The sequence below is a fragment of the Microcaecilia unicolor genome, chromosome 2 (assembly GCF_901765095.1).
Source record: "Microcaecilia unicolor chromosome 2, aMicUni1.1, whole genome shotgun sequence".
NCBI lineage: Eukaryota > Metazoa > Chordata > Amphibia > Gymnophiona > Siphonopidae > Microcaecilia > Microcaecilia unicolor.
This window is the reverse complement of record NC_044032.1, coordinates 512,657,547-512,771,851: the sequence shown is the minus strand read 5'-3', so window position 1 is coordinate 512,771,851 and position 114,305 is coordinate 512,657,547. Positions and strand designations below refer to the sequence as shown.

At 45.8% G+C, this 114,305-nt stretch overlaps 1 protein-coding gene across 1 annotated transcript; it reads right to left on the bottom strand.

The window, feature by feature from the left end:
- Nucleotides 1-58,841: 58,841 nt before the first annotated feature.
- On the bottom strand, nucleotides 58,842-111,313 carry MED28 (mediator complex subunit 28). The gene is made up of 4 exons (XM_030192607.1): nucleotides 111,137-111,313; nucleotides 93,318-93,384; nucleotides 74,912-75,024; nucleotides 58,842-60,342 (listed from the first exon to the last, which is right to left on the bottom strand). Exons 1-4 carry the CDS (start codon nucleotides 111,263-111,265, stop codon nucleotides 60,145-60,147), a joined length of 507 nt encoding a protein of 168 aa, XP_030048467.1. The 5' UTR covers nucleotides 111,266-111,313; the 3' UTR covers nucleotides 58,842-60,144.
- Between the last annotated feature and the right edge of the window lie 2,992 nt (nucleotides 111,314-114,305).

Below are 114,305 nucleotides of genomic sequence, written 5' to 3'. Positions count from 1 at the left end.
CAACTGCTTTTTGCCTTTCAATGGGAAAACCCAGTAACAGGAAGGAAGCTTCAGTATACATGGACCCGCCTGTCACAGGGGTTCAAGAACTCACCCCACCATTTTGGGACAGCCTAGGGCAAGACCTTAAGACTTTTAAATCTGAGCCTCCAGGCGAGTTTTACTCCAGTATGTAGATGACCTCCTGATTGCAGCAGTGACTCAGGAAGAGTGTTTTGAGGCTACCAGAGAATTGCTGGAGCTACTCTTGGATGCAGGCTATAAGGTCTCACGCTCAAAGGCCCAACTCTGTCAGTCAGAAGTGAAGTATCTGGGCTTTTGCATTTCCCAGGGAAGTCGGAGACTGGATGTCAGTAGGAAGCAAGCAGTTGCTGCAATTCCCCAACCCAAGTCCAGAAGGGAAGTTAGGGAATTTCTGGGAGCAGCCGGATTCTGCAGAATTTGGATTCCAAATTTTGCATTGATGGCGAAACCCCTTTACCAGGCCACAAAGGGGGGTGAAAAGGAACCATTTGAATGGGGACCTACAGCTCAACAATCCTTCATTGCCATAAAGAAAGCCCTACTCCAAGCCCCTGCGTTAGGCCTTCCTGATGTGGAGAAACCTTTCTCATTGTATGTCCATAAGCGACAGGGGGTTGCTCTGGGTGTGCTGACCCAGATGATGGGATCCTGGCAGAGGCCTGTTGCATACCTGTCTAAACAGCTGGATGGAGTGGCTAAGGGATGGCCAGCCTGCATGAGGGCCATTGCCAGCAACAGCCTTACCTGGTCCGGAAGCTGATAAGCTGACCTTGGGGCAAGAACTGGTTGTTAAAGTCCCCCACGCAGTTCTTACCCTCATGGAGTATAAGGGCAACCACTGGTTTACAAATAACAGTATGGTTAAGTACCAAGCTAGCTTGTGTGAGAATCCACGGATACACCTGGAAACAGTGGCTACATTCAATCCTGCCACTCTTTTGCCAGCATCTGAGGGACCACCGGATCATGACTGTATCCAAACCATGGATGAAGTGTACTCCAGTCGACCAGATCTTAAAGATGTTCCGTGGAGGGACCCAGATGTAATTTATTTCACAGATGGAAGCAGTTACGTGGAGAACTCCAAGCGATTGGCAGGCTATGCTGTGGTGACAGAGGACAAGGTGATAGAAGCAAGAGCCCTGCCCCAAGGAACTTCAGCCCAGAAAGCAGAACTTGTGGCCCTCATACGAGCTCTGAAGCTAGCAGCAGGACTGGTAACCAACATTTATACTGATTCCAAGTATGCCTTCACAACTCTACATGCTCATGGAGCTTTGTATAAGGAAAAGGGACTCATAAATGCCGCAGGCCAACCTGTTAAGTATGGACCTGAAATACTTCAGTTGCTAGAGGCTGTTTGGGCCCCTAAGAAGGTAGCTGTCATTCACTGCAGGGGACACCAAAGGATAGATACTCCAGTGGCCCGAGGGAACTGCCATGCTGATCGGGTGGCAAAGGAAGCTGCTCGAGGACCCTTAGCAAGTACTGTGACCCCCCTGTTCCAAATTCGACTGCAAGAATGGACACCTATGTATACCCAAACGGAAGAGAAATGGGCTCAAGAGGAAGGTGCAGTAAGGAGACCTGATGGCTGGTTACATCTCCCTGATACCAGAGTTCTGGTGCCACGCCACCTAGCTTGGCCTGTAGTGTCTCAAGCTCATGACCTATCACACTTAGGGAAAACAGCACTAGCTCGCCTACTCAGTCGAGTAGTGGTGCTGGAAGGATTGGATAGTCTGGTTGCCACTGCCTCTGCCCGATTGTACTCTCTGTGCCCAGAATAATGCTCGTCAGGGACCCCGTATTCCACCAGGAGTTCAGTCCAGAGGACTAACACCCTTTGAGTCTCTAGTTATAGACTTCACAGAAATGCCCAGGCGCGGTAGGCTCCGATACCTCTTGGTCATGGTCTGTACCTTTTCTGGGTGGGTGGAAGCATATCCTACAGTCACTGAGAAAGCCACAGAAGTAGCTCGAGCCCTCCTTAGGGATGTCATCCCCAGGTATGGACTGCCCCTTGCCATAGGTTCAGATAATGGTCCCGCCTTTGTTGAAGCTACACTTCAGGCCCTGTCCCGCGCATTGCGCATTACCTGGAAATTGCATTGTGTCTACCGTCCCCAGAGTTCAGGGCAGGTTGAGCGGGCAAACAGAACCTTGAAAAATAGCCTAGCAAAGATTTGTCAGGAAACCCAACTGAAATGGCCACAGGCACTGCCACTAGCCCTCTTCCGCCTCCGATGCACCCAACTAAAGGAACAGCCCTCTCTCCCTTTGAAATTGTGTATGGGAAGCCCCCAGCCATTTTGCAGGGAATTAAGGGAGACATAGGGATTTTAGGGTCTGCCCAGGTACAGGAGCAGGTAGCCCTCTTGGGCAAGATAATTTCTGAGCTTCAGTCTTATGTGAGAGAAATAAACCCTGTCCCCTTCCAGGCTCAGGTACATTCCTTCCTGCCAGGGGATAGAGTTTGGGTGAAAGACTGGAGGCTCCAGCCTTTGGGGCCCCGGTGGAAAGGACCTTTTACTGTTTTGCTTTCTACCCCTACAGCTGTGAAGGTTGCAGGGATAACTCCATGGGTCCATTGGTCTCGAATTAAGTCTGCTGACCAGACTGAGCCCAGCACGGATCAGACGGAGCCTGAACAGTGGAGAGCAGAAAGAGATCCAGCGGAGCCATTGAAGTTGCGCTTGACCCGAACCAAAGAATCTACTAGCTGAAAAGAAGGGTCAACTGCATACTGCAGGAGCTGCTGAACTTCGGCTTCACACTGAGACTCTTTCTTGCCCTGATTCTGGCTTTCTTGGAATTTGAGAGCTTGATCCTTGTCAGTTGAGGGTCTATCCCAACTGGTATAAGAACTCAAAGACTGAGAACATTATATGAGAGTAATCTGTGACTAGCACAGACTGTTGAAATATTATTGCTTAATTAGTTGCTGTATTTGTTTTAGATTAGGAAGAAAGAAAATGTTAGTAGTTTGGATGCTTTTGTTGTTTTCTACTCCTTGCCTCCTTTTTCCTAATACCCCAACTCGCTCCAACCTTTGGTTACACTCAGTCCAGGAACTAATTAGCCAGGCAAAGATTACTTCCCCTTGTATTGTGTGTTCCCGATTTTCTCCTTATACTACAGATGTCCCAGCTGTTCCTGTCCCTGTGCAGCTCCCAGCTCTTATACCTCCCTACTTTTCGAGTTCAGGCCCTTGGAGCCAGGATTATACTTGGTGGTCCTTTTATAATGCTACTTCCCCCTCTGAATCTTCTCTAAGGCCAGTCTTTACGTCTCCCTATCCAGCTTCTGGAGTGTTTTGTTTAACAAGAAGCATCTCAACTGTTCTTCCCATTCCCTGTAACTATACTAATGTTCTCCCAGAGAAAGGGGAATCTGTGTGGGTAGTCTCTCCAGGTACTCCTATGTGCCCTACTACCATACCTGCAGATTATGACCAAGGTGATTATCTGGCTCCTAACCTTACTACTGAGAAGACTATAGTGTCCCGGCCTATTTTCTACTTTCATAAGTCCCCGGGGTATGAAAGGGTTGCAACATATGAGCAGTCTGTCACAATTGGGGATTGGCACCTATGGTGTACAAAGTCTCCATTTCTTCTTAGTTCCCCCTGGGATAGGGGCTCGCATTATGGGCATCCTAGTGTCCATCCTGTGCCAACATTTATTGGGAACTTTCCTCGCCCTCTCCTTGGTCATTACTGGCTTTGTGATAATGTCCTCCACATGATTCTTCCCCCCACATATGATTTTGTGTATTGGTAACCTTGAATTATTTTCCTAAAGTTATTCCTCTCCTCAGGCCACCATCCCAGCACCGCTCTAAGCGAGAGGCCTTGTCCTTACCTTCCTCCGTTGCCACAGAGGATGAGGCGATTGAATTAGCTCTCCAGTATATTAACTCTACTTATCCTCTGACTAAAAAGAGACTTGTAGCCCTTTCTGCCACGGCCTGGATTCCAATTGGGGGTCCGGTAGCGGGTATTACTGAACTAGGTATGGCTACCCGGAGACTTCAGTCCCTACTCCATGTTTTAGTTCATGAGCTGAACGTGGTAGTCAATGCATTGCAGGATCAAATTAATGAATTAAGTATAGTTTCTCGGTATAACCGTATGGGTCTTGACTATCTCTTTGCAGCCCAGGGTGGCCTCTGCACAGTGCTAAATTCTTCAGAGTGCTGTACTATTGTCATAAATAGGACGCATGTAGTTAGGCATGCTATGGATAAAGTCCTACAGTTGGCCAGCCTTAATGTGGAGGATTACCGAGGAGGATTAGACCTTACCTCCTGGTGGTGGTCATTGACCTCATGGATACGTCCTTTGTTTATTTCCCCTAATAGTCTTAGTTTTAGCAGGGTTGTGTTTTGTTTCCTGGCCTCATGTGCTTCGGCAGTATGCCGTCGAACCTTAACAAGTAGGGTAATGGTGATTCACAAGCCTATTCTTAGTTAGGATCACTATAATCTCCAGAGTTTGAGTTGTGAGACTTATCTCTGCATAAGCTGATTTTAGTCTCAAAGGGGGGAATGAGGCAGTGGGCAAAAGAAATTGATTAATTCTGAGAAATCATATTAAGTGTTAATTCTGCTTAAAAATCTGGTGTTTAAAAGTTTGGTTTAGTTCTGCAAGTGATGGAGGAATGGCAGATGGTTTAGATTACTTAGAAAGTCTAGCTTTGGCTAAGCTAAAGGTTAGAAAGGTCAGTGAGAAATGAAACTCTGTCCCTTGTGATTGATGGATTGCTAAATGCTGGCACATCTGTATACTATTATGAATGAATAAAGCATGAGCCAGACATGCTGTAGTTTAAAAGTAGTTTAAAGCTGAAATACTATTTAGAAGTTCTTGATATGTAGATTTGTTATAAGGAATACTGATTCTGTGTATTTTAGAATATGTCTTATTTTAGAATATGTTTTTCTGTGTAATTAATATGTAGAATATCCTTTCAATCCAGTGTTACATATTTGCCTGACTCTTTAAAGTGAGCCTTTGTCTGCTGTTTAAGAGGTCAAGCATCTGGTTTGACTTAGCCACAGTCCTAGCTAGTTCTGTGTATGAAGCTGATAGGTGAAAAGAGGTCAGGACTAGTCAACTCTCTTCTCCTTGATTAATTATAGGTAAATGTAGGAATGGGTCTTGAAAGTAATAACTGATATGTATGTTATTAAGTAAGACTGGCCCTTGACCCCTTAATGAATGCCAGAGTCCAGTTAGCAGTTTAAGCTATAGCTGAGAAATTAATCATAATGACATGCAGGAGTTCTGGAGCCAAAATGTCTGGTGTGAGGGGCTTCAGGTCATGGGTCAGTTTAGGAAATATCGAACCTATGTAACTGATATTTTTATAGAGATGATTGGCTGAGGCAAGGTAACCAATCCATTCTTTACCATCTGGAGAGTAAGGGGGGCTAGAGGTTAGGACTGTATTTAAGTGGGAGTAGAAGCAGCTTACATCAGAAGAAACAGACAGAAGAAAGAGAGCAGAAGGAACAGACAGGAGAAGGAGAGCTGAAGGAAGACAGACAGCAGAAGAAGAGAAGCAGCTGAGACAGAAGCCATAACATCCAGAGAGCTGAGAGAGAGAGAAGAGAGCTAGAACTGATGTCCTGCTTTGTTTGCTGGCAAATAAAGAAGATTTCTCCCTCATTCTGGTGTGTGCTGCTTGACTCCTGAAGTACCACAGATTCTGCTAACAATAGGGGTAATTCATGCATCCATTCCTGCAACATTACCTCACTGGACCGAGTATCAGAGCTCCGGTCCCACAGAAAAAGGAAAGGAAAAACCTCTCTTCCAGCGTCTAAGCGCCTTTTTTTTTTTTTTTTTTTTAACGCTGTGAGGAAAGCAGAGGTAAATAGAACTCCGGAGGCTCAGGTGAGTGGGAAAGGCAGGGAAAGGGCGAACCTATGTGCCTGCATCCACTGTTGGTGGGAAAGGACAGGGAAAGCTAAGCAATGTGTCCACATCCATGGAGGTATGGGTAAGGCAGGGAAAGGGCAAACCTATGTGCCTTTAAAGTGAAGCTGCTATAGCCTCCAACACCCCTGTTAACAACTGGCAAAAGCACAGAAGCAACCTCCAGGCAGATTTTAGATGGAGTTTCAAAAAGCTGCAGCCACTCTGCTAAGGGAGATAGAGAATACTGAAGAGAGGCAGTGGAGCAAGCTGGTATGAGGCACTGAGAAAAGTGTGCTCTCTATCTCCCTCTGCTGGTTGGTGGACACAACCCATCTGTGATGGCTGCATCTGCTTATAGTAACATAGTAGATGACGGCAGAAAAAGACCTGCATGGTCCATCCAGTCTGCCCAAGACAAACTCATATGTGTATACCTTACCTTGAATTTGTACCTGTCCTTTTCAGGGCACAGACCATATAAGTCTGCCCAGCAGTATTTCCCGCCTCCCAACCACCAGTCCCGCCTCCCATCACCGGCTCTGGTACAGACCGTATAAGTCTGCCCTCCCCTATCCTCGCCTCCCAACCACCACCCCCTCTTCCACCCAACTGCTCCGCCACCCAATTTCAGCTAAGCTTCTGAGGATCCATTCTTGATGACAAGGAAGTTTATTGATTATTTTTTAAGAGAAGACGTTGTCAAAAGTCCCTCATATGTAAAAGATACCCTCCCCCATCTTCTGAACATATATATTAGCTACTGTGAAACATGATGATTTTTCTTTTTTGATGATCACAATGGACATTACCTCTTTATCTACTTCATTTCCTCAAGATGAGACTTTAAGGGAATCTTTTACTAAGACGTAGTAGAATTTTTAGCACGTGCTAAACACTAGAGATACCCATAGGAATATATGGGCGTCTCTAGCATTTAGCGCAAGCTTAATATTAATGCTCACTAAAAACAGTACCGCGCTTTTGTAAAAGGACCCCTAAATGTAGTATTTCAAACTTTAGAATTGAGGCCATGGCCCCATTCTGTTCCGACAGATTTTTTTAAATGAAATTAGCTAAAATAGCAATGAAAGAAAACGTTTTTTTTTTCTGTTTGAAGAACAACTATATTTATAAAAATCAGTAATAGCTATGGAGGCGACATTTGCTCCATCTATAGCCAACTTATATATTTCTCAATTTGAAAGAGAGAAGTTGAATTCGCCTTTTGACACCAGGGGGCCTGTTTACTAAGGTGCACTAATGCTTTTAGCATGCACTAAATGCTAGAGAAGTACATATATTCCTATGGGCATCTTTAGTGTTAGTGTATGCTAATTTTTAACACACACTAAAAATGCTGGCGCGCCCTTAGCACAGCTTAGTAAACACCAGCACAAGATTTTTTGTTTGTACAAATATATAGACAATGTATTTTAGCTGTGGAAAGGGACAGAAGAATGGTTTCATGTACTAATTGGATCAATTCCTGTAATGAAAATTTACATTTCACAATGACTTGCTCAGGCATTAAAATCAATTTTTGGATGTAGAAGTCATTAAGGAACAGAACAGCTTTGGAACTAGTGTGTATGTGAAATCGTCTCATAGAAATACCTTACTAGCATATACCAGTTGCCATCCGAAAAAGCTCAAGGAAAGTTTGCTATCTTCACAAATGTTGAGATCCGTCTTTCGCAGCCTAGTGCAATCCCTCGTACTCAGCCATCTGGATTACTGCAACTCACTATACGCGGGTTGCAAAGAGCAAATACTGAGGAAACTTCAAACAACCCAGAATACAGCAACCAGACTCATCTTCGGAAAACCAAAATATGAAAGTGCAAAACCCTTACGAGAGAAGCTACACTGGCTTCCACTCAAGGAACGCATTACTTTTAAAGTATGCACATTAGTCCACAAAATCATTCACGGTGAAGCCTCAGCCTACATGTCTGAGTTAATAGACTTACCACCCAGAAACGCTAAAAGATCATCCCGAACTTTCCTCAACCTCCACTTCCCTAATTGCAAGGGCTTGAAATACAAGACGCTGCACGCGTCAACCTTTTCTTACATGAGCACGCAGTTCTGGAATACACTGCCGCACAACCTGAAAACGATCTACGAGCAAGCCACCTTCCGCAAACTATTGAAGACCCATCTTTTTGATAAAATTTACGGAAAGAACCAAAACACATAAAGTCCACACTCACTGTTCAGTAATGCATCAATACATCCACTTCTGAACTCTCATCCCCCGTAATCTCACCTCACTTATACCTTTACTCACAGAAAAATGTATACCGTATGTCTTCTTGTTATTATAAATTGCCCTTTTAGCTTCCCGTTGTCTCCTTCCAATGTTTCACGGTTCTTTTCCATTGTTATATTCCTTAACGATACTTTGATTTTGTCTCACATAACTCTTCACAATGTAAGCCATAACCGAGTTGTAACAAATTGTATTTCCATCATTCATAATGTATTGTAAGCCACACTGAGCCCGCAAAAAGGTGGGAAAATGTGGGATACAAATGCAATAAAATAAATAAATAAAGAGGAATTGTTCTGATAAAAAGTCCTTCAAAGAATAAGCTAAAGCATTAATGTCCAAATCTGAGGCTAGAGGATATCCACAGAAAGTGTTAAAAAAAAGCTTATGCAAGAGCAAAATTTAACAACCGTGATTTATTGCTCTTTCCTCATCCAGATTAAATACTGTTAAATACCAGCTCTCTTCCTCCTGATATGGGCAAAAGTTTTCTCTCTCCACTGCTGAAGGGATCAGGGCTATACGCAACTTCACCTGCAAACTATCCTCCAGTGGCAAGCATACCCGTTTATCCAAAAGTACATTAGTACACAACTCTTTATATCTGGAAAAGTTTTCTATTTTACACTGGTCATAATTTGGCTTCTGATCATCACATAGTACGGAAACATTGCTGCTAGTTCTAGCTACATATGTCAAACAACACCTACGCAAAGGCGGCCAAGTAATTCTTCTCCAAGTCAATATATCGGCAGCGTTCAATGAGGAAGATCACCCATTGCTACTCGAACACCTGGATCAGATAGGAATAACAGGGACTGTGCTCAAATGGCTCTGCGAATTCCTTTCAAATCGAAGCTATTCTGTCAAGCAAACAACCAGTTTTCCAACTACTGTTCTCCTAACTACGGGGTTCTGCAGGAATCTCCCCTCTCACCTATCCTGTTCAATCTCTTTATGTCATCCCTTGTCTCAATACACTTGGGTCTTAATGAACTACTATTATCCTACACAGTTGGAATCCTGCCTCTCTTACCAGTGAAAGCGTCAAACAAAGACCCAACTCAATCAGTAGAGAATGGAATGACTACTGTCAGCACCTGAGCCCTGACCAATAAGCTGTAATTGAATGCGCAAAAAACTAAGGTCCTATGGTTCCGAAATCAGAGAGTTGAGGTCCCATCATCAATATCTTTGACCAATGGTCAAAGCTTTACAATTGAGTATGAAACCAGAGTACTAGATGTTCTGCTCGATTCTTCCCTCACCTTCTCATCCCATATTAACCAGCTATAGAAAAAAAAAACAATATTGAAAATGAGACAGCTACATCTAGTCAGATAACTCTTCAATCAAAAAGCTTTTGTACTACTAGTTCAAACATTAGTCCAACCTCACTTGGTTTACTGCAATGGTCTATTTCTTGGTATTAACTGTCAATATCAGAAAAAAAAACTGCAAATCATATAGAATGCAACTGCTAGACTAATATACAGATTAAATAGATATACCAATATTGCAACTCATCTCAACAAACTACGCTGGCTTCCCATATCTGCTTGTTTAGTTTTTCAAATCTTATAGGGTTTCACCTCTGAACTGCTAAGACCACTTCGCTACGTCTGGTCCAGTCTAACAGACTGAAAGAACAACTGATGCTAGTGTCACCATTTCAAAAGACAACTCAATATCAGAAGATATACAGCTCTCTATTCCCTGTACTTGGAGTTAAAATATGGAACACTTTACCTATTGCCATCAGAACAGAAAACAGCTACCTTAGCTTCAGGAAGAGGCTAAAAACCTTTCTCTTCCCAAAGGCTGCTTCATAATAATCTATTATGACTTTTACCTCCTAGTACCTCCCACTATCCTTTCTGATAATATTTTTTATCTCATAGATTACAACAATGATATCTAACTTTCTCGTACATCACACTAATACTATCTGTTTTTGTCTCACCTAGATTGTAAACCACACTGAAACCTGGAAAGGGAATATTAGCAGTATACAAGAACTGATTTAAATTGAATTTGAAGATAAAGTCAAACATGAATTACTGTCTATTAAAGGGGGAGCCTATTCAGAAAGGATGGGCTCCACCTTAACCAGGGTGGGACCAGGCTGCTGGTATCTGCATTTAAAAAGGAGATAGAGCAACTTTTAAACTAGAACCTGGGGGAAGGTCGACAGTCATTCAAAAACACATGGTTCGGAGCAAGGTATCTTTCAAAGATATCACCAAAACAGAGAAGATAGGGTAACCCAATAGCAAGGATATAAAAGAGACCGTAGTAGATCAGGTGTTCTTAAATAAAAATCAGACAAAAGATTACAAATTAACACTGTCAACTACTGAGCAAGATGTAAATAGGAACAACAAACATAGTTTCAAATGTCTATATGCAAATGCCAGAAGCCTAAGAAATAACATGGGAAAGTTAGAATATATAGCACTAAATGAAAATTAGATATAATGGTCATCTCTAAGACATGGTGGAAGAAGGATAACCAGTGGGACACTATCATACCAGGGTACAAATTATATCATACTGATAGAGTAGATCTAGGATTGAGGTCTACAAAATCCTGAGTGGTGCAAAACGAGTAGAAGTAAATTGATTTTTTACTTGTTCCAAAAGTACAAAGACTAGGGGACACTTGAGGAAGTTACATGGAAATACTTTTAAAACAAATAGAAGGAAATATTTTTTCACTCAACGAACAGTTAAGCTCTGGAACTCTTTGCCGGAGGATGTGGTAACAGCAGTTAATGTATCTGGATTTAAAAAAGGTTTGGACAAATTCCTGCAGGAAAAGTCTGCTATTGAGACAGACATGGGAAGCAACTGTTTGTCCTGGGATTTGTAGTATAGAGTGTTGCCACGATTTGGGTTCTACCATGTACTTGTGACCTGGCTTGGCCACTGTTTGGAAAACAGGATATTGGGCTAGATGGACCATTGGTCTGATCCAGTATGGCTACTCTTATGTTCTTATGAATTGGTAGAAGGGTAGCTTTGTATGTTAAGGAGGGCCTTGACTCAAATAGATTGGAATGCCAATCAATATAGGAAAGACTGCAGAAAAAATGCACATCTTGGAATCCCTATGGATTGAACTTCCATGTATAAAGGGGAAAAGGATAGTGATAGAAGTGTACTACCATCCACTAATTAATAAAGGAGGAGGGAAGACCAAATGACAGCCGGCATGGTTAAAAAGTGAGGTGAAGGAAGCTACTAGAGCTAAAAGAAAATCCTTCAGAAAATGGAAGAATGATCAGACTGAAAATAATAAGAAACAGCATAAGAAATGTCAAGTCAAATGCAAAGCGCTGATAAGGAAGGCAAAGAGGACTTTGAAAAAAGATTGTGTTGAAGGCAAAAGCACATAGTAAGAATTTTTGTAGGTATATTAAAAGCAAGAAGCCGGCAAAAGAATTGGTTGGACCACTAGATGACCAACGGGTAAAAGGGGCACTCAGGAAAGACAAAACTATAGAAGAGAAATTGAATTAGTTCTTTGCTTTGGTCTTCACCAAGGAAGATTTGGGAGAGATACCGGTGCCAGAAATGGTATTCAAAGCTGACGAGTCAGAGAAACTGAATGAAATCTCAATAAACCTGGAGGATGTAATGGAGCAATTTGACAAACTGAAGAGTAGCAAATCTGGACCGGATGGTATTCATCCCCAAGTACTGATAGAATTGAAAAATAAACTTAAGGAACTATTGTTAGTAATATGTAATTTATCTTTAAAATTGAGCATAGTTCTGGAAGATTGGAGGGTGGCCAATGTAACAACGATTTTTTCTAAAAGGTTCCAGAGGCGATCCGGGAAATTATAGACTGGTGAGCCTGACGTCGGTGCCGGGCAAATGGTAGAGACTATTATAAATTTAATTTTGGTTACATTTGTACCCTGCGCTTTCCCACTCATGGCAGGCTCAATGCGGTTTACATGGGGCAATGGAGGGTTAAGTGACTTGCCCAGAGTCACAAGGAGCTGCCTGTGCCTGAAGTGGGAATTGAACTCAGTTCCTCAGTTCCCCAGGACCAATAAAGAACAAAATTACAGAGCGTTTCCAAAAGCATGGATTAATGAGACAAAGCCAACATGGATTTAGTGAAGGGAAATCTTGCTAAACCAATCTATTACATTTCTTTGAAGGGGTGAACAAACATGTGGATAAAGGTGAGCTGGTCGATTGTGTATCTGGATTTTCAAAAGGCGTTTGACAAAGTATCTCATGAAAGACTCCAGAGGAAATAGGAGAGTCATGGGATAGGAGGTAGTGTTCTATTGTGGATTAAAAACTGGTTAAAAGATAGAAAACAGAGAATAGGGTTAAATGGTCAGTATTCTCAATGGAGAAGGGTAGATAGTCAGAGTCCGCAGGGGTCTGTGCTGGGACCACTGCTTTTTAACATATTTATAAACAGTGCTTTTTTTGTGCCGGTACAAGCCAGTATGGCGTACCCTTTTTTGTGAGGTCCGGCTCACCTGCACGCTCCCTTCCGTTCATGCACCCGTGCTCCTCCCCCCCCCCCCCCGCCCTCCCTCAGCTTCTCGACTTTCCTTGAAATCTTTAATTTACCTGAAGTCGCGGCAAACCGGCAGTAAAAACAACTAGCAGGCAGGCTTGCCTTCTCGTCGCTTCCCTTCCCTCTCAGTGCGTCCCTCCCTCACAGAAAGGAAATTACATCAGAGAAAGGCAGGATGCGCTGAGAGGGAAGGGAAACAACGAGGAGGCAAGCCTTCCTGTCTGCCAGCTGTTTTTACTGCCGGTTTGCCGTGACTTCGGGTAAATTAAAGATTTCAAGGAAATTCGGGGAGCTGAGGGAGGGTGGGGGGAGCTGGGGTTTGAATGAATCGCTGGACATGGAGGGGACGCAAGGTAGGGGAGAGAGAAGAATTGCTGGACATGGAGGGGAGGGGAGGGCAGGGGAGAAAAGGAGAATCACTGGACATGGATTTGAGGGGAGGGCATGGAAGAGAGAATTGCTGGACATGGATGGGAGGGGAGGGCAGGGGAGAAGAGAATCGCTGGACATGGATGGGAGGGGAGGACAGGGGAGAGGAGAATCGCTGGACATGGATGGCAGGGGAGGACAGGAGGCAGAGGAGAATCTCTGGAAATAAATGAGAGGGGAGGTCAGGGGAGAGAGATTCGCAGGACATGGATGGCAGGGGAGAACAGGGGGCAGAGAAGAATCGCTGGACATGGATGAGAGGGGAGGTCAGGGGAGAGAGGAGACATGCTGGACATGGAGGGGAGGGTAGGGAAGAGAGAATTGCTGGACATGGATGGGAGGTGAGGGCAGGGGAGAGAGGAGAATCGCTGGACATGGATGGCAGGGGAGGACAGGGAGCAGAGGAGAATCACTGGACATGGATGAGAGGGGAGGGCAGGGTAGAGAGAATTGCTGGACATGAATGGGAGGGGAGCGAGGAGAATCTCTAGACATGGATGGGAGGGGAGGGCAGGGGAGAGGAGAGGAGAATCGCTGGACATGGATGGGGAGGACAGGAGGCAGAGGAGAATCACTGGACATGGATGAGAGGGGAAGTCAGAGGAGAGAGATTCGCTGGATATTGATGGTAGGGGAGGACAGGGGGAAGAGGAGAATCGCTGGGCATGGATGGGAGGGGAGGGGAGGGAAGAGAGGAGAATTGCTGGACATGGATGGGAGGGGAGGGCAGGAGAGAGGAGAATCGCTGGACATGGATGGCAGGGGAGGACAGGGGGCAGAGGAGAATCACTGGACATGGATGAGAGGAGAGGGCAGGGGAGAGAGGAGACATGCTGGACATGGATGGGAGGGGAGGGCAGGGAAAGAGAATTGCTAATCATGGATGGGAGGGAAGGGCAGGGGAGAGAGAATCGCTGGACATGGATGGGAGGGGAGGACAGGGGTTAGAGGAGAATCGCTGCACATGGTTGAGAAGGGAGGGCAAGGGAGAGAGGAGACATACTGGATATGGATAGGAGGGGAGGTCAGCGAAGAGAGATTCGCTGGACATGGATGGAAGGGGAGGACAGGGGAGAGAGGAGAATCGTTGGACATGGATGAGAGGGGAGGGAAGGGGAGAGAGGAGAATCGGTGGACATGGATGGCAGGGGAGGACAGGGGGCAGAGGAGAATCACTGGACATGGATGAGAGGAGAGGGCAGGGGAGAGAGGAGACATGCTGGACATGGATGGGAGGGGAGGGCAGGGAAAGAGAATTGCTAATCATGGATGGGAGGGAAGGGCAGGGGAGAGAAGAATCGCTGGACATGGATGGGAGGGGAGGACAGGGGTTAGAGGAGAATCGCTGCACATGGTTGAGAAGGGAGGGCAAGGGAGAGAGGAGACATACTGGATATGGATAGGAGGGGAGGTCAGCGAAGAGAGATTCGCTGGACATGGATGGAAGGGGAGGGCAGGGGAGAGAGGAGAATCGTTGGACATGGATGAGAGGGGAGGGAAGGGGAGAGAGGAGAATCGGTGGACATGGATGGCAGGGGAGGACAGGGGATAGAGGAGAATCGCTGGACATGAAAGGGGAAGGCAGGGGAGAGAGAAGACATTTTGGACATGGATGGAGGAGAGGGAAGACAGGAAGGAGATGCACATGGATGGGAGGGGAGGGCAGGGGAGAGAGGAGAAATGCTGGAAATGGATGGAATGGAGAGCAGAAGAGGAGAACTGCTGGGCATGGATGTATGGAGGAATTGGCGGTGAGAGAGGAGAAATGCTGGACTTGGATGGAGGAGAAAGGAGAGAGAATTATTGCTTTATATGGATACAGGGGAGGGAAGAGAGAGGAGAAATGCTGGACATGGATGGAGGGAAAGAGAGAGGAGAAGTGCTGGACATGGATGGAGGGCAGGAAAGAAAAAAGAAGATGCACATGGATGGAGACGAGGGAAAGGGAAGAGAGGAGAAAAACTGCACATGGATGGAGAAAATAGACAAAAGCTGGATCCACGTTATACCTCCTCCAGTCAATTCCATGGAGGAGGACCCAACTTTTACTTATGGATGCAGGGCAAGAAATGAAGAAGAAAGGAGGAAAGTAAAGAAATATATGGATAGAAAAACAAAGTCACCAGACAACAAAGGTAGAAAAAAATCATTTTATTTTCATTTTAGTGTTTGGAATATGTCGAATTTGAGAATTTACATCTGCTGTCTTATTTTGCACTGGGTATACTGGAGCTGTAACAGTTTACAGAAATTATTTATAATGAAAAAAAATCACGTTATTTTTTTCTTCTAAACTAGTATAATATTTTCAATTCTGTCTGTTTATATGCACCATGGCTGGTATAAGGGATGTGGCTAATGTGGGTGTGGCTATAATAAGGGTGGGGCCATATGTTGTGACCCCGCCCACAATGAATACCAGCACCTTTTTTTCTACAAAAAAAGCACTGTTTGTAAATGATTTAGAGATGGGAATAACTAGTGAGGTAATTAAATTTACTGTTGACACAAAGTTATTAAATCACAAGAGGATTGTGAAAAATTACAAGAGGACCTTATGTAATGCAAGGTTCCACATTAGGAGTCACTGGGCAGGAAAAGGATAATACGTTGATAATACATTGAAACCCTCTGCTCAGTGTGCAGCGGCAGCTAAGAAAGCAAATAGAATGTTAGGTATTATTAGGAAAGGAGTGGAAAACAAAAATGAGGACATTATAATGCCTTTGTATTGCTCCATAGTGCGACCGCACCTCAAATATTGTGTTCAATTCTGGTCACCGCATCTCAAAAAAGATGTAGTGAAATTAGAAAAGGTACAGAGAAGGGCGACGAAAATGATAAAGGGGATGGGACGACTTCCCTATGAAGAAAGGCCAAAGCGGCTAGGGCTCTTTAGCTTGGAGAAAAGACGGCTGAGGGGAGATATGGTAGAGGCATAGGAGCCAACTTTTCAAAATTATTGTGGGTGCTAAGCCCAATGGAAATAACCCCTCCATGAACACATACAAGGAATTTTTTTAAATATTGGGGGTTCTCAAGCACCCACAGCACCCACAGAGTCGGCTCCTGTGGGTAGAGGTCTATAAAATAATGAGTGGAGTGGAACGGGTAGACGTGAATCGCTTGTTTACTCTTTCTAAAAATACTAGGGCTAGGGGGCATGCAATGAAGCTACAAAGTAGTAAATTTAAAACTAATCGGATAAAATATTTCTTCACTCAACGTGTAATTAAACTCTGGAATTCGTTGTCAGAGAATGTAGTAAAAGCAGTTAGCTTAGCGGGGTTTAAAAATGGTTTGGATGGCTTCCTAAAGGAAAAGTCAATAGACCATTATTAAAATGGACTTGGGAAAAATCCACTGCTTATTTCTGGAATAAGCAGCTTGAAATGTATTCTATGTTTTGGGATCTTGCCAGGTACTTGTGACCTGGATTGGCCACTGTTGGAAACAGGATGCTGGGCTTGGTGGGCCTTCGTTCTGTCCCAGTATGGCAATTATTATGTACTTATTGATTGCGCATTGTGTACACATTGTAATGTAGTATACTATGCCATACTTTGTATTGTTTGAATATTTTTACTGCTGTAATTGTCTATTGTTTATGTTTGATTTATTCTTGCTGTACACTGCCTTGAGTGAATTCCTTCAAAATGGCGGTTAATAAGTCATAATAAATAAATAAATTAAATAAGTATATTAGATATATAAATTAAACTCTTTAGAACCAGATCGTTTAAACAATTCAATTGAATGAAATGTTGTTGTTTTTTTCTGAAGAACAATTTTGGATTTGTAACAACTTTGAACTCTGCCAGCAGATGGCAGTATAAGATTGTAATATAACAAATACAGTTTATAGTTTATTAGGTAAGAACATAAACCAGTATATTTTAAATTATTGGTGTGCCTGCCGTGACCTCGGCTCCATTGAAAGATAAGTGAGTACAAGCTTGGAGTCAGATTTCTTAGATTTTATTAAGGCTACAGCAGGTATGCCCATATTTTGAAGAAGCAACTTTACACCTATTTTTGTAGTCTTTAGTTTTTCAAAACTAGACTATGGTAATGGTAATACAGTCTATCTTTGTCTTTTAAAAAGGTTGCATACTTTGTAAAATGCTGATATCTGGCTGTTGGGAAGGATAGGGTTGAGAGATCATGACACACCATTGTATATTCAGTACCATTGGCTGCCTCTGGAGTTCAAGCCCTTGTACAAAACTTTGTTACTAACTCATTAAGTGCTTTATGGGGTTATGCCTCCTTATCTGGCCCCTTTTATTCAGTTTTTTTCATCCACAGCGAACTTCACATTCTGCTGACTCTGCCCTGTGTCACAGTCAGACATAGGACGGTGAGCGTTTGGTCCGCAGTCGACAGACAAGTCCCCCAGGCTGGTACAAGGCAGGAACCAAGGCAAGTAAATCCCAATATATAAATAAATAAATAAAAAGGTGACCCAAGGCAGGAACTTGGCAAGGCTTTATTAAAGGCAAGACTAGACAAGGCAAGGCAGACGAGGCTAGAACTGGGCCCAGATGAAGCAAGGCAATAATGGCACACAGGGCTAGAACTGGATCCAGATAAGGCAAAGACAGGACAAGGGAAACTAGACTAGAAGTGGATCCAGATAAGGTAAGAACTGGGTCCAGACAAGACACAACAAGGCAGGTAAGACAGGAACCGGATCCAGACAAGGCAACGGGGCTAGAACAGGACCCAGATAGAACAGGGCAAGACAAGGAAATAAAGTTAGGACTGGGTTCAGAAAAGACAAGACAGGGCAAGAACTAGATCTGGACAGGACCAGAAAAGACAGAGGACAAGACAAAATGACTAGGTCTAGACACAAAATGCAGGGCAGGGCAAGAAATAAGACAAGGTCTAGACAGGACTTGGCAAGGCAGGAACAAGAGTCCAAGACTGGATCCAAGGCAAGGTCTAGAGGCAAGGCAGGATTGGAGCATGGAAGGAACTCATTGGCAAGACAAACTGGAACTTGGAGACAAGGCAGGATCTCAGAGATAGGGCAGGACTGAAGCTTGACAGCAGGAACCAGGAGACAATGCTGAAGCTTGGCAAGGCTGGAACCAGAAGACCAAGCAGGAACTTGGCAAAAGCCAGAACTTGGCATGACAAGAACCAGCGGCAAAGCAGGAACTTAGCAAGACAGGAGCCAGCGGCAAAGCTGAAGCTTGGCAAGGCTGGAACTAGAAAACAAGGCTGACATTTGGCACAGGAGGAAACAGGGTGGCAGAGCCGGTGGTGGGAGGCAGGGCTGGTGGTTGGGAGGTGGGGATAGTGCTGGGCAGACTTATACGGTCTGTGCCAGAGCCAGTGGTGGGAGGCAGGACTGGTGGTTGGGAGGCGGGGATAGTGCTGGGCAGACTTATACGGTCTGTGCCAAAGCCGGTGGTGGGAGGCGGGGCTGGTGGTTGGGAGGCGGGGATAGTGCTGGGCAGACTTATACGGTCTGTGCCAGAGCCGGTGGTGGGAGGAGGGGCTGGTGGTTGGGAGGCGGGGATAGTGCTAGGCAGACTTATACGGTCTGTACCCTGAAGAGGACAGGTACAAATCAAGGTAGGGTATACACAAAAAGTAGCACATATGAGTTTATCTTGTTGGGCAGACTGGATGGACAGTGCAGGTCTTTTTCTGCCGTCATCTACTATGAGACACTGCTGAAGCTTGGCACAGTAGGAACCAGGAGACAACTTTGATCTTGGCAAGCCTGGAACCCAAAGACATGGCTGGACAAGGCAGGAACTGGACCCAGGTAAGGCAAGACAGGACAAGGAAAACTAAGCTATTACTTGATCCAGATAAGGCAAATGAGGAGAAGACAAGAACTGGGTCCAGATGAGAAAAGACTATGCAGGACAAGGCAAGAACAAGAACCAGATCCAGATGGTGCAAGGTAAAAGAAGACAACAGGGCTAGAACTAGGCCCAGACAGGACAAGGCAAGACTAGAAAGCAAGGCTAGAACTGGGTCCAGAAAAGACAAGGCAAGGCAAGAACTGGATCTGGAGATGACAAAGACCAATACAAGGCAAGGCAAGGCAAGGCAAGGCCTAGACAGGACAGGACTTGGCAAGGAAGGAACAAGAGTCAAAGGTGAGGTAAGGCTGGATCCAAGGCAAGGCAAGTCTGGAGCCAAGGCAGGAACTGGACCCAGATGAGGCAACAACTCGGAAACAAAGCAGGACTGGAGCTCGGCATAAACTCAGAGATAGGGCAGAACTGGGACTCGGCAGAAACTCAGAGACAGGGCATGATTGGAGCTCAGCAGAAACTCGGAGACAAGGCAGGACTGGTGCTCTGCAGGAACTCGAAGACAAGTAAGGGCTGGAACTTGGCAGGAACTTGGAGATGAGCAGGGATGGGTCTGAGGCAAGGCTGGGCGAGGCAAGGATTGACAAGGCAGGGCTGGAACTCGGAAGGATAAGACACACAAGGTGGGAAGAAGACCTCTTGCGAAGGCTGCACTGAAGAAAGAGATGCTGCCTTAAATAGTACCAGTCAATGACATCATCCAGAGGAGCTTCCCTGAAGCTTCCTGCCAAAGGTCCTATAAAATGCAGGCCAGAGCGTGTAGGAAGCTGTAAGGCCACCCAACCTACGCAGAATTCCAGAAGCCCGTCACGGACACACTGGGACTGACAAAAAAGTGGTGTGGCAGGGTGGGAGGCACACCATAATGTGACACCTTGTTGGCACTGCCTAGTACACAGCAATCATACTTCTCTATTATGCAAAGTAATGCTTATTAATGGCATGCTCCTTATTTATGGAACCAATTATCTGCTTCATTATGAATAGAGATCTCTTTGAGTCAATTTCAATCAAACATTTTCTTAGGCAAGCTTTTGGTTCTGGAGGCTAACTTGGGGGTGGCTCAGAAGACCTGGTGTGAGGGTTTGTATGTTTGTATGTATGGATATAGGGTTCAGATATGTTAGTTCTGCGTGAATGGTGTGAGTCTTTTCTATATTGATTGGCATTCCATTCTATTTAATTTTAATTGTTAACCACTCTGGCCTCTTTGAAGAGTGGTATCAAGTGATATAAACTATTAAACTGTTCATTTATATTCATTGTTCTTTACAATTTGGCATGATTTTCTAAGAGTTGGCACTGTACATTACATCAACTCTGTGCCATACCACAAAGGCTGGAGTTAGTGCTGGCTGGGACATTAAGTTAACCCATTTACATTGAAACAGAGAAACATGACGACAGATAAAGGCCAAATGGCCCATCCAGTCTGCCCGTCCTCTGTAACCCCTAACTTTTCCTTTTCCTAAGCGATCCCACATGCTTATCCCATGCCTTTTTAAAATTCTGACACAGTCCTCAACTCCACAACCTCAACCAGGAGGCCATTCCACGTTTCCACCACCCTTTCTGTGAAATAATACTTTCATAGATTACTCCTAAGCCTATTCCCTCTTAACTTCATCGTGTGCCCCCTCATTCCAGAGCTTTCCTTCAGTTGAAAAAGGCTCACTTCCTGTACATTAATGCCCTTGAGATATTTAAATGTCTCTATCATATCTCCTCTCTCCCTCCTCTCTTCCAGCGTATACATGTTGAGGTTCATAAGCCTGTCCCTATATTTTTTGTGTTCAAGACCACATCAGGTGAAACGGGATCTGTCGGGACAGCTATTAAAACAAGTACTGCAATTATATATTAGTGCCTTTCAGATGAAAGTGAAAGTCATATTAGATCTGCCATTAAGAGTTTTGTTGAAACTAGATGTTTGAAAAATTAGAACCGTATTAAAATTGCAAAAATAATTGAGATATGAATAATGGAGGTTTTTTAGATCAATGACAATAAGAGGAACCATAGATAAGAGCAGAGCGATATATCCAATCTACCATTCCAGTTGCTGATGTCTTTTCCTCAGTATTTAAAATAATTTTCAGAAAATTTTTAAAAAAATTTGCAAACATTTCTAAAAACCTAAAAACATTAATAAATTAACACTTTCTAGTGGGGCAGTTAAATCGTATTCTAGATTTTAGTTGGTTCAGGTTTGATCTACTGTAAACTCTATTGGAGTGATAACATTGAAGATTGCCCAGAATGACTATGTAGGGGGGACAGGAGGAGTTGGAATAGTTTTGAATGATTGGGAGTCTCCTCTCCTATGCTTTTTTGCCTTATCTCTCTACTATTTCCCAATTTCTCACCTCTGTTCTTTCCCTGCCCCCCCCCCCTCTCCCCTCACCTCTTCTCTTATGCCCTTTTTCTCTCCTCTCTTTATCACCTCTGCACTTCCTCTACCACCCCCCCCCCCCCACCTCTCTCTCCCCTATCTGCTGCTTATGCCCCTTCATAACTGCAGCTGAATGCTTATCCTCCTCTCCTTTCCTAAACACCTGTACTCACTCTGCTGCTCCCCAGTACCTCTCCACACTCGTCCTTCCCTACACCCCTTCCTGTGCACTCCGCTCCATGGATAAATCCTTCTTATCTGTTCCCTTCTCCACTACTGCCAACTCCAGACTTCGCGCCTTCTGTCTCGCTGCACCCTACGCCTGGAATAAACTTCCTGAGCCCCATCCTTGGCCACCTTTAAATCTAGACTGAAAGCCCACCTCTTTAACATTGCTTTTGACTCGTAACCACTTGTAACCACTCGCCTCCACCTACTCTCCTCTCCTCCTTCCTGTACACATTAATTGATTTGATTTGCTTACTTTATTTTTTGTCTATTAGATTGTAAGCTCTTTGAGCAGGGACTGTCTTTCTTCTATGTTTGTGCAGCGCTGCATACGCCTTGTAGCGCTATAGAAATGCTAAATAGTAGTAGTAGTAGTAGTAGTAGTACTCTATCCCCCATGATCTCCTCATTCTTCCTGCTGGCACATCTAGATTATTTCCTGTAGTTTGATCTAACTATTTGTACTAGTGTGCTTACTGAATCCCCTACAGTGAATTTCGCTACATACCACTGCTTTACTGGCACTATGCAACTCTTTTGTAGAACATAAGATTATGTCACATTAGCAAAAACTCTTAAACTAGGTAGTCTCACTGTTTACAAAGCCGCTACTGCCGACACAGCCCGTTCACTTTCAATGGGCTGTGTCGGCAATGCCGCGCGACTTTGTAAACAGGGCTAATGTTTAGAAAATATAACTTTAAATCTTAAGTATAAAACTTTTTTAAACGATACCTGAAATTATTGGCTGAGGAATAGTCTTCAAATCTTGTACTTGGTGAATCAAAATATCCTTTACTTTCGAATCTTTCTTGATCATCTCTGACTTTATATGTTTTTTGTACTGGTCAAATTTCTCATAGTTTAGGGGTTGAGATGCTGTATATTTAATAAAAATATTGCCCTCGTTTGTCTTCTGACTGTCAGATGGATGCCACTGAATATCACCATATTCCAAGCCAAATTGCTTTCCCCCTGTAGTTACCATGTTAATGATCACATCTCGTTGAAGTTTAAAGAAAACACGAAATGATTCTTCTGCTTTAATGGTCGGACGAATAATCTTTCCATTGACTGTACGAGTAAATGGGTCACACATACGAATGAGAACTTCTAGCTTTCCCTTGTTTTCGTTCTTTGATCTTTTCTGCGGAGGTTCCATGCTTCCAACAAACTTATTGTTCTGATAAATTCTTAGCAATCACAGGTATTAAAAACTGCAGCTGCTTCTTGCTATTTCAGTCCTCACATGCTGTAAACAAGATGAGGATAGTCTCTTGACACTTACACCTGAAAACAAAGGACTCCCACAGAGGAGGAGGAGTGAGCATTTCATAATGCTGTGGGAGGGTCTCACAAGAACAGCAGAAGACGGAATTAAAACAGAGAAAACAGAAATTAAACTGAAAGCCAAACACAAAAAATAACGGTGATAGCTAGCCCAGAACAATAGTTTTAAATAGCTTTATGAAACTGATGTTATCAATATATAGCCCTATTTTTTAAGACCAGATTCAAAGTCTAACAGAAGATCTATAACTCCTTATTACAGGTGTAAAGTTGAGAAAGAGAAAAAATTTGATAGAAGTTTGGTACTAGTAGGATTTAAGACATGGACACTGTTACTATGAAGCTCACAGCCTTGCACCAAGTTAGGAAAACCGTCGGCTATGCTTTATATAAGAACAGAAGGTGACTAAGGGGGGAGATGCTCAAACCAAACATAGTAACATAGTAGATGACGGCAGAAAAAGATCCGCACGGTCCATCCAGTCTGCCCAACAAGACAAACTCATATGTGCTAGTTTTTTGTGTATACCTTACCTTGATTTGTACCTGTCTTTTTCAGGGCACAGACCGTATAAGTCCGCCCACCACTATCGCCGCCTCCCAACCACCAGCCCTGGCACAGACCGTATAAGTCTGCCCAGCACTAGCCCCGCCTCCCAACCGTTTCTGCCACCCATTCAAGGCTAAGCTCCTGAGGATCCCTTCCTTCAGAACAGGATTCCTTTATGTTTATCCCACGCATGTTTGAATTCCGTTACCGTTTTCCTCTCCACCACCTCCCGTGGGAGGGCATTCCAAGCATCCACCACCCTCTCCGTGAAAAAATACTTCCTGACATTTTTCTTAAGTCTGCCTCCCTTCAATCTCATTTCATGCCCTCTCGTTCTACCGCCTTCCCATCTCTGGAAAAGGTTCGTTTGCGGATTAATACCTTTCAAATATTTGAACGTCTGTATCATATCACCCCTGTTTCTCCTTTCCTCCAGGGTATACATGTCCAGGTCAGCAAGTCTCTCCTCATACGTCTTGTAACGTAAATCCCATACCATCCTCGTAGCTTTTCTTTGCACCGCTTCAATTCTTTTTACATCCTTAGCAAGATACGGCCTCCAAAACTAAACACAATACTCCAGGTGGGGCCTCACCAACGACTTGTACAGGGGCATCAACACCTCTTTTCTTCTGCTGGTCACGCCTCTTCCTATACAGCCTAGCAACCTTCTAGCTATGGCCACCGCCTTGTCACACTCTTTCTTCACCTTCAGATCCTCAGATACTATCACCCCAAGATCCCTCTCCCCGTCCGTACCTAGCAGACTCTCCCTGCCTAACACATACGCCTCCCGTGGATTTCTACTCCCTAAGTGCATCACTTTGCATTTCTTCGCATTGAATTTTAATTGCCAAACCTTAGACCATTCTTCTAGCTTTTTCAGATCCTTTTTCATGTTTTCCACTCCCTCCGGGGTGTCCACTGTGTTACAAATCTTAGTATCATCCGCAAATAGGCAAACTTTATCTTCTAACCCTTTGGCAATGTCACTCACAAATATATTGAACAGAATCGGCCCCAGAACCGATCCCTGAGGCACTCCACTACTCACCTTTCCCTCCTCCGAGCGAACTCCATTCACCACCACCCTCTGGCGCCTGTCCGTCAACCAGTTCCTAATCCAGTTCACCACTTTGGGTCCCATCTTCAGCCCATCCAGTTTATTTAAGAGCCTCCTGTGGGGAACCGTGTCAAAAGCCTTACTGAAATCTAAGTAGATTACGTCTATAGCACGTCCACGGTTCAATTCTCCGGTCACCCAATTAAAGAATTCGATGAGATTCGTTTGGCACAATTTCCCTTTGGTAAAACCATGTTGTCTCGGATCTTGCAGCTCATTTTCTTCCAGGAAATTCACTATCCTTTCCTTCAGCATCGCTTCCATTACTTTTCCAATAATAGAAGTGAGGCTTACCAGCCTGTAGTTTCCAGTTTCTTCCCTATCACCACTTTTGTGAAGAGGGACCACTTCTGCCATTCTCCAATCCCTCGGAACCTCTCCCATTTCTAAGGATTTATTAAACAAATCTTTAAGAGGACCCGCCAGAACCTCTCTGAGCTCCCTCAATATCCTGGGGTGGATCCCATCCGGTCCCATGGCTTTGTCCACCTTTAGCTTTTCAAGTTGTTCATAGACACTCTCTTCTGTGAACAGTGCTATATCCACTCCATTCTCAAATGAACTTTTGCCAGACCATCGCGGTCCTTCTCCCGGATTTTCTTCAGTAAAAACAGAACAAAAGTATCTATTTAGCAAATTTGCCTTTTCTTCATCATTATCTACATAGCGGTTTGCAGTATCTTTTAGTCTCACAATTCCCTTTTTAGTCACTCTCACTAATATACCTGAAGAAATTTTTGTCACCCCTCCTTACATTTCTAGCCATCTGTTCCTCCGCTTGCGCCTTCGCCAGACGTATCTCTCTCTTGGCTTCTTTCAGTTTCCTCCTATATTCCTCCCCGTGTTCCTCATCTTGAGTTTTTCTGTATTTCTGGAACGCCAACTCTTTAGCCTTTATTTTCTCAGCCACTTGATTGGAGAACCATATCGGTTTCCTTTTTCTCTTGCTTTTATTTACTTTCCTTACATAAAGGTTTGTGGCCCTATTTATAGCTTCCTTCAGCCTGGACCACTGTCTTTCCACCTCTCGTACGTCCTCCCGGCCCGTCAGCTCCTTCCTTAGGTATTCCCCCATTTTGCTAAAGTCAGCACGCTTGAAATCCAGGACTTTGAGTTTTGAGTGGCCGCCCTCCTCTTCAGCTGTCATATCAAACCAAACCGTTTGATGGTCACTGCCGCCCAGGTGGGCTCCCACTTGGACATTTGACATGCTATCCCCATTTGTGAGCACCAGATCCAGTGTCGCTCCCTCCCTCATGGGTTCCATGACCATTTGTCTGAGCAGAGCACTTTGGAAAGCATCCACAATCTCTCTACTTCTTTCCGATTCCGCAGACGGAACCTTCCAATCTACATCCGGCAGATTGAAATCTCCCAGCAACAGCACCTCTCTCTTCTTTCCCAACTTTTGAAAATCTGCGATCAGGTCTTTATCTAATTCTTCCAATTGTGTCGGAGGTCTGTAGACAACACCCACATGGACAGAGGTTCTATCATCTCTTTTTAAGGTGATCCATATCGCTTCTTCCTTTCCCCAGGTGCCTGTCATTTCAGTTGCCGTGATATCATTTCTCACATATAGAGCTACTCCTCCACCTTTACGCCCCTCTCTATCCTTCCTAAATAGATTATAGCCTGGTATGTTTGCATCCCATTCGTGGGAACCATTGAGCCACGTCTCTGTGATTGCAACAACGTCTAAGTCTGCCTCCAACATCAGGGCTTGAAGATCATGAACTTTATTGCTTAGACTGCGAGCATTTGTGGTCATCGCTTTCCATCTACATTTCCTGTTATGTGCTTCGACATTTGTGATTTGGGTGTGTCTTTTCTCTTTGGGTCCCTTCATATCCTTTTGTTTCAACTTCATTTGTTTCTCTTCTGCCTCAGTTCTATTATCAGGATAATCACTGTGATCATCATTCTCTTTGGGTCCCTTCATATCCTTGTGTTTCAACTTAATTTCTTTCTCTTCTGCCTCAGTTCTATTTTCAGGATCATCACTGTGCTGTAATGGAGCAAAAAAATTCTGTAGGGGCAACACTTGTGAGGGCGGATGCTTCTATGTCACATAACGAAGTCTGGCTGAGCCTACTGTGAACCATCTATTCTTAAGTGGTTTTATTCTTTGAGGCAGTGGTGAGAAGTTATGATTCTGTGCAGTCCTAGAAGCTTGCAAACCGGACTTGCAACATTTAATTTAGACCACTTTTAGCCAGTTTAGCATGCATGTTATAGTGCGCCTAATGCACAAAGGGTCTCAGCACTGCTTTTACTGTTTGTAGAAACAGTGAATGAAAACGCTACGCAAATCTATGAAAATGCGCATTCTGTGCGATGCACAGACGTTTCTGAGCAATGCACAGAAAGGAGCACCGACCTGACCCGTAACCTTCAAAGTTTTCTAGTAGGTCTGAGCTATGCTTGCATCAGGGCAACTTCTGGGTGGAGCAGTCTGCTAGCATTTTTTAATAGTGTCTGCATGCACATGTGTGGGAAATGTGCCATAAGTGGGAAATATGCCCACTGCGTGTATTTTTATGTGCGCGTGTGTGTGTGACGCCCATTGGAAAGCAGAGTGATTGCATTTTTTAATAGTATCTGCACGTGTGTGGGATATGTGCCATGTCCGTGTATTGTGTCTGGGGGGGCAATATGCCATATGCGTGTATTATATGTGTATGTGTTTTGCATAAAACAGTAGTGTAAATATTCATGCAACAATAAATAAACAGCAATGCACATATGACCAGTGCAGCTTTAACCACCTATGGGGCCCTGGGCAAACTTTTATGGATGCCCCCACACACACACACACACTCACCTGGGCCATTGGCACACCTTCCATAGCCCCTTGCGGCTTCCCACTGAAACAAATGTGGCATAAAGGCGCGGATCCGCAGTCTACTACTACTACTTATCATTTCTATAGCGTTACTAGATGTGTGCAGCACTGTACACTGGACATGAAGAGACAGTCCCTGCTCAAAAGAACTTACAATCTAACTATGGGTCATGCTGCAGATGACTTTGCTGGTTATGCACCTTAAGAAGTTCATATCAGAAAAGGCAGGACCAGCAGAGCCATGAGCCGTGCATCCTAGACAACAGCTCCATGCCAATACTGCCAGTGCTTTTCAATTTATTTGGGGGGGGGGGGGAAGGAAGCTGCTGGAGCAGGAAAAGGAAGGGGAGGAAATATGCTGGAACAGAGTGCAAAATGCCAAGGGTGGTCCATCCCAAAGAGTAAGAATGAAGGCCAATGAGTGAGATTTTCCTCCTGGTACAAATTTTGCACAGTGGTGAAGGGAATGAGGTCTGAAGAAGGGCTGCTGGCTACTTTTATTGACAAGTAATACTTCATGTGAACCTAAAAATGGATTTCTGATTCGTGGCATGTTTCATATTTTAAACAATTATTTCAAGCACTTACTAACTCTAAACCACATACACACATCTATCAACAATTCAACTGTATTTAAACAAAAAAACCCTCAAGTGTCAGTGTCTTATCATTTAAACTGGATCAGACAAAAGTCTTCTATAAGACAACCACCTCAACATACATCAGATGCTGCCAGGGGCGTATCTGATCTTCAGCGGTAGGGGGGGCCAGATCCGAGGTGGGGGGGCACATTTTAGCCCCCCCCCAGCGCCGCCATCATCGCCCGCCCACCCCCTGCCACCGCCATCATCATCATCGCCGACATCCCCACCTCCGCCGACCCTCTCGACCCCCCCGCCAGCTCGCCTACCCGCTCGCTTGCCGTCGCCAACCTGGGCTGACATCCTGCACGTCCTGACGTTGAACGTGCAGGACGTCAGACTCAGAAACCTGAAAGGAACTTCAGAAGGAAGAAGACTTTGGCTGGCGGGGGATGGGGTCCCCGCCAGCCCAGGTAGGCTGAAAAAAGTCATGAATAGTACCACAAAGCAACTGATTCTTAAGGGAAACAAGTACATTTCTAGATTTGAAGAAAAAATGCAAAATCTAGAAATGTACTCGTTTCCCTTAAGAATCAGTTGCTTTGTGGTAAATTCTCCTTTCTTATGTGGGCTTTCATTCTACGCCAATTACAGCCAGGAAGTTGCTGTTCTACTCCACCACCCCAGAAACAAGTAAGTGCAAATATATTACTATTTAGTGTTTTGCAATTGCAGGTGCCCCAGCTTGAATACTCAGCTTTAACTAAATAAAAACAGAAGACCCAAAAAGTGTCAAAAAGAAAAAAAAATATGTGCACACAAACAAAACAGGAGAAAAAAGAATCCTCTCTTCACCAGCTCACCACTTGCTTGCAATGGGTACCCTCCTTACAGATATGGACCAGCAAGAACCTGGATAACAGCAGAACAGCAGCCAGACAGCAGCAGGGCTGGAACCGGAACTCCAGCAGCAGAACAGGATAGTGTACATATAGAGGGGAAAAAAAACCCTTTACCTCGACCACTCGTTCCCTGGAGTGGTCAAGGTAAAGGGTTTTTTTCACTTATCTAACATTGCTGGCTGGGTGACTGCTGGGTGGAAGCATCTGGAGTGGGACTTGGGTTCCTGTGGAGGTTATCGAGTTACATTTTCTTTTGCACATAGCTTTAAAACAAACAAACAAAAAACCCCCTTTAATCTAGTATATTCAATTCTTAGATGCACTTTACAGTCTGTCATGAGTCTGAAGTTTTAAATGGTTGTTTGATTTTAAAGTTCATTGTGCAATAACAACGTACACAGAAAGCCATATTTAAAGTGATATTTTAAACTCAAATACAGGATTGTTTCTAATATTTGTTTCTGTAATAAAGCCAAATGTTATAACTTACTGCTGGCAAGACTGTCTCTCTCACAGCAAAGTCAACGCACCTCTGTAATCAATACTGGTTTTATTTTAAAGCGGTTGTAGTGAAAGTGGAAGTGTGCTCTCACTCAGGGGAACCTGCCTACCACCACCCAGGGCCGCCGAGAGGGGGAGACAGGGGGGACAAAATTCCCCGGGCCCGGGCCTCCGGGGGGGCCCAGCGCCGCCGCTGCAGTCCGGCCCGCCCGCCCTCCGTCGCTCCCTGGCATTGAACTTAAGCGCCTCACCTTTGAAAGCACAGCAAGCAGCGGCAGACCACTCCTTCCTTCCGTGTCCCGCCCTCGCCTGATGTAACTTCCGCAAGGGCGGGACACGGAAGGAAGGAGTGGTCTGCCGCTGCTTGCTGCGCCTTCGAAGGTGAGGCACTTAAGGTCAGTGCAGAGGGCCCAGGGGTGGAGAGAGGGCCCGGCCCGGTGGCGGATGGAAGGGGCCCAGCGACCTCGAGGGGGCCCAGGGGCGGCCTTGTCCAGGGCCTGGCCCAGACTCTCGGCGGCCCTGCCACCACCACAGTGAACAATAGCTTTTCCGACTATTGCCCAGAGAGAATAATGCTGAAACTAAGGGGGCGCTACATGGGGATGTTGGGGGGAGGGAGAAATGCTATGCATTTGTTTGGGTTTCTATGTTTTGGGGCTGGGAGGGGGGACAGTGCTGAAACCCATTGTCTCCTACTACTGGGCACAAAATGCCAACAATGCCCTTGTTTGTCAGATTAAAGAGCTGAAGAAGTGGGCTCGCTGTCTCCGAAAGGAGCACAGGCAATGGCTGGACTACATGTGTGAGTACTTGGACAATAACCCAGGTAGCTATAGTGCTGGTTGTTTATTCAGCACATGAAGAGTACAGTTTGTAGAATTAGGATGGATGGATAGGCATGAGTATAGATGAGCAAGGGAAACCTTTAGCATTTTTGGTTTATATGTATGTTACTCACCTCTGTAGTTATTTTTCCCAGTGGTTGTAACCCTTTCCCTCTTTTCTTCTTTCCAGAAGTATTGGAGAAGTCAGAGGAAGAGGAGCAGTCTGGTCCTGCCCCCCAGGCAGGCCCTTCCTCCTGCCCCCTTGTCCCAAGTGCCCCAGGCCCAACACTGCCCCTACTCACCCCCTCCGATTGTCCTCTCCCAAGTCTGTCTTTGTTCCCTGGCCTTGCACCCCTCCTGCCCGATGCTGACTTCCATCCCTCCTATAACCCCCATTCTCGAAAAGTTCAAGAGGATGGTTATACATCCTGCTGAAGTGTGCAACACTGGTTTAAGTTCTGAATGGACAACACGGGTGTGTGCCCTTCTTTACATGTGCTCATCTTATTTCCAGGGGTTGAGCTGGGAAAAGAGGAGGAAGAGGAAGTGGTGGTGGTGGTGGAAGTAGGAGTGCCCTGTCACTCCCACTCCTGTCATGCCTTCCTTTCCCTGTTGATTGTGCCACCTTTCCCCAGTGGCATAGCCACAGGTGGCTCTGGGTGGGCCAGAGCCCACCCAACAGTAGCACACATTTAGCGGTAGGTGGTGGGGATCCCAAGCTCCACTAGCTAAAGACTTTCCCCTGATGGTAACAAAAATGCTACTCTCCATGATACTGACACCTGTGCATGCTCAGTTTTCAGCGCTTGCCTGCTGCAAACTACCAAGGTGGAATGAAGCATTTTCCCGCCAGCTAAGATATTTTTTTTTGTGGTGGTGGTGGTGGTGGTGGGGGGGAGAACCCTTGGTGCCCACCCACTTCTTGCCCTTGCCTACCCAAAATCTGTTGTCTGGCTACACCCCTGTCTCTCCCAGCCCTTTCCTCCCTCCTCAGTTGACTGTGCCACCTCCCTCATCCCTTTTAGGCACTCTCCCGAGGACCAAGCCATTGTGGAAGAGCTCAGGGCTGGCATAGCTGTTGCACATGGTAGGCAATATGCTTGACTGCCTGTCGCAGGTGCTTGAGCGTATTGCCTCACATGTTGATCGAGCTGTGCCACCCTCCTCCCCCTTTTCCCCCCTGTACTGCTCCCCCAGTTCTCCCCTCCCAAAGACGTACATATGTAAATACTGTTCCTCTTCCCTGCTGTAAATATTTCTTCTTTTACATAGTATATATATAATCAACCCAATACCCATTGTATATATATCACCCCCCTTTAATATATTGTTTTTTTGTTCATATTTTTACAAAATACAGTTTTGAAAACCTGAGAGAAATGTGTACAAATTATGTACACTGAAAAAAAATTGTGAACATTATAAATATAAAAGTGCTAACCCTGCAAACCTTGTAAAAGTGCTCTACATCATACAAAGAAAACCTCAGATCAACATAGGAACAAAGAAAATCTTCAGCTAGTGAGCTTCAGCTCTTTGTTTACTGTCTGTCTGCCAGTGCTGCAAATAAATGAAAAAAGTCATGAATAGTGCCACACTGAAATGCAAGGAGCGGGGAGGGGGGGGGGGGGAGGAAGAAAAGTAAAGGGAACCAGGCTTTTAAGGTAACATAGTAGATGATGGCAGAAAAAGACCTGCATGGTCCATCCAGTCTGCCCAACAAGATAATTTCATGTGTGCTACTTTTTGTGTATACCTTACCTTGATTTGTATCTGCCATTGTCAGGGCACAGACCATATAAGTCTGCCCAGCACTAGCCCCGCCTCCCACCACCGGCTCTGGCATAGACCGTATAAGTCTGCCCAGCACTATCCCTGCCTCCCAACCACCAGCCCCGCCTCCCACCACCGGTTCTGGCACAGACCGTATAAGTCTGCCACCCAATCTATGTTATGCTCCTGAGGATCCATTCCTGCTGAACAGGATTCCTTTATGTTTATCCCACGCATGTTTGAATTCCGTTACCGTTTTCATCTCCACCACCTCCCGCGGGAGGACATTCCAAGCATCCACCACTCTTTCTGTGAAAAAATACTTCCTGACATTTTTCTTGAGTCTGCCCCCCTTCAATCTCATTTCATGTCCTCTCGTTCTACCACCTTCCCATCTCCGGAAAAGGTTCGTTTGCGGATTAATACCTTTCAAATATTTGAACGTCTGTATCATATCACCCCTGTTTCTCCTTTCCTCCAGGGTATACATGTTCAGGTCAACAAGTCTCTCCTCATACGTCTTGTAACGCAAATCCCATACCATTCTCGTAGCTTTTCTTTGCACCGCTTCCATTTTTTTAACATCCACGTAACATGCTATAAAGCTTTCCTGGGATTGGGGTGTGGTCCAGGTGGAAGGACTGGTGTAGCCTGGCTGACTGTAAGTAAAGAAACCATTAGGGGTGCATATGACAAGCAACTGGTGAAGCAATCCAGAGGCATATAACATCTTTTTGGAATCAGGGCCAGGGAAGCGTGGACAGGTGGAAGCGGGTACTGTGGCCATGGAGGTACTTGTAAAGGTGAAAATAGAGATAGTATTGAGGAGAGGACCTTCAGCATGTAATAGACAACAGGCGAAAGTATGGGGTGAATAACTTACTGTATGTCACCACAGAAGGGCGGGATGTGACAGGGAACAGTTGAGCTGTGGAAAAGCCTGGTAGACCATCTCAGAGACCTGTGCACATAGACGGTCAGAGGTGCATATAATTGTGTGTGTGTGGTTATACATATTGGACATGGAAGAGGGAGGACCAATACTTACCTTGCACAGCCCAGATATTAAATGGCAACTGTATGTACCCTATAATCCTTAAAAACCTCTAAAGAGGAGAGGAAAGGAAAGGAAAGCTCATAACTGAATTGGGAAAGATTCTATTACAGTCTGCTAAAAGATGTTAAAGAGACTTAACCAATTATGAAAGAGATTTGTAAGGAATGTACATTCTAAAAGAACTTTACGTAACTTAAGTTGACACAAAGGTTAATAAGGACACTAAGAAAAAAAATACTAAAATGTTTTCAGGTGTAAACTAGCACACGTAGACTACTGCAACAGGATCTATGTAGGTTGCAAAGAACAAATCATAAGAAAGCTACAAACAGCACAAAATACAGCAGGTGGACTCATTTACGGAAAAACACGCTTCGACAGTGCGAAACCCCTGCTCCAAGAACTACACTGGCTACCAATTAAAGCTCATATAACCTTCAAAATCTGCTCAACCATACACAGAATCATCTACGGTCTTGCACCAAATTATATGACTGATCTTAATAATCTACCAACAAGAAACCTGATAGAAACAGATAGATCATACTTAATCCTCCACTATCCCAAATGCAAAGGGCTGAAATACAAATCTGCCTACGCCACCAGCTTCTCCTTTATGGGCACCCAACTCTGGAACTCGCTGCCAAAGGACCTGAAGCTCAAGAATAACTACCTAAACTTCAGGAAACACCTAAAAATACCTGTTTACGAAATTCTTCCCCACCAGCTCGGGCTAATTTCAAACACCTAATCTCGCCAACATGAACCTCAGAACAGGAAACAACGAAGCATGCATCACTTTCACAAACTTCTACCCATTCCTCAACAATACCTGTAAACACAGTCTAAGTTATGATATCCATTGCATTAGAACTAAATGTCAATGGAATTGAATTCTGTAACTGCCCCCCTTGTAATATGTAAGCCACATTGAACCTACCAATGGGTGGGAAAATGTGGGATACAAATGCAATAAATAAATAAAATAAAACTGACTTCTCTACAGTTTCTATGCTGTATTGTTCTCAGTGTCTTATTTGTTAGAACATAAGGTAGTAGAAGACGCTGAACAAACTGACCAGCCTATTGTGCCTCCTGACTGATAAGTCAAGTTCTACTGTGTGAGAAAGGATCCCTACCACCCCCGGATCACTTTAAGGACTTTGGACCTCTAGTGCAGCTAATAAGAACTGATATGCAGTTTGCTTACTTGTTTTATCTTTTGCTATTTTTCACTGCACTTTGTTATGCATATTTTGGAAAGGACTCTTCCCTTCAGGTTTTGAATGTCATGGCCTTTGTTTGCTATTAATTGTTGGATACATGTTTATATTCCCCACACTGTGGAAGCAGATATGCCCCTCATGGCATGCCCTTAAACTTTCAGGAAACTTGCTCTGCTTGTGCCCCATATACACATGATTTGCAACCTCGGTTACCAAAGGGCCAAAGGAGCACTGTCCACACAACCAGGAGAGAGAGAGTACAAGTACAGATGCATCGGCACACTTCCATTATAACCTTGCTGGAAACAACATTTTCCGAACACCCTGCACCACTATACCAAGGATTTGAATATACTTAACTACCAGGAAAATAGATTGACAATTCTGAGGACATTATTATGACAAGATTTGTTGAAACGACTAAACAATGAAGCTCTAGAGTTTATTTTTGCCTTTCTGGAAAATATGATTCTCTTCAACTTGTTTTCCTCATTGTTGTATTAGGAGTTTATTAATTCTTCTTTTTACCGAGTCTGTGAAACAAGAAAATTTGAAAGCCAGTAACAGGACAGTTGCAAGAAATCATTTCCGATATGAATATTATAGAAATGTTATCCCCAACCTGCCTTGAACCTTATGTCTGTACTTTATTTTTACTCACTTCAGGAGACTCTCTCCTTGTTCTCCCTGCTGTTTGGCTAGAGATGAATCTAGCCCAAGTGAAGTGAAAACAAGAAGATATGACCTCCTGATCTGGGCTGGGGGCCATGACTAATGCAGGAGATGCTGCCTCATAAAGTAAAATCTCAAACAATTTGTCCTCACCCACATGCTGGTTTCTGGGTTAGGAGTGGACTTCTGAAAGTCTCGCCATCTAGACCCCAATACCTTTGCCAGTGCACACCGCTTGCAGATGTCTGAAAAACTCTAGTCTGCAGTAGTCAAATCTTCTATTTGGAGAACATGGGTAAGAGATCCTGATGGTGAAGGGTTTATTAGTTTCTTACCTTAGGAGTAGTACACTCTGATGGGGAATTGTCTAAGGTGAATTTTCTCAAATATTCTCTCTCCCTCTTCACATACAGAAAACCTTTATATATATCTCAGTTTCAGTTACTTTTCTTTTTATTTGTCTTTGATGTGCTCTTTAGTAGAGTAAATCTATATGTTTTTGCTGCTTTTAGTGGCACACCACTTCTTTAAGTTTGGATGTTGTTCAAATTTGATTCCTCTTTCTTTCCTCCAGCCTTCAGACAACCAAGAGTACATGCAGTTGTCAGTCATTTAGATTTGATTGGCCAAGCGGCATGTTCACGCCTTGGCCGAGAGGGAGGACGGAGGAAGAGGAAAACTTGGTAGAAGTTTGATACCAGTAGGGTTTAAGTGATAGGCATTGTTACTATGAAGCTCACAACCTTGCACCAAGTTAGGAAAACAGTCTGCTATGCTATACAAAAGAACAGGATGTGGGGTGCCCTAGTGCTCAATCCGGGCTTGCAACGTTTCATTTAGACTGGTTTTAGTCTAAAAGAAATGTTATTGTGCAGCCAATGTACAAAGGCTTTTGGTCACTGCTTTACCATGCACGGAAGCAGTGACTGAAAGTCCCATGCTAATGAGCTCGCTTTTATTAATATGAGTTCATTAGCAATTCCATATGATGCACAGAAAACTGACGCCTAGTGGCTAAAAACTAATGACAGCTCTGGAGCTGTCGGGGTCCTGTGCTTACTTTCCTGTCAGTGTCTGAGCACTGATTGGCTCAGGCACTGACAGGTAATTCAGCAGCACGCCAGTTTTCTGAGCCCAACCCCCTCCCATACACACCTAACAACATCCCTGGTGGTCCAGTGGACCTTCTCACTCCCACAAAGAAAGCATCTGGTGGTCCAGTGGCCCACCCCACACCTAAAAACATCTTTGGGGGTTCAGTGGACACCTTCCTCACCCTCCACACCTTAAAAAATCCTTGGTGGTCCAGTGGACCCCTGGTCACCAAAAGTAAATGACCCAGTGATCCAGCAGACCCACCAACCTGACCCAGTGGGCCCTGGGCCGGACTGGACCCCCAGGACCCCTTAGTCTACTAAAAGCCCTGGTGGTCTAATAGAATTCCCCTTCACCCCCTGCATATACCTTAGCATTGGAGGTAGGAGGACCGCCTCCTCCCTCCTGCTCTGGGCCCACCTACTTCAAAATGGCGGCACCCAGCCCCTGCCCAGTGCATCCATTTAAGGTGCAAAGGCACCACCATTTCGTAGTGAGCAGGCCCAGAGGCAGAAGGGAGGAGGCAGTCCTCCTGCCTTCAATTCTAAGATGGGTGGAGAGGAATTCTACAAGACCACCAGGGTTCTTAGTGGACTGGGGGTCCGCCGGACCATCAGGGATTTTTTAAGGTGGGGGGGGGGTTGGAAATGAGTCCACTGGACCCCTGGGGATGTTTTTAGATGTGAGGAGGGGCAGGAAGGGTCCATTACACCACTAGCTGATTTCTTTTTTGGGGTAGGGGGATCCACCAGACTACCAGGACTTTTGTTAAGGTGAGGGAGGGTTAGGAAGAGGTCCACTGGACCACAGGGATGTTTGTAGGTGTTTAGAGGGGGTCCATAGGTTTGAGGGGTTGAGAGAGGTCTGTCACTGGCCATACTCACAAGAGGTGTGCCTACCGCACAGCTCTTGTGGGCTTGCACCAGGAACACTCAGACCCCTTTACCGACATATGCACAACACTAACAGCATACATATAATTTGCATGCTGTTAGTGTTGTGTATTGGTCTATTTATTTTATTTATTTCATACATTTGTATCCTACATTTTCTCACCCATTTGTAGGCTCAATGTGGCTTACCTAGTTCCCAAGAGGTTATTACAGCCTCCGGAGTAACCAAATACAAAGTGTAAGATTAAATTAATTAGAGCTATTGTGTTTCGCCCCCAATCAGTTTGTATGGAGTGGAATCGGTCAGTGAAAGATTTGAGGTTATCGTACGTTTCTACATTGATTAAGATGCGCTTCAAATGTTTTGGCGTTTATGTTGGTTCTGTGGTGTATGACTTTCTGAAAAGGTGAGTCTTCAGGTTTTTACTAAAGTGTAGGTAATTGGTTGTGGTTTTCAGGTCTTTTGGCAATGCATTCCATAGTTGTGTGCAGACGTAAGAGAAACAGGAGGCATATGTTGATTTATATTTCAGACCCTTACAACTTGGGAAATGAAGATTTAGGTATGTTCCTGCAGATTTAAATGTGTTTCTAATTGGTAAGTCGATCAGTTCAGTCATGTAATTCTGAGTCATTAATCAGCTGGTGTTTCTCCAGCACTGTCCCTTATGGAGCCAGAATTCTGTGCATTGCAACCTAAGTCTGAAAGGGCAAAGACTGGGATTGATGTCTGCATTCAAATGTCAAGCACCTATATCTCCTGCTTCAACCTGATGTGCTCTCTTGAAGCTTTTGTGGTTAGGATTAGCTAGTGTGATAAATGTGCCACCTGCATCTGTCTTCTTGCATAGGCTTTCCTTTCCCCCGCTTGTTAAACAGTAAGTTTCCAGCTAGAAGTGTTATAAAAACAATGTGGTGAGCAGTGAAACTATAGATTGTCATCACCTAGCTTATTGGCCTTTGACAACATAATAAGAGCTAAACTATAGAAGGTAATGGGTGGTCACTGGAAGATAAGGAAATAACCATGATTCGATAAGATAATTAGGCACTAGTGACCAAAGGATATAAATATGTTGATGCTGACCAATGAATTATTAGTTCCAGAATTGTATAAAATTGCTTGGAGACCAGAAACAATTCAGTGCAGGCTGTGGCATGATTCGTGAACATAGCCTGCACTTCTTTGTAGCTACATCTGATAATAAAACTGAGGTTTGCTTCTGATGGGAGTTGTGTGAATTTGTATCCAGGAATTCCCAAGTTTCCATAGTGGCGGAGACAGCAGGGGCAGGAGTGACTGGGAATTGCTCGTGCCCCATTTAGGCCACTAGACCACCAGGGTTTAAGGTAGGCCAGGGAGGTGGGGGAGGTTGCTGATGGTAGGGAAGCTTTATCTGTTCCTGGGGGGAGGGGAAAGAGGCTCTGTCTGGTCATTAGGGTAGTGAGTGGGTGTAGTTTGGAGGGCAGAGCCAGACCAGTTTTGGTTTCAGCCAAAACCAAGCAGTGAATTTTAGCCACAGATTGTTTTGGCTGAAATCGAAAAACGTGGTTTTATTTAGCTTCTATTAGAATTGGAGGTCAATTTGGTTTCAGCAGAAACAAAATCATCAGCCAAAATCTACCACCCTGTTTCAGCTGAAACCAAAACCATGGCCATGACCCCTGCCACTGCATGCTCATCCCCTCGAGCCAGCCTAAACCCACTCCTCCCCCCCCCCATGATAGAAAACCCATTCGCTCTCTGGGTACCTACCAAATCTGCCCCCCACCATAGGCCCTTCCTGGGCCTACCGGTCAGTGAAAGATTTGAGGTTATCGTACGTTTCTACGTTGATTAAGATGCGCTTCAAATGTTTTGGCGTTTATGTTGGTTCTGTGGTGTATGACTTTCTGAAAAGGTGAGTCTTCAGGTTTTTACTAAAGTGTAGGTAATTGGTTGTGGTTTTCAGGTCTTTTGGCAATGCATTCCATAGTTGTGTGCAGACGTAAGAGAAACAGGAGGCATATGTTGATTTATATTTCAGACCCTTACAACTTGGGAAATGAAGATTTAGGTATGTTCCTGCAGATTTAAATGTGTTTCTAACTGGTAAGTCGATCAGTTCAGTCATGTAATTCTGAGTCATTAATCAGCTGGTGTTTCTCCAGCACTGTCCCTTATGGAGCCAGAATTCTGTGCATTGCAACCTAAGTCTGAAAGGGCAAAGACTGGGATTGATGTCTGCATTCAAATGTCAAGCACCTATATCTCCTGCTTCAACCTGATGTGCTCTCTTGAAGCTTTTGTGGTTAGGATTAGCTAGTGTGATAAATGTGCCACCTGCATCTGTCTTCTTGCATAGGCTTTCCTTTCCCCCGCTTGTTAAACAGTAAGTTTCCAGCTAGAAGTGTTATAAAAACAACGTGGTGAGCAGTGAAACTATAGATTGTCATCACCTAGCTTATTGGCCTTTGACAACATAATAAGAGCTAAACTATAGAAGGTAATGGGTGGTCACTGGAAGATAAGGAAATAACCATGATTCGATAAGATAATTAGGCACTAGTGACCAAAGGATATAAATATGTTGATGTTGACCAATGAATTATTAGTTCCAGAATTGTATAAAATTGCTTGGAGACCAGAAACAATTCAGTGCAGACTGTGGCATGATTTGTGAACATAGCCTGCACTTCTTTGTAGCTACATCTGATAATAAAACTGAGGTTTGCTTCTGATGGGAGTTGTGTGAATTTGTATCCAGGAATTCCCAAGTTTCCATAGTGGCGGAGACAGCAGGGGCAGGAGTGACTGGGAATTGCTCATGCCCCATTTAGGCCACTAGACCACCAGGGTTTAAGGTAGGCCAGGGAGGTGGGGGAGATTGCTGATGGTAGGGAAGCTAAGCTTTATCTGTTCCTGGGGGGAGGGGAAAGAGGCTCTGTCTGGTCATTAGGGTAGTGAGTGGGTGTAGTTTGGAGGGCAGAGCCAGACCAGTTTTGGTTTCAGCCAAAACCAAGCAGTGAATTTTAGCCACAGATTGTTTTGGCTGAAATCGAAAAACGTGGTTTTATTTAGCTTCTATTAGAATTGGAGGTCAATTTGGTTTCAGCAGAAACAAAATCATCAGCCAAAATCTACCACCCTGTTTCAGCTGAAACCAAAACCATGGCCATGACCCCTGCCACTGCATGCTCATCCCCTCGAGCCAGCCTAAACCCACTCCTCCCCCCCCCCCCCATGATAGAAAACCCATTCGCTCTCTGGGTACCTACCAAATCTGCCCCCCACCATAGGCCCTTCCTGGGCCTACCTTTTAAAAACCCTGGTGGTCTAGTGGCCTTCTACTCAGGCAAGGGGAGGCTGGCTTGGGAGATAGGATGGGCTAGCAGTGGTGAGGGGGTGAGGCTACAGTTTTGGTTTCTGCTGAAAATACACAGGCATTTTTGGCTGAAATCCAAACCCAAATTTTGGGTCAGTTTTGGTGCCAAATCCAAAACAAAAACTGAAATTCGGTTGGCATCTAATTTCAATATGGGTTACCATGAAAACATGTTCACTCTTTGGCTATTCCTGATTTGTAGAATGCCATGAGCAAATGGTTCACTCAATAGCACGAGGAAGGAATGCCAATCAGCGTTCCAAACCTACAGGCCCAAGCTAGAAATGTTTAACAAGGGCTTGAATGCAGATGAACCTTTTCAGACCAGTAAAAGATGGCTTTGGTCATTTCAAGAAACGATTTCTGGGGAGAGTCCATCTGCAGATGATGCTGCTGCAAGCACATTCCCAGCATAACTGAAAAATATTATCGAAAGCTGTTGATACAACAAGGAACAAATTTACAACTGTGGTGAGACTACTTTGTTTGCCAAACTCCTATCTAATAGAACTCTGAGCTTTCAATGTAATGAAATGAAGTTCATTAACTTTGAGAAGATAACCTCTATTACTTTTTGGTATCAATAAAACTAGCAGTCATACACTTACCCATTACTTTTCGGGAAATATATTTCCACTGTATAACTCAACTATCCATGCCTATGATATATCTAAACAGTAAAAATGCCTGGATGAGTCATGATTTCATAAACATTTTGTCCCAGAAATACACAAGCACTTGTGTGCAAAGAAGCTGGAAGCCACAACCCTACTGCTCTTTGGTCACTGCCCCCCTCATCTTCCTGCCGACTCTCTTCTTTGCCAAGATGGTAAAATTCATGTGACGTTCTTGCCAAATAATACAACCTCTCAAATTCAGCCCCTGAACCAAGGAATAATAAATAATTTTAAGGCTACCTACAGCTGAGAACTAATAGCCGATGATCTCTGACACATCTAATGTAACCAGCTTCTTGAAGAAATTAAACATGAAAGAATGATTTATTTAGTTAAAGCAACATGGGATGGGATTAAGAACAAATTCATTGAGAATTGCTGGGTTAAAGACCTTGGTGATGCTTTCAGCTCTCCAGCCACAAATAACACCACCTTGTTATGAGAACAAATCACCAAATAGGTATTAGTGGCACAGTATTTACTTGGTTCAAATCCTATCTGTCAGATTGACAACAATCAGTTCTGTTCAGCAGCAGCACATCATTACCTCGGGCACTGGACTATGGGGTGCCACAGGGATCCATACTGTCTCCCATTTTATTTAATATCTACCTTAAGCCTCTGGCTGAGCTGCTTTGGTGAATGGACACAAAATTCTACATCTATGCTGATAAGTACATAAGTACACAAGTAATGCCACACTGGGACAGACCAAAGGACCATCAAGCCCAGCATGCTGTTTCCAACAGTGGCCAATCCAGGTCACAAATACCTGGCAAGATCCCCAAAAAGCTCAATACATTTTATGCTGCTTATCACAGAAATAAGCAATGGAATTTCCCCAATCAATTTAATAATGGTCTATGGACTTTTCCTTTAGGAAGTCGCCCAGACCCTTTTAAAACCCCGCTAAGCTAACTGCCTTTACCACATTCTCTGGCAACGAATTCCAGAGTTTAATTACACGTTGAATGAAGAAACATTTTCTCCGATTCGTATTAAATTTACTACTTTGTAGCTTCATCGCATGCCCCCTAGTCTTACTATTTTTGGAAAGAGTAAACAAACGATTCACATCTATTCGTTCCACTCCACTCATTATTTTATAGACCTCTATCATATCTTCCCTCAGCCATCTCTTCTCCAAGCTCAACAGCCCTAGATGCTTCAGCCTTTCCTCATAGGGAAGTTGTCCCATCCCCTTTATCATTTTCGTCGCTCTTCTCTGTACCTTTTCTAATTCCACTATATCTTTTTTGAGATGCAGTGACCAGAACTGTACACAATATTTGAGGTGCAGTCGCACCATGGACCAATACAAAGGTATTATAATGTCCTCACTTTTGTTTTCCATTCCTTTCCTAATAATACCTCACATTCTATTTGCTTTCTTAGCCGCCGCAGCACACTGAGCAGAGGATTTCAATGTATCATCAACAACGACATCTAGATCCCTTTCTTGGTCAGTGACTCCTAACATGGAACTTTAAGTATAGTTCGGGTTCCTCTTTTCCACATGCATCACTTTGCACTTGCTCACATTAAATGCCATCTGCCATTTAGACACCCATGGGCTCCTTTTCGAAAGAGAAGGACGCCCATCTTTCGACACAAATTGGAAGATGGACATCCTTCTCACAGAAACGTCCAAATCGGTATAATCGAAAGCCAATTTTGGACGTCCCCAACTGCTTTCCATCGCAGGGACGGCCAAAGTTGAAAGGGGCGTGTTGGAAGTGTAACGAAGGCGGGACTTGGGCATGCCTAATACTTGGACATCCTTCACCCATAATTGAAAAAAAGAAGGACGTCCCTGATGAACACTTAGACGTTTTCACCTGGTTGTGTTTTTCTTACGACCAAGGCACAAAAAGGTGTCCGAAATGACCAGATGACCACCGGAGGGAATCGGGGATGACCCCCCCTTACTCCCCCAGTGGTCACTAATCCCCTCCCACCCTCAAAAAAACATCTTTCAAAATATTGATTGCCAGCCTCTATGCCAGCATCAGATGTCATACTCAGGTCCATCACAGCAGTATGCAGGTCCCTGGAGCAGTTTTATTGGGTGCAGTGCACTTCAGACAGGCGGTCCCAGCCCCATCCCCCCTCCCCCACCTGTTACGTTTGTGGAGGAAACAGCAAGCCCTTCAAAACCCACCAGAAACCCATTGTACCCACATCTAGGTGCCCCCCTTCACCCGTAAGGGCTATTGTAGTGGTGTACAGTTGTGGGTAGTGGGGTTTGGGGGGGGGGGTTGTGGGGCTCAGCATACAAGGTAAAGGAGCTATGTACCTGGGAGCAATTTATGAATTCTAGTGCAGTGCCCTCTAGAGTGTCCGGTTGGTGTCCTGGCATGTCAGGGAGACCAGTGCACTAGAAATGCTGGCTCTTCCCATGACCAAATGGCTTGCATTTGGTCGTTTCTGAGATGGACGTCCTTGGTTTCGAAAATCGCCGAAAATCAGAAATGTCCATGTCTAGGGATGTCCAAATCTAGGGATGACCAAATTTAAGGATTTGGACGTCCCTGACCCTATTATAGAAATGAAAGATGGACGTCCATCTTGTTTCAAAAATATGGGTTTCCCTACCTCTGGATTGGATGACCACTGGAGGGAATCGGGAATCACCTGCCCTGACTCCCCCAGTGGTCACTAACCCCCTCCCACCAAAAGAAACCCACTTTACAAACTTTTTTTGCCAGCCTGTATGCCAGCCTCAAATTCCGTACCCACCTCAATGACAGCAGAATGTGTTCTATCGTCTGACAGCCTTTCCCTGGTTCTGATGTGGGTCTCGGGTGAGTGGGACACCTTTTCTGTTAAGGTCACTGCAGAGTCACATCAGCAATGCATTGTGGTGGGTGTGGGGTATTGGGCTCCGTGATTCCACTAGCTTGTGTTAAATGCTCACGATGTTGGTAGTTGGTAGGCTTTACTCCCATGGTGCTTTTCCCTCTGCTTACTGGGTCAGAGTGTGCCCTGTTTTGTTTCCGGTAGTCCAAGAGGTAGTAGTGGCCATTTTTGTAAGCCAGTTTTAGATCCCTTTCATGTGTTAGCCACGTTACAGAACTTAGTTCTTACCTTGAATGTTGCTGAAAGAGGGCATTGTACAGCATTCTGCCAGCTTGGACCTACTGCTAATCTCAGTACCAGGGAGACTCTTTGCCAGTGGGGCACAACCTCTGATCTGCAGTTAACTGTAAGTAAAGGTGCTTATTCCAATAAATGACGTTTTCGGAGAGATTAGTCTTCAGGTGTCAACTGGTGTGCCAAGATTATACAGCAGCAACAAGTCCTAGAGGCCTGCGTGTATGCAGGTCCCTGGAGCATTGTTAGTGGGTACTGCAGTGCACTTCAGGCAGGCGGACCCAGGCCCATCCCCCCTGCCTGTAACACTTGTGCTGGTAAATGAGAGGCCTCCAAAACCCACTGTACCCACATGTAGGTGCCCCCTTCACCCCTAAGAGCTATGGTAGTGTTGTACATTTGTGGGTAGTGGGTTTTGCGGGAGGGGGGTTGGGGGCTCAGCACCCGTGGTAAGGAAGCTATGCATGTGGGAGCTGTTTCTGAAGTCCACCGCACTGACCTCTAGGGTGGCCAGTTGGTGTCCTGGCATGTCAGGGGGGGGCCAGTGTACTACGAATTGTGGCCCCTCCCACAACCAAATGGCTCGGATTAGGACGTTTTTGAGCTGGGCGTTTTTATTTTCCATTATTGCTAAAAAAAAACAAATGCCCAGCTCAGAAACCAACAAATCCATGGCATTTGGTCCATACAAGCCGTATTTTCGAAAAACAAAAAAGACGTCCATTTTTTTCGAAAATACGGTCTGTCCCTCCTCTTCACGTACCCGTTGTCGGACATAGACGCCCATGGAAATAGGCGTTCGCGTTCGATTATGCCCCTCCATGTCTGATTTTCAAGGTCCTCAGACAAAATGGGTGAGAGTACCTAAAGAATAAGTTAGCCCTTACACACCTTTAAGATCTCTAAGGTCCTCTCAAGGATCATCACTATCTGTACCCTTGTCAAAATAAACTGTGATACCCACCAGCGAGCCTTCTCAGGAGTCACCCCCACAATCTGGAATTTACTCCCAGAGGGGCTACATTTAACTCGAGACTACCTCTACTTTAGGAAGCAGGTGAAAGCCTGGCTCTTCTCCCAAGCCTTTACTACATAAGGTGACTGACTATACACTCATTCTGCACCTGGACTAGCTTGCTACACATACTGTAACTTGGATCAGTTCCTTGTCTCTTGCTTAACTATACAAAGAACTTGCCTTGATTTTAGCTAACCATCAAATTATCCCAACTGACTTTGTACCTCACATCTTCTTCCCATCATATATCTGTTGTTGGTCCCTCATCTATATGGTAAGCCGTATTGTAGAAAGTCTTTAACATCATATCTATATTAGTTGTATGTTCTAATGCATGCCTATTAGGTGTATCATTAGTATTATGCTAACATTGTATTATATCTCTGGTATTTGAATTCCAGTGCTGTTAAATGTGTATATTTTTTATACTGTTTCACGGTAGTTCTATTATTACGTACAATTTACTGTTTTCAGGTTGACATCATTTATTGTAATTGTGTTTATTCTTGATTATTTTACTATTGTGGAGTAGAGGAGTGGCCTAGTGGTTAGAGTGGTCCTGGGAAACTGGGTTCAATTCCCACTGCAGGCACAGGCAGCTCCTTGTGACTCTGGGCAAGTCACTTAACCCTCCATTGCCCCAGGTACAAATAAGTACCTGTATATAATATGTAAGCCGCATTGAGCCTGCTATGAGAGTGGGAAAGCGCGGGGTACAAATGTAATAAAAATAAAATTGTTATGCTGTTAACAAATTTGTTTTATGTTAAACTGTACCTGCTGTACACTGCCTTGGGTGAATCTCTTCATAAAAGCGGTTAATAAATCCCAATAAATAAATAAATAAAACTACAGCTTTGAAAGTTTACAGAAGAAGACATGGAACAATGAACCTGGAAACCTACCAAAAAAGAGAAATTGCAGCAACTGTATGAACTTGCCAAAGAATTCAATTTACAAACACCTAAAGAAATTAAATGAAGCAATTCAACATCTCAAAAATGAAGAAATCCTTCAGAAATTGCAAGGTGCCACAGACGATGAAACTGCTGACGATGAACGCCATGTTGACGATGATGACATTGGTTTTGCTAATTGCATTTTGTCAATGTTATAGATGCTGAAACCCTGCAAACTATTGAAGGGATTATCAAATGGATGGAAAAGAACAACATCCAAAGCATAGACATAATTCATGCTCAACATATAGTGAACATTATTAGGAACAAGAGGATGATTCATTTAAATCAGCAAGAACTGACTTATTTTACATTATAAATTCTGCCTCTCTTCAGGCCAAATACTTGATCAAAGGTGAGGGACTAGTTTCATATGCAAGATATATGCACATTGAATCCCTCATGAAAGAAGTACAAGAACTATAGGAAGAACTGTTCCAGCAGTTGGTTTGAACTGTATGCGGAAACGGATAGGAAGTCAGTGAACTGACTTGAGGAGAGGGCTAATATGAGCATAATGACCCTGGCGGAATATTAGTTGTGCAGCAGAATTTTGAACAGATTGAAGAGGAGAGAGATGGCTAAGTGGGAGACCTGTGAGAAGCAAGTTGCAATAGTCTAAGCGAGAGGTGATAAGAGCGTGGATGAGGGTTCTAGTAGTGTGCTCAGAAAGGAAAGGGCGAATTTTGCTGATATTATAGAGAAAGAAACGACAGGTTTTAGCAGTCTGTTGAATATGTGCAGAGAAGGAGAGGGAGGAATTGAAGATGACCCCAAGGTTACGAGCTGATGAGACAGGAAAGATGAGAGTGTTATCCACAGCTGGGAGCAACTGAGGGATGTAGAAAATCAGTGCGCAAAACTGAAAGGAGCTATTTCAAGGGCGACAAACCTTTGTATTAAGGAAGTAAATAAAAATAAGAGGAAAAGAAGGCTATTTTGGTTCTCAAAAGTAGTAGCTGTAAAGGTAAAGGAAAAGAGGTTAGCCTTCATGTATTACAAGGCATCATAAAAAGAGGAAGACAGGCAATTTAACCATCTCTCTGGCCTCATGTGCACCTTTCTTTAAATTAGTCACCTTATATTCTAACTCCTCTTACTGTCTTACCTATCTATATGTTCCATCTTTGCTTAGACCCTACACTGTCAGTTAAAATGTTCTATTACATATTGTGTTGACATTGTAAGTAACATACTATGAGGGGCATAATCGAAAGGGGCGCCCAAGTTTTCCTGAGGACGTCCTCGCAGGATGTCCCCAGACAGAGGTGGAGAAACCCGTATTATCGAAACAAGATGGGCGTCCATCTTTCATTTCGATAATAAGGTTGGGGATGCCCAAATCACGAAATTTAGGTTGACCTTAGAGATGGTCATCCCCGATTTTCGGCGATAATGGAAACCGAGGACACCCATCTCAGAAACGATCAAATCCAAACCCTTTGGTCGTGGGAGGAGCCAGCATTCGTAGTGCACTGGTCCCTCTGACATGCCAAGACACCAATCGGGCACCCTAGGGGACACTGCAGTGGACTTCAGAAATTGCTCCCAGGTGCATAGCTCCCTTACCTTGTGTGCTGAGCCCCCAAAACCCCCTCAAGACCCAATCCCCACAACTGTACACCACTACCATAGCCCTTATAGGTGAAGGGGGGCACCTACATGTGGGTACAGTGGGTTTATGGTGGGTTTTGAAGGGCTCACATTTACCACCATAAGTGTAACAGGTAGGGGGGGATGGGCCTGGGTTTGCCTGCCTGAAGTGCACTGTACCCACTAAAACTGCTCCAGGGACCTGCATACTGCTGTCATGGAGCTGGGTATGATATTTGAGGCTGGCATAGAGGCTGGAAAAAATATGTAAACATTTTGAATGGGAGAGTTCTCTTCTTGGTTACTGTTGCCAACAAGGCACCCACTTTAGGTAACCTCAACCTCTCCAACTCCTAAGGAGAGATAGGATACAAACATGCCATAAGTCTAGCTATCTTGAGACTAGCATCTGGGGTATCTCACTGCACAGTGATCAATTCTCGCATAGCCTTATGAACAGAAAAGGACTTTGGAGGCTTTTTGGTGCTTACCACCATAGGATTAGAGCTAGAAGCTGGCTGAGAGGTAGGGGAAGAAATATTAAGGATCTCCAAGGCTTTAATGATACAAACAGGTAATTCCTCCTTATGAAACAATCCATCGGCTGAAGGATCATCTATTCATCCAGGAAAAGTCCTCCCTCCTCCAGAACCTCTGAGACACCAGAGTGCAATGAAGCTGAAGAGAGACCTCCCTCACAGAGAAAAGGAGACTGAAGATACAGAACTCAGGTCCTGCCTGGGGTCCAAATGTCTTTTCTTTGAAGCAGAATCATACTGAGCACATGGAGCCTGCTTCGAAGTTCAGGATGTGGGAGAGACCTTTTCATAAGAAAAGCCTGATGCATCAGCAGAACAAACTCAGGCGAGAAATGAAGCTGGGAGCCAGAGTCAGGAGGGTGAACCTTGCTGGGCAGGGACCCCGATGCCAAAACTGCTGAAGAAGTAGCTGTTGGAGCCATAGAAACAGTGTTGTCTAAAGAAAGCAGTAAACCATAGGGCTCCAAAATGGCTTCCAAAGCAGTAGTGGGAGGAGACTCTGAGGGGAAGCCCATGCAGCAACCTGATGTGTCCACCATGATACTGAAGCTGCAAGAGAGAGAAAAAAACACCCCCCCCCCCCCCCCCCCCAGATCCCAATATACTATCCTGCAAGGAAACGGAGAAAACTCTCAGCCCTGCAGACACGATGAAAACAAAAGTAGGAGCGAACAGTAATTAAGGTTTTAAATGTGAACTGAGCCCCACAGACTGGAACAGTGAAGGTACCGGTTCCTCTGGCAGGAAACAGCCAGATTTGAGCAAACTGGACCCCCTCCTAAAGCAGAGCTACCTACAACAGATAAAACTGTATAGCTTTGCTTTTTTTTTTTTGTCATGAAAAGAACAAAAAGCTAGCGGCTGGAGGGTGGGAGGGACCTGGCACCACCAGGTCATAACCCATGAGTTTCTGGATTCATATGCTGGGATGACAAGGAATCTATTTATTTCCCGCCACAGTCTTGCATAGTTGTTACAATTGATCTCTGTCTACCCCTATATGAACCCCCAAATACTTAATACAATTATCTGCCCATTTAAAGAGAGAATAGGTTCAAAGTTGGTCCACCTCAGTAGCTGTCAGGAACACACTGAGGACCTCCGTTTTATCTAGGTTCACCATGAACCCTGCCACCTTTTCAAACCTATGAAGTTCAGCCAGAATTACTGGGAAGGTCAATCGGGGTTGAGCAACATACAGGTGGCCATCCACAAAGAGGGATAATTCATACTCTTGACCTGCTGCCAGTATCACCCTAACATCACTATTCTACATTAAAGTTGCTGCCAGGCTGCCAATAATTTTCATCCGGGCCTTAGGTCTCGTACAGTTGCTATACACCCCTCTAAAGCACCCTTCAATGCCCATGGCCCCCATTCCATAGATATTCCTAGCTAACTCTGTTGAATGTTTTCTCTGCATCGACCGCAATGAAAACTGCCTTTTTCTCTTTGCTGTTGTATTGTCCAAATAAGCTGCAGGGTTTGCTTAACATTATCAACTGCTTGTCTCATTGAGAAAAACTCTGACTGGTCCTTATATATTAATACTAGAATCTCCTTCGCCAAATATGTGGCTAAGAGTTTTCCATAAAGCTTGATATCAACATTCAAAAGTGAAATATGAGCCACATTGAGTAGGGTCTATACCCGGTTTAGGTAATAGGGAGATTCCATCTGCATTGCTTGTTCCAGCCTGTTCCTGTCCGTCTGTTCCAGCTTGTTCCAATCCATCTGTTCCTGCTTGCTCTAGTCCGCCCGTTCCAGCCGCTCCAGTCCGTCTGTTCCAACTTGTTCCAGTCACATCATATCAGCCCCTGCCTTGATTTTACCTTCCTGCCTGCCTGCTAGCCCATCAACCAACCTGCCTGCTTGTCAGCCCATCAACCAACCTGCCTGCTTGTCAGCCCATTGACTTACCTGCTCGCCAGCCCATCAACTTGCCTGCTTCTCAGCCCATCGTCTTGCCTGCCCATCAACTACCTGCCTCCCTTCAAGCAGCACATCTACCTACCTGCCTCCCCAGCCTACCTTCAAGCCTGCACACCTACCTACCTTCTTCCCCAGCCTACCTGCCTGCTGCCTGCCATTCCAGTTTTAAGCCTCCAGTCCAGCTTTCCCACTCTATTTATTGCTTAACACCTCAGTCACTACATATACACCCGTAACACCTCAGTCACTACTTATGGCCCCTTTACACATTCTCTTCCTTGCCCTGTCCCTTCCTAATCTTTTTCCCCTCCCCCTATCGCTGTCTACTGCTAGAACTCACTGCCTACCCATGTCCTCTCCCGTCCTGCTCACTACTGCAATACCCTACCCACCCCCGTCCCTCACCATCTCTCCTGTCCCCCTCCTCCTTCCTAGCTCTCAACCTTCAACACTTCCTTCCTGCCATTAACCCATCCCCATTCCTCCTAAGCGCATCCCGTCTTCGTCGCCCTACCTCCCCCACCCTCCTCCGCACTCTCTTGCTCCTTCTCCTGTTATCCGCGGGAGACATCAATCCCAATCCAGGTCCCCCACACCTGTCCTCGTCCTATCCATGCAAACGATTCTGGGATGTCTCCAATCTCATCTCTATTCCCCTCCTCCCCCCTCTTCCCTCTCCTTTTCATGTGCCCTGTGGAATGCCCACTCGGTCTGCAACAAACTTTCCTTCACCCACGATCTCTTCATCTCTCATTCCCTCCAACTGCTCGCCCTAACTGAAACCTGGCTCACCCCTGATGACTGCCTCAGTCGCGGCCCTATGCCATGGAGGTTATCTTTTCTCCCACACTCCCCGCCCAGTTGGCCGCGGAGGAGGTGTCGGGTTACTACTCTCGCCCTCCTGTAGTTTCCAACCCCTCCTCCTACCGCAGTCTCACTGCTTCTCATCCTTTGAAGTCCACTCCATCCATCTATTCTATCCGCTGCCACTCAGAGTTGCAGTCATTTACCGCCCCCTGATAAATCCCTCTCTTCCTTCCTCACTGACTTCGATGCCTGGCTTTCCGTTTTTCTTGAACCCTCATCTCCATCCCTCATTCTCAGAGACTTTAACATACACGCTGATGACCCATCCGACTCTCATGCTTCTCAGTTCCTCACTCTGACATCCTCCTTCAACCTCCAGCTGTGCTCCACCACCCCTACTCACCAAAATGGCCATTGTCTTGACCTTGTCCTCTCCTCTACCTGATCACCCTCCAATTTATACGCCTCAGCTCTTCCTCTCTCTGATCATCACCTGATCACCTTCACACTTCATCACCCCCCCTCAGCCCCGCCCAACATTAACTACTACTTCCAGGAATCTCCAGGCTATTGACCCTCCCACTTTATCCTCTAGTATTTCTAATCTCCTCCCCTCCATCATGTCCTCCGAGTCTGTCGACAAGGCTGTCTCCGCTTACAATGCCACTCTCTCCTCTGGACACCCTCGCACCATCCATCCCCCGTCCCACAAGGCGTACTAATCCCCAGCCCTGGCTGACCCCTTGCATTCATTACCTTTGCTCCTGCACCCATACTGATTTCCTTCATTACAAATTCATGCTATCCTCCTTCCAGTCCTCCCTATTCCTTTCCAAACAGGACTATTACACCCAATTGACTAATTCTCTCAGCTCCAACCCCCATCGTCTCTTCGCCACCCTTAACTCCCTCCTCAAAGTGCCCTCCACTCCCACCCCCCTCACTCTCTCCTCAATCACTGGCTGACTACTTCCGCGACAAGGTGCAAAAGATCAACCTTGAGTTCACTACCAAGCCACCTCCTCCTCTTCAACCCACTCCCTCAACCAACCAACCAACCAACCCAGGCCTCCTTCTCCTCTTTTCCTGATATCACCGAAGAGAAAACCGCTCACCTTCTTTCCTCCTTGAAATGCACCACTTGTCCCTCTGATCCCATCCCCACCAACTTACTTAACACCATCTCTCCTACTGTCACCTCCCCATCTGTCATATCCTCAACCTCTCTCTCTCCACCTTCAAGCACACCGTAGTCACACCACTCCTCAAAAAACCATCACTAGACCCTACCTGTCCCTCCAACTACCGCCCCATCTCCCTCCTACCCTTCCTCTCCAAGATACTTGAGCGCGCCGTTCACAGCCACTGCCTTGATTTTCTCTCCTCTCATGCCATCCTCGATCCACTTCAATCTGGTTTTTGCCCTCTACACTCGACAGAAACAGCACTCTCTAAAGTCTGTAATGACCTGTTCCTTGCCAAATCCAAAGGTCACTACTCCATCCTCATCCTCCTCGACCTATCCGCCGCTTTTGACAGTCACTTCTTGCCACACTGTCCTCATTTGGATTCCAGGGCTCTGTCCTCTCCTGGTTCTCCTCTTATCTCTCCCACCGTACCTTCAGAGTACATTCTCATGGATCTTCCTCCACCCCCATCCCGCTCTCTGTTGGGAGTTCTCCAGGGATCTGTCCTTGGACCCCTTCTTTTTTCAATCTACACCTCTTCCCTGGGCTCATTGATCTCAACTCATGGTTTCCAATATCATCTTTATGCTGACGACACCAGCTGTATCTCTCCACACCAGACATCACTGCGGAGACCCAGGCCAAAGTATCGACCTGCTTATCCAACATTGCTGCCTGGATATCCAACTGCCACCTGAAACTGAACATGGCCAAGACTGAGCTTATCGTCTTTCCACCAAAACCCACTTCTCCGTTTCCTCCACTATCTCAGTCGATAACACCCTCATCCTCCCCGTCTCATCTGCCCGCAACCTCGGAGTCATCTTCGACTCCTCCCTCTCCTTTTCTGCGCATATCCAGCAGATAGCCAAGACCTGTCGCTTCTTTCTCTTTAACATCAGCAAAATTCCCCCTTTCCTCTCTGAGCACACCACCCGAACTCTCATCCAATCTCTCATTACCTCTCGCCTTGACTACTGCAACCTACTTCTCACTGGCCTCCCACTTAACCATCTATCCCCCCTTCAATCCGTTCAGAACTCTGCTGCACGTCTTATATTCCGCCTGGACCGATATGCTCATATCACCCCTCTCCTCAAGTCACTTCACTGGCTTCCGATCAGATACCGCATACAGTTCAAGCTTCTCCTTCTTACCTACAAATGCACTCAATCTGCAGCTCCTCATTACCTCTCTACCCTCATCTCCCCTTACGTTCCCACCCAAAACCTCCGCTCACAGGGCAAATCCCTCCTCTCAGTACCCTTCTCCACCACCGCCAACTCCAGGCTCTGCCCTTTCTGCCTCACCTCACCCTATGCTTGGAATAAACTTCCTGAGCCCTTACGCCAAGCCCCCTCCCTACCCATCTTCAAATCCTTGCTCAAAGCCCACCTCTTCAATGTTGCCTTCGGCACCTAACCTTTATACCTATTCAGGTAACTACCTTGCCAATAAACAGCTTGATTTGATACCTTGCTCATAAAATGTATGTTTGAGGAAAGTCATATTAAAATTTATAGGTTCTAATTGAAGTGCATACAATTTCTGCCTTATGTAGTGCAACTTCTTTTCCATCTTGTTCCCCCTTGCAATTGGTGAAGCCTTTCTAATGCTACCAACCTTTCCTGGGCACTCAATTGCTCCCCAAGCTTCATACGTCTCTTCCTCACCCTCCATTTAATCAGGCATCCCCTAAGTACCACCTTAAAAGCATTCCAGACGATGTTAACACCCATTTCCTACATCTCACTGATTGTCTTATAGTCATTTAAGGCTCATTTTCAAAAGAGAAAAACGTCTAAAAAGTGACGTCTGCATTTGGATGTTTATCTCACAAAAATGTCCAAATCAGTATTTTCGAAACCTCTTTTTAGACATTTTCTCTGAAGTCCGTCTAAATCTCAAGGGGGCGTGTTCAAGGCGGGACTTGGGTGTTCCTAAGACTTAGACATCTTTCAGCCATAATGGAACAAAACAAAAACGTCCATGACTAAAACGTAGATGTTTTGAGCTAGACCTGTTTTTATAATGAATAGCTGTAGTGGGAATTGAAACCATTTCCCCAGGATCAAAGTCCGCTGCACTAACCACTAAGCTACTCTACTCCACATAAAAGGTGCCCCAAATGACCACTGGAGGGAATCAGGGATCACCTCCCCTTACTCCCCCAGTGGCCACTATCCCCCTCTCACCCCCCAAAAATGTGATTAAAAATATTACTTGCCAGCCTCAGATGTTATACTCGGGTCCATTAGAATAGCATGCAGGTGCCTGGAGTAGTCTAGTAGTGGTACAGAGCACTGCAGACAGGTGGACCCAGGCTTCTACCTCCCCCTACTTGTTACACTTGAGGAGGAAACTGTGAGCCCTCCAAAACCCACTGTACCCACATGTTGGTGCTCCCTGCTCCTGTAAGGGCTATGGTAGTGGTGTACAGTTGGGGGTAGTGGGGTTTTTTTTGGGGGGGGGGGGCTCAGCAGACAAGGTAAGGGAGCAATGGTGAGATGTGTACCTGGGAGCATTTTATAAAGTCCACTACAGTGCCCCCAAGGATGCCCCATTGCTCTCCTGGGATGTCACTTTTCCACTATTTTACCTGATGCCAAGCTTTCTATTTTTTTTTTTACAATTTAATGATAAAACTGTCTATTGTTTATCATTAAGATTTGGGCTTTGAATTCAGATCTATAGATGAAAAGGAGGTCTCATTACATATATCTAAATACCAGAGTGCTATTTATCCATACTTCATAGCAAGAGTGTACATTCCTTAATTACCTGTCCCAATGCAACTGAAGCTTTTACCTCCTCAGTGCATGTAAATGGTTTCATCTGTGTGTGGATTCTCTGATGTCTTGAGGCTTTCTTTCCAACCAAAGCTTTTACCACACTCAGGACATGTGAATGGTTTCACTCTAGTGTGGATTTTCTTGTGGATTTTCTACGTTTTGCATTTGGATGTTTTTTGTTTGAAAATGGACCAAAAAATAAAACATCCCAATCACAAAACGTTTTTCCAAACAGCATTTTCAAAAGGAAAAGACAGGCTTTCTTGTTTTTTTTTTTTTTTTTAAGAAAATGACCTTCCCTGTTCTGATTTGAACTTTTGACAAAAAACGTCCAAATTTAAACTTTGATGTCTTATCCAAAAATGCCGTTTGTGCATTTGACTTACCCAAAGTCACAAGGAGCAGCAGTGGGAATTGAACCCATGCTGCCAAGATCAAAGCCTGCTGCACTAACCATTAAGCCACTCCTCCTCTGTTTTGGACATTTTTTTGTTCGAAAATGGAAAAAAAACATCCAAATCATAAGACATCCATAGTATTTTGAACACAAAATTACCTTCTTTCCTGTTCAGAAATCTGATTTCGATGTTCCATCAAAAATGCCTCTTAGTCTCCAAAATTTCCCTTCCATAGATTTCTCTGCACCTGTAGAACATCCAAAACTGGAGAATGGTCCACTAATGTCCGGCCACCTATCTCCGCCTCCTGCACCAAGGGGTACAGGTTCCTGCTTACCCAAATAAAATAATTCTGATATAAAGCAGATGGGCTGAAGAGTAAAAAGTATAAGATCTGTGCCCTGGGTGTGTTAAGCATACAATACAATAAGATAAAGCTGCTTCAACATTTTATAAAATTGCTTTCTGTGCAGCGTACTCCCTTCCCCTCCAACCCCCGAGTGATCCATTTTAGCATCCAAGGTTATGTTCTAATTGTCACCCATTATAATTTCCCCTTCCCTAAATTCCAGTGCCTTTTGTTCCACCCTTTTATAATACTCCACTTGCCTTAAGTTGGGCACATAAACATTAAAATTGTAAGTTTTTGGCCCTGATACCTCCCCTTTCATAGCTGCCCATTGACCCTCTGTGACCTATCCATGCTAAACTGCAGATATCTTCTAAGGATTGCCACCTGTGTTGTCCGAGGCCCGCCGACTGTGGGTACTCCCCCATAGTAGCCCCTCATCACTGGTCCTTAAGTGGGTTTCCTGTAATAGTACTGTCACTCAAATTCCTCCATTACCATCCTCCACTTTTGTGATCCATTCACATTCAATAAGCCTATACCCAGCCCTTGTTCCCCATCCCTTCCCTATTCCTACTACTCCCTCCTTGGAAGTGTAGTCCACAGAGAAACAGCCCTATACCACAACTAAAAGTATCCTTCTGCACACCGTCCATAAATTAAACCATCTCCAAACTGTACACCATTGTCCTATCTTCTCCCCTCCTCTCACAAAACCAGCCCCTCCTTCCTCCCTCATCATGACCCTCAAAACTCATATCCCCCATGACCCAAAACAGCATATAACAGGCTCTGTTATCCTGCAGTCCATTATCCGATGTCTCCGATCTGTTGCTTGATTGCTATTTCAGTCATCTGCCTCTCTCTCTGGCACCTGCTTCCATAATGTCCCTGACCCTTTTGTTGCTGCGATTGTGGCTGGATCCTGGGTTCCACAGGGGGGAGGAGGCACCCCCTCTAGACTCTCTCATCTCTAGGATTCTCTGAACCTCCCCTTGCTTTTGTCACTTTTTGTGTACACCCTCCTGCTGTTATTGTATGTCAAATGTGAACAGCCAGTAGTATTTGATATTCCCTTTCCACATCAGCTCTGTAAAGGGCCTTAGGGTTCCACACTTCTGCAGTGTCAGTTGGGATATGTCATTATAGATCTCTGCTGAAATATATTCGCCTTCTCTCGGGATTCTGCACCTTCCTCTAATGCCACTCAGCCACCTCTTAATGCCATGCACGGTGGATTTTAGCGTGGGCTCCAATGGAGCTCCTTCAAAATGCAGCCATCTCCGCCGGGTGATGTCACTTCCTCCCACTTAAATCACTTTTAATATAATCCAGAAGGAATTTATTGGAATCTCTCTCTTTTAAGTTTCATGTTCTAAAAAGGGGAGTGCCCCCCCCCCCCCCCCCTGTTATCTCCTGTCCTTTTTAACATCTGTTTAGCACCATTAGCAAATGTCTTAGAAGATTCTGGTATGGAATTTTATTAATTTGATGATGATTTTCAATTTGTGTTTTTTTATTAAGGATAATCAACCAGAAGTCACTGTTAGCTAAATACTGTGTTCAACTAATATTGAATAGCTATTAATAAACAGTCTGGTTTAAATGTACTCAAAATTGGAAGTCATGTGGATTTCCAGAAAAGATTGCCCCTTAATAAATGTTTAATAAAACTTATTATACCACCTTTTCTGATGAGCAGGCCAAAATGGTTTACAATCAAAAGCATAGAAGTATAACTAAAAGACAGAAAAGAATGCCATAAAAAAAGACAGAATAAATAAGCAGTACATTTCTAAGAGTATGTCTGAATCTTTGATCAATATCAGACTCAAAAACTAGGTTCCAAGAGTGAAAAATAAGTCTTCAACAAAAATTTAAAAATTTTAATGACAACTCTGGCAAAGGTACAGAAGAGAATTCCACAAAAGAAGGACAAGAAACAAAAATGCTGAGCGCCGAGTGGATTCCAGTTGGGTACAAGCAAGAGATGGAAGAATTAAATGCTGTTCATATTGAGAAAATTATTGGGTGGTGCTCCACTGCTACTGCGTGATAAATTCAGTAGACATTGACATATGTATTCCTACATTGGGAGAGTAGTGAGGTCAAGTTTCTTTTAACTCTGTATGGTTCATTAGCTTAAGCTGTTCTTGCAGGCATTACTAGTTGACTAAAGGTAGTCCCCCTGTACACAACTGTGAATGACTCATGGGGGTTGGCGCTTGTGTGACAGTTTCTTCGAAGGCTTTTAGTGGGGTGATTTGCTTTTGTGACAGCACCTGCTTTTAAAGGTCATCCTGTTGCAGTTGATGTATGATGGGTTTAAATTCTCTTCTCCACTGATGAGTCATAGGAAACAGGTCTAAATAGACTACCACGTGGTAGCCTTCCCATTGAAATCCAGTCATCGTTCTCATCTTTAGTGCAATCTGCTGCTTCCCTAACTGTGAAAACAGATGATGATGGCCCTTCACATATTTCTTTTAGGATGACCCAAAGTTTTATGTGCTCTGTCCAACTTTATTTCAATATCAGCACTGGCACTTGAGACTGGCCTGGATGTTTTTTTTTTTTTTTTTCAGATTTGCATCACTACCACATTATAGCTCATATATTTTGGGAGTTCAGGCATTCCTCTAATGCATTGGTTACTTCTTAGCATTATATTTTCTAAGACCTCAAGCCTTGAAATCATTTGCACTGTGCCTTTCTTTAACACACCCTATATAATAATTTGCACCTCCAACGTTCTACGTCTGGATGCCTGGGTTTGTAACACAATTCCCATTGGTCCACCCACGCATCTAAACGTGATGACATCAGAGGGCGGATCAGTGAGAGGGAAGGGAAGCCAGCAACAGCCAGCCACAAAACATTGGTGGTGAAGACAGAATCACAGGAGAATTGCCCCCCCCCCCTCCCCTCCCCTCCCAGGCCCCCCTCCCTCTCCTCTGAATTCCAGACCCCCATGCCTCCCTCCCTCCCTCCCCTCCGAGTGGCAGCCCGACCTGTGTTGGCCTCCTCTTCTCCCAGTCCTACGCCTGCCCCTCACCTTCCTGCATGCCACCCAGAATGTAAAAGTTCTTACCTCGGGGTCCGGCGGCAGCAGTGAAAGACGAGCAGGCACGGCGCTTCAGCCTGCCTTCCCTTCTATCTCAGCTCTGCCTCTGGTCCCGCCCTCATTTCCTGTTTCCTTTGCTCTTTTGCATTGACTCACCAGATGCATCGCTAATACATGCTTCTACCTCTGTGATAGTGTCCAAGTCCTGAGACCCTTCCCTCACGTAAGAGTATTCCTTAAATTTGGCTTTTTTTTTTTTTTTTTGCTGTGTTGCCATTCTTTTCTTGTACACTGGGACTGTACTGCTCCCAAGGTGGTATCTGGGTGATCATTTACCTCCTGGTAACTGTGGATTGCAGCATTTCTTTGGTCTCACAGGCAGAGCTCTCGATTCATATATCCACCATATAAGGTAATGTCACTTCCTCCCCATCACAAATGTTTTTCATAAAAAGGGTGGTGAATATCTAGATGCCCTCCCAAAAGAGGTGGTTGAAACAAAAACTGTAGGAGAATTTAAACCAAGACATGGAATATACTCAATAGATCTCTTAAAGGGAAGGAGGATAGAAAGCACAATTAGACCACTTCAGCTCAAAATGGCTGTGAAATTACTTAGGCACATCTATGAAATCATGGGGCAAATAGCCTGCACTAACAGCAGATACAACCCCAACAATCTTACTGGGCAAACTGCATGGGTCATCAGCAACTTTGGTAATAGTTTTGCAAAAACTCTAAGCCATAAAATTGTTTATTACATTTTCTTCTGCTAAAGAAACTGACAAATTCAGCTACGATTCAGCCCAGTTCTATGGCAATTTACTTGTATAAAAAAGGTATTACCCACCTCTGTGATCTAGAAGTGCGATAAAAGTTTATTTTATATTTATTTTAAAAACTGAAGTTTGTGGATTACGATGGATCCTGTGATAGTGTAGTTTTTGTAGTCAATCAGCATAACAAGGTGGATTCTAACTATCTGTATGAAGTACGGCAGAGAAAAAAAGTCAAAACACTACAATGAACTATGTTCACTATGGACTCTGGCTATATCTGAAAACTACCGTGCTCATATTCCATATCTTTATATAGCATATAATATACAGCACGGTAAAATACTCTTAAATGTTCTGGCTAATAATTTTACATGAGCACATAGTTGGTGTGTCCCTTGGCACTATCTACCTGAAAATGCAAAAACTCCCAATTAGATTACTGACAAGTCAACTGTTCCAAACATTGCTGAGCATGCTGAGAGGATTTATCCAGCAACTTGGCAACTGTATATCACATCTATGAAGTCAATCAATCCTATAATTAAACATGTTGAAAATTTCCAGAACTTCTGCTTCAGAGACTATATTAATATGAACTCTTCATCACGTTGGTTTCATGGGAGCAGGAAGATTAGCAGAAGCCTGTTCAAGGTAGGCTAGTGGTCCTTGAGGTATTTCTGTAGATTTTTTGTGCTGCACACTGACGTCTTCAAGGACCTGTTGCCAATTTCTCAGTTTACTTAAATGTTTCTGAATAAGAGCTTCTTTCCTTTGTAATTCATTTCTTAGCTCTGAAACATCCTGTAATAGAACAAGAGGAAGTATTTAATGAATGTCTCACTTCAAACAAAATTTATATTTTTCTAACAAATGTATTAGAGTACTAAACATTTTTTAGTTTCAATCATTTCATATGGACCATGTTTCGCAATGAAAAGCTGTCTCAAGAGACCCAATTAATCACTCTTTCAACATGCGGCTGTTCGGGTACCTTAAAGTGTTCACCCACATGACCTACGTTGTTCTGCAAGATAATTTTTTAAATATATTTTTTACTAGTTTGAAGCACTCAGAGCACTTAAATGAAAAGAAAAAACATCTTGAAGAGATGGAAGTGATGTCACCGCTCTGAATGGCTGCCTATCCTCTCTGCTCCTGCCTCTACCACACTATTACTAGCATAATCCTGCTCCATCTTGGAATATAGTGACTTACTTGGTCGCAAGCATACTGGAGAACCTGTTTGAACATGAGCAAGGCGTCTCTTTCAGCAAAAAAGGCCAGGGAGCATCCTCGGTTCGGACCACAGCAAAGGTTTCGCTGAGCCACGAGTCCTCAGGCCCCGATTCTCTATTGGACTCTGACTCCGTGCTATCCTTAGCTGAAAATTGCTCACTCCCGACTCGGCGGGGTATTTCTAAGAAGTTGCAACAGTGGCTGCTGGAGACTCATTCTGAAATCAAGTCCTCTAAAGAGATGATTTTGGCACAAATGGCGACACGGAGCTCTGATATGCGGGAGTTGGGAGGGCGCATGGAAGAAGTGGAACTTAAACTTGATGAGCATGCAGATTTGATTGCAGCTAACTTCCTGTACTCAGCAACTAACGAAGCAAAATGAGGAGCTCCTCTATAGACTCGACAATTTGGAGAATCTTGGACACCAAAAAAATCTGCGCTTTCGGGGTATTCCTGAGGGCGGTCCAACTGAGAATGTTCCCACCTCGTTCACTTCCTGTGCTGTAAGCTGTTGGGATTGGACACTTCTGATGCACCATTAGCTCTGGAAAGAGCCCATCGTGCCTTGGGGCCCCACTCCAATAACTAACCCAGAGATATCATTGCATGATTTGCCAACTATGTGGACAAGGAACATGTGGTACAATGGGCACGGCAAGAGTCACATTTAGATTACAATAATGCTTTCAGTTTTCCAGGATCTTTCTCTATTCACCTTGTCCCAGTGGCGTTTAATGAAGCCAGTCTTGGACATATTGCTGAACGAGAAGATTCCATATTGCTGGGGTTTCCCTTTCCTCTTACAAGGTAAACAGCACAGGGTTCAGTCCTTGGCCACAGCATGGAAGCTGCTGCACCTTGCTGGTTTAGCTGCAACAACCTCCCCTCCGGGCTACTCTGTTGCTCCTGTAACTAGAGCAAAGATTCAGAAGTGGCAACGGGTGCCAGAGAAGTCCAAGAAGACTGTTCCCATAGAGGCTGCTAAGGCTCCTGTATAAATGAGGATGTATATTTGATATGTTGGAGTACTTTTCTGGATGCTTTACGGTATCTGTATAGTCTGTGACACTGCTCTGTATAATTGATATCTGGAATAATATGAGTGCCCTTTTCGGAGTAGTGTGGTAGGAAGATGTGTCTAGAAGGATGTAAGTGTGAAAGGTAGTTGGCCATGGATGTGGGGGGGGGGATTCTTGATATTATGGTTTGTATTTAATTGGATCATGTGTGTGTTGGGGGGCTGCAGGGGTGCTTGGGGCTGTTTGTGTGAGTCGGGTACTCTGAATCCCATTCAGGCCAACTTTCTGGTCTGCTGTTTGTGTTAAATTGGGGGGATGTTGGGTTTTGGGATGACCTTCCTGTTGAGGGATATGTGTAATTTCTTCCTGTCCAGGATTGGGAGACTTTCGCTAACGCTTTCTTTTTGTATCTACTCAAATGTGTTCTGAATTAAAATTGGTATCTTATAATGTGAAGGGGCTGAACTCACCTCAAAAATGTCAAAAGCGGTTTAAAGAATTGTTACATTTAAAATGGCAAGTGGTATTTTTGCATGAAACCCATCTTCAGCAAGTTCATAAAAAATTCTTCTCTCTTCCTCATTTCCCTATTGTGTACTGTGCATCAGCAGTGGGAAATAAAAAGAAAAAAAGGTGTTGCTATTCTGTTGCACTCTTCCCGTCAAATACAGGTGATCAAGACAAAGCGAGACCTGGATGGGCGTTACTTATTTTTTTTTTTTAATGTTCAAATTTGTTTATTGAGGTTTATATAACATTATTTTTATATCTTCTCCTGGACCAAGTAGAGGCTACTCTTGTCTCCATTTACACTCCTAATGAACATTAGGATTCCTTTTATATAAAATTGTGTGAAGCTCTATCTCCCTTTCTTAAAGGTAAATTGATAGTGGGAGGTGATTTCAATGCTATTTTCAATCCAACTTTGGATCGTTCAGGGTGTGTATCTAGCTCCAGTTTTAAGCTATCAGCCGCACTGTCCTCCTTTTCTAACTTACTAGGTCTTACTGATGTATGATGTGTTGCTCATCCTAGAGTTTGTGACTACACATGACATATACTCTTGTATAGATTCTCTTTTGATGGATACTCAAATAGCAGCAGGAGCTCGTCTGGTATTGGCAGTATAACACTTTCTGATCAAGCTCTAGTTTGGATCACTGTTTCTAATTTGCTCGATGAGGACAAGGACCAATGATGGATCTTGAATACATGGTTGCAGCAAGATGCTAAAATATTAAGGGGATATTGGTTGCTTCTCAAAGAGTACTTAGATGTAAACTTGAGATCTGGGCCCACGATGGGAATGATTTGGGATGCTTTGAAGGTGGTCTCTAGGGGTTATTTTTTGCACCAAGCAAGTAAGCGTACCAGTCTACAGCAACAACAGGTATCTCATTGTATGGATACTATAAGACATTTGGAGGAATGCCATAAAGTTACAGGTTCAATTGAAGTACTCCATGAACTTCAAGCAGCCAAACTGCAGTTGAACGACATCTACTCGGAGCAGTTAAGGCACTTGCAATCGTGTCAAAAATTACATCATTATGAGTTTACTAACAAAATGGGTCACTAATTAGCCTTGAGGCTCAGGGCTGCGCGTGCTAATCGAACTGTTCTTCACACAGGGGACAGATCAGCCCAAATGTTAACTGTCATCCCAGATCCGACAACAATTCCAGGTTTTCTAAGAGACTTTTTATTCTCAGAATACTAATATTTGTCCAGAAGCTATCACACCTTATTACTTTGCTTACCTTCAATTGTCTCATTTTCTTTCTACACATGCTATTCATTCCCGGTAACGCAAGATGATTCCTTTTTAGAAGACCTGTGTGAGGTCTAAGGGCTTGATTACCTGTGTTTATAAATATCTTTGCTCCCTGACACCTTTTTATACCCTTCATTGGCTTAACTGGCAGTCTGAACTGGGGATAGTGGTGAGCGAGGATGACTGGAAAACATTGGAAAGAGCTCTGCTGGGGATCTCAGTTTTTGTGCCACTTTAAAAAAATGCTGTAAAAGTCATGTTTTGTTAGTACATAAGTACATAAGTAATGCCCATACTGGGAAAAGATCAAGGGTCCATCGAGCCCAGCATCCTGTCCACGACAGCGGCCAATCCAGGCCAAGGGCACTTGGCAAGCTTCCCAAACGTACAAACATTCTATACATGTTATTCCTGGAATTTTGGATTTTTCCAAGTCCGTTTAGTAGCGGTTTATGGACTTGTCCTTTAGGAAACCGTCCAACCCCTTTTTAAACTCTGCTAAGCTAACCGCCTTCACCACTTTCTCCAGCAACGAATTCCAGAGTTTAATTACACGTTGGGTGAAGAAAAAAAGTTTCTCCGATTTGTTTTAAATTTACTACACTGTAGTTTCATCGCATGCCCCCTAGTCCTAGTATTTTTGGAAAGCATGAACAGACGCTTCACATCCACCTGTTCCACTCCACTCATTATTTTATATACCTCTATCATGTCTCCCCTCTCTTCTCCAAGCTGAATATCCCTAGCCTCCTTAGTCTTTCCTCATAGGGAAGTCGTCCCATCCCCGCTATCATTTTAGTCGCCCTTCGCTGCACCTTTTCCAATTCTACTATATCTTTCTTGAGATGCGGCGACCAGAATTGAACACAATACTCAAGGTGCGGTCGCACCATGGAGCGATACAACGGCATTATAACATCCTCACACCTGTTTTCCATACCTTTCCTAATAATACCCAACATTCTATTCGCTTTCCTAGCCGCAGCAAAACACTGAGCAGAAGGTTTCAGTGTGTTATCGACGACGACACCCAGATCCCTTTCTTGGTCCGTAACTCCTAACGTGGAACCTTGCATGACGTAGTTATAATTCGGGTTCTTTTTTCCCATATGCATCACCTTGCACTTGCTCACATTAAACGTCATCTGCCATTTAGCTGCCCAGTCTCCCAGTCTCGTAAGGTCCTCTTGTAATTTTTCACAACCCTGTCGCGATTTAACGACTTTGAATAACTTGTGTCATCAGCAAATTTAATTACCTCGCTAGTTACTCCCATCTCTAAATCATTTATAACTATATTAAAAAGCAGCGGCCCTAGCACAGACCCCTGAGGAACCCCACTAACTACCCTTCTCCATTGTGAATACTGCCATTTAACCCCACCCTCTGTTTCCTAACCTTCAACCAGTTTTTAATCCACAATAGGACATTTCCTCCTACCCCAAACACCCTCCAATTTCCTCTGTAGCCTTTCTTGAGGTACCTTGTCAAACGCCTTTTGAAAATCCAGATATACAATATCAACCGGCTCTCCTTTGTCCACATGTTTGTTTACTCCTTCAAAGAACTGAAGTAAATTGGTCAGGCAAGATTTCCCCACACAAAAGCTGTGCTGACTCGGTCTCAGTAATCCACGTCCTCGGATGTGCTCTGTAATTTTGTTTTTAATAATAGCCTCCTCCATTTTCCCCGGCACCAACGTCAGACTCACCGGTCTATAATTTCCCGGATCTCCCCTGGAGCCTTTTTAAAAAATGGGCGTTACATTGGCCACCCTCCAATCTTCCGGTACCACGCTCGATTTTAAGGATAAGTTGCATATCACTAGCAGGGGGACCGATTTCCAGTGAGCTGCCAGAGTGACTCTTGTAGCACACACAGTATGCCTTACCGAGATCTTGCGGTCTTTTAAGTCCAAGTACCTTCTTAGGAAACAAAAAATATATTAGGGACAATTGGATTGTGCACGATAGCCATTTTTGAAGTCTATGTTGGATCACCCTCCAAAAGGCTCGGGCTTTGACACATGTCCACCAAAGATGGCCCTTAGTGTCAACTTCCCCCACGTCCTTTCCAGCACAAATTGGAGGAACCAGGGAATATATGTTGTAACTCACACCAGCTTGGTTACAACATATATTCCCTGGTTCCTCCAATTTGTGCTGGAGAAGACGTGGGAGAAGTTGACACTATGGGCCATCTTTGGTGGACATGTGTCAAAGCCCGAGCCTTTTGGAGGGCAATCCAACATAGACTTCAAAAATGGCTACCATGCAAATCCAATTGTCCCCAATATATTTTTTGTTTCCTAAGAAGGTACTTGGACTTAAAAGACCGCAAGATCTCGGTAAGACATACTGTGTGTGCTACAAGAGTCACTCTGGCAGCTCACTGGAAATCGGTCCCTTCTTTGGTTAAATGGCTCACTAAATTGTGGTACATATGTGACATGGAACGCTTATTGGCAAAACATCGACACACCTTGCGTAAGTGGGAAATAACCTGGGAACCATTCCTGACATGTTGTTCGATTTGATTTTTGTCAGTGGTTGCTGCCTGTTCGTTTCTTCCTTCCTGGACATTTGACTATGGGGATGAGGGATTAGTTGGGCGAGATGGGTTTCAAGATATATTATAAAACATCTTGAAAAGTGTTGAGGTTCAAAGTTCACTACTTCTCAATTGTCTATAATAAGGACACACTGTTTTACTTTATATAAGTACAGAATTGTATTTTTTGGTTGTATTGTTCTCAACTTGCCTGTTTGAATATCAATAAAGATCTCATTAAAAATTTAAAAAAGAAATCTTGTAAAAACGTGATGATCAACAGTGTGCAATGATTGAAACTAAAGGACATAGCTAGACCTTTGGCCCGTGAAAGTCCTGTGAGAACCTATGAGCATGCTTTATATTATTTTACATTTGAAATATTAATATAAGTTCATGTGGCCTAGTGGTTAGGTTGGTGGACTCTGGTCCTGGGGAACTGAGTTCAATTTCCACTTCAGGCACAGCTCCTTGTGACTCTGGGCAAGTCACTTACCCCTCCATTGCACCAGGTACAAATAAGTACCTGTATATGTAAGCCGCATTGAGCCTGCCATGAGTGGGAAAGCGCGGGGTACAAATGTAACTTTAAAAAATGTTTAAATAAAATGATGATGGGATTTTTGTGTATTATGTGATATGATCTTCCCCACAATATAAATTTGGATTGTTCCTTCTTTTTAATAGTGGTATATCAAAAAACAACATACCAAATATAACAGCCAAAAAATACACTATAGCACTCCTCTAAAACGTGGGCAACAGTTCGGTAACCAAAATAAATATCCACTTTACACATCCACTCCAGATCATATCTTTTGCTCAAATCAGAAAGTAGGGCTAAAAATTGTACCAGCGTCTTTTAATTCAAACAATACACAAGCGAGTGTCACAATATATCCACTCTTCAAACAGGAGCTGATGCTGCAATCAAAAACAAAACAGCTAAACTCCAAAGTGAAGTTTAAAAATAATTCAACTTCGCTTTCAAATAAAACAACTCACCAGCGTCTCCGTAGTACAGCTCACGCTGTGTACAATGGGTGCTTAAATAGGTCTCACTCATGCTATGACCCTAGCAGGCTCCAAAGATTAAAAACTACATAGAGCCAAATAGTGTAATAAAAACTAATAGCGCAAAATGAACAGTAACTACTAGAAAATAAAAATGGAAAATACTTAAAATCCCTTAACATGCAATTGAAACACATATGCGTTTTCAGTGACTTCATATCTGTTTAGCACAACTGAACGTAGAGTCATATGAAACTAAAAAATTCTAGTAGTACTGTCATAAAACATGCCCACAACTTCTTAAAAGCGATAAATCTGCAGGTACTGAAAATCTGCACAGATCCACTTCCCTTAAAATGAAGTTAACTGTTTCATATTGTAGGCTCTGGTGGGTTTTGATATTGATGTACTGCATATAGTATGAGGGTATTAATTTTATTTTATTTATCTTAGAGTTATACATATCTATGCCTTGTCCAATTTATTAAATATGCAGATGAAGTTTTATGTATGCTGGTGCTAATACAGCAATATTGTGAGATGATGATTATTTGAACTCAAGTTGATCTATTTATATTAAGAATGAGTTCCAAGTTGTATAATATGATATAAACATATGAGATGATTTTTCTAAGCATTTTATAAAATGGGCCTCTTTTTAATGTGATGCTTTTTTTTTAGTATAAGTAGTCCTTTTGTTACTATAGAGCTAGAATTGGATTTTGTGATTGTTGTATTGCTTACACTGAATGTATTAAATTAAGAGGTGTTGTATAAAGGAAGTGCATCTGTGCAAATTTTCAGTACCTGCAGATTTACTGCTTTTAAGAAGTCATGGGCATGTTTTTATGACAGTACTACTAGAATTATTTTTAGTTTCATATGATTAGGCGTTCAGTTGTACTAATGGATATGTCGTCAACAGAATTCACATGCGTTTCAATCGCGTGCTTGATACTGGCAAGTGTCTGTGTTTTGAGTGGATACACAAGAAGTATATCTATATTTGTCATTTGCTTTTCCACATTCAAGAGCCTGTTGGAATTATTCTAGCTCTCTTATAGGAATCCACATGGAATGTTTTGATCAGTTTTGTTTTGGTTTCTTTGGAAGGTAACCAACATACAATTGAACATCTAGGCCCTTGAGGCAGGCCATTTTTGGCTGAAACACAAGTCGTATCAGGTCTTTAGGAAGATTGAGGGTCTTTGTGAAGATTAAATAAAGTACTTTTTGGAAACCATTTGTATGAGGATTTTTTTGGTCTCCTCTATTGTTGAGTGCTTGCTATTTTTTGAAATACAGCATGATGAAATTTCCTGTTGAGAATGCTGCTTTTAACAGTGTTGCACAGACCACATTTTCCTCTCAGATTTTGAATGTTATGAAGAAATCACCATGCTGCAATAACCACAAACCTTTTTAGGAATATTTTACTGTTATTTGATTCTGTTGGAAATGGGTTCTATACAGGGTTACCATATTTTTAGAGACAAAAAAAAAGAGCGAACTTACTTGTAAATAAAAAATATCAAGCTGAAAATTCAACCACATTAAGATATTACTACGAGTCTTATAATATTCAGTTGTGAACATATTTCATTCTTTAAATTATATTATTTGCAATTTTTATTTTAAAAAATTTTTTGTGGAGGAAAAAGACTTCAAAAGTCTTAGCTCGGCAGCAGATATAATTTCTAAGTGCTGGCTCTTCATAGACTCCAGTACTATCACTGGTCAAAAACCTCCATTCTTCATTATAACTTTGTTACAAATTTTTCGTGTGCTCTTCTTCAGTACTCGTATCAGGGGCGTAGCCACGGGCGGGCCTGGACGGGCCCAGGCCCAGCCATTTTCCCTCCAGGCCCGCCCATCCACAACCTTTGCGCGCTGCCCTTTTGTCCCGCGGAGGCAGCGTTTCCTTCCTGCCCTGTCTCCCCAAGCTCCGCTGCATCGGTCAGTCCCTGCAAGTGGAATCCTCCCTTTCATCCGTCGCGCTGCGCTGCCATACGCACAGGCAGCTTCGCTCCTCCCTGCCACGTTGATCTGGCCCACCTCTCTCTGATGCACTTCCTGTTTAGGGCCGGATGGACGCGCAGGGAGGAGCGAAGCTGCCTGTGCATATGGCAGCGCAGCACGACGGACGAAAGGGAGGATTCCACTTGCAGGGACCGACCGATGCAGCGGAGCTTGGGGAGACAGGGCAGGAAGGAAACGCTGCCTCCGCGGGACAAAAAGGCAGCGACAGCGCGGGAAGGATGTGGATGGGCGGACCTGGAGGGAAAATGGCTGCTGGGACATGGGGGGGAGTGGAGGAAGGGGCTGGAGGGATGGGAGAGAGCCACTGGGACATAGGAGGAAGGGGCTGGAGGGAAGGGAGAGAGCCACTGAACATGGGAGGGAGAGGAGGAAGGGGCTGGAGGGAAGGGAGAGAGCTACTGGGACATGGGAGGTAGTGGAGGGAAGGGAGAGAGCCACTGGACATGGGAGGGAGAGGAGGAAGGGGCTGGAGGGAAGGGAGAGAGAGCCACTGGACATGGGAAGAAAAGACTGGAGGGAAGGGATAGAGCCACTGGACATGGGAGGGAGAGGAGGAAGGGGCTGGAGGGGAGAGAGCCACTGGGACATAGGAGGAAGGGGCTGGAGGGAAGGGAGAGAGAGCCACTGGACATGGGAAGAAAGGACTGGAGGGAAGGGATAGAGCCACTGGACATGGGAGGGAGAGGAGGAATGGGCTGGAGGGATGGGAGAGAGCCACTGGGACATAGGAGGAAGGGGCTGGAGAGAAGGGAGAGAGCCACTGAACATGGGAGGGAGAGGAGGAAGGGGCTGGAGGGAAGGGAGAGAGCTACTGGGACATGGGAGGTAGTGGAGGGAAGGGAGAGAGCCACTGGACATGGGAGGGAGAGGAGGAAGGGGCTGGAGGGAAGGGAGAGAGAGCCACTGGACATGGGAAGAAAGGACTGGAGGGAAGGGATAGAGCCACTGGACATGGGAGGGAGAGGAGGAAGGGAGAGAGCTACTGGGACCTGGGAGGGAGCAGAGGAAGGGGCTGGAGGGAAGGGAGGGAGCCACTGGACATGGGAGGGAGAGGAAGAAGGGACTGGAGGGAAGGGAGAGAGCTGCTGGACATGGGAGGATGGGGAGAGAAAGAGGGGAGATGGATGAAAGGATGCAGAGAGAAAGGGGAGAGACTGGAAGGATGTGGAGAGAGAGAGAGAGGGGAGACAACAGAAAAGGGTAGAGAGATAGAGAGACACTGGATAGAAGGAGAGGGGAGATAGAGACATTAGATGGAAGGATCAGGAGAGAGGGTAGATGGGTTGAAGGATGAGGAGAGAAAGAGGGAAGACACTGGATGGAAGGGTAGGAAGAAAAAGGAGATGCTGGATGCAAAAGAAAGAGGGGAGACACTGGAAGGATGGGGAGAGAAAGAGGGGAGCTCCTGGATGGAAAGAGGGAGAGGACAGAGTAGGGAAAGACTGGAGAATAAGAGGAAGGGGCAGGTGGAGAACAAGGGTGAGGAAAAGATGAAAAGCCATAGGTGATGAATGGACAGGAAACCCTGGCAAGAGAAAGACGAAGGAAAGCAGAATCTAGAGACTGGGAGCAACACAATGAGAAAAAGTAAATGGCCATACAACAAAGGTAAATAATTTTATTTTTAATTTAGGATAAAGTAATATGGTACCTGTGTTAATAAAGTTTCAGAGACCAATACTTCCTTTCTTAGGTCAGGAGAGGCTACCATAACAGCATTATACTGACCTGAGGCAGGAGGTTTTGGCCTCAGAAACTTCATTGAAAAGGGTGTTAGGCTATTAAATAAATTATTTTCTGAAATCTGATGCACTGAAAAGCAGCACTTTACCCCTATGTGACAAATGCATCTGATTAGTGTGACTAAAGTTTGCTGGGGAAGGGGGGTAGAGAGAAAATTTTGTGCCCACCCACTTTAGGTTCAGGCCCATCCAAAATTGGCAGTCTGGCTACGCCACTGACTCGTATATCAAAAGATTAATGTAAACATTTGAAGGAACTTAGCTTATTACCCAATGGGGCTCTCCGTTTCACTTCAACACCAAGCTTCGAGGGGACTAAGTGCTTCCCAGTCTCATTCATGTGCCAAACCTTCAAACATGGTGTTCTGCAACTAAAAGATGCTGACCTTTTCATATATCTGCTGCTGAACAAAGACTTTTGAGGTCTTTTCCCGCACAAAAAAAAATGTTAAATAAAATTTGCAAATAATTTAAAGAACACAATTTGTTCACAACTAAAACTTATATGACTCACAGTTAGTAATATCTTAATGTGATTGAATTTTCATTTTGATATTTTTTTGTTATTGACAAAAAAAAAAAAAAAAAAAGAGGATAGAAAACATAAAATGCCACCCTTCCCTGCCCCAGCCGTATTGTCACCTTGAACCCTCTCCCCCTCCCAAGAAAGCCAGATTCTATAAGCAGAAATGCATTTTCTTCTATAGCCTAAATATAAAGTTAAAAAAGATGTATATTTCCAAAAAAGCAAACATCCATGAATAGCAAGTCCTCCTTTCCTTTTTCTCCCATCCATGAGGAGCTTGCCCCCTTCTCTCCCTCCCATCCATGTGCAATTTTGCCCCCTTCTCTCCCTCCCATCCAGGGGCAGCTTGTCCTCTTTCTCTCCCTCCCTGACCTACCTTACAGCCCTGGTGGTCTAGTAGCCTCTTCAGGGCAGGAAAGAACCCCACTCTTTCCTGCCCACTTCTGCCGCTTCTTAAAAAGTCTCGGCAGCCATTTTCAAGAAGCGGTGGCAGCAGGGAGGTCAGCGACAAAGAGCAGGAAAGAGTGGGGTTCTTTCCTGCCCCATAGAGGTCACTAGACCACCAAGCATAGGTTCCGCTTTGGCCACAACACAGAGACCCTGCTCATTTTTTTATATGACACCAACTGGGTTGCCCTTGACCAATGACAGTTACCATTGTTTCCCTCAATCTTTCATTGACTTTCTACTTGGTTGATCACGGTCTTCTTCTACTCCGTCATCTCCACTCTATTGGGTGTGGTCCTTTCCTGGTTTTCTAGCTCTATCTCCAAACACTCTTTCAAGTTCTCATTCTCAGGTGCTTCTTCTCCTAGAATGCCCCTTTAATCCAGCGCCCTCAGGATTCTATCCTCTCCCCTACCCTATTCAATATCTTTTTGGCCCTTATGCTCACTATCATTCAAGAGCAGGGCTCCGCACCTCCTGTCATCAACAATCACCCTTTGTGCTTCTATGACTCAGTGAGAATCCTTGGTGTTATATTTGACTCAAAGCTCACATTTAAACCCCAGATCAATACCACTGTCCGTTCTCACCTTCACCTTATCTGCGCTATTTGCTCTTTTTTTTTTTTTTTATTATTTATCATTTTCAAAATAAACATTTACACAGAATAAATGTTGGGAAATCAAGAAAATATTAGAAGAAAAATATATGTCCTTTACATCAAGGCACAAAAAGGAATTACATTGTTACTTAGTCCACAATAATTTGGTCAAGATACAAGGAAATTATTACACAAATTAAAAAGAACTCTTTAAACAATTCAATTGTGAGGGTAGAGACCATTCCTGCTAGCGGTTTCAGCTCCCTACTGGTGTGACTGATATCCTTTCGCCACCACTTTCTTTAGCAACTATAAACTGCCGGTTTATCCAGTTCAAAAAATACATAATATACAGTATTCAAGGAAATAATACATCTACAGGCAAATTTCAGTTTGAAAGTGCCTCCAAGTGAGAGAACCCGAGACCTAAGTCCCAGAAATTCTCTTCTCCTCCGCCTCTGAGTAGCTTTACTGAGATCAGGAAAAATTTGTATTTTTGATCCAAAAAAACTGGGTTAAGATATGTCTGAAGTATAGTCTGAAAACATGGTTTCTATCTGTCTCGAATGCAAAAGAAGCAAGGAGAGTCGTACGCTCCATTATCGTCTCTAAAGATGCTTCTAATAGTTGTGAGACATTCAATTCTGGAGCTTCTGTTCGAGCTAAACTAGCTCCTGTAATATATAAAGCTTTTATAATTGGAGGTATAGCTTCTTTAGGAATACCAAGCACTTCAAGGAAATATTTCTTCAGCATTTCTATAGGTGATATTAAAGGAGTCTTAGGAAAGTTTAGAAATCTCAAATTATTACGCCTAAGTTGATTATCAAAAAATTCAATTTTTCTATGAGTCAAATCTTTCTCAATTGTCATATTGGCAACAACAGTTTGTAAGTTCTTTATTTCTTGCAAATTTGACTCACATTTTCTTTCCTGCTCCTTAGCCTTCGATTCCATTGTTTGTTGAAATACTTTTAAGTCCTTAACTTCAGAATTGAAGGAGTTAGTTAGTTGAAGTAGGGATGAATTGATAGTCTGAATCACTTCCCAGAGGGCTTCCAAAGTAAGATATTTGCTCTTTTTTGACTCAAAGTTCACATTTAAACCCCAGATCAATGCCACTGTCCGATCTCACCCTTCACCGTATCTGCACAATTTGCTCTTTTCTTTCTCCTCTCTTCGCTCTCTCCTCTTTGCCCTGATTACTCGGATGGACTACTGTAACTCTATTTAGGCTGGTCTTTCACTTCACTCAAGCATCTTCAATCCAATCAACAGCCATTAAACTCATTCACCATGCACGCCGCTTTCATCATGTTAGCTCTTTCCTCCGCCTTCAACATGCCTGTCTCCTCCCATATCCACTTCAAACTTCTTGTTAGTTTTTAAATGCCATCCTCTCTCTACTCCAGCCTATTTACACAAACTTCTGATTCTTATGCTCCTACCCGCCTCCTCCGTTCTTCCTCCGACAATCTACTTTGCATCCCTCTCCCTCTGCTTTATATTTAACTATTTCCCGTGACACTGCCTTTAGATATCTCGGTCCTAAGCTCTGGAATCCTCTTCCCTCCCACCTTCGGACTGCCACTTCCCTTCCCTCCTTCAAATCCCTTCTCGAGACTCTGGCTTTTGATCCTACATCCTCCTATGCCCTGTCTGTGCTCCCTGACCTCACTGCCTACAGTTTTCTCCACCCTTTTACCTCCATCAGTATTACTTTTGGGTTTTTTTTTGTAAACCACTTAGTCTCCTTTTGGATCTATTTGCAGTATATCAAGCTTTGGAAAATAAACACACACACACACTAAAGACCTAAACCAAAACAACCAGTGGAGCAAGAAATATTAAAGCAAACAAAGCAGACAATATAGAGCTCTGTGGAACTCCACGTCAGTTGGCACTTTGATGATCTGGATGAAGCATCCAATACTAAGAAGGTATGGACAGTCAAAAAGGACATACACCAGCGTAATTGGACAGCAAAAGCTGGTGATTCAGTAAATCAAACGTAGCAGCCAAGTCCAAAGAAACTGTCAAAGCTACCAAGTCCCCATCTAACTTAAAATGTAGTTCATTTAGAAGGGCTGTGAGAACCGATTCAGTACTATGTACCACCCTGAACCCTGACTGATAGGAATTTGAAGTCAACAACATTCAAATGAGCCATCAGCTGACAAAGCACAACAGATTCCACCAGCTTGGCCAAAAGACAAAGATTAGAAAATAGGTCTATAGTTTGCAGGAACCACAGAATTATGGGCTCCAGGTTTCAGAATAGATTTAACAGCTTGCTTCCATGATGAACACCACCAATTTTATAGTCTCCCTGCTATACCAGTGCATAACTTGCTTTGATCTTCAATTTGTAAACAAGTTTAAGCACAAATATAATGAAAACAAAAATTGAACCACTTACCTCTTTAATAACTTGTTCTGGTTTTTGAACAGATAACTGTAGTCTTTTCTGTAGGAAAAAGCATTCGGTTTGTCTTGCAACATCCAGGAATTTTTGAATACACTGATCTACACCTACAAAATAATAAGAAAAAAAAAATTCAGACACACATAAATTTGATAAAGTGAAGCAGAGCCTTCTGCAGTAGCTTCAATATAGCGAATGCTACATACCTGTAGAAGGTATTCTCCGAGGACAGCAGGCTGATTGTTCTCACTGATGGGTGACGTCCACGGCAGCCCCTCCAATCGGAATCTTCACTAGCAAAAGCCTTTGCTAGCCCTCGCGCGCCGATGCGCACCGCGCATGCGCGGCCGTCTTCCCGCCCGAAACCGGCTCGTGCCGGCCAGTCTCATATGTAGCAAGACAAAGAGAAGGGAAGACACAACTCCAAAAGGGGAGGCGGGCGGGTTTGTGAGAACAATCAGCCTGCTGTCCTCGGAGAATACCTTCTACAGGTATGCAGCATTCGCTTTCTCCGAGGACAAGCAGGCTGCTTGTTCTCACTGATGGGGTATCCCTAGCCCCCAGGCTCACTCAAAACAACAACCATGGTCAATTGGGCCTCGCAACGGCGAGGACATAACTGAGATTGACCTAACAATTTATCCAACTAACTGAGAGTGCAGCCTGGAACAGAATAAACATGGGCCTAGGGGGGTGGAGTTGGATTCTAAACCCCGAACAGATTCTGAAGCACTGACTGCCCGAACCGACTGTCGTGTCGGGTATCCTGCTGCAGGCAGTAATGAGATGTGAATGTGTGGACAGATGACCACGTCGCAGCTTTGCAAATCTCTTCAATAGTGGCTGACTTCAAGTGGGCTACCGACGCTGCCATGGCTCTAACATTATGAGCCCTGACATGACCCTCAAGAGCCAGCCCAGCCTGGGCGTAAGTGAAGGAAATGCAATCTGCTAGCCAATTGGATATGGTGCGTTTCCCTAAAGCCACTCCCCTCCTGTTGGGATCAAAAGAAACAAACAATTGGGCGGACTGTCTGTTGGGCTGTGTCCGCTCCAGGTAGAAGGCCAATGCTCTCTTGCAGTCCAATGTGTGCAGCTGACGTTCAGCAGGGCAGGAATGAGGACAGGGAAAGAATGTTGGCAAGACAATTGACCGGTTCAGATGGAACTCCGACACAACCTTTGGCAAGAACTTAGGGTGAGTGCGGAGGACTACTCTGTTATGATGAAATTTGGTGTAAGGGGCCTGGGCTACCAGGGCCTGAAGCTCACTGACTCTACGAGCTGAAGTAACTGCCACCAAGAAAATGACCTTCCAGGTCAAGTACTTCAGATGGCAGGAGTTCAGTGGCTCAAAAGGAGGTTTCATCAGCTGGGTAAGAACGACATTGAGATCCCATGACACTGTAGGAGGCTTGACAGGGGGCTTTGACAAAAGCAAACCTCTCATGAAGCGAACAACTAAAGGCTGTCCTGAGATCGGCTTACCTTCCACACGGTAATGGTATGCACTGATTGCACTAAGGTGAACCCTTACAGAGTTGGTCTTGAGACCAGACTCAGATAAGTGCAGAAGGTATTCAAGCAGGGTCTGTGTAGGACAAGAGCGAGGATCTAGGGCCTTGCTGTCACACCAGACGGCAAACCTCCTCCATAGAAAGAAGTAACTCCTCTTAGTGGAATCTTTCCTGGACGCAAGCAAGATGCGGGAGACACCCTCTGACAGACCCAAAGAGGCAAAGTCTACGCTCTCAACATCCAGGCCGTGAGAGCCAGAGACTGGAGGTTGGGATGCAGAAGCGCCCCTTTGTCCTGTGTGATGAGGGTCGGAAAACACTCCAATCTCCACGGTTCTTCGGAGGACAACTCCAGAAGAAGAGGGAACCAGATCTGACGCGGCCAAAAAGGAGCAATCAGAATCATGGTGCCTCGGTCTTGCTTGAGTTTCAACAAAGTCTTCCCCACCAGAGGTATGGGAGGATAAGCATACAGCAGACCCTCCCCCCAGTCCAGGAGGAAGGCATCCGATGCCAGTCTGCCGTGGGCCTGGAACAGAACTGAGGGACTTTGTGGTTGGCTCGAGATGCGAAAAGATCTACCAAGGGGGTGCCCCACACCTGGAAGATCTGACGTACTACACGGGAATTGAGCGACCACTCGTGAGGTTGCATAATCCTGCTCAACCTGTCGGCCAGACTGTTGTTTACGCCTGCCAGATATGTGGCTTGGAGCACCATGCCGTGATGGCGAGCCCAGAGCCACATGCTGACGGCCTCCTGACACAGGGGGCGAGATCCGGTGCCCCCCTGCTTGTTGATGTAATACATGGCAACCTGGTTGTCTGTCTGAATTTGGATAATTTGGTGGGACAGCCGATCTCTGAAAGCCTTCAGAGCGTTCCAGACCGCTCGTAACTCCAGAAGATTGATCTGCAGATCGCGTTCCTGGAGGGACCAGCTTCCCTGGGTGTGAAGCCCATCGACATGAGCTCCCCACCCCAGGAGAGACGCATCCATCGTCAGCACTTTTTGTGGCTGAGGAATTTGGAAAGGACGTCCCAGAGTCAAATTGGACCAAATCGTCCACCAATACAGGGATCTGAGAAAACTCGTGGACAGGTGGATCATGTCTTCTAGATCCCCAGCAGCCTGAAACCACTGGGAAGCTAGGGTCCATTGAGCAGATCTCATGTGAAGGCGGGCCATGGGAGTCACATGAACTGTGGAGGCCATGTGGCCCAGCAATCTCAACATCTGCCGAGCTGTGACCTGCTGGGACGCTCGCACCCGCGAGACGAGGGACAACAAGTTGTTGGCTCTCGCCTCTGGGAGATAGGCACGAGCCGTCCGAGAATCCAGCAGAGCTCCTATGAATTCGAGTTTCTGCACTGGGAGAAGGTGGGACTTGGGATAATTTATCACAAACCCCAGTAGCTCCAGGAGGTGAATAGTCATCTGCATGAACTGTAGAGCTCCTGCCTCGGATGTGTTCTTCACCAGCCAATCGTCGAGATATGGGAACACGTGTACCCCCAGTCTGCGAAGTGTCGCTGCTACTACAGCCAAGCACTTCGTGAACACTCTGGGCGCAGAGGCGAGCCCAAAGGGTAGCACACAGTACTGGAAGTGACGTGTGCCCAGCTGAAATCGCAGATACTGTCTGTGAGCTGGCAGTATCGGGATGTGCGTGTAGGCGTCCTTCAAGTCCAGAGAGCATAGCCAATTGTTTTCCTGAATCATGGGAAGAAGGGTGCCCAGGGAAAGCATCCTGAAATTTTCTTTGACCAGATATTTGTTCAGGGCCCTTAGGTCTAGGATGGGACTCATCCCCCCTGTTTTCTTTTCCACAAGGAAGTACCTGGAATAGAATCCCAGCCCTTCCTGCCCGGATGGCACGGGCTCGACCGCATTGGCGTTGAGAAGGGTGGAGAGTTCCTCTGCAAGTACCTGCTTGTGCTGGAAGCTGTAAGACTGAGCTCCCGGTGGACAATTTGGAGGCTTTGAGGCCAAATTGAGGGTGTATCCTTGCCGGACTATTTCGAAAACCCACTGATCGGAGGTTATGAGAGGCCACCTTTGGTGAAAAACTTTCAACCTCCCTCCGACCGGCAGGTCGCCCGGCACTGACACTTGGATGTCGGCTATGCTCTGCTGGAGCCAGTCAAAAGCTCGTCCCTTGCTTTTGGCTGGGGAGCCGAGGGGCCTTGCTGAGGCGCACGCTGCTGACGAGAGCGAGCGCGCTGGGGCTTAGCCTGGGCCGCAGGCTGTCGAGAAGGAGGATTGTACCTACGCTTACCAGAAGAGTAGGGAACAGTCTTCCTTCCCCCAAAAAATCGTCTACCTGTAGAGGTAGAAGCTGAAGGCTGCCGGCGGGAGAACTTGTCGAAAGCGGTATCCCGCTGGTGGAGCTGCTCTACCACCTGTTCGACTTTCTCTCCAAAAATATTATCCGCACGGCAAGGGGAGTCCGCAATCCACTGCTGGATCCTATTCTCCAGGTCGGAGGCACGCAGCCATGAGAGTCTGCGCATCACCACACCTTGAGCAGCGGCCCTGGACGCAACATCGAAGGTGTCATTCACCCCTCTGGCCAGGAATTTTCTGCACGCCTTCAGCTGCCTGACCACCTCCTGAAATGGCTTGGCTTGCTTAGGGGGGAGCTTGTCCACCAAGCCCGCCAACTGCCGCACATTGTTCCGCATGTGTATGCTCGTGTAGAGCTGGTAAGACTGGATTTTGGCCACGAGCATAGAAGAATGGTAGGCCTTCCTCCCAAAGGAGTCTAAGGTTCTAGAGTCCTTGCCCGGGGGCGCTGAAGCATGCTCCCTAGAACTCTTAGCCTTCTTTAGGGCCAAATCCACAACTCCAGAGTCGTGAGGCAACTGAGTGCGCATCAGCTCTGGGTCCCCATGGATCCGGTACTGGGACTCGATCTTCTTGGGAATGTGGGGATTACTTAATGGCTTGGCCAGTTCGCCAGCAATGTCTTTTTGAGGACATGATGCATGGGTACTGTGGACGCTTCCTTAGGTGGAGAAGGATAGTCCAGGAGCTCAAACATTTCAGCCCTGGGCTCGTCCTCCACAACCACCGGGAAGGGGATGGCCGTAGATATCTCCCGGACAAAGGCCACAAAAGACAGACTCTCGGGAGGAGAAAGCTGCCTTTCAGGGGAGGGAGTGGGATCAGAAGGAAGGCCATCAGACTCCTTGTCAGAGAAATATCTGATGTCCTCCTCCTCCTCCCACGAGGCCTCACCATCGGTATCAGACACAAGTTCACGGACCTGTGTCTGAAGCCATGCCCGGCTCGACTCCGTGGAACCACGGCCACGGTGTGAGCGTCGAGACGTAGACTTCCTCGCCCGCACCGGCGAAGCTCCCTCCGCCGACGTCGTTGGGGAGCCTTCCTGGGAGGCGACCACAGTCGGTACCGGAGACCTCACCCCGGGCAAGGGGCCAGCCGGCGCCTCACTCGACGGTACCGGAGGCGCAAGCACCCCCGGTACCGGAGGGGAAGGGCGCAACAGCTCTCCCAGGATCTCTGGGAGAACGGCCCGGAGACTCTCGTGCAGAGCGGCTGTGGAGAAAGACATGGAAGCCGATGCAGGTGTCGATGTCAGAGTCTGTTCCGGGTGTGGAGGCTGTTCCGGGCTGTCCAAGGTGGAGCGCATCGACACCTCCTGAACAGAGGGTGAGCGGTCCTCCCGGTGCCGATGCCGATGCCTACTGGGTGCCGACTCCCTCGGCGACCCAGAGCTCTCGGTACCGACGCGGGAAGGAGACCGGTGTCGATGCTTCTTTGACTTTTTCAAACAAAGCATGTCACCGGAGCTTCCCGGTACCGACGAGGAGGACGTAGAATCCAGCCGTCGCTTCCTCGGGGCCGAGGCCGAAGAAGGTCGGTCTTGGGGGGGCTGTACCGCAGGAGCCCTCAGGGTAGGGGGAGACCCACCCGAAGGCTCACCGCCACCAGCAGGGGAATGGACAGCCCTCACCTGCACTCCAGTCGAAGCACCACCGTCCGACGACATCAGCACTAGTGGAGGTCCCGGTACCACCGACGCCGACGCAGCCTTCCGATGTCTCGGCCCCGACGACGCAGAGGGTCGATGCCTCGATGCACTCGATGCAGTCGCGGCCGAGGACGGAGGTCTTGACGCTGTCGACGTCGACGCACTCGATACTCCCGGTGCAGATGCCGACTAAGAGCCCGAGAACAAAACGTTCCACTGGGCCAATCTCGCTACCTGAGTCCTTTTCTGTAAAAGGGCGCAAAGACTACAGGCCTGTGGGCGGTGCCCAGCCCCCAGACACTGAAGACACGACGCGTGCCTGTCAGTGAGCGAGATTACCTGGGCGCACTGGGTGCACTTCTTGAAGCCGCTGGGAGACTTCGATGACATGGGCGGAAAAATCACGCCGGCGAAATCAAAACTCGTAATTGCGGTAAGGCACCAAAAAGAGGGGGAGAAAAAATTTGACCCGAGGCCTCAAAAGGGCCTACCCCGAAACCGAAAGAAAACTTAACGGGGCAAAAACTGGAAATACAGGAAGGGGAAAAAGACCGAAAAGCCTTCTTCCGAAATCCTTTTCTTTTTTTAGCGAAAAGTCAAAAGATGCGCGAAGGTCAACTTAAGGGGCGCGAACGGTGTAAACACGACCGTACCGAGCGCGGACAAAAGAAAACTGATGAACACGAGCCGGTTCGGGCGGGAAGACGGCCGCGCATGCGCGGTGCGCATCGGCACACGAGGACTAGCAAAGGCTTTTGCTAGTAAAGTGTTCCGATTGGAGGGGCTGCCGTGGACGTCACCCATCAGTGAGAACAAGCAGCCTGCTTGTCCTCGGAGAAACATTTCTACATCCGTCTGTTCATCTTCTTATCTGTACCCTTCTTCTCCACTGCTAACTCCAGACTCCGTTCCTTTCATACCAGGTCTGGAATAGCTTCCTGAGCCAGTACATCAAGCTCCATCTCTGGCCATCTTCAAATCTAGGCTAAAAGCCCACCTTTTTGATATTGCATTTAACTCCTAACCCCTGTTCACTTGTAGAGTACCCATATCTGTTATCATTCCCACCTTAGTAATTCCCATATCCCTTATGGGAAAATTAGGTTCTTACCTTGGTAATTTTCTTTCCTTTAGTCATAGCAGATGAATCCATTACGAATGGGTTGTGTCCACCTACCAGCAGGGGGAGATAGAGAACACTGAAAACCATAGTGCCTCTTATGACAGCTAGCTCCATCTGCCTTTCAGTATTATGAAATTTCCAAAGCAGTGTTACATCGCAAAGTAGAATAACATGAATTTTCCTCACAGCGAAGTAGAACAGAAATCCTGAAGACTGTTTTCCAACTTCTCCCAATGAGGGAACATGTCTGGCAGGAACAACTGAACACAAAACAGTGTCAATTAAACAAAACATCAGTCAATCCAATCAATCAATCAATCAATCAATCAATCAATCAGGGAGGGCTCATGGATTCATCTGCTATGACTAAAGGAAAGAAAATTACCAAGGTAAGAACCTAATTTTCCCTTCCTTGTCATCAAGCAGATGAATCCATTACGAATGGGATGTATCAAAGCAATCCCTAGACAGGGTGGGAACAGTCCACACCACGAACCAGCACTTGAGCTCCAAAACGTGTATCCCTCCTAGCAGCCACATCCAGCCTGTAATGTCGGGCAAAAGAGAGCTTAGAAGCCCATGTTGCTGCACTGCAAACCTCTTGAAGAGAGAGTGCTCCAGTTTCAGCCCAGGAAGAGGAAATCGCTCTTGTGGAATGTGCCTTAAAGGCAACAGGCCAGCCAGACAGCAGATATGCTGAAAAGATGGCTTCTTTGAGCCAACGAGCCAGGGTAGCTTTAGACACTGGAGTCCCTCTGCGAGGACCTGACAACAAAACAAAAAGGTGGTCAGAGGTCCTGAAGACACGCGCAGATATTGCAACAGAGCCCTTCGCACATCCAGAAGGTGCAACTGCCCAAAGGATTCTGAAAACTCCTCTTTAGAAAAGGAGGGCAGGAAAATAGGCTGGTTTTAGTGAAACGCTGAAACCACCTTAGGCAGGAAGGAAGGCACAGTACGTACCATTACTCCGGACTCTGAGAATTGCAGAAATGGGTCTCGACAGGACAGCGCCTAGAGCTCAGACACCCGTCTCGCCAATGTTATGGCCACCAAAAAGACCGTATTTAGGGTCACATCCTTCTCCGAAGCTCGCCTATGCGGCTCAAAGGGCGAACACTGAAGAGCCTTTAATACTAGCCCCAGGTTCCAGGCCGGGCAAGGGGCTCGCATGGGAGGACGGAGCCGAAGCACCCCTCTAAGAAACCGTGCCACATCCGGACAAGCAGCCAGGGAGAGGCCTCTGACCTTCCCCCCAAAACATGCCAAGGCTGCCACTTGAACATGCAGGGAATTGTAGGCCAAGCCTTTTTGTAAACCATCCTGCAAAAAGTCAAGTATCGGCGAGACTGAAGCCCGCATGGGTGCAATTGCTTTAGAAGCACACCACGCCTCCAACTGGCGCCAGATCCGAGCATAAGCAACGAAAGTGGAACGCTTGCAGGCCTGAAGGAGAGTGGAAATGACTTTATCAGAATAGCCCTTGTCTCTCAATTGCACCCTCTCAATAGCCATGCTGTAAGACCAAAGCTGCAGGCGTCCTCCATGGTCACCGCTCCTGTGACAACAGGTTCGGTACCAGAGGCAACGGAAGGGGAGCCTCCACCAGCATCCGCCGGAGGTCCGCATACATACCACGGCCGCCTGGGCCAATGAGAACCACCTCTCCTTGATGTAGCCGAATCATTAAGGGCCACGGAGGGAACACATACAGGAGGCCCTGAGGCCAGGGTTGAGCCAAGGCATCCAACCCCGCCGAGCAAGGATATCTCCGTCTGCTGTAAAAGCACGGGACTTTGGCATTTGCGCTTGTGGCCATAAGATCCGCTACTGGCGTCCCCCATTTGGCACAGAACTGCAGGAATACTTCGTCTGCAAGTTCCCACTCCGCTGGGTCGATTTGATGCCTGCTTAGATAATCGGCTTGCACGTTGCTTTGACCTGCAGTGTGAGCTGCTGACAGAAACTGTAGATGCAGCTCGGCCCAGTGGCAAATTTACGCGGCCAGTGCTCTGCACCGAGTGCCGCCTTGGCGGTTTATGTACGTCACTGCTGTCGTATTGTCCGACAGAACTCTGACAGCCAGTCCTTCCAGGGTCATATGAAAGGCCAGAAGCACCTGGAATATTGCTTTTAGCTCCAGGCGATTGATGGACCACTCCAATTCCTCGGGTGTCCAAAGACCCTGGGCATGCCTTCCCTGGCAATGTGCTCTCCAGCCCTTGAGGCTGGCATCTGTTACCACCAGGCACCAATCGGGAAGGGCTAACGGATTTCCTCGCCGCAGCATGCTGCGAGCCACCACTCCATGCTGAGTTGGGTCGCAGGGAGCCACGTGAGTCTGCGCTGGTAATCTTGAGATATCGGAGACCATCTTTGAAGCTGGGAACACTGCAGAGGTCTCATGTGCGCTGTTGCCCACGGCACCACTTCCAAGGTGGCCATCACTGACCCCAGCAGCTGGACAATGTCCCAAGCTCTCGGGCGAGGCATCCTCAGGAGCAGACGGACCTGGTTCTGAAGCTTGCACCGCCTTTGCTCGGGTAGAAACACATACCCCGAGGCTGTGTTGAACCGGACTCCCAAATATTCCAGAGATTGAGAGGGAGTCAGGTGACTTTTGGCTATATTGACGACCCAGCCCAGAGATTGCAATACTGAGACCACTCTGGCTGTTACATGATGACTCTCTTCTGCAGAGTCCGCTCTGATGAGCCAGTCGTCTAGGTACGAGTTAACCTGGATACCCTCTCGCCTGAGAAAAGCAGCTACTACCACCATAACCTTGGAAAAGGTTCGGGGAGCTGTGGTAAGGCCAAAAGGCAAGGCCCGAAACTGGAAATGCTTTCCCAACACCGCAAACAGGAGAAACCGTTGGTGCAGGGGCCAAATAGGAATGTGCAAGTAAGCTTCTTTCAGGTCCAGAGACGTGAGAAACTCTCCTGGCTGTACCGCAGCAATGACGGAGCGCAGGGTTTCCATGTGAAAATGCCGCACTCTTAGAGGTTCGTTGACTTTCTTTAAGTCGAGTATGGGTCGAAAAGACCCGCTTTTTCGCGGCACCACAAAGTAAATGGAGTAACGACCGCAGCCGTGCTCGGCGGGAGGCACAGGGATCACCGCCCCAAGGTGCAACAAGACTTGTAAGGTCTCCTCTACCGCCGCCCATTTGACGGCAGTGCCGCATTGGGACTCCACAAACACGTCTCTCACCGGGGCGCATAATTCCAGATGGTAGCCTTCTCTGATCAGGTCCAAAACCCACTGATCTGAGGTAATCTTGGTCCAGTCCTCGAGGAAAAAGGGAAAGACGTCCTCCTACTGCAATAATCGAGGAGTGGATCGGCACACCATCATTGAGAGGGTCGCCCTTGAACTCCGGGCCTTGAGTCACCTGCTGAGGAACGCTTGTCCGAACGAAAGGAGTTCCTCTGCTGAAAGCGGGCATGACAAGTGAACCCAGCAGAGCGCCTTAGGCGATACCTACGAGCTTCATGGAAGCGAGGTCTTGAAAAGGAAGGAACCACCTGACCCTTGGAAGAAGGCCGCGGCCTATCCTCGGGCAGCTTCTAGGGTTTAACTTCTCCCAGGTCTTTCACAATTTTCTCCAACTCCTCTCCAAACAGGAGAAGGCCCCGGAAAGGCAACTTCACCAACCTTTGCTTACAGGCCATGTCAGCCGCCCAATGCCGTAGCCCTAGAAGGCGGCGGGCGGCCACCGTCACAGACATCTGTTTAGCCGAAGCTCTGACCAGATCATAAAGGGCGTCAGCTAAAAAGGACAAGGTGCCACCTCCGCAAGGGGCTCCGCACCATCTCCGGGCTGTTCTACTGCCTGTTGCAACCAAGAAAGGCAGGCTCTAGCAGCGTAAGAACTGCACACAGACGCCCATAAGGTTAGGCCTGAAATCTCAAAGGACCGCTTAAGTGCTGATTCCAGCCGCCGGTCCTGCATGTCCTTCAGGGCAACCTCTCCCTCTACTGGGAGGGTGGTCGTCTTTGTCACCGCCGTGACTAAAGCGTCCACTTTAGGCATCCAAAAAGGGGCCAAGTGCTCCTCACTCAGAGGGTACAGATGCGCCGTTGCCCTGGCCACTTTCAAAGGCCCCTTGGGGTCAGCCCATTGAGCCAAAATAAGCTCTTGGATGGAATCATGCAAAGGAAAGGCTCGAGCAGGCTTCTTAGTACTTGCCATCCTCGGATTACCAGAGGAGGCCTCGCCAACTGCAGGATCATCAATAGAGAGGGCCTGCAAGGCGTCAGATAAGCGCTGGCAGCTCATCGTGGTGGAAAATCCGAACCCTAGTTGGATCATCCAGATCCAGTGGCAAACCTGCACCGTCCTCTGGCCATGAAGGCCTGCCAGATCCCTCAGAGTCCCCGCACCCCGACCATGGGGGTGGGGGGGGGTGCGCCACTCTCCGACGGGGAATTCATCCATCTGCGCTTAGCGTGCATCCAACGCTCAGGGGAAGCCTCAACTACCGGCAGTCCCGGGCCATCATCCCTTAAGGGGGAGCCAGGCAACAACACAGTGCCAGGCACCTGCGGCAGGGCTGTTTTTAACATGAAGGCTTTATGCAAAAGCAGCACAAACTCAGGGGAGAAAAACTCACCCTGGCCTCCCAGTCCGCTGCAGGAGTCGCGGGGAAAGAAGCCCCTCTGGTCAACTCAGCCCGAGACGCCCCTCCGGCCTCCGACTTCACCGCAGGAGTCGTGCCATGCGAGGCATCCAAGATGGCGCCCGCTGCCAGGTCCCTCGAGTGGGAAGAAACATCGCTCGCCATGCTCGTGCCGACTCTACCGTCTGAAAAGCATGCTTTATAGAGCCCCGCTGCAGTTTTGCGCTTGCCACAACGGAACAGCGCTTTACATTCTCAGCAGTCATCGCCGAAAACGGCAGAAAAAAATTCAAGATGGCGGAATTTGCACCAAAATCACCCCGTAACGGGACCTCCCCGGAGGAGCAGGAAAAGCGCTCTTACCTCAAGAACCGAGTCCAGGAGCTGTACAACAGAGAATCAAGCCTCAGGAATAAAAGCGCTAAAGCGCAAATTTTTTTTTTTTTTTTTAACACTGTGAGGAAAGTTGGAGGCAGACAGCTAGAGAGGTACTCCGGAGGCAGAGAAAGGTGGGAAAGGCAGGGATAGGGCGAACTTATGTGCCTGCATCCACACATGGGTAGGAAAAGGCAGGGAAAGGACAAGCCTATGTGCCTACACCCACCCTGGGGGGGAGGGTAAGGCAGGTAAAGGGCAAACCTATGTGCCTTTAAAGTGGGCTCTCAACAAATGCAGAACCACAGCACCCCTGCTAGAACTGGCAAAAGCATAGGAGCCACCCCAGGCAGAATTTGAAGGAGCTGAACAAGCTGCATCCACCCTGCTGGGGAGATAGAGAAATACAGAAAGGCAGATGGAGCTAGCTGTCCTAAGAGGCACTATGGTTTTCAGTGTTCTCTATCTCCCCCTGCTGGTAGGTGAACACAACCCATTTGTAATGGATACATCTGCTTGATGACAAGGAATTGTCCTGATTAGATTGTAAGCTCTTTCGAACAGGGACTGTCTCTTCATGTTCAAGTGTACAGCGCTGTGTATGCATAGGCGCCCGGTATAAGAGGCTTGGACAGGCTAAGCCTCCCCTGCTGTGCTCTGAGAGGTTTAAATTGTTCCTCACAGCAGGAGCTGCAGTGAAAGCCCTCTAGCCTTGTGTAACCAATTGTAGAAATTGGTTTATGGCTTGTTTAGCTTACTGCTGGGAGAGCTGGGAGGGGGGGGGGGGGGCGGTTGGCTGGAGGTGTCCTGGGTTGCCAGGGAGATATTTAAGGAGGATGACTTCCTGACCTGCACTGAGCATAGATAGCAACAGAATCGGATACTGGACCAGCATGATCAGAAAAAGTCACCAGACTACAAAGGTAGAAAAGATCATTTTATTTTCATTATAGTGTTTGGAATATGTCCACTTTGAGAATCAGGTGCTCAACATTAAAAGTTTATATTTATTTACTTATTTATGGCATCTTATCCCACATTAAACATGAATTAGGGTGTTTTGTGGCTCTACATGAGAATTGTGATGATATGATCCCTTGTTTCATATTGTTGACGGTCTGCATTTTCCGTATGGGTGGTATATTGGTGTATTAGGTTCTGCCCAGTGTAATATTTATGGTACAGTAAGGTTCTGAGTGTGTTTTTTTCACAAAGTTGTGCATAGTGTTTTGCAGTTGAGTGATTGTGGTTAGAATATGCTTTGAGCAACCACTTTATTCTTTGACATATGATACATATCTAATATCTAAATTTAATAAAAGGTATTATGACTTTTATTTATTTATTTTTTCTGTGTGTTATCAGACAATTATGGATTTAAGCTCCACCCCTGGTCCCATCCCCTTTAGCCTCCCCAAACAGTTGGGCCACTGACCGCCTATGTGTGTACGTCTAGTAGCACTATAGAAATAAATAGTAGTAGATAATGGGATTCGGATGGCAGCATTCTCAGTGCGGAGGGGCACCCGTCAGGGCTGTCCCCTCTCTCCTTTATTGTTTTTGTTATATTTGGAGCCATGAATACATACTATTTTGAAAGATCCAGATATTACAGGACTTGAGGTAGAGGGTTAGATGTATAAAGTTTTGGCTTTTGCAGATGACCTCTTACTGCTTCTTTCTGGGCCTCAGTTGGCACTGTTGCAACTCTTGGGTGCCATAGACAAATTTCATCTTTTTTCGGGATTTACTTTGAATACCTGGAAATCTGTGGCTTTACCAGTGCGGCCTTTGGTTCAGAAAGAGTGGGTTGGGGACTTTCCTTTGAAGTGGGCGACTTCTCATATTAAATATTTGGGTATCCGCATCCCTCAGGATTTGACGCAACTTTGACTATAATATTACACCCATGTTGCAGACCACTAAGGCAAAATTACATCTTTGATGTTATCCTCTTTTTCTTCTAGGTAAGATAGCACTCTATATATAATATGATCCTGCTATCACAATGGCTGTACCTATTTCAGATATTGCCATTCACGTTGGCTGCTTCCACTGATAGGAGTTTCTTCTTAATGGTTGGTTGTTTTTGATCACAGCTTTTGATGCAACTATTTATAGTTCTTTGTTTCCACTTTCTCTTCCTGTTTCTCATATATCATGACCCTTTACTTATGACAATTATGTCCTGCATTATCCCAAACAAGTTTGAGTTCAATATGGTTAACAATAAACATTTACAAATTAGAATTAGCTCTGCTAACACTGCTCTCTTGGCTTCCCTCTTTCCTGAAACTGTTGGTTCATTATCCCTTGATGAGAAAACTCTGCTCGAATTCGACTTAGGGTCAGATTCCATTGTCATAAAATACCCATTAATGGGCAAGAGCCCTGGTTTCATCTGGGTCTCCAGCTCCTCAAGTATCAAACCTGTAGGGATGAACTGTGCTGGCGTAAATACCGCTCAGGGTCCTGCCTACAAACATTTAAATACTGCAGTAAAATGTACAATTCTCATCTGAAGACTGCAAAGAGAACTTGCTATTCTAAACTTATTTCTGATTCAAATAAACCTGGTAGGAAATTTGTTCTCCACTGTGACTAAGCTTACCCAGAAACAATTTTATGTTCAGTCCAAATTTCCATCAGTGTGCCTAATATTTTCCTATTTCACCAACAAGATAGGTACTCTTCAGAAAATGCTTGTCAACACATCTCCTAATGCGCCCACTATTTCAGGGATAGGTCCTGTTTCAATACCGCTACAGAATATACTTCCTGCTAATCCAGCATCAACTTGGAAATCTTTCTTTCTGCCAGCTTTAAAGCTTCTGACAAGCTGTCTTCATTCAGTGCATATTACTGCCTGTTCATTAGTCCAGGTACCATCCCCGTTGGATGAAATTATCTACCCATGGCTTTTTGCCATTATCTTGCAAATGGTAAGTGCTGCCCAGGAGGGAAGGACTAGGACAGCTGTTGTTGGTGATTTGATCAATAAGGCATATAGATAGCTGGGTGGCTGGTGGACGTGAGGATCGCCTGGTGACTTGACTGCCTGGTGAGAAGGTTGCGGACCTCACGTGTCACCTAGATAGGATTTTAGATACTGCTGGGGAGGATCTGGCTGTCTTGGTACATGTGGGTACCAATGAAATAGGAAAATGTGGGAGAGGTTCTGGAAGCCAAATTTAGGCTCTTAGGTAGAAAGCTCAAATCCAGAACCTCTAGGGTAGCATTTTCTGAAGTGCTACCTGTTCCATGCGTGGGGCCCAAGAGACGGGCAGAGCTCCGGACTCTCAATGCGTGGCTGAGACAATGGTGCAAGGAGGAGGGTTTTAGATTTGTTAGGAACTGGGCAACATTCTGGTGAAGAGGAAGCCTATTCTGAAAGGATGGGCTCCACCGTATCTAGCTTGGGACCAGGCTGCTGGCATTGGCATTTAAAAAATATAGAGAGCAACTTTTAAACTAGAAACTGGGGGAAGGCCGACAGTTGCTCAAAAGTGCATGGTTCGGGATAAGGTATCTTTCAAAGATATCATCAAAACAGGGAAGATAGGGTATCCCGATAGTGAGGTTGCAAAAATATGGGTCCGTGCGAGCCTTGAGGGACGGCACTGGCACTACCACCCCCAGGTACAGTAGACCATGCAACGTGGTCTAAACTGCCGCCCGCTTGTGTTCTGAAATTTTCTAGCCTTTTTGGGGGGGCCTGCTTCTTTCTGTTTGTGTTCCTGTGGCAAGACAGGAATTTCTGGCTGACAACAAACTGACAAGACCATTGCCATGACATCCCAACCAACTGTCTTGTTACAAACAAATTGACAAGACCCCCCAGTTGTCATGACATCCCAACTGTTTGTTACTGAGCTGAGGTGTGGCAAGGACACTAAGGCCCTATCACAGGTCTCCCATGTACTTGCAGGATTGCTGATTGGGTGATATACGGGTGGTCTTTTGTGATAGGAAGGGTATATAAGTAACTGCTCATCTAAAGAGACTCTGAAATAGTCTGGATGGCAGGAGAGTTTCATATCCTTGCCATAGCCTATTTCCAGAGGGGGTACTCCCCTCCATACAAACTAATTCTCTATAGCTAAGATTCTTTCTTTCTTCCTTTCTCTCTGTTCTGTGACCTTTGTATGAGGAATAAAACTTTCCTTCCTATTGTTAGACTCTGTTCTGTAAAACTACTAATGCCAAGAGCCAATAGTATTTCCTGTGCTGTTGCTGGTGAGTAATACCTTTCTTCTTCTAACTTAGCCTGAGTTTTTTTTTATATAAGAATAGCATGACCAAACGCGCAACCTAGTACACTTGGAAGCTGTAGCACACCGGGATACCAAAAATGCATAACCTATGGGAGAAGAGAACTCAAGCCTGTAACTTTCTTTGATAATATCCAGAACCCACTGGTCTGAAGTGATTTTTGCCCACTCTTCATAGAAGAGGGACCCTCCCCCCCAACTTGATCATGGCAGAATGGACTGGCACCCTGTCATTGGGAGGGACGGCCTCCCGCACCCTGTTGTGCTGTTCCAAAAGGAAGAGCAGTGCTGAAATGCTGCCGAAGCTCTACCTGGGCGGTATCGTCAAGCCTCCCGAAGATGGGGCGGCGTGGATCTGGGTTTATCCTCTGGGAGACACTGACACTTGGGAGTCCCCCAAATTCTTCACTATCTTCTCCAAGTCCTCCCCAAAGAGGAGCTTGACTCAAAAAGGCAACTTGGTGGGTCGTAGTTTGGATGCCAAATCCACTGCCCAGTGGTGAAGCCACAATAACCTATGGGAAAAACCTGCCAGTACCATCTGTTTGGCCCAGGAACGTACCAAATCATAAAGAGAGAGTCAGCCAAATAAGACAGACCCAATTCCAAAACCTGCGTCTCGGTCCTGATCCAGCAGCTGATGTAGCCAGCTAATGCACACTCTGTCCACGTAGGAGATACAAATTAAGGCCTGTAGGGCCAAAGTGGACACCTCAAAGGCTCGTTTCAAGGAAGACTCTAGGCGTCAGTCCTGCATGTCCTTTAGCGCCACAAGGAGGGTAGTCTTGTTGGTGACTGCCGTCACCAGGGCATCTACCATAGGGAGAACAAACTAGTCTGCCTAATCTGCGGCTACCGGGTAAAGGTGGGACATCACCTTAGCCACCTTAAGACCTCCCGCAGGGTCCAACCACTGAGCTGAAATGAGTTCTTGGATGGCCTCGTGCATGGGGAAGGTCTTGGAAGGCTTCCTCGTGCTGGCCATCTTCGGACTGACCGTGGTAGCAGTTTGCGTTTCAGGATCAGCTATGTTAAGAGCCTCCGAAGCATTAGAGATAAGGGATGACAACTCCTCCTTATGAAACCGCACGGCTGTAGGATCATCAGGTTTCTCCAGAACCAACTCCCCCCTTCTCCATTTCATCCAAATAAGGAGGACAAAGGGACTCCCCAGAAAGCGCAGCAAGAGAATGAGAGGGGGTTACAGGGCACAATGACCCCACCTCAGAGAAGCAACCCATCGTCTCTTCTGAACAGGATCCTAAGCAGAGGAGAAAGAAACAAGTCCCGAGTCCCCAACAGAAACCCCTGGGGACATAGAAACGACATTAGCCTGGGGCTGAGGCAAAGCCCGCTTTAACGAGTAAGCCAGGTGGAAGAGGAGTATAAACTTAGAGGAAAACCCATCCCCAGAGCCCCCAGACCCTGAGGAAGTCCCCAGAGCAGCCATGAAAGAGTGCAAGCAATCCCTGCAGAAGAAGCGCCAAAATCTCGAGAAACGTGCAACGTTTCTGAAACCGCCATCAGCTGCCTAGCAGGGACCACATCGGAGGAAGCCAGCAAGATGGCATACCCGAGACCTCGGGGCAGGAAATGGGCAGGGGAGAGGGAGTGCTGTCCCCCCGGTAACGACTCTGAGCAGCCCGCCAAGCAGACATATCCTTTTCCTGAAACGGGAGCACCGCTTGACTGCCTCTGCCACCATCGCGTCTGCTGTACACTGTGGGAAAGGAAATCAAAGGCACTCACCGAGGGGAAGCAAAACAGCAAAGCGCAGCGCCTCCCAGGGCAGACCTGCCGCCAAAATAGCCCCCGCAGGTCCATTCAAGGCACACAGTGGACAGACAGCACAACAATAACCCGTGCTGTGGTCCTAGCTTCCTCTTGTGTGGGGTTTTTAGTGTGGGGTGGGGGGTTGTGTGTGTGGTTTTTTTTTGTGATTTTTTTTTTTTTTGTGGTGAGGAAGCCTGCAGCCAGCAAAAGAACTGGGAGATCCAGGATCACGGGGTGAGGCAGGGACCGGGAGCACCAGGTATGCCTCTAAGGATGGCACCAACTGGCCAATCACCCCCAACTCAACTGGCTAGAAAATAGCCCGAGTGGCCTCACACATGAAGAATCCAGGAGCTGGTGAAAAGTCATCCACCACCTGCTGGAGATAGAGATATACTGGCTGATTGAGGAGCTGGTCATCCAATATCACTCACTTTAGTCTAGTAATCTCAATCTCCACCTGCTAGTAGATGGACACAACCCACCTGTTTCTGGAGTCAACTGCTGCTTACGCTAAGGAAAAGTAATTTATCTCAATTGGGGTAATTTTAAAAACCCAATTTGATATGTGTGCTTCCAGGACAGGGTTTAGGAAACAGTGCTCTAGAATGAAAAAAAAAGCATATTTTAAAGAATCTTCCTTGTCTGTATTATCTATATTTCAATTAAACAAACTGAGGTATCAAATTTAAGGTTAAATTCCACAAGTAAATGAGGTTTACCAGTCCGAATTTCTTCTTGATCAGTACCATTCACATAGTCTTGGCTCACAAGTGAAGCAAAGCAAGCCTACAAGGTAAAAAAAAAAAAATAATATTAAAAAAAAAAAAAAAAAAAAATATATATATATATATATATATATATATGTAAGTCTGCAAGTTAATCACAGTTAACTCTACAATTAATGGAATAATCAATTGTGATTTAAAACATTAATCACACTGCAGCATCTCCTGTCTCCTCAAACATCTCTTCTGCTCTCTTCCACTCCCAACACCCATCCTCGGCACAATCGGTCATCTTTCCCTCATCCACAATTCAACATCATCATCCCCCATGCCAGTCTATCTTAAAGATGGTCTTCAGTTGGTCCCCGGCAGTGTTGCACATACACTGCCTGTGGACTGGTCTGAAGTTTTCCTTCTCGCCAGGCCACAGGCAGCATATGTATAACGCTGCTGCTGGGGACCAGAAGACCACCTTTAAAGTAGACTGGTGGGGGGAGGGGGAGATTGACCTGAAGACCGTAAGCAGAACTGGAGGGGCCACCGGTGGAAGCTATGGCCAAGTCGGTGAACTTCAGCAGCCAAGAGAAGAGCTTGGTGCTGATCACCAAGTTTGTGTCACTGCTTATGGGGGTGGAAGGGAGGGAGAGGTGCTGAACAATGAGAGGGAGGGAAGGAAGGGAAAGGGATTTTGGGCTGGGAGGGAGGGAGATGATCAGTCCTTTGGAGGAAGAAAAAAGGGATGGGATTTGATACATTGCCTTTTTGTGGCTACAAAGTGGTTTCAAAGTGGTTACTTATTTTTGCATCTGAGGCAATGGAGACTTAAGTGACTTGTCCAAAGTCACAAGGAGCTGTAATGGGAAATAAATAAAATGCCTTTAATTGTGCAATTAAAATTTTTTTGATTGGAATGCAGCCCTAATATCTATATCTAAGGATACGGCAAAACAAAACAAAACAAACCACTATGTGGGCGATATTCCACACACACAGTGTTCAGCGATAGCACCTGCTGGGAATGGTTCGTTCATCTGTCCGTTTTATCTGTTAGTCTGCATGCTCACAAACAGATGAATAGGCTATCAGAACATGCAAAAAAAGAAATTATCAAAGTCACAGGTGAAACCACGCCCCACCACCTGAAGAGTACAGACCCTATGCAAAATCAGCAGAGTGTTGGCAGACACCCAATTAAAATGCTGACAGTTTCTGACAATTATAGCTTTTCTGGAGAGGATCTGGCTTTTACCTCTTTGAGCCTGAGAAGCGGGTGGGGGCAGCACTACAGCTTCTCATGGCCACAGGCTATTTGAAGTACTTCCTCTTAAAACTACAAGTACATTTAGAGGTGCAAAGCGTAGGATGTAGTTTTTATCCATTCCTACAACCTTCTGTTTTGCGGCCGAAGAGAAATAAAACCAATAACAGGGCCTCTAAGTGTTGTAGGGCTCATTGCCCTGCCATATTCTCACCCCTCCTTAGGTACAGACTCCCCATGTTTGTTTGTTTTCCAAAGTTTGCTGCAGGTCTAGGCTCCGGGAACCCTTCAAGTGTTGATGAGGTGAAGTAAGTAAAAATTCCCATGGGCTATTACTTTGCTGCAATCCACCCCTGCCACCAGCACAGTAAAGTGAAAGTGTAGGGCCATGGCATTGTGAATAAAACAGTACCCAAGGTGGTAGAAAGCGAGGGGAGAGGGAGACAAGAGTGTGCAAGGATGCATGAAAGAGAATAGGAGAATCTAAGAGGAGCATTGTGCAAGGGGGGAGGGAAGTCAATAAGACCACAGCCAAAATCCCCACACATAACCCCAGAGATAAATAGCTAAATTCTCTCCAAAGAAGTAAATACATACATTCACACCCCAGAACTTGGTGAAACAATCAAGTACTGATGGGTTCACCATCCACATATCCCATCCTGCTCTGAGACACCCTTTAGAATGGCAGTTAATAGGGAGCCACTCGTAGAGATCTGCCTAAATCAGAGAGAGCTGGTCACAAGGTAAGTGTGTGCTTTTAAACATGGATCATCAATGTTTATGAATCATTTCAAACATTTGTGGAAACTTGATTTGATAATGTTTTATTTTTCATTGCTAATATCCACCATTTGTTATTATAATAGAGGATTATCATACACCTAAATATGGCAATTACTACCCTTTCAAGACATCATATCAAGTTTCCGATAACTGCATCAAAACCTTTTAATGCAGACTGCATTATTGTGCCTTTGGTGTCATTTCTTTGGAGTCTTCAATAATTATTTGGGATTTAATAATTAATTTTTTATAAATTGAGGTCTTCTTTAGTTTTAAATCTTAACCATATGCCAGACAGCAGATATGCTGAAAAGATAGCTTCTTTGAGCCAACGGTGAAGACCCTCTGCGAGGACCTGCAAACAGCACAAAAAGATGATCAGAGGTCCTGAAAGAATTTGTAATTCGCAGATACTGCAACAGAGTCCTGCGCACATCCAAAAGGTGCAACTGCCCAAATGATTCTGGAAACTCCTCCTCAACAAAGGAGGGAAGAAAAACAGGCTGGTTTAGGTGAAACGCTGAAACCACCTTAGGCATGAAGGAAGGCACGGTCCGAACCGTGACCCCTGACTGAGAATTGCAGAAAAGGGTCTCTACAAGACAGCGCCTGGAGCTCTGACACCCGTCTCGCCGAGGTAATGGCCACTAAAAAGACGGCCTTCAATGTCAAATCTTTCTCTGAAGCGCGCCGAAGCGGTTCAAAAGGAGCCCCCTGAAGGGCCTTCAAAACTAACCCCAGGTTCCAAGCTGGACAAGGTGCACGCACGGGAGGACGGATCCGAAGCACCCCTCTGTGCCACATCTGGATGAGCAGCTAAGGACACGCCTTCAACCTTGCCACGCAGGGAGGCCAATACTGCCACTTGCACCCGCAGGGAATTATAGGCCAAGCCTTTGTGCACACCATCCTGCAAAAAGTCCAGAATCAGCGAGACAGGAGCCCGCCCCTGAAGGGCCTTCAAAACTAACCCCAGGTTCCAAGCTGGACAAGGTGCACGTACGGGAGGACGGATCCGAAGCACCCTTCTAAGAAACTGTGCCACATCTGGATGAGCAGCTAAGGACACGCCTTCAACCTTGCCACGCAGGGAGGCCAATACTGCCACTTGCACCCGCAGGGAATTATAGGCCAAGCCTTTGTGCACACCATCCTGCAAAAAGTCCAGAATCAGCGAGACAGGAGCCCGCAACGGAGAAAGCGCTCTTGAAACACACTAGACTTCAAACTGGCGCCAAATCCTGGCATAAGCCACGGAAGTGGAGCGCTTACAGGCCTGCAGGAGAGTGGAAATTACCGTATTGAGTAGCCTTTGTCTCTCAATTGCGCCCTCTCAATCGCCATGCCATAAGACCAAAGCGACAGGCGTCCTCCATGGCCACCGGACCCTGTGACAACAGGTGCGGAACCAGAGGTAACGGAAAGGGAGCCTCCAACAGCATCTGTCGGAGGTCCGCATACCAAGGCCTCCTGGGCCAATCCGGGGCGATGAACACCACTTCTCCTGGATGCAGCCGAATCCGCAGGAGCACTCGCCCTATCAAGGGCCACAGAGGGAAGACATACAGCAAGCCCAGGGGCCAGGGTTGAGCCAAGGCATCCAACCCGGCAGAGCGAGGATCCCTCCGTCTGCTGAAGAAGCACGGGACTTTGGCATTGGAACTGGTCGCCATAAGATCCATCACTGGCTTGCCCCATTTGGCACATATCTGCAGGAATACATCGTCTGCTAGTTCCCACTCCGCTGGATCGATCTGATGCCTGTTTAGATAGTCGGCTTGCACGTTGCTCTGACCTGCAATGTGAGCTGCTGACAGGGCCTGTAGATGCAGCTCGGCCCAGTGGCAAATTTGTTCGGCCTGCGCGGCTAGAGCTCTGCACTGAGTGCCGCCTTGTCGATTTATGTAGGCCACTGCTGTCGTGTTGTCCGACATCACTCGGACAGCCAATCCTTCCAGGGTCACTTGAAAGGCCAGAAACACCGCTTTCAACTCCAGGCGGTTGATAGACCACTCCGACTCGTCGGGCGTCCACAGACCCTGCGCATGTTTACCCTGGCAATGTGCGCCCCAGCCCTTCAGGCTGGCATCTGTCACCACTAGGCACCAATCGGGGAGCGCCAGCGGCATTCCCCGCCGCAACATGCTGTCCGAGAGCCACCACTCCTTACTGAGGCGGGCCACAGGGAGCCAAGAAAGTATGCACTGATAATCCTGAGATACTGGAGACCATCGTTGAAGTAGAGAATACTGTAGAGGTCTCAGGTGCGCTCTCGCCCATGGCACCACGTCCAAGGTGGCCGTCATCGATCCCAACAGCTGGACAATGTCCCAAGCTTGCGGGCGGGGCATCCTCAGGAGCAGACGGACCTGATTCTGAAGCTTGTACCGCCTTTGCTTGGGAAGAAACACATAGCCCGAGGCTGTGTCGAACCTGGCCCCCAAATATTCTAGAGATTATGAGGGGGTCAGGTAACTTTTGGCCATATTGACGACCCAGCCCAGAGATTGAAGGACTGAAACCACTCTGGCTGTAGTTAGATGACTCTCTTTTTCTGAGTCTGCTCTGATGAGCCAGTTGTCTAGGTATGGGTGAACCCGGATACCCTCTCGCCTGAGAAAGGCAGCTACTACCACCATTACCTTGGAGAAGGTTCGGGGAGCTGTGGCGAGGCCAAAAGGCAAGGCCAGAAACTGGAAATGTTTTCCCAACACCGCAAACCGCAGAAACTTCTGGTGCGGGGGCCAAATTGGAGTTTCTCTGCTGAAAGCGGGCACGCGAAGTGAACCCAGCAGCACGCCCCGGGCGGTACCTTCTAGCTTCACGGAAGCGAGGTCTGTAAGAGGAGCGGACCGCCTGACCCTTAGAGGAAGGCTTCGGCCTATCTTCGGGCAAGCGCTGAGGTTTGGAATCCCCCAGGCCTTTAAGAATGTTTTCCAGCTCCTCACCAAACAGTAGAAGGCCTTGAAAGGGCAACTTCACCAACCTTTGCTTAGAGGCCATGTCCGCCACCCAATGTCGTAGCCAAAGAGTGCGGTGAGCTGCCACTGCTACAGCCATTTGTTTAGCCGAAGCTCTGACCATATCATAAAGGGCGTCAGCCAAAAAGGACAAGGCTGACTCCATCCGCGGAGCCACTTCAGATAAGGTCTCTGCTCCATCACCGGGCTGTAACCAAGCCAGGCAGGATCTAGCAGCATAACAACTGCATGCAGACGCCCCGAACAGTGAGACCTGCCAAATCAAAGGACCGCTTCAGAGCTGAATCAAGCCTGCGGTCTTGAATATCCTTCAGGGCAACACTTCCTTCAACAGGGAGGGTAGTTCTCTTTGTCACATCCGTGACCAGGGCATCCACTTTAGGCATTGCAAAACGAGCCAAATGTTCCTCACTCAGAGGGTATAAATGCCCCATAGCCCTGGCAACCTTCAAAGGTCCCTTGGGGTCAGGCCATTGAGCCGAAATAAGCTCTTGGATGGAGTCATGCAAAGGAAAGGCTCGAGCAGGCTCTCTGGTACTAGCCATCCTTGGATTAACAGAGGAGGCTGTGCCACTCCCAGGATCTTCAATCGAGAGGGCTTGTAAGGCATCTGAAATAAGCGCTGGCAGCTCCTCGCGGTGGAAAATCCTCACCGCAGACGGATCATCAAGATCCTGTGGCAATTCTGCACCCAACTCTGGCTCCTCAGACCAAGAAGTTCTGCCAGACCCCTGACCACGGGGGGGGGGGGGGGGGGGGGGGGGGGTAAAAGGGGGGTGCGCCACACTCAGAAGGGGAATTAGCCCTTCTACGTTTATCAGGAGGATAAGAAACAGGCAAAGCCAACTCCAAAAGGTCAGGATCCACCGGGGGGGCAGGCAGAGGGTCCGAAGATCCCTGTGGAAGAGCTCTTTTAAGCATGTATGCCTTATGCAGCATTAAAACAAAATCAGGGGAGAAAACCGCTCCCTGACCGCCCGGATCCTGTCCAGGGCTATCAGCTCTATAATTAGCCTCACTCAGAGGACCCCCCCGGATTCAGGGCTCTCCGTCGCAACGGAGGCCGCACCATGTGGAAAATCCAAAATGGCGTCTGCTGCCAGCTCAGAGCGCGAAAGATCGCCGCTCGCCAAGCTCGGGCCGGCTCTACCGTCTGTACACCACGATTTACAGAGCCCCGCTGCTGATTTGCGCTTGCCACATTTAGAACAGCGCTTTACAGTCTCCGCAGCCATCGCCGAAAACGGCGGTAAAAATCCAAAATGGCGGTTCACGCCAAAAACGTCCCGATCGCGGTCCCACCCCGGAGGAGTCAGAAAACACTCTTACCTCACTGGACGGAGTATCACAGCTCCGGTCCTGCAGAAGAATCTCAAGAAAAACCTCTTTTCCAAGATCGTTGCGCTAAAGCACGACGCGACTTTAATTATTATTATTATTTTTTTTTTTAACGCTGTGAGGAAAGCAGAGGCAAAAGAGGTAAATAAAATCACTCCGGAGGCTCAGATAAGTGGGAAAGGCAGGGAAAGGCGAATCAATGTGCCTGCATCCACTGAGTGGGAAAGGACAGGGAAAAGCAAGCTAATATGTCCACATCCACGGGGGCATGGGTAAGGCAGGGAAAGGGCTGACCTATGTGCCTTCAAAGTGAAGCTGCTATAGCCTCTAACACCCCGGCTAACAACTGGCAAGCCAGGAGCCACCCCCAAGCAGATTTTTGATGGAGCTCGAAGAAGCTGCAGCCACCCTGCTTGGGGAGATAGAGAATACTGAAGAGGCAGTGGAGCTAGCTGGCCATGAGGCACTGTGAAAAGTTGAGTGCTCTCTATCTCCTCCTGCTGGTTGATGGACACAACCCATACGTAATGGCTTCATCTGCTTGATGACAAGGAAGCAGCTCTTGAAGGTTGCTTGGATTTGGAGAATCAGTGTTGAATCTAACTGTATTCCAAGGTTCCTAACTTGTGATTTGAGAGGGAAGTTCATAATTCTCAAAAGAGATTTTGATGTCAGGTATGTATCCACTTGTGTTAGGGACCCAGAGCTCAGTTTTACTTGGGTTCAGGCAAAGTTTGTTGTGTCTACCTGTCTAACATCAATTCAAGAATGGGCTAATCAGTTTATTCAGGGCTGTAGGCAAGTCAGGTTCAATGGGTATGAGTAGCTGCACATCATCCATGTAGATGTAGAACTCAGTGTCCATTGACTGAATCAGCTCGGCTAGTGGCTTGAGGTAGATATTGAACAGAATAGGTGACATTATCGATCCTTGTGGTACCCCACAAATCAGTGTCCATGCTGGCGATGAGTTGCTGCCAAACATTATAGATTGTTGCCTTTCTGATAGATAGGATCTGAACCAAGCAAGTACTGTTCCAGTGATACCTGTTTCTGTCAGTCATGCTAGCATGATCAACAGTGACAAAAGCTGCTGAGAACTCTAGCAGTACTAACACCAAGGCAAATCCACTGTCTCAGTTTCTGTTAAGATCTAGTAGGGATACAAGGACCGTTTCTGTTCCATAACCAGGTCTGAATCCAGATTGACGTGGATCTAGCCAATCACTGAGCTGAACACAGACTATTTGCTCTATAAGTTTCCCTAGAAATGGGATGTTGGATACTGGCCGGTAACTTCTAAGTTTGTCCAGGTCAAAGTTGTTTTCCTTTAGCAAAGGGTGAACCACTGCCCTTTTAAATGTTGTTGTTAGTAGTTACCCATTAGAAAGAGAGGCATTCATAATTTTTATGGTGCCCTCTGTGAGGCCCACACTTGCCTGCTGCACTATCTTTGATGGGCAGGGGTCGAGGGAGCAGGTAGTTGGTCGAAAGTCTTTTAGGATTTTGTCAAGGATCTCTTCTATCATTGGGTTGAAAGACTGCAAGATAAATGCTTGTACTGTGGTAAGAGACATTCAACTGGACTTGTGCAATAATAGATAACAGTGACCGTTATTGGTGAAGATCACATTTTGTTTTCTGAACACACTTTAATAGATTAAGTTTTTTGGATAAAATTATTTTTGCTGGCATATTACTGTTAAGATTTAAAACTTAAAGAAGACCTGAATATAGTGTGATATGATTTTTCCCCTCCTAACAAAGGGCTTTTACAAAGCCATGCTATCAATTCCAGGACAGCAAATGAAACAAAGCCCATTTATTTATTTGTTGCATTTGTATCCCACATTTTCCCACCTAATTGTAGACTCAATGTGGCTTACATAGAGGGGCATAATCAAACACGAACGCCCATCTCCATGGGCGTCTATCTCCGAGGACGGATACGTGAAGGGGTGGGACAGACCGTATTTTCGAAAAAGATGGGCATCCATCTTTTGTTTCGATAATACGGTTGGTGCCGGGCAAACGCATCGGATTTGGGCGGATTTGACCTGGGCGGAATCGTTTTTCAGGGATAATGGAAACCGAAGGCGCCCAGCTCAAAAACAAATAACTCCAAGGCATTTGGTCGTGGGAGGGGCCAGGATTCGTAATGCACTAGTTCCACTAACTGAATGGACAAAGCCCTTCCCTTACTAATCTGGAAACTGAATGCAAATGAGCTGCTCACTGTTAGCTCATTTGCACACGATTTCCTTCCTAAGGAAGGTGCCCGAACTGCCCAGATGACCACCAGAGGGAATCAGGGATGACCTCCCCTGACTTCCCCAGTGGTGATTAACCACCTCCCACCCAAAAAAAAAACGTTTCAAACTTTTTTTTTTTTTTTTTAAAGAGTATGTCCTTTGCTATGTCTCCGTCCCTGCGACGGCAGTTGAAGATGTGCTTCCCTGCAACGGCAGTTGAGAATGTCTAAAATGCTTCCAACACCCTCTTTATTTATTTGGATTGTGGATCACAAGTGGCAGCAGTGGAATTTGAACCAGCCACCTCTGGATTGGATTGCCAGACCAGTGCTCTAACCACTCCTCCACGCCACTTCCTTGAAATTTGGCTGTCCCTGTAGGGGGGCAGTTCAGGATGTCCAAAATGTTTGAAAGCAGGACATCCATGCCTTCGTTATGCCTCTGCTGACACACACATACCTCCCCCACCCAGGGACCTACATACTGCCCCCCCCCCCCCCCACAGTGATGACCAAATTTCAAGGAAGTGGAATGGAGCAAAGGAGTGACAGACTGGCCTAGTGGTTAGAGCACTGGTCTGGCAATCCAGAGGTGGCTGGTTCAAATCCCACTGCTCCTACTTGTGATCCACAACCCAAATAAATAAAGAGGGTGTTGGAAGCATTTTGGATTCTTCACCTGCCGTTGCAGGGAAGGACATCTTCAACTGCCGTCGCAGGGACAAAGGCGTGGTGAAGGATATACTCTTTAAAAAAAAAAAACAAGTTTATAAAGTTGTTTTTTTCCGTGTGGGAGGTGGTTAATCACCACTGGGGAAGTCAGGGGAGGTCATCCCCGATTCCCTGCGGTGGTCATCTGGGCAGTTCAGGCACTTTTTGGGGACTTGTTCGTGAGAAAAAAGGGTCCACAAAAAGCGGCCCAAATTCTCGCTTCTGGCGCCCTTCTTTTTTCGATTATTGGCCGAGGGCGCCCATCTCTCCTCAGCCGATTAACACGCTCCAGTCCCGCCTTCACCACGCCTGACATGCCCCCGTCAACTTTGTCCGTTCCCGTGACAGATTGCAGTTGGAGACGCCCAAAATCGGCTTTCGATTATACCAATTTGGGCGCCCACGGGAGAAAGGCGCCCATCTCCCGATTTGGGTCGAAATATGGGCGTCTTTCTCTTTCGAAAATAAGGCTTATAGTACTGTAGTGGCGATCGCCAATTCCGGTATGAAAAATAACAGAGTGGACTTGCGTTAAAGTTCATGAGTAATAGAGAAAATTAGTGGTTAAGGAGAGAGAGTTAAGATTTGACCAGTTCTGGTATAAGGAGAAATTAGACCTTCCCTGCTAATTTGCTTTCCTTTAATCCCTCCGGACCGGCCCACGATTGGACTGATGGGTTGTGCACGCCTTCCAGCAGGTGGAGACTGAGAAAAAACTTTGACTCTAGCGAACCAATAAGAGCCCTGGTCATGTGACCCTAGCCTTAGTATTTGAATAACAAAGCAGAAAGAAGAATACAGTCTGTGCCCCGAGGAATTCAAGCAATCAGGAAGCACTATTGACAACGTGCTCAAACAAGGGCTCACCGACAACTCTCACCAGAGCAGCGGTATGGCCTTACCACAATGGCTCACCGACAACCCTTACAAGAGTATTGGTATGGCTGAAGTATAATGGTTCACCGACCAACCTTACCAGGACAGCGGTATGGCCTTAAACAGAATATCCGTTTTTTGTTTAACTAGCAAAAAACAGCTCTGCAAACAATCGAACATACAAACATAGACAGAAAGATAGAACACGGGAGGGGCCTGGGCCAGTCCGGAGGGATTAAAGGAAAGCAAATTAGCAGGTAAGGTCTAATTTCTCCTTCCTTAGCATCCCTCCGGACCGACCCAGGATTGGACTGATGGGACGTAACAAAGAGGTAGTCCTACGGGAGGGACCCCAGCAAACCCGCTGTAAGTACTCGCGAAGCAAAGACCGCCTCCTGCCGACACTGAACATCAAGTCTGTAATGTTTAGTAAACAAATGGAGAGAGGACCAAATCGCTACCTTACAAATCTCCGCTGGCGTTACCAAGGAACACTCGGCCCAGGACGCTGCTTGCCCTCTAGTCGAATGAGCTTTAACGGACTCCGGGACTGCTTTACCTGCCAAAAGGTAGGCCAACGCTATCATTTCTTTAATCCACCTAGACAACGTGGGCTTAGAAGCCGACAACCCCTTATGGTGACCGGCCAACAGAAGAAAAAGACGGTCCGTGCGACGAAAATCCTCAGTAACTGCGAGATATCGTTTAAGAACTCTCTTAACATCCAGCGTATGCAACATCTCTGCTCCTGCGTCCCTGAGGCCGATCCCAGAACAGGAAGAAAAACGGATTGGGACAGATGAAACCGAGATAACACCTTAGGCAAAAAGGAAGGAACAGGGCGAAGTACCACTCGCTCCTTAGAAAATTCCAGAAATGGAGCTCTACAGGAAAAAGCTTGCAACTCCGAAACCCTCCTTGCTGACGCAATAGCCACCAAAAACACTGTCTTACGCGTCAAATCCTTTAAAGAACATGCTTGCAAAGGTTCAAATGGGGGTTTTGTCAGAGTTGAAAGAACCAGATTAAGATCCCAAGATGGAAAGACTGATCTGACCGGCGGACGAAGAAGACTGACTCCCTTCAAAAAACGGGCCACATCGGGAAGCCTAGCCAAAGATTTACCCCGATCCGACCTCTGAAACAGGAAAGAGCTGCCGCCTGCACTTTAAGAGAAGAAAGAGACAGCCCTTTATCAAACCCTCGCTGTAGAAAATCTAACATCTGAGCCACAGACGCCCAAAAAGGACAAACGCCAGCCTCTGCACACCAAGCCTCAAAAATTCTCCAAGTGCGAATATAATTTAGAGAAGTGGAGCGCCGACGAGACCAAAGCATGGTGGAAATCACTGGTGCTGAAAAACCCTGCTTAAACGGGCTCGTTCAAGAGCCAAGCCGTAAGACAAAATCGAGCCGGGTCTGGATGTGGAACTGGGTCTTGTACCTGCAAAGACTTGTGAACTGGAAGTCGAAGAGGAGACGCCACCAACAGACATTGCAGATCCGCGTACCAAGGCCGTCGAGGCCAGTCTGGTGCCACTAAAATTACCAGTCCTCCGTGTTCCTCGATCCTCTGTAGGAGACGACCTATTAGCGGCCAAGGAGGAAACGCGTAAAGAAGGTCGGAGGGCCACTGCTGCAAGAAAGCGTCTACCCCTGCCGTTCTTGCATCCCTTCGGCGACTGAAGAATCGAGGGACCTTTGAGACTGGTGGCGAAAAGATCTAGTACTGGAGTTCTCCAGCGCTTCACTATCAACTGAAACGCCTGATCGCTGAGAGCCCATTCTCCTGGATCGAGAGTGTGGCGACAGAGAAAGTCGGCTTGAACGTTCTCCACTCCCGCTACGTGCAAGGCTGAAATAGCCGTGAGGTGAACTTACGCCCACGCGAGGAGACTCTCTGCCTCCTGACACAAGAGACGGCATCTCGTTCCTCCCTGGCGGTTGATATAGGCCACTGCCGAGGCGTTGTCTGAAAGAACTCGCACCGCTTTGCCTACCAGGAGATAACTGAAGTGCTGCAGAGCTAACTGGATCGCCCTGGTCTCCAAAAAGTTGATTGACTGAACTGCTTCCAGTTGAGACCAGAGACCCTGGGTCCACCTGCCTAGGCAATGAGTTCCCCAGCCTCAGAGACTGGCATCTGTCGTTAACGGTATCCACCGGGGAGATTCCAAAGGCATTCCTACAGTTAGATTTTTCATCCGTAGCCACCAAAATAGAGAGCTGCGGTCGACTGCGGAGAGTCAATCGCATCAGCAGCGAATCCTTCTGAGAGGACCACCGGGATAGAAGGGACCACTGAAGAGGCCTCATATGAAGTCTGGCCCACGGCACTACCTCTATAGTGGCTGCCATGGAACTGAGAACTTGAAGATAATCTCGAGCACAAGGACGCTGCTGCTGAAGGAAACCCTGTATCTGAGACCGGAGCTTTACAATCCTGGCCTGCGGCAAAAAGACTCGGCCCCGTTTCGTTGTGTTGCAGGGTTCAGGTATTTAGGTTGGATCCTTATGGTATGCCTTTTTGAACAGATTGGTTTTTAGTGATTTCCGGAAGTTTGTTAGGTTGTGCATTGTTTTCAAGATGTTTGGTAGCGCATTCCATAGTTGTGTGCTTATGTAGGAGAAGCTGGATGCATATGTTGATTTATATTTTAGACCCTTGCAGTCTGGGTAGTGGAGATTTAGGTATGTGCGTGTTGACCTTGTTGTGTTTCTGGTTGGTAAGTCTATGAGGCCAGCCATGTAGGCCGGGGCCTCGCCGTGAATAATTTCATTCAATTCCTAAGAGCTTCACTGTATTTGCTGCGCTAGAATTGCTAGTGCGACATGGGCTCATGCACTAATTGGGAAAATGCAGCCATTTTACAGCTACACTAAAAGTGGCCTCAGCACGGCCCACTTTTTAGCATAACTTAGTAAACGGACCCCTTAATCCTCTATTGCTCCAGGTAACCCATAAAAGGAACAAACCCCCCCCCCCCCCCTTTAGCTTATGAGCCCACTCAGGGAGCCAGAAACTGCGTATAAAAATTTTAAAAATTACTTTGGGGTCCTTTTACTAAGCCGCGGTAAGTGGCCTGCAGGAGTGTAGGCACGTGTTTTGGGCGTATGCTGGGCCACTTTTTACCGTGTCTGCAAAAAAAAAAAAAAAAAGGCTTTTTTTGGGTGGGACGGGAAAAGGGCATACGGTAAAACTGAAACCAGCACATGCCTAAAACCAGCCTACTACTACTTATCATTTCTATAGTGCTACTAGATGTACACAGCGCTGTACACTTGAACATGACAAGCCAGTCCCTGCTCGACAGGGCTTACAATCTAATTAGGACAGACAAACAGCACAAATAAGGGATAAGGGAATTACTAAGGTAGGAATGATAAAACATGGGTACTGAACAAGTGATTAAGGGTTAGGATGTAAAAGCAACATCAAAAAGGTGGCTTTTAGCCTAGATTTGAAGATGGTCAGAGATGGAGCATGACATACTGGCTCAGGAAGTCTATTCCAGGCATATGGTGCAGCAAGATAAAACGAACGGAGTCTGGGGTTAGCAGTAGAGAAGGGTGCATATAAGAGAGATATACACAATGAACAGAATTCCTGGGGAGGAGTGTAGGGACAGATATGAGTGGAGAGGTACTGAGGAGCTGCAGAGTGAATGCACTTGTAAGTCAGTAAGAGGAGTTTGAACTGTATGTGGAAACGGATAGGAAGCCATTGAAGTAACTTGATGAAAGGGCTAATATGCGCATAGCGACACTGGCGGAATATAAGTCGTGCAGCAGAATTTTGAACAGATTGAAGAGGAGAAAGATGGCTAAGTGGGAGACCTGTGAAAAGCAAGTTGCAATAGCCTAAGCGAGAGGTGATAAGAGCGTGGATGAGGGTTCTGGTAGTGTGCTCAGAAAGGAAAGGGCGAATTTTGTTGATATTATAGAGAAAGAAACGACAGGTTTTAGCAGTCTGCTGAATATGTGCAGAGAAGGAGAGGGAGGAGTCAAAGATGACCCCAAGGTTACGAGTTGATGAGAGTGTTATCCACAGAAATAGAGAATGGGGGAGGAGGAGAGGTTGGTTTAGGGGGAAAGATAAGAAGCTCAGTCTTAGTCATGTTTAGTTTCAGATGGCGCTGAGACATCCAGGCAGCAATGTCAGACAGGCAGGCTGATACTTTGGCATGGATTTCGGCTGAGATTTCTGGTGTGGAGAGGTAGATCTGGGAGTCATCAGCGTAAAGATGATACTGAAAACCATGGGATGAGATCAGAGTACCAAGGGAAGAAGTATAGATGGAGAAAAGAAGAGGTCCCAGGTCAGATCCCTGAGGTACACCAACTGACAGTGGAATAGAAGTAGAGGATCCACTAGAGTATACACTAAAGGTACGCTGGGAGAGATAAGAAGAAAACCAGGAAAGAACAGAGCCCTGAAATCCAAGTGAGGACAGCGTATCAAGGAGTAGGCTGTGATCAACAGTGTCAAAAGCAGCAGATAGATCGAGAAGGATGAGGATAGAAGAGAGACATTTGGATCTGGCCAGGAACAGATCATTGGAGACTTTAGCAAGTGCTGTTTCAGTTGAATGAAGAAGCCAGATTGAAGTGGATCAAGAATAGCTTGAGATGAAAGAAAGTCAAGGCAACGGTGGTGAACAGCATGTTCAAGTATCTTATTAAGGAAAGGGAGGAGGGAGATGGGGCGATAGTTGGAAGGACAGGTAGGGTCCAATGAAGGTTTTTTAAGGAGTGGTGTGACTACGGCATGTTTGAAGGCATCAGGAACAGTCACAGTGGACAGTGAAAGATTGAGGATATGACAGATAAAAGGGCTGACAGTAGGAGAGATAGTGTTAAGTAGATAGGTGGGAATAGGATCAGAGGAACAGGTAGTTAGTTTTGAGGAGGAAAGAAGATGTGTAGTTTCCTCTTCAGTCATTTCAGAAAAGGAGGCAGGAGTTGGAAGATTGAGAGAATGGACTAAGGGAAGGAGAGGTGGAGGTGACCTGGTTGAGAATTCAAGTTTAATCTTGTGAACCTTATCATAAAAGAATTCAGCCAGAGTCTGGGGGGAAAACGAAGGGGTGGGGGGGTTGGAGGTGAAGGCACCTTGAGGAGAGAGTTCAGTGTGGCAAAGAGACGTCGATGATTTGAACCAAGAGAATTTGTCAACTAAATGTAATAGTTCTGTCTGGCAAGTGAAAGAGCAGACTGGAAGGAGGGCAGCAAGAATTTGAAATGTATGAAGTCAGCATGGGCACAGGATTTCAGCCAAAGGTGTTCGGCAGAGCGGGCACAGGAACGTAGGTAGCGAATTCTAGAGGTCAGCCAAGGCTGCAGTTGGTACACCTTACAGAACGGGGAATGGGAGAAGCGAGAGTATCTAGAGCAGAGGAGTAGTATTATAGGAAGAGACAGCCTCAATGACAGACGTGGACAACTTAGTGGTTGAGAAGAGATTTGAAACACTGGAGGACAGAGTAGAAGGGTCAATAGTCTGAAGATGCCTAAATTTATTGGTAGAGATTGGACGGGACTTGGGGGGGGAAGGGTAAGTGTGAAAGTTATAAGATGATGGTAAGAGAGGAGAAGAGCTGAGGTGCAGAAACTGGAGAGTGAGCAGTTGGAGACGATCAATATAGTGGTGTAGCACAGCTGAAGATTGAAAGAGGATGTTAAAATGAGAAACTGAGAAGCATAACAGTCAGAGGTAGGGTTACCATATGCCCTCTTTTTGGACATCTTCAGATATGTCCTACAGGATTTTAAATTTTTAGGGAAATGTCCTCTTTTTCTTTTATGTGCCTATGACCAACACTCCTAACCACATAATGAGAGAAACCATCTCTGGTTTATTAGTCAGTCGGTCTGGACACATAGGGGTGCTAAAGAGAGAAAAAGCCACTGCTGATCCCCTCTCTGCTCCACTGCTGATTGAAGCCATCAAAGGAATTTTGTTCATGCAGCACGAATTTAAGCATAGGTCATGCAAAGACTTTCAGACATATCAGAAGCCTGCCAAAGGAATATGCACTCTTGTGATAAGTACGCTGAGGCTCAGTTGAACTCAAATCCAGAAATTCTTGAAAAGCAGAATGTCTACTGCTGTACTGTAAGTCACTGTTTGATGTGTGTTCATTAACTACAATTAAATATTTCTTTAGCAAAGGTAGCAACCATTTTTTTCTGTCCTCTTTGTCTCCATAAATATGGTAACCCTAGTCAGAGGGATCATTAGAATGAATGTTAAAATCCCCAACAATGAGGGAAGAACATGAAGGTTCAAGAAAGAAGGAAAGCCAGGAATCAAAGTCAGTGAGAAAGGAAGAAAGGGACTGGGCAGACTTATACGGTCTGTGCCAGAGCTGGTGGTGGGAGGAGGGACTGGTAGTTGGGAGGCGGAGATAGTGCTGGGCAGACTTATACGGTCTGTGCCAGAGCTGGTGGTAGGAGACGGGGCTGGTGGTTGGGAGGCGGGGATAGTCATTGCCAGATGGGCGGTTTTCCCGCCCAATTAGGCGGGTTGCGGTTTTTCGGGCTGGTTTTGTTTTTTTTGTGTGGGTTTTGGGGCGGTTTTTCAGCCGGCGGGGGGTGGGGCTAATGGCAACAGAGGCGGGGGTTTGTGACGTTTTGGGCGGGGCAATGACAGTGGGGGCGGGGCTGATGACAGAAGGGGCGGGATTGATGACAGCGGGGGGGGGGGGGTGATGACGTCGGTGGTGGGGTGTGTGCGGTTTTTGGGCGGGTTTTGGGCTGTTATGTGTGGGAATTTTTTTTTTTTTATATGGCAACCCTGGGGATAGTGCTTGCCCTAAAGAGGACAGGTACAAATAAAAAGTAGCACATATGACTATCTTGTTGGGCAGACTGGATGGACCATGCAGGTCTTTTTCTGCCGTCATCTACTATGTTACTATGTTACTTATCAGGGAGTTGATAAATGACTGTTTCTTCGAGAGGCTGAGGAGTAAATAGACAAATGGAGTGGACTTTGAAGGAAGAAAAGCAGTGACTCTGTGGTGGAAGAGAAGGTTACCTGAGCCCTTAACGCCACCCACTGATCTAGTGGTCAGGGCTCATACGCTACATGTGTGGTGACCGGTCAGTACGCTCCAACTGCCAATTACCGCTGGAAACTATGTATATGGAAGGAAATAAATCATCCAAGCGTTACAGGCGCAAATCAAATCTGAAATTACTGCCAGATAGTGCCTGGCAGTAGTCTCATTTTGGCGCACACTGCACATGCGTAGAGTCTAATACACCTTTGTAAAAGGGCCTCTTTAATTGTAGGCATATCCAAAGCCCAATCTCTATCCCGTTCTTCTGAGAATATTTATTTTAAAAATATTACTATTTACAAAAATTCCAGCTCACACTCCATTAAAATACCGCTTCCCATCCGCGAGAGAATCCATACTGAGGGTAAAGAGCTTTCAGTGTATCAGATAAATCACCAGGCGGGCTCATCGCAGGTTCCCCGAACCCCGTAGAAGCTTAGTAGGGCCTGACGCGGCTTTCCCTTCTCTTCAGAAAAAAAGGGCAAGTGCCTTCGCTCACCAGTGAATAAACGGCTAATCAGAGAAAAAAATAAATCACCAGCTTATACCTCAAATGATGCTTCTAACTCATCCACTAGCGTTCCGTTGGGTGTTTTAAGCCCCGGAGGTGTGGTGAGAAGCCCAGGCGCTCCCGCGACCGAAGACTGATTCGAATACATCCCACTCAAAGAAGCCATGACGCGAGACGAACCACATATCACTAAGGCAATAAGTCTATAAGCATGCGCAATAAGAAAGGCTATCGGAAGCTTCTGCGCACTACAGAAATAATAACCAGCACATCACACAGGCAAGGGAAAGAAGAGAACGAATTTTTTTGAAGCCAGGAAATGTTTTACGGTTACAGAATGCGGGTTTTTTGGGATACGTTCTCGGCCCTATGCGTGTAGTGTTTTTGGTAGTATTCATTATTCAACCGATTAGCGTTGCAAACTTTAGTGTTCCGGTTGCCTTTTATACATTCCAAGCCTCATTGTGGTGCTTCAATAGCCTCTCACCCAGCTCGGGTCAAGCCTCACTGTGGCATTTCAGGGCTGAAGTGATGGCAAAAGTAACGCTGAAACCAATTAGGTTAGTCTGAGTATTCTCTTACCCGCGCTGCTGTCATCCTTGTATACTCAAAACAAAGCAAGCAAACCTATGAGCTGCTGGATCTACGTTGTCGTTCTTTACTGTTGGCAGCATTTTTATTTAATCACACTTATATTTACAAACATGCCAGCTTGTGAAGCATACGGATGCACACAGAGGAAGCATAAAAACGGGATAACTTTTTATAGGTAGAGTATCAATAGAAATCAAACAAAATAAAAAATGGAAAAGAAAATAAGATGATACTTTTTTATTGGACATAACTTAATACATTTCTTGATTAGCTTTCGAAGGTTGCCCTTCGTCAGATCGGAAATAGGCAAATGTGGTAGCTGATAGTATATATAAGAGAAACATCAAAGCATTACTTTGACATCTGACAGGGTGGGGGTGTGCATGGGGACATCAAAACATTTCATTGATATTCTAACAGGATGGGTGTTGGTAGGTGACAGGAGGATAATAAACAGAGAGAAAACACAGATCCTTATCAAGGATAATAAACAGAGAAATACAACTTTATGGTTTATAATGGGTTAGAAAACCCAGGTCCTTATTCAGTCCTGTCTGTTGGGTGTTAAAATATTCAATCATTCTTATTTCAAAGGTTTTACGATCCTGTATTGTTTTAAAATTAGCTTTCAGTATCCTTACTGTAAAATCACTGGTGCAGTGTTCTGGTCTTGTAAAGTGTTGGCCCACAGGGGTGGGGGCTTGACTGGCACCTGCTATTTTCATGTGGTGTCTGTGCAGGTTGAATCTTGTCTTGAGTATCTGGCCTGTTTCTTCAATATAACATCCTTCGTTACATTTTTTACACTGAATGATATATACCACATTGGAAGATGAGCATGTAAAGTAGTCCTTTATGTTGAATATTTTTCCCTTGTGAATGACTGTGGGGTCTTGTGAAATGTAGTAGTAGTAGTAGTAGAGTAGTAATTTGTTATAAATCTTAATCAGTGGTCAGTTGGAGGGGCTGGTTACAGGGACACCCTAGCTGTTTTCTTCACTGCCGTCGCTGCGACTGAAAATAAAAGGTTTAAACGCAGGGGAGGGGGGCTGTTGGAGAGCTGAGGGCGGGAAGGAGGGACCGAGAACTGCCTGCAGCGTTGCAGCCCTGCATTGGGGGGGGGGGGAGCAATGCCCCCCCCAAACTACACCCATGGGGGGCTTGGCTCAGGAGAGAGGTTTTTTGGTCAAGTTGAGGGAGGAAGTGAGGACATTTGGGGAGGGGCAGTTTTGTTTGCTGAAAGAAACTGAGTGGCTATTTTCGATCGCACGCAGATTCAGTTTTGGCAGAAAACAAAGATCTTGGTTTTGGTCAGGCTCTAATCAGCTGTAACAATATACTGTCTCCTCTGGGCATTGAGTAGGCAGAGTTTCAATCTGTTGCAGAGGTTTACACCATGATAACATCAAGGCAGGATTATTGTAATGCACTCTACCTTGATATGACTACAAAGGATTTACAGCAGCTCTGATTTGATTCAGAATACTGCAGCACAACCACAACATTTATGCAAAAACGTCATTATCAGTACTAGTTTTAAATCATAAAAGATGGTTCAACCTTCTAGAAACATCAGAAGCAACCATAAAAGTAATAAAAAAAATAAAAACTAGAAAGTTGAATCATAACATTAAGATCTATAATATGACTACAATGTTTGATTACGGGGTCCTTTTACAAAGCTGTGCTAAAAGGTGGTCTTCGCACGCCCTTACGCAGGTCTTTCCTGTGTGCTAAGGACATTTTTAGTGCAGTAGTAAAATGGCCAATTTTCTAATTTTTATATTAACAGCCATGTGCTAATGTTGCCATTCAAAAGCACAGAAGAAACACCTTACATGGATATAGCACAGGAAGCACACAACAGTGGAGGAAACCCCCTCAAAACAACTCCTCTTACCAACGGTGTCCAAAGGAACTTTATTTAATTCTTCACAAAGACCTTTATAAAGACCCAACACGACTCGTGTTTTGGCCAAAAACGACCTGCCTCAGGGGTCTAAATGGTTAGTTAAATATTGATTACCACCCAAGGAAACCACAACAAAACTGATATAGCACGCAGGCTCTCTGAAAGTATAAAACCACTCCACTAGTTCAACCAGCACTAAAGAAACTTGAACTGCAACCACTGCATGTGTAGCGTGCTCACATTTAGAACTCACCATGGGACAGCTGAGTGTGCCCTGCTATAAGCCCTCTTAAATTGTGGTAAGCACATGTTGGTGCTTACAGCAGCTTGATAAAAGGAGCCCTATATAAGACTGTACCATCCCCTAATGGATTTGGGGAGTATGGGGATGGTACTAACAATAAGAACAAATAACAAAACTGTCTATTGTTACAAAACCACATATGATTTTACAGGTACTAAATACAGGACCTTTTAAAGATCTAGCAGTAAAAATGAAGGGCATGTGAGTTATATAAATGTGTAAACATTTACCATTTTCTCAATATACAATCTTTCCCAAATGTAGTTATCACATTCTGGACAGTATAAAATGAAAAAAACCCATTAAAAATAAAAATTACAGTCAAGGTAACTAACAAATGATAAAGTTAAATAGGTGCACTCAGTCATAACACATCAAGCACAAAACCACAAAAAT

Coding starts and splice junctions, on each gene's coding strand:
- MED28 (XM_030192607.1), bottom strand. CDS start 111,265: ATGGCTTCTTTGAGTGGGATGTATTCGAATCAGTCTTCGGTCGCGGGA. Junction 75,025..93,317: donor TCAAGAAGAAATTCGGACTG/GTAAACCTCATT, acceptor ATTATTTTGTAG/GTGTAGATCAGTGTATTCAA. Junction 60,343..74,911: donor CAGAACAAGTTATTAAAGAG/GTAAGTGGTTCA, acceptor GTTCTATTACAG/GATGTTTCAGAGCTAAGAAA.